The 144,179-nt window shown below is 38.7% G+C and overlaps 1 protein-coding gene, 1 long non-coding RNA gene and 1 pseudogene across 4 annotated transcripts; 1 reads left to right on the plus strand and 2 right to left on the minus strand.

Moving 5' to 3' along the window:
* Positions 1 to 10,646: 10,646 nt before the first annotated feature.
* On the minus strand, positions 10,647 to 43,144 carry LOC118899055 (annotated as a pseudogene).
* Positions 43,145 to 43,198: 54 nt separating this feature from the next.
* LOC118898707 lies at positions 43,199 to 78,011 on the plus strand. 3 transcript variants are annotated; one of them, XR_005020806.1, is made up of 3 exons: positions 43,199 to 43,269; positions 48,149 to 48,349; positions 77,835 to 78,011. It is a non-coding gene; the product is annotated as an uncharacterized LOC118898707 (long non-coding RNA). The 3 variants fall into 3 exon arrangements; XR_005020807.1 differs by having other exon boundaries at positions 48,149 to 48,343; XR_005020808.1 differs by lacking the exon at positions 77,835 to 78,011 and adding an exon at positions 50,527 to 50,566 and having other exon boundaries at positions 48,149 to 48,343.
* RAB39A (RAB39A, member RAS oncogene family) lies at positions 65,287 to 87,504 on the minus strand. Its single transcript, XM_036859140.1, has 2 exons — positions 87,149 to 87,504; positions 65,287 to 66,313 (listed from the first exon to the last, which is right to left on the minus strand). The coding sequence occupies exons 1-2, from the start codon at positions 87,373 to 87,375 to the stop codon at positions 65,887 to 65,889; spliced, it is 654 nt and encodes a 217-aa protein (XP_036715035.1). The 5' UTR covers positions 87,376 to 87,504; the 3' UTR covers positions 65,287 to 65,886.
* Between the last annotated feature and the right edge of the window lie 56,675 nt (positions 87,505 to 144,179).

A 144,179-nucleotide genomic window follows, 5' to 3' on the forward strand; every position in this document is an offset into this window, starting at 1 on the left:
AGTGTAATATGTTGCAAATTGGTTGTATCATATGGACTTTTGCATTTACTGGTACTTAGTGATCATATGATCCATATTCCAGAAAGCATGTTTTTAAAAATGTGAAAATCTGGTTTTGTGTGTGTGTGTGTGCTTTTATATGACATCAGCTTATTTTCTGTTCATGATTTTTTGATTCAAGAAAGCACTTTTTGTGCATATACTGTATATACAGTAACATAAAAGACATGATGAGACTCTCCTGACAATGAATTAGGAAAGTGAATCATTTAGATAAATTTAAGAAATTGGAAAACTTCTAAGAATGCAATGAAAGATAAAAATATATACTATGAGAATTACATTAGGTAATGTGCATGAAAGCAGGGCATAATCTAAAAAGTTATATCTAAATATAATTTATCACAGGGTGAGTGTAGGGAGGAATTTTTGAAAGTGCATACATTGGATTGGCAGACACTCATTCAATAAATGTTTTTTTTTTTTTTTTTTTTTTTAAACATCTTTATTGAAGTATAATTGCCTTACAATGGTGTGTTAGCTTCTGCTTTATAACAAAGTTAATCAGTTATACATATACAATATGTTCCCATATCTCTTCCCTCTTGCATCTCCCTCCCTCCCACCCTCCCCATCCCACCCCTCTAGGTGGTCACAAAGCACCGAGCTGATCTCCCTGTGCTATGCGGCTGCTTCCCACTAGCTATCTATTTTACATTTGGTAGTGTATATATGTCCATGACACTCTCTCACCCTGTCACATCTCACCCCACCCCCTCCCCATATCCTCAAGTCCATTCTCTAGTAGGTCTGTGTCTTTATTCCCGTCTTGCCACTAGGTTCTTCATGGCTTTTTTTCCCCTTAGATTCCGTATATATGTGTTAGCATACAGTATTTGTTTTTCTCTTTCTGACTTACTTCACTCTGTATGACAGACTCTAACTCCATCCACCTCATTACAAATACCTCCATTTCATTTCTTTTTATGGCTGAGTAATATTCCATTGTATATATGTGCCACATCTTCTTTATCCATTCATCTGTCGATGGACATTTAGGTTGCTTCCATGTCCTGGCTATTGTAAATAGAGCTGCAATGAACATTTTGGTACATGACTCTTTTTGAACTATGGTTTTCTCAGGGTATATGCCCAGTAGTGGGATTGCTGGATCGTATGGTAGTTCTATTTGTAGTTTTTTAAGGAACCTCCATACTGTTCTCCATAGTGGCTGTATCAATTTACATTCCCACCAACAGTGCAAGAGAGTTCCCTTTCCTCCACACCCTCTCCAGCATTTATTGTTTCTAGAGTTTTTGATGATGGCCATTCTGACCGGTGTGAGATGATATCTCATTGTAGTTTTGATTTGCATTTCTCTAATGATTAAGGATGTTGAGCATTCTTTCATGTGTCTGTAGGCCATCTGTATATCTTCTTTGGAGAAATGCCTATTTAGGTCTTCTGCCCATTTTTGGATTGGGTTGTTCGTTTTTTTGTTATTGAGCTGCATGAGCTGCTTGTAAATCTTGGAGATTAATCCTTTATCAGTTGCTTCATTTGCAAATATTTTCTCCCATTCTGATGGTTGTCTTTTGGTCTTGTTTATGGTTTCCTTTGCTGTGCAAAAGCTTTTAAGTTTCATTAGGTCCCATTTGTTTATTTGTGTTCTTATTTCCATTTCTCTGGGAGCTGGGTCAAAAAGAATCTTGCTGTGATGTATGTCATAGAGTGTTCTGCCTATGTTTTCCTCTAAGAGTTTGATAGTGTCTGGTCTTACACTTAGGTCTTTAATCCATTTTGAGTTTATTTTTGTGCATGGTGTCAGGGAGTGTTCTAATTTCATACTTCTACATGTATCTGTCCAATTTTCCCAGCACCACTTATTGAAGAGGCTGTCTTTTCTCCACTGTATATGCTTGCCTCCTTTATCAAAGATAAGGTGACCATATGTGCGTGGGTTTATCTCTGGGCTTTCTATCCTGTTCCATTGATCTATATTTCTGTTTTTGTGCCAGTACCAAACTGTCTTGATGACTGTAGCTTTGTAATATAGTCTGAAGTCAGGGAGCCTGATTCCCCCAGCTCCATTTTTCATTCTCAAGATTGCTTTGGCTATTCGGGGTCTTTTGTGTTTCCATACAAATTGTGAAATTTTTTGTTCTAGTTCTGTGAAAAATGCCAGTGGTAGTTTCATAGGGATTGCATTGAATCTGTAGATTGCTTTGGGTAGTAGAGTCATTTTCACAATGTTGATTCTTCCAATCCAGGAACATGGTATATATTTCCATCTATTTGTATCATCTTTAATTTCTTTCATCAGTGTCTTATAATTTTCTGCATACAGGTCTTTTGTCTCCTTAGGTAGGTTTATTCCTAGATATTTTATTCTTTTTGTTGCAATGGTAAATGGGAGTGTTTTCTTAATTTCACTTTCAGATTTTTCATCATTAGTGTATAGAAATGCAAGAGATTTCTGTGCATTAATTTTGTATCCTGCTACTTTACCAAATTCATTGATTAGCTCTAGGAGTTTTCTGGTAGCATCTTTAGGATTCTCTATGTATAGTATCATGTCATCTGCAAACAGTGACAGCTTTACTTCTTCTTTTCCGATTTGGATTCCTTTTATTTCTTTTTCTTCTCTGATTGCTGTGGCTAACACTTCCAAAACTATGTTGAATAATAGTGGTGAGAGTGGGCAACCTTGTCTTGTTCCTGATCTTAGTGGAAATGGTTTCAGTTTTTCACCATTGAGGACAATGTTGGCTGTGGGTTTGTCATATATGGCCTTTATTATGTTGAGGAAAGTTCCCTCTATGCCTACTTTCTGCAGGGCTTTTATCATAAATGGGTGTTGAATTTTGTCGAAAGCTTTCTCTGCATCTATTGAGTTGATCATATGGTTTTTCTCCTTCAATTTGTTAATATGGTGTATCACATTGATTGATTTACGTATATTGAAGAATCCTTGCATTCCTGGGATAAACCCCACTTGATCATGGTGTATGATCCTTTTAATGTGCTGTTGGATTCTGTTTGCGAGTATTTTGTTGAGGATTTTTGCATCTATGTTCATCAGTGATATTGGCCTGTAGTTTTCTTTCTTTGTGACATCTTTGTCTGGTTTTGGTATCAGGGTGATGGTGGCCTCGTAGAATGAGTTGGGGAGTGTTCCTCCCTCTGCAATATTTTGGAAGAGTTTGAGAAGGATAGGTGTTAGCTCTTCTCTAAATGTTTGATAGAATTCACCTGTGAAGCCATCTGGTCCTGGGCTTTTGTTTGTTGGAAGGTTTTTAATCACAGTTTCAATTTCAGTGCTTGTGATTGGTCTGTTCATATTTTCTATTTCTTCCTGGTTCAGTCTCGGCAGTTTGTGCATTTCTAAGAATCTGTCCATTTCTTCCAGGTTGTCCATTTTATTGGCATAGAGTTGCTTGTAGTAATCTCTCATGATCTTTTGTATTTCTGCAGTGTCAGTGGTTACTTCTCCTTTTTCATTTCTAATTCTATTGATTTGAGTCTTCTCCCTTTTTCTCTTGATGAGTCTGGCTAATGGTTTATCAATTTTGTTTATCTTCTCAAAGAACCAGCTTTTAGTTTCATTGATTTTTGCTATTGTTTCCTTCATTTCTTTTTCATTTATTTCTGACCTGATCTTTATGATTTCTTTCCTTCTGCTAGCTTTGGGGTTTTTTTGTTCTTCTTTCTCTAATTGCTTTAGGTGCAAGGTTAGGTTGTTTATTCGAGATGTTTCCTGTTTCTTGAGGTAGGCTTGTATTGCTATAAACTTCCCTCTTAGCACTGCTTTTGCTGCATCCCATAGGTTTTGGGTCGTCGTATCTCCATTGTCATTTGTTTCTAGGTATTTTTTGATTTCCCCTTTGATTTCTTCAGTGATCACTTCGTTATTAAGTAGTGTATTGTGTAGCCTCCATGTGTTTGTATTTTTTACACATCTTTTCCTGTAATTGATATCTAGTCTCATAGCGTTGTGGTCGGAAAAGATACTTGATACGATTTCAATTTTCTTAAATTTACCAAGGCTTGATTTGTGACCCAAGATATGATCTATCCTGGAGAATGTTCCATGTGCACTTGAGAAAAATGTGTATTCTGTTGTTTTTGGGTGGAATGTCCTATAAATATCAATTAAGTCCATCTTGTTTAATGTATCATTTAAAGCTTGTGTTTCCTTATTTATTTTCATTTTGGATGATCTGTCCATGGGTGAAAGTGGGGTGTTAAAGTCCCCTACTATGATTGTGTTGCTGTCAATTTCCCCTTTTATGGCTGTTAGTATTTGCCTTATGTATTGAGGTGCTCCTATGTTGGGTGCATAAATATTTACAATTGTTATACCTTCGTCTTGGATCGATCCCTTGATCATTATATAGTGTCCTTCTTTGTCTCTTATAATATTCTTTATTTTAAAGTCTATTTTGTCTGATATGAGAATTGCTACTCCAGCTTTCTTTTGATTTCCATTTGCATGGAGTATCTTTTTCCATCCCCTCACTTTCAGTCTGTATGTGTCTCTAGGTCTGAAGTGGGTCTCTTGTAGACAGCATATATATGGGTCTTGTTTTTGTATCCATTCAGCCAGTCTGTGTCTTTTGGTGGGAGCATTTAATCCATTTACATTCAAGGTAATTATCGATATGTATGTTCCTATTCCCATTTTCTTAAATGTTTTGGGTTTGTTATTGTAGGTGTTTTCCTTCTCTTGTGTTTCTTGCCTAGAGAAGTTCCTTTAGCATTTGTTGTAAAGCTGGTTTGGTGGTGCTGAACTCTCTCAGCTTTTGCTTGTCTGTAAAGGTTTTAATTTCTCCATCACATCTGAATGAGATCCTTGCTGGGTAGAGTAATCTTGGTTGTAGGTTTTTCTCCTTCATCACTTTAAGTATATCCTGCCACTCCCTTCTGGCTTGCAGAGTTTCTGCTGAAAGATCAGCTGTTAACCTTATGGGGATTCCCTTGTGTGTTATTTGTTGTTTTTCCCTTGCTGCTTTTAATATGTTTTCTTTATATTTAATTTTTGACAGTTTGATTAATATGTGTCTTGGCGTGTTTCTCCTTGGGTTTATCCTGTATGGGACTCTCTGTGCTTCCTGGACTTGATTAACTATTTCCTTTCCCATATTAGGGAAGTTTTCAACTATAATCTCTTCAAATATTTTCTCAGTCCCTTTCTTTTTCTCTTCTTCTTCTGGGACCCCTATAATTCGAATGTTGGTGCGTTTAATGTTGTCCCAGAGGTCTCTGAGACTGTCCTCAGTTCTTTTCATTCTTTTTTCTTTATCCTGCTCTGCAGTAGTTATTTCCACCATTTTATCTTCCAGGTCACTTATCCTTTCTTCTGCCTCAGTTATTCTGCTATTGATCCCATCTAGAGTATTTTTAATTTCATTTATTGTGTTTTTCATCGTTGCTTGGTTCCTCTTTAGTTCTTCTACGTCCTTGTTAAATGTTTCTTGCATTTTGTCTATTCTATTTCCAAGATTTTGGATCATCCTTACTATCATTATTCTGAATTCTTTTTCAGGTAGACTACCTATTTCCTCTTCATTTGTTAGGTCTGGTGTGTTTTGACCCTGCTCCTTCATCTGCTGTGTGTTTTTCTGTCGTCTCATTTTGCTTATCTTACTGTGTTTGGGGTCTCCTTTTCACAGGCTGCAGGTTCGTAGTTCCCGTTGTTTTTGGTATCTGTCCCCAGTGGCTAAAGTTGGTTCAGTGGGTTGTGTAGGCTTCCTGGTGGAGGGGACTATTGCCTGTGTTCTGGTGGATGAGGTTGAATCTTGTCTTTCTGGTGGGCACGTCCACGTCTGGTGGTGTGTTTTGGGGTGTCTGTGGCCTTATGATTTTAGGGAGCCTCCCTGCTAATGGATGGGGCTGTGTTCCTGGTTCCTGTCTTGCTAGTTGTTTGGCATAGGGTGTCCAGCCCTGTAGCTTGCTGGTCGTTGAGTGAAGCTGGGTCTTGATGTTGAGATGGAGATCTCTGAGAGATTTTTGCCGTTTGGTATTACGTGGAGCTGGTAGGTCTCTTGTGGACCAGTGTCCTGAAGTTGGCTCTCCCACCTCAGAGGCACAGCCCTGATGCCTGGCTGGAGCACCAAGAGCCTTTCATCCACACAGCTCAGAATATAAGGGAGAAAAAAATAGAAAGAAAAAAAGAGGATAAAATAAAATAAAATAAAGCTATTATAATAAAAAATAAGAAAAAAAATTATTAAGAGTAAATGTGTTCAGAAAAAATTTTTTTTTTAATTTTTAAAAATAGATTTATTAATTTTTTATAGTAAAAAATAAGAAAAAATTTTTAAGAAAAAAATTTATTAAGAAAAAAAATTTTAATTTTTAAAAAAAAAATATGAAAAAACTTTTTAAAAATTTTTTTAATTTCTAAAAATAGAAAATACGGAAAAAATTATTAAGAAAGCATATATTAGGAAAAAAAAATTTTTTTAAAAAAAAAAAAAAAAAAAAAAAATGGACGGACCTAACCCTAGGACTGATGGTGAAAGCAAAGCTATACAGACAAAATCTCACCCAGAAGCATACACATATACACTCACAAAAAAAGGAAAAGGGGAAATTAATATATCCTGCTCCTAAAGTCCACCTTTTGAATTTGGGATGATTCGTTGTCTATTCAGGTATTCAACAGATGCAGGCACATCAGGTTGTTTGTGGAGCTTTAATCCGCTGCTTCTGAGGCTGCTGGGGGAGATTTCCCTTTCTCTTCTTTGTTCGTACAGCTCCCAGCGTTCAGCTTTGGATTTGGACCCGCCTCTGCATGTACGTCGCCTGAGGGCGTCCGTTCCCCGCCCAGACAGAACGGGGTTAAAGGAGCAGCTGCTTCGGGGGCTCTGGCTCACTCAGGCCGGGGGAGGGAGCGGTACGGAGGAGGCGGGGCGAGCCTGCGGCGTCAGAGGCTTCGTGACGTTGCAGCAGCCTGAGGCGCGCTGTGTGTTCTCCCGGGGAAGTTGTCCCCGGATCACGGGAGCCTGGCAGTGGCGAGCTGCACCAGCTCCCGGGAGGGGCAGTGTGGAGAGTGACCTGTGCTCACACACAGGCTTCTTGGTGGCGGCAGCAGCAGCCTTAGCGTTTCCTACCAGTCTCTGGGGTCCGCGCTGATGGCCGCGGCTCGCGCCCGTCTCTGGGGTCCGCACTGTTAGCCGTGGCTCGCGCCCGCCTCTGGAGTTCGTCTAGGCGGCGCTCTGAATCCCCTCTCCTTGCGCGCCGCGAAACAAAGAGGCAAGAAAAAGTCTCTTGCCTCTTCGGCGGCTGCAGACCTCCTCTCCGGCTCCCTCCCGGCTCGCCGTGGCACGCCAACCCCTTCAGGCTGTGTTCACGCCGCCAACCCCAGTCCTCTCCCTGTGATCCGACTGAAGCCCGCGCCTCAGTTCCCAGCCCTGCCTGCCCCAGCGGGTGAGCAGACAAGCCTCTCAGGCTTGTGAGCGCTGCTCGGCGCTGAGCCTCTGTGCGGGAATCTCTCCGTTTTTCCCTCTGCGCCCCTGTTGCTGTGGGATCCGCGCTGATAGCCGCGCGGCTCGCGCCCGCCTCTGGAGTTCGTCTAGGCGGTGCTCTGAATCCCCTCTCCTTGCGCGCCGCGAAACAAAGAGGCAAGAAAAAGTCTCTTGCCTCTTCGGCAGCTGCAGACTTTTTCCCGGACTCCCTCCCGGCTAGCACCAAAGCCCGGGCCTCAGCTCCCAGCCCCCGCCCGCCCCGGCGAGTGAGCAGACAAGCCTCTCGGGCTGGTGAGTACTGGTTGGCGCCGAGCCTCTGTGCGGGAGTCTCTCCGCTTTGCCCTCCGCACCCCTGTGGCTGCGCTCTACTCCGCGGCTCCGAAGCTTCCCCCCTCTGCCACCCACAGTCTCTGCCCGCAAAGGGGCTTCCTAGTGCCTGGAAACCTTTCCTCCTTCACGGCTCCCTCCCACTGGCGCAGGTCCCATCCCTATTCTTTTGTCTCTGTTATTTCTTTTTTCTTTTACCCTACCCAAGTACGTGGGGATTTTCTTGCCTTTTGGGAGGTCTGACGTCTTCTGCCAGCGTTCAGTGGGTGTTCTGTAGGAGCAGTTCCACGTGTAGATGTATTTCTACTGTATCTGTGGGAAGGAAGGTGATCTCCGCGTCTTACTCTTCCGCCATCTTGCCCCTACCCCCAATAAATGTTGAGCACCTGCTTATATAAGGCAAAAGGGGCATCATGAACATAACAGCCTTTCTGAGAAATACTAGAGTTGAGCTTATAGGAGGGTTTAAGTGCATAGATGATGAGCGGAAGGGGAAGAGTGCACGGGAGTGAGTATTTTCAAGAAGCCAAAGAAAATATTGGTGATCATACATTTAATAAATTGGGTTGGGTATGATTTAGGACTTTTAAATGTAAGCATTAGATATTTTGCTCACTAAAGTTAATTCTTAACATTCAGCAGAGTTGTAATATGTTTTGTTCAAATCAGAGTCTATATTTCATTGTCTAATTTAAGGGAAACTTAAAGCAGGTAATTTTCTAATGAGGAATGAGGCTCCTTTATGAATTGAACCAGTTGGAAATGTGATCTTTTGTGAAAGATCATTAATAAAACCGATAACTTTGGTTTATTTATATATCACCTGAGTGTTATAAAGGAAACTTTGTTGGGTGCCTGGGGGTTTTGGTTATTATGTGATATGGTCTCTGTCTTTACTGGTGGAGAGTTAGGTTAATTACAAATTAATTACATTTTGAGTGTTTTAGTTTTGTTCCTTGAAACTAGGCAAGACTACTTTTGATGACAATGAGAAAAAATCATGTCAGACATTTTCAATCTTCTTTTATAGCTGGAACATGAAAATGCCCAGTTAAGAAATATAAATTTCTCTTTGTCTGAAGCCCTTCATGCCCACTCATTGACAAGCATGATCCTGGATGATGAAGGTGTTCTGGGCAGCACTGTTCCATGCTTCCTTGGATCTCCTTAAAGGTGCCAGGTTAGTTCATTTCTCTTCATGGCGTTCTTCTCTTTGCGACTATAACGGTAGTTTGCTGAGGAACTGGAGCAATTTTCATCACTTCCGTGGCCATATTTAGTGTAATTATAGGTAATATAGTTGACTTTTTCAAATGAGGAATTAAATTTTTTAAGAAATGCAAATAGGGGAGCCTGCTTTGGTAGAGTGGGGAGCGCATTATAAAAGAGTAACCTGTAGACAGAGTACTTAGTAGGTATAGTTTTTTGTAAAGACTAAATTGAAGGCAGTTTTCATTGAAAATATTCGGGAATGCATAAGAATTTTCCTATCTTTCACTTATTTTGCTTGTTTGATAAGTTTGAATTAAAGTTATTTTTGCCTTAGACATAAAAATTATTAATCTGCAGGGAAGATATAGGTCAGTGGTTCTCAACCAGGAGCAATTTTGCTGAAAGAGGGAAGTGGAGATTGATAGTTGATGGAGTGGTGTTTTGTCAGTGAATGAATTGGTGTTGGTGTTGGGAAGGAAGGAACAAACGCATTCTTGGAAACTGGAGGAAAGGTGGTAAAGAAGTGTGGGAATGGAGGTGTGACAGGCAGTGGACGAGGTGCGTGGGTACTTGTTGAAGCTGCTAGTGAGACAGTGGGATGTCTCCTAGAGGATGAATCTGGAAAGGGCTCAGAATCTGGGGGAGAGAGAGGCTTGTAGTCTGGAGTAGGATGTTGGCTTTTTTTAAGATTTTAGAAGTATTTCATGATTGTAGGTCTGGGGAAATCTAAACTGCTCTTATGTGATTATAATAACCTTATCTTTTCTCCTTTCCTCCTCTGGTCCAGGCTTGGTCAGCTGGCCACAATGGCTGGTATAGATCAGTCATATTTTCATTTACTAGGTCGTCCCCAGATGAATTCTACTGTTAGTAGTCCACCTGAGGAAGAAAAGAAGGCACTTGAAGAAAAAAAAATCAGAATCAAAGCAGGGTGCCCCAGGACGAATGCAAAATATCCAAGTAAGTGGACAGAACAGCACTTAATGATCCTAAGAGTGATTAGCAAAAAGGAAATGACCAAGTCAGAGAGAAAACAATAATGATCAGTCTCTAATAGTTCACATGCTCGGGAGCTAGAAGACTCTGGAGTCCTTTCCAAATCTGAGATTAGTAAATGTGTGCCTATTTCGTGATACTGTATTGTTGTAAATAAGAAAACTGGAAGTTCTTTAGAAAATTTATGAGTTAAAGCAAACTATCCTTAATGAAGAAAGAAAACATTAGAGAAAATATTCCAGATTTTATATTGTATAAATGTCTATTCTATTCATATTTTATCTAGGTTTCTATTTGTATGCAGTCAGCTTACAATGAAGGAACACTAATGAAGGTACACATACTGATATAATTTTTAAAATAAGTAATCTTAACATAGCTAATAGGTAACATATTATAGTGAATCACCTGGTTATGGAAATGGGAGGGGAAAACCTGTCAGCTTTTCCTCTAGCCTTACTTGGAGCCCCCATCAACCAATCTCAGACTGGTCTTGGGAACTGACAGCTTGAGAACACAGTCTGGTCACAAACTATATACTATTTACATGTGCCTGGAGGATAGAAAAGAAATTAATTTTCTTACAGAATAGGGTTTTATTTTTAGTGAGGGAAAGGAAATGGGTAATAACTATCCCAAACACCAAAGTCTGAAAAGGTAGCAGACATAGCCTTGGATATAGCTAGGTTAAGCTGAGAATCACTTGGCAAGATATAATTAGAAAAAAACTGGCTCTGAAATCTTCTGAATAATCAATTGACTGTGTTAATAATAAGATTACAGAGTAACATTGAAGTTTTGAACTCTACTTTTTAATGGTTGGCTTTGTTCATCACTGAATTTTTGTCTTGTCTTTTGTTTTTCCCTCCAGTTTCAGAAAATTACAGGTGATGTTGGGATTCCTTTGCCTCTCGACTCCTTCCATGTCCCAGTTTCTACTCAGGAGGCCTTAGAAACTTCCAAAGACAACCTGGGGGTCCCAGTCACAGAGCAGTGGCAGGAGTCTTTTGAAGATTTCATTGCTAGAACATGTTCTCCCTTCAGCAGATGTCATTTCTGGAACTGGAAGTCAAAGAAAAGAAGAGGAATTATCTAGAAATAGCAGGTCTTCTTCAGAGAAAATGAGCAAAGCAGGTGAATATACCAAAAAATACTCTGCTAAGAAACAACCTGGGGAGGACATGCATCCCTGCTCTGACTCACCTGTAAAGCAGAAAAGCAAAGGAATTGGACAAAATAATTCTTTGGTTAATAAACCAATTAAAAGTGAGTCTTCGAAAAAACACATTTCTGTTAAGAAAGAGAGTAGAATAGTGACTGTTTCATCAAAGACAACTAAAAGTAAACTCAGTCTACTAGAACATTCTGAAAGTGATACTCTTGGATCTGATTGTGAATTTTAAGAAAGCATCCATACTGTATCACACCTAACATAGGTCTAAATCTTTTAAAATTATGTTTTTGCCTTCAAATTTTAATAAATTACTTATGTTTTTATTATAGCATATGGTGTTTTCAATTACTTGACTGGAAGCCATTAGAGAAAGATTTATCTATACTTTTTTATTATAATGAAAGCTTTGGTGTATTTTTCCTTGTGACACTTTGCACCATTCATTCAGCTGGTGTTTACTGAGGTCTTCATATGTACAGGACTTTTCTGGGTGCTATTGCTTTCAGCAGTGAACAAAATAAAGCCTTTACTCTCCTGGAACTAGCACTCTGTGGTGGGAGAAAACATAAACAACAAAGCAGGGTAAGGGGTAAAAAGAGATAGGAATAATAAATGGAATAGTTTTACCATTTGGTTAAATGTCAAACTATTATAAATCACATGGCCAGAAGCCATTGACGTATTTTAATTCACAATAACCAGAGAGCCTTAAACATTTACCAAGGCACTTAACCATGTTTATGGACTACAGCAACGCTATGAGGTTGGGAACTATTACCATCCCAATTTTATAGATGAGGAGTCTGAGGAGACATTATGTGAGTTGCCAAGAATTTCACAGCTATAAGTAAGTGGTAAGCTGCGATTTGACCCGAACACATGCTCTTTTTTTTTTTTTAATGTATGGACTTTATTATGTTTCATTTGTTTCTGATTTATGTGATTTTTTTCTTTAAAGATTTTTTTTGATGTCAACCATTTTTAAAGTGTTTATTGCATTTGTTACAGTATTGCTTCTGTTTTATATTTTGGTTTTTTGGCCGCAAGGCATGTGGGATCTTAGCTCCCCAACCAGGGATCGAACCCTCACCCCCTCCACTGGAAGGCGAAGTCTTAACCACTGGACCACCAGGGAAGTCCCCCTTATGTGATGATTTTTATGGCAATTTTTTTAAATTTTATTTTTTATTGACGTGTAGTTGAATTACAGTGTTGTGTTAATTACTGCTGTACAGGAAAGTGACTCAATTATACATTTATATACATTCTTTTTCATATTCTTTTCCATTACGGTTTATCACAGGATATAGAATATAGTTCCCTGTGCTCTACAGTAGGACCTTTTAGGTTTTTTAAAATACATCCACTTTTTTTTAATGTATTTATTTATTTTTTTATTTTTGGCTGCATTGGGCCTTCATTGCTGCACGCGGGCTTTCTCTAGTTGCGGTGCGCAGGCTTCTCATTGTGGTGGCTTCTCGTGTTGCAGAGCATGGGCTCTAGGTGCATGGATTTCAGTAGTTGTGGCATCGGGCTTAGTTGCTCTCTGGCATGTGTGATCTTCCCGGACCAGGGCTCGAACCCATGTCCCCTGCATTGGCAGGCGTATTCTTAACCACTGCGTCACCAGGGAAGTCCCATGTAGGACCTTTTTGTTTATCCATCCTGTATATACACCAGTTTGCATCTGTTAATCCCAAACTCCCAGTCCAACCCTCTCCCACCCCCTCCCCCTTGGCAACCACCAGTCTATTCTCTATGTCCTTGGTTATGTTTCTGTTTCACAGATAGGCAGAACCCAGGCTCTTAATTACTTTGTTATCCTGTTTCCTTGTTAAGAGAGGAAGGGTTTAAGGAAGGCACCGAGAGAGAAGCCAGTGAGCACTAGAGGTGCAAAAGAGTGGGGCTATCAGAAAGCACACCTGTCTCCTTCCCCCATCGTGAGACGAATTTTTAAACGGCAGAGTATGTAAGAGTATGTGATGACACATCTCTGGATTAAATTATGTCTCCCTGGTAAAACATGTACAGATAAGTCTTTAGTTCATTCAGACTGAAAGGTGAGATCAGAGAACAGTTGGAGTGTCAGATTTCTTCTAGAAGTTCCTGCCTGATTGTTACTAAGAGGGCTACTACAGTACTAGTTAGTTCGTTAGTCATGGATTGGGTGTTAGAGGAGAGAAACAATGAGCAAGATGTAGCGTTGGCCCTTTAGCAGTGGAGTGAGAGGGGAAGACACACAGCAGATGTCTCATCCTGCGCGTGACATGCTGTGATGGGCATATTCAGGGCGTTTAGTCAGTGTTTGTGGAAGAAGAGGGGGAGCTGTGAGACAAAGAAAAATCATCGAAAGTGGCAGTCCCTAAGCTAAGTCTTAAAGGACTCGTGAAAAACTGGTGAGTCAGCCGGTGAAGGGCAAGGACACTCAAGGCAGAGAGGATAGCGGAAGTCCAGAGCCGTGAGTGTGCGAGGGGTGTGTTACGGAGCCACAGGCACAGGCTCTGGAGCATCAGTGCAGTGTCACCAGGCAGTGGCAAGCGCCCCTAAAGGAGGCAGCGAGGAGGAGGGGAGCGGGTCTTAGCCATCCATGTGCATGGAGCTGGTTTCCTCAAAAAATAGCTAAGAATGGAAAGGACAAGTTCTGGTGGCATTTTAGACCACTGACGTCAGTATGGATGAGGAATTTGAAGAAGCCTCGAGACAATTATGCCCCACTCTTCTGAGGAGCAGTGTTTTTTATTTTCGAGTGGGACTTTCACGCTGCCACCTCCTCTCCTGTCCCTACTGAAAGGTTTATAGGCTGGCAGAAGGCAGAACCTGGCTTAAGTAAAGTTAATCAGCTTTCTTTACTGTACAGCTTCTCGGGGCTGCTGTAGGCTACTGTTCATTCTGGATCGTCACAGCAGGCGTATGGTACACAGCCATCCTCAAAGCTATTTGACTCTAGAGTCCTTTTTTAATAGAACTGCCTAACAACTGGTTCAACCAAACAGCAATTTGGTAACTTCTAGACCAGGTAACAGCAAGAAGAAAGGGGTCTGAAATAAGGTATAGATGAAGGGAGGAAATAAGTTCTAATTGTATTTAGGAAATTACAAGCAAGACTTGATCTTGGGAAGTAAGGAAGAAGTAGGAGGTGGAGGCTGAACCCCCATCTGTGTGACTAAGGTTGGGTGGTGGTATCATTGAGTTTGGAAATAGGGGATAAAGAACTGAATTGGGTTAAAGACTTTAGTTCTGGACATGTTGAATTTTAAAGCACCTGTACAATTCAGGAGACAAACTGGTAGATAACTGGACATGCACGTGAAGACATGGAAAGATAAAAATTTGAATGTCATCAGCACATATCAGCAGTCATTAAAATCATGAAAATGGATGAGATTTCAGAGAATTATGAGTACTGACAACGTTTAAGTAATAAGCAGAGAAAGAATTCTGGGAAGGAGAGAGGTGATAGAGTTTCAAGAAGGAGGAAGTAGATGACAGCGTCATCCTTCAGAGAATGTAAGTGTCCATTGGATTTGGGCAGTTAGGTCCCCAGTGACCTTAGAGCAGTTCAGTGAAGTGGTGGACAAGAAAGCCAGATTGCAATAAATTGAGAGTGTAGGGCTGCCTGTGGGGGTCAGGCGGGGCTAGTGAAGACAGTGGGAATAGGCTACTCTGAAGGAGTTTGGAGGAAAAGAGAAAATAATTAGCAAAAAAGAATTTTTTAGAATGAAAAGGACTTATAGTTTATATGCTGAAATGAAGGAACCAATTAAGGAGATCCTGAAGATGTAGATAATAATTTAGAGAATTGGGGAAACATGGACATATGAATAAGAAAAAAACCTTGCAAGTATATAAAGATCACTTGTATCCTTCGAGTTGGATGGATACTGGTAAGTTTGGGAGGAAATAAAGGTAAAAAGAGATAGAAGTTAAATGAGTTTATACTGATAGCCTCAGTTTTCTTTGACACAGATTTTTCAGAGACACATATATACACATACATAATTACAGTTTTAAAATTCTTTCGTAGTTACATGTTTTATTAATCATGCCTGAGAAAACTCATTGTTTTTCACTTTGTACAGCATTATCTTGTAAGGACTAGATACAGTGACAACTTCCAAGCTTTTTGCATATCAGAGCTGAAACTGAAAGTATCTCCATAATTGAATTTTCACTTCTTATTTGTAATAAGTTTATCCTTAGGAGGATACTTTCATAGTGTTTGATCACAGATGAGTTTGGGCATTGCTATCACTCAATAATGTTAAGCATCTGTCAGGTTCTCTCCTATACTATATATTAATTTTCTCTCCGTTAAGCAAATATTTATTGGTGGCCTGTGGGAATAAGATACACCTAGGTCCTCTTTCCTTGGTATATTCACAAAAGCCTCTGAAACTAAATTTCCAAGTTAGGCCATACTAAGGCCTGGCATAATAAGTTTTCATCGTTAACAGTTTTTTTGTGTTTGTGGGGTTTTTTGGTTTTTATTTTTTTGAAGCAAGGATAAGACACTGTCTTAACTCAGTAGTTGTCCATTGATGAATAAGTCAAAGAAGACATTGATGAAGCATGGTATTTTGAATATCCTTTCCACAGAATAAGTAATGGGCCGTCCTGAAACTCTGGTGAGATACTTATCATTTTCAGATTTTGGAGTGGCAGAGAAAACCCTATTACACCTTGAATTATCACTAGAAACATGAATTCAGCCAAATAAAAACGGTGCCTCTGCCTACTGAGGTTGTCAATTTCCATCTTAACAAAAGTGAACATTTCTCCTTTAGATTAAAATCAAGAAAATCTCTTCTGTCCAGGATGCAATAATGGGGTACAAGAAAGAGGAAAACTGAAGGTATTCCCTCTTTACACCTGAACATTGAATTCATTCTGATATCAAATATTTGTTATGATTCTGCTATGACCAGGTGCTTTTTTGTGTTTAGAGGTCAAGTTACTGTTCATTCTTGGTAAGTAAGAAAAATCCATGTTTTAGGACTCTGAATAGTAACTTTATATATTTTATATATATATTATGTATAATATATATTCCACCTATTCAACAAAATTGTAATTTTCATCATCTCTTACGAATGATCAACTGTATTTACTCTTTGGAAAGGGCTTATAGGGAATTAAAGTCTCCATATACTTTTTATATAAGACCATGGAAACCAAATTCTCAACTGGGAGCAAACTTAGGTTTTGCTATGATGGTTTATGCCTGCCTGGCCTTAGAGTGGTAGGCCAGGAACTCAAGGTCTAGTTTCTTTCCTCTAAGTTACCTTCATTGATGCCACCCTGAAAAAATTTGGAGGGAGTATTTTTTGAAATAGCTTTATCTCAGGAACCCTTTAAAAATGCTTCAGGGTATGGGGAACATAATTGTCAAAATGTTCAAGCAACTTTTGTTGATTTAAGTGTAATTGATCAGGAGCAATACAGGAAAGAGCTGGGTACAAAAGACAAAAGGCCCGAGGCTATTTCATGTATAGATTTTGGCTTATTGTACAAAACAGAGAAAGTCTCATACACTCACACAGCCAAGGTCCCCTACTGTTCTCTCCTTTTAGTAGAAATAAAAGAGAGCTAGTTTCTCAATAGCAGCATTCTATCCTTAAGTGGGTACACAGTGATACTCTAATGGGCTCTGGAGCAGAGAATAATTCTGTGGCAGCTCCGACCTCCAGTCACTGGGTTCTCTGTAACTTAGTCTTTCATGGCCAAGGACTATAATCATTATTTCGATTTATATTTAGCATCTCAAAATTGAAAGGATTCCATGGACAACAAAACAGTAAGTGATTTCGTTTAGTGTTTTAGTATAGATAAAATAATAAACTAAAAATACAAATCATCAGTAAAGTTTTTTCTTTCCGGAGAACTATATTCAGAAATTAATGTAAGCATCTAAGGTACGCATGTGTGTTTTTTCACCCATGATCATGTTTGTGTGTGTGTGTGTGTGTGTGTGTGTGTGCATTCCACTGCTACAGGGGACATGCAAAATAATATCAGATTTGCTACTATATGAAGTACTGGTTTCTCCCAAGAACTGTGTGCTCGCAGGGTTCGTTCAGGAAGGTGAGTGCCCTACCACCACATCGCAGTCATATCTCATCACCTTCGGCAGGAATAATTTACACTTTAACCTTACATGCAGGCGTATTAAATTAGTATTACTCATCAGAACTTGCTTATTAATAAAACAAGCTGAATTAGCCACTGGAGAATCATATTTGGAAATTCAATGACAATTTTACATTTTTAATAAAGGCTCAGAAATATTATTGCAGAGCAGGTGGTACAGAAAACTGTGGTCAAATTCGACATTCATTAATAATTGAAGTGTGGAACGTGACAGGTGAAAATTGATATTGATTTCTTTCCTCTAATATTTGGAAGAGTTCTAAAAGGTAAATAAAATGAGATAACAAGACATTCTCACTGATTTCTTTGATCACCTCCTCCCCACATATCACTCCTTCGCCTACCATGTTTTGAACAATTCAATGCCCATAGTCTTTCCAGTTCAGTGCATTATAAAACACACTCAAGCTGGGTTTCAATCATATTAGACTGAAAGCTGAACTTTTTATGAAGGATTATTTAAAACAAAATGCATCTTGAGCCCAAGCACCTTTGAAACCAAACAATCCTGGGAGTTCAGTAAGGAAATGTCAATACTGTGGAGAACTTTTGGATTCAGAAAATTCAGTAATCCTATTTGATGTATGTTAACCGTATCAATATTAACAACCTTCTGCTTGATTTCAGCACTGATTTGAGAGCTGAGTTACTACTGGTCTTGTATTTTAACTAGTTGTGAAAGCACTGAGAGAGTTGTTCTTGGGTTGAACTTGACCTGCCTCTGGGAATGCTCTCTGTTCTATCCATCTTGAAAAGCTTTATTCAAGTGCATTTCTCTGCCTTCCTTCTTCTCATCTGCACCCCTTGGGAAAACAAAAGATGCTCAAATATAGATGTTAACACTGCAGATGCTCTGTTTGGCAATGGTGTCTTTCAGCTTCCCAATAAAAAATTATATTGCTGACCACCCATTTGACTGAAAAGTGACTCATTTTACTGACAGATATCTGGATTGAGATGCCAAAAGAAATAGGTCATTTCAAATTTCCTTTTTAATTTGAGTCATAGCTTTGTGTTGCAACACTACTTGTTCAAAAGTTAGATCATGAAGGTTCCTTCCTATGACCTCCAAATAATTAATCAAAATGTTCTTCAAAAGGCTATATAAAAAGCAAGCAGAATATTCCTAATTATTAATCTTTCTCTTGAGTCATATAGTTCTTGTAATTTCAAGGAAGAGAAACTCTAATGTAAAGTGTTACAATAGCCAAGCATACCAGCACTGTTATCTAACCATTCAGCAATTTTCTCTGCCAAGTCTCTCTGAACCTTAGACTACATTCTACTACTTAGAATGTCTTTTTAATTAATTTTTAAGGTTCTCCTCTTTTGAGTTAAAAAATGGTCACACGCCCTGGTCCAGGCCAAGGCCCCCCACACCCTGGCAGAGCTGAAGCGTCAGCGGGCTGCCGCTAAGCTGCAGCGACCCCCGCCTGAGGGGCTCGAGGCCGCTGAATCTGAACTGCCTGTGGACACCGAGACCCCCCAGCTGGAGTGTGGCTCCGGGGCTGGTGGAGACCCACCCCTGCTCAAACTCACAGCCCCCTCAGAAGAGGCCCGCGTGGAGAAGAGGCCATGCTGCCTGCTCATGTGAGGGGCTGGCGCTTGGGGTGCCCAAGGTCCCACTGCCAGGCCCAGGGCCCCTGCTCTGCGTACCGCAACGTGTGTTCCGGGCTAGGCTGCCAGCCTCCTCCTTCCTCGGGGACGGACCTGTGGCAGAAGCTGTACCTGGGAAGCACCTGGCTGCGGAGACCTAGTTTCATTCTGTGACTCAATAAAGGGCCGTTCTGCCAAAAAAAAAAAAAAAAAAAAAATGGTCACAATTTTATAAGTAAAATTAAAGAAAAAACACAAAATAGACCATCTGAGATATTTCCATTAGGCATTATATATATATAAATATAAATATATATATATATATATATACATAATTTATATATATATACATATATAAATGCACTGGGATAAATCTCCATCTTCTGTGTCAGTCAGACATAGGTCCATTTTCTTAGGAATAGGGAACTCCTTTCACAAGGGAAGTGAGGAAATTGGCTGCACCATCCTTCTTGAATAATAATTCCATGAAGCCGCCATTTAAGGTTGTCTGGATCTTGGTTGCTTCTAGCAATCTACTACTCCAACAGTGTGTAGTTCATCAAATTCAGGTCTTTCTGAAGCCAGGCTAGAAATACAAAGTGAGGTGGACGACTGAGGTAACTGACCAAAAAGGAGGAGGAAGAGAGCAAAACAATTTCCCAATTTCATTTTTTCTCATATTCTCTGTGCTTTACAAGGGAAAAAAATATTTGGGTCTGAGTTCCTTTCATTCTTAGCCATTATTGGTTCAAAGTCTGAGAAAAAAAAAAAAAAAGGTAAAAACGAAAACATGGAGTCCAGAATTCCGTTAGCTCTCTTGCATGCAATAACACAACTTAAAAGGCCTTCCAAAATGAAGGGATAAACTTTTAAAAATATAGCCCAATCTTTTCAATCTAAACAAGTAAACACTAAAAATATATTTTAGAAATCCAGCAAACACACGAACCACAGTCAAAGCAAAGGAAGGCTTTTGGCTTACTAAATGACAGTGGCTGTCTACAAGACAGAGAAAGAGAATACTCCAAAATTCTATCTGACCTGGCAGAGCTCAGCACAGCTACTACTCTTCTTTCCTAAAATCAAGGCATAAAGAAATTGAATAAAACTTGCCAAAATGTCACCCGCTGCCTCCAAAAGCAGATTAAAGACGGGCGTGTCCAGAAATCAGGATGAAGAAAACTACTTAGAGAAGCCCCTTCTCCTATCAGTGGACCACCAGGGTAATAAAATGATAATAAGCCTTTTTGTCATCTTCTTTTTATAATTTATACATTTAAATTTCAGTTAACATTTTAAAAATATCCAATCAGAATGACAGGCATTTCCAGAAGTATCAGTTTTTTTAATCCTCACCCTATTACAAATGTGAAAACTGAGGCTCAGTATAGCTGTCAAGGAATTTTCCTAAATCACTGAAGCTGTAAATTTGGGATGTAAGTCTAAATCAGTTTCTCATTTTATCTTGGCTAACTTCTTAAAATTCTTTTTAGGGACATGGGGAGGGGGAAGGGTAAGCTGGGACGAAGTGAGAGAGTGGCATGGACATATATACACTACCAAATGTAAAATAGATAGCTAGTGGGAAGCAGCCAAATAGCACAGGGAGATCAGCTGGGGCTTTGTGACCACCTAGAGGGGTGGGATAGGGAGGGTGGGAGGCAGACGCAAAAAGGAGGGGATATGGGAATATATATATATGTGTAGCTGAGGCACTGTTATACAGCAGAGACTAACACAACATTGTAAAGCAATTATACTCCAATAAAGATGTTAAATATATATATAAGAAAGCTATACTATAAAATAGATACAGTGATAATATATCTGAGAGGTGGAATTATGGCTGCTTTTTAATCTATTTTTGGATTATTTGATTACTTGATTTCTCTATAAAGAATATGAATCCCTTGTGTAATAAAAGTTACTCAAAACCAAAAAACAAACAAACAAAAAAACAATTCTGTTTAGGAAGAGAGGATAGAATGAAGGTTTGAGCATAGAAATCATCTAGAAATCACTGAAGATACTGGACCTGTAGTGCAGTTTCATTTGTAGTGGGTTTGGCTTACATTCTTATATTTAGTTTTATTTCTATACAACTATCAAAGAAGGAGAAAGAAGTTGGGTAATATTTGCATTTGCAACTAATCAAAGCAGAATTGCTTTTAGCTTTAACAAAAAGATCGTTTTGTGATCTCAGATTAACATCTTTATTCTTAAATGGAGCATAAATAACATTTATTGGCTAAGATTATTTGTAATAAACAAGACTGTTTACTGTTTACCACCTAGCAGATGACTATTTTTAAGTCTCACTGAGTATGCTAAAAGCTTATACTGAGCTCTCATTTTACCAGAGTGAATTTAAATTAACTTCAGCAGCCAGAATTAATGAAACCAGGTAAGTGATGCAAAGATATTCCACAGGGTATTCTGTTTTAATTAGAGATAGAAAATGTGAGTCATTAGAGGTTTTTAAAAATGTTGCATTCAAAAAAAAAAATGTTGCATTCTATTACTTTCTCATATTTTAAATCTAGGAAAATAGATGAAAACTAAAACATGTTAGCCACCTTAGTTCAGTTTTTAATGTATATCAGCTCTGAATTTATATTGAGTGAATAGTAAAGAGTCTGAATGAAGAACATAATCTGGAGGCATTCAGGTACAAGTCATAAATTTTATTAGAAGTTGAGTATCTGTTAATTAGCAGACAGCTATATAACTTAACTATAAAGCCACTACAATTCAAACATTGTAGCATTACTACATGAATGAACACATATACAAATTAAACAGAAAAGAATATCCACATATAGTTCTAAGTATGTCTGGGAAGTTTGATTGTGATAAAGTCAAGTTATAATCTTAAAAATTGATGCCTAGAAAACTACACACCCATTGAAAACTAAAGTCTGTACCTCACACTACATACCAAAATAAATTACACCAGTTGCACATGTAAGAAGCTTGCAAGTTGCCACTTTACCCTAACAAGATGCGTCTTTTACAAATGTTTTCTCCCACTCTGTGGCTTTTCTTTTCATTATCTTGATAGTGATTTTCACAGAGCAGAAATTTTCTATTTTAATGAAGTCTAGCTTATCAATTCTTTCTTTCATGGATTGTTCCTTTGGTGTTACATTTTAAAAGTCATTGCCATACCCAAGGTCATCTAGGTTTTCTCCTATGTTATCTTCTGGGAGTTTTACAGTTTTGTGTTTTACATTTAGGTCTGTAATTCATTTTGAGTTAGTTTTTATGAAGGATATAAAGTCTGTGTCTAGATTTTTTTTTTTTCTTACTATGGACATCCAGTTGTTTCAGCACTATTTGATGAAAAGACTATCTTTGCTCCATTGTATTGCCTTTGTTCTTTTGCCAAAGATCAGTTGACTGTATTTATGTGGGTCTATTTTGGGGCTCTTTATTCTGTTCCATTGATCTATTTGTTCTTTCACCAATACCACCCTGTCTTGATTACTGCACCTTCATAATAAGTCTGCAAGCTGGGTAGTGTCATTCCTTCAACTCTGTCCTTCTTCAATGAGGTGACAGCTATTCTGGGTCTCTTGCCTCTTCATATGGACTTTAGAATCAGTTTGCCAATATCCATAAAATAACTTGCTGGGATTTTGATTGGGATAGCACTGAATTTCTGTAGATTAAGTCGGAAAGAACTGACATTTTGATAATACCGAGTTTTCCTATTCATGAACATGCAATATCTCTCCACTTATTTAGTTATTCTTTGACTTCATTCATCATGGTTTTGTAGTTTGCCTCCTATAGAGGTTGTACTTATTTTATTAGATTTATACTGAAGTATTACATTTTTGGCAATGCTAATGTAAATAGTGTGGGGTTTTTCTTAACCTATTCCACCTGTTCATTATTGGTATATAGGAAAGCAATTGCCTTTTGTATATTAACCTTGGATCCTGCAACCTTGCTATAATCACTTATTAGTTACAGGAGTTTTGGGTCAACTCTTTAAGACTTTCTACATAAATGATCATGTCATCTGTGAACAAAGACAGCTTTATGTCTTCCTTCTCAATCTGTACACCTTTTATTTCCTTTTCTTGCCTTATTGCATTAGCAAGGACTTGCAGCACAATACTGAAAAGTTATAATAAAGGAGGACATCCTTGCCTTGTGCTTAATCTTAGTGGGAAAGCATTGAGTTTCTCTCCAGTAAGTATGATGTTAGCTATTGGTTTTTTTGTAGATCGTATTTATCAAGTCAAGAAAGTCCCTCTCTATTCCTAGTTTACTGAGAGTTTTTCTCATGAGTGCACGCTGGATTTTGTCAAATGCTTCTTCTGCATGTATTTATATGTTTTTTTTTCCTTTTTTTGTCTTGGATGGATTATATTAATTAATTTTCAAATGTTGAACCAGCCTTACATACCTGACACAAATCCCATTTGGTCATGGTATATAATTGTTTTTATACTTTTTGGCTTCAACTTGCTAACATTTTGTTGAGAATCTCTGACACAATTTTTATCACATTTCTACTATAAAAGGTTTGGGATTCTAACGAATTTAAGCTATTAATTAGTCTTATCAAATTGTGCTCTTTATTCAAAGATACACCATAGCAGAACCCTGAGGGAATGGATGGTGAATGGTAAGGCCTGAATTTACAATTCTTTTATTCTTTATACCCTGAACCCATCTCTCAACAAGTGTTTACGGTTGATTTTTTTGGAAATTAGACATAGCTCACTCCATTCATTCATTCAACAGATTCTACAGCAGAAGGGAGGCTTCTAAGGAGGTAGGGTGCATTAGTGGGGCTGCAGGTTATTACAGGGAATCCAAGCAAGGCCTCATAATGGAGACGGTGATATTTGAGAAAAGACTTAAAAAAGTGAGTGGATGAGTACTGTAGATAGTAAAGAGAACAGCAATTCAGGTAAAGCGAACAGCAAGTGAAAATGTCTGCCTACTATACTTGTTGAACATCAAGGACTAAAGAGTATAAGGTGTTTGGAAAAGAGTGAGCAAGGAGTAGAGGTGGAGGAGATGAGATCAAATATATAATGTGGAGGGTAATCATGTAGCAACTTTCCAGCATTTTAAGAAGTTCAGCTTCAACTATGATGAAGGGGAAGACACTGAAGTCACATAATTCTTCTGACTTAGATTCTCAAAGGGTTCTCCAGCCACTGTGTTAAGGACACATTTCAGAGGGATAATAATTAAGATGACAGACAATGAAATCTTAATCCTGAGTGGTAATAGTGGAAAAATCGAGAAACTGTCAAATTCTGGTTCTATCTCAAAGATAGGGCTGACACATTTTGCTTCTGTATTGGATGTGAAAGGAGAGAGAAAGAAAAAAGTCAAAGATGAATCACATTTTGTAACTGAGCACCAGGAAGAATGGAGCTGCCCTTTTCTGTTTTGGAAAGTCTACAGGAAAAGCATGACTGACTATGTCTGTATTTGATTGCAAGGTATATTAAGTTTGGGATGTCTATTAAATGACAAAACAGAGATATTCTGTTAGTAAGCAGTCTTGTTAGGTGGACCCAGTCCGTAAAGGACAACCATCAACCTACCTAATCTGCTCAATTTGAAGACCCATAAAGGACTTTGGGGCATTAGTGTGAAGAGGGCTTCCTTTTGCGTTTGTGTGTATGTGTGTTATTTGCTTTGACACTGTGGTTAGGCTAAAGTAGCACTATTCTGGGCTTTCATCTTTGGCAACTTTTTCCTCACCAAGAAGCTTTTTTATTGGGTTGACGCCAAATGAGTATTTGCCTGATTCTTCATGTCCTGATTCTTTAACTATTTTCCTAGTTTGGACAGCCACAAATTTGGTTAGTATTTGTTAATTTCACCCTTCAACATGGACACACTTGAAGTCAAGTGAACTCCCACCACACTGATGGTAGACTCCATCTGAGCATGCTCAAAAGAGCACAGAAGGTTGTCCACGGGGAGGGTACTATCAGAGGCTGATTGACAGTATCTGTGTTGTAGACCAACTTAAGGGCAAACACATACGGTTCTTACGCTTTCCTTCTCCTGATAATAGGCAATGGCAGGCTCTGGATCACAATGTTTGAACCCAGCAGGAATAGTTTTGCACTATATGTGGCATGACTATGATAAGGGGTATATATCTTGACTAGAATGTATCTCCTTTTTTATGCTACACAAATACAAAACTAAACTAAAACTGAACAACTAAAACTGACACATCAAAAATTTCAACTTCTCATCAGCCTTAAGCCAAAACTAGGGTAACAGTAATATCATTCTCCTGTCAAGCTTCACTGCCACTGCAAAGTTGTTCAACAGGACATTTCTAAACATTTAAAAACTGACCTGGTCACAACCCCATAAAAGTCTACAGATCATAAAGAAGTGTGCTGGGATTATATAACTACGCAGAAGACAAGTCACTAGGACATCATTTTGACAACAAGCAGCAAACCTGCAGCATAGGAAAATCCCAACAGGAGAATGAGGCGCACACCCCTCCCTCTGGGTATTCAAGGGCAGGACTGACACCCAAGATGCTCTTCTCTCAACCTCAGCAATGGTGCCTTTCACAGAGCAACTATGCAGTCTCCCAAGACAGCTGGGAAGGAGAATCTGGTACTGACAGTATTAACTTGTCATGAGGCCATAAGCAAGGGAATGTGTGTGGCCTTAGTGAGAGAGCAGAGGTTTGGGAGATGTTGCTTTATGTTGGCTTTCAGATCAGGAATTTGTACATATAGCCCGCAAACAACATTTTTTGAAAGCATATGAACATTCTTGAGTATGACAGCTCCATGTGAGGGGTCAGAAATGGCAGTCAAGTTCGTTTCACTGGGTAACAGCTGATTTGCAGACTGGAGAACAGGCTTCCTTGTTTACAGACATAACCACAAGGCTGCCAGTTGTGTGCCAAATCCACCCAACTACACATTTGCATTGGGAGAGCGACCAGACAAGTTTCACATGGATTTATATCAGAGAGGGAAATGCTTCTTGTAAGGCTCTGTCAGTTTAAAAACCAAAAAGAATGACCATCCACCTTTCCCAATTCAACCCCCTATATATCATAAATATGATAGCTACATACCTGCAACTTATTATATACATCACGAACTTTGATGAATGGAAAGCCCCTAAAAAGATATCAACAAAACGAAGTTAGATCTTGATGTGAATACATCACCCGTTAAACCCAGTTAATACAACTATTTAGTATTATGTACAGTATCCATACAGAACTGTGTATAAAAATAAATAAGCTCAAAAGAAGGACCTGGAGGGCTCTGCTACGGAGAAAACTGAACAGAATTCAGCCGACTGGCCTGGTGATAACTCTCTGAACTGCTGAGAGGGCCCTTCATTTCCTACGTTCAGGACGGTTGAGATTTCAGTCTCACTTCTTTAAATGGTGATATTAATCGTTCTCTAATTTACCACTCTGTGTGACGAGGATGGACCTGAGATTAAGTGTCTCAAGAAGAAGATAGGAAACCACAGAGTTGTTAAACTCAAGTGCAAAGACTGGGGATTCAACACTATAGTTTATGCAACAGCAATTCACATTACCATTTGCAAAACAGTAGTTGGTTGTCCAGTGGGGATTATAAACATCCATTTAACATGAGCTACTGAACAGATACTTTACACAGTAACTACTTCAAGTACTATTTAAAATCAATTCTCTATGTTTTCTTAAGCAATTGTTTACCCCCAATTTTGTGAATACTACCAAGTAAGTCACTTGAAAATCATCTAGAGCAATCTATTTCACTTAGCAAGCCTAAAGCTATAGTTCAACAATTTCATTTACTGTTCTATGACAAAAATTACTATGAACAGCTATCCCCTGGATAAGCAATCAGCTAAAGCTAGTTTGACTCACTAAATCTGATTTACTGAGTTAATAAGCCAGTTGATTTAGAATAGGTCTAATGCATATTTCTCATCCATTCTGTATTAAACTATTCTCCATGCCTAAAATGTCTTTTTTCCCATTCGTACATATCCAAGTTCCTACTTCTGTGCTGTAGGGCTTGGCTCAACTACACCTGCCTTTAGTGAAACTTTTCTCACCTGCACAATTGGTGATAATTTTAGTCTCCTCAAGACTCCCACGGGGTTACCTCTGTTGTGACACTTGAGAAACAACTTGAAACTCCCAATTACTTTTTGTTTCTCTTCCTTAGACGGCTCATTAGGCAGATGCCATGTGTAGTTATCTTCTTTCCTCTATAGAAAGCACCAGAGACTGCCCACATAATAGAAGTTCCAAAATAAAGAATTCTGAACGACTGAAAAAGACAGGGAATGCGAGCACGTTACCTGTTCCTTTTTGCACGTCTGCAGTACGCCACGGCAGGAAACCGGACACACCAGGTGGTAGAGGTTCAGGAGCATAACATTCTTTACCAGCAGAGTGTTTCCTTCCATTACTTACAGGTTTCTTTGCGGCCAAGCCTATGTTTGACAAAGCATGAAAAGAAGGAATCAAGATGTACCAATAGTCTACAGAGCAACTGTCACATGGTTACACTTTGAAAGGAATCAAACAGGCACTTGACAATGATGCCAAGCCCATTAAAAAGAGGATCGTTTTGTACAAAGGTTTTACGTAAGCCGGCATTTTTAAAAAATATAAGTTCTCTACAGTAACAAGTTATTTTAACTAAAACAAAAGTATTGAGATGTGCAGAAATGCAAAAATAAATTTTTAAAATAATCCCAAAGTATGATACATTTTATGTATCATGCAGAAGCACTCAAGTTTACTGAATCTTAGAACACCTTTGGCATTTCTGAATCTCAAGGATAGAGAAACACAGATACACCCATGACTTCTGCCAAACAGAATCTTCAGAATTAGACCAAAATTTCAATTTAAGATGAATTTTTCTATGTAAAAACAATAAAAGTTATAAGGCTGCAAGTTGCTGGGTGGTAGGTGAATCAATGTTACTCTCCTATAAGCCTGTCAACCGTCACTGCTCCTTTGATTTCATATAGAAAACACACAAAAACACAAATGAAACCCACTGGATAAAAGAGTGAAATGTGGAGACTTATCCTATATTTCAGTAGTAAAGAGGCAAGTATCTTTATATGAAATATTTGGTTGCAAAAACTAGACCTAGGTGTTAAGAGTTTATTTAGAACAAGCCATATATTAAAATTCACATTTAAATATTTAATTTGAATTTACTGAAAACAAACATCATAAGTTAAAATGGTTATATTGATCCTTCAAATCTACTATATTTTATGTTATTTTATTTACTTTAATAGATCTTTATTGGAGTATAATTGCTTCACAATTCTGTTAGTTTCTGTTACACAACAAAGCCAATCAGCCGTATGCATACACATGTCCCCATAGCCCCTCCGTCTTGAGCCTCCCTCCCACCCTCCCTATCCCACCCCTCTAGGTCATCGCAAAGCACGGAGCTGATCTCCCTGTACTATGCTGTTGCTTTCTACTATATTTTAGCAGCATTAGGATGCAGGGTAAAATGGAGTGTATGTGATAATATAGGACAAATATTTCATGGAGTGTAGGTTATTGATAATCACCACACGATCCTGTGTGATTTACATGCGTCTTAAAAATATATAGGAGCTCAGTTCATTTTGTGCTATTTTATTGTTTTTTAACTTAATTACCGTCAAAAAAAATGTTTGCATGCATGTGGTTTGTATGTGTATACCCTTCCTTTACTTTCAGAAACTAATGCAAATACATCTGTATAAAAAAATTTTTAATTACACTTTTCTTGTTAGGAGATAAAAAAAATTTCTAATAAAGGTTCCATTCTTTTTTTAGGCATACATAATTACAATATAAATGTGACACAATTCACACCATTATTTCACCCCTATACTCACCTGGATCTAGGTATGTACCCAGATACTGATTTGGCTTACTTCTATGTCTCCAAATAACTGAGGCAAATACAAAAACAAAGCCCAAGAAATAAAATTACTCTTAAAATAGCTCAATGAGCTTGTATACTTCAGTTACATTTCCACTTTGTTTAATCATGCTAAATAAAAAAAAAAGTTTAATTGTTTTCTTCTCATTCCATGATGCCCTATTATATACCACCAGGTACTAATTTTACAGAATTCCTAATATGTTTTACATATACATGTTTTATTTATATATATTTCCATTTCTAATGTCATAACAAAAAAGTCAACTTAGCTATTTTAAGAATGCTTTACATATGATATAAATTTTTTTTTGATATAAATTTTTAATAATAATATCTAATTAGTGTGATATCACAAATCTTAACTTCTTTGTATGTACTATTTGATTATTAAAATATCATTCTCTTGAAATAACAATTGGCAGACAATCATAAGCTTTTTTTTGACTTCATAAACACTCTTAACAACTTCTATTTAATACACTATTGTCCAGGCAAGTTGATTAATAGAGAATCAAAAACATACACCTTGAAGTTGAAAAAAAACAACAGCTGTATTTATGAAGATGTTTACAATAGTTTTTTTTATTTTTTATTTTTATTTTTGGCTGTGTTGGGTCTTCATTTCTGTGCGAGGGCTTTCGCTAGTTGTGGCAAATGGGGGCCACTCTTCATCACGGTGCGCGGGCCTCTCACTGTCGCAGCCTCTCTTGTTGCGGAGCACAGGCTCCAGACGCACAGGCTCAGTAGTTGTGGCTCACGGGCCTAGTTGCTCCGCGGCATGTGGGATCTTCCCAGACCAGGGCTCGAACCCGTGTCCTCTGCATTAGCAGGCAGATTCTCAACCACTGTGCCACCAGGGAAGCCCTACAATAGTTTATTTTAGGTTATTTCCAATTTTTCACCAATTTAAAAAATTGACCAACTCAATGAAACCTTGTGAATACAATGTTAAAAAGTATAACTATGAATCATAAAATTTAAATTTAGTATGAAAAATTAAGAATGGCAAATTATATTGAAGCTATGTGGAATTATGTTTATAGACAGCAGGAAGAGAAAATAAAAATGTAAATATTGCTTGAAAGGATAATGAGATTAGAGGTGGTCTTTTAAATTTTTCATTGTTATGCTAATACAATACCTTTATGAAACCCGAAATCTTCAAACAACACATTTTTTAAAAATTGTAGTAAAATACACAAAACAGAAAATTTATCATTTTAACCATTTTAAAGTGGACAGTTCAGTGATATTAAGTCAACAAATTTTTAAAACTTTCAGAGGGTACCTAAATAAAAGATGTGTTGTCCATTGGTGATTTTAATGTATCTGGTATAGAACTAAAGTCACCACAAAACTTTTTCTGGGAAATTGGCAGATCATAAACATAAAAAATTTATTTTGCTTTATATTAAACCTTATTGTTTTACTGTTTCAAAATTCAAATTTACTCACAAGAAAGAGTCAGTTTCATATTAGATTTGGTTTAACAAATGCTGCTCCTGCTATTCATTCTTATCACCAAAAAAAAAAAAAGATTATTTCTGACTAACGATAATATGTTGAGAAAATAAAAAGTTAAGGTCTCTTAGAAACAATACAAACGTTATCAGTAGAAGTAAATTATAGCAAATTTATAAATTCAGGAGAATGTGAAACTTATACCACTGATTGTTAAAGGGTTTTAAAAGCTTTTTATTACATTTGGTAACAAAATTATAGGCTTAGTTGTAAAATCCTGGGTTAACTACCACTTGGAAAATTAAATATACATTACAGTAAACATTTAGAAAATGTTTTTCTAAAATGTTCAATGTAGGTCAATAAACTTGTCTGTAGAAGTCTTTTATAAGGATAATACATATTTCAAGTTTTTTTTTATCATTGAGAGAAACAAGATATTACCTGATTCAAAAATTTAGGTAAGAATTTCAAAGAAAGAAGCAGGGAACATTGGGAAGGTTGCAACTGGGAAGAAATTTTGTTTCTTATGGCACAAAGGTAATTCTGCATTAAAAAAAAATCATTCCTCAAAAGCAGCACTACTAAAATTATCATCAAAGTGCACCCCAAATTTCAATTGCAAAGTATTAGAAGTAATCATCCACCAGGAAATATTTTCAAAATAATGAAGTTTTTATGAGATTCAAACAATAATGTTGGTTAATATTAACATCTCTTTAAATTCATTTATTATATCTATATTCTATAAATTCTCATAAGTATCAAAATAATTATAGGCCTCCTAATATGCATGTGGTTAATACTGGCTGTTTTAATTTTAGCACACCCGAAAACATAAGGAGTATAAGTTCTAGTAGCATTAAAAAAAAGAAAGAGTTACCAATTCTAATAGTATCTTTTCCTTTTCGACCACTTCCCAAAATTATAGTTCTCTTTTTCTATCTAGCAGTTTTGGATGGTTCCTTCACCGATGGAGAAGTTATCCACTGGTACTGAGACAGAAATGATAAATATGCCATTTAAGTTACAGGTAATTTAGGAGGGTTTGATCTTCATTGGAAATTAAGATACTTTAAGTTAATCAAAGGTTTTCAATCTGCATTTCTGGGAACCTAAATTAAAGCATCACACAATATTTTCAAAAACAGAAAAGCCATTTCATTTGACTAAAAACTTAGTTTTAAGATGGCAGAAAGTACCTTGCTAATTTTCTTTTCAGAATGAAAGAAAAACAAGCCATTAAAGAGAAATTCTTCCGAGAGAACTAAAACATGTTCTATACCTCTGACTTGGCACTCCTTCCATCTGGAGAACTTTTTTGATAACTGCTTTCATCACAGAATGATCTAAAGTAAAATAAATTGAAATTAGAGTAATTATTTCCCAGTGAGGGCTATTTCCATTTAAAACCAAAAGCCAACTAATTATTGCTTTCCCATAAAATTAAATATGAAATCTACATTATATAATTATACACTTATTTCCCCCTTTGTGTATTCTAATTTCTTCCTCAAAAACCTAAGATGCCATCTTGCAGACTGCCTCCAGTGGCTACTATTTTAGCAGCAGCTAAGGTCAACTTTAAACATTTTGCATCTAAAGTGGCTTTGGATACCTTTGGATAGAAAGTACAGTCTGAGCACTGTCCAGACACTTAGATACCTAAAGCGCATCTAAGATAACAAACCAAAGTCCTGATATTCCCTCAAAAGCTGCTCCTCCCATCAGCCCCCTTTTTCTAAGTGATACCACCCAGTGGCACACATAATCATCAACGACTTGTCTCCTTGTTACTATTTCCTTCATACCCCACATCTAATCTATCGGCAAGCCCTGTTAGCTACACCCTCAAAACACAACCTAAATTCAACCACTTTTCACTTGCTCCAAACTTCCAACCTAAGCTAAGCCATAAACATCTCTTATTTGGACCACTGTGATAGTCTCCTAACTGGTCTCCCTGTTTCTCTTCTTTATCTCTCCAGGTCTATTCTCTATACCAAGTCATCTTATGCAGATACTATTTGGATCATGCCTTTTTCCAGTTCAAAACCCTCTACTCATTTAGAATAATCCACACCTTTACTCTGGCCTTCAAGACTTTACAAGATCAGACCCCTGGCTAGCTCCTTGACCTCATGTCATACCACACTCTTCTTCACTCAGTACTCTGACCATGTTGGCCTCCTTGCTTTCCCTTAAATACTCCACCCACCTACATGCCTGCATACGCATTGCCTCCTTGTCCTGGAGTGTGCTTACCCCAGATCTTCCATGGCTTGCTCCTCTCTTCATTCAGGTCTCCGTTCAAATGCCACTTCTCCAGTGAAGCTGTCCCCTGACAAACCTATCCAATGGAGTCCTACCTGCTCCCCCTCACTCTCCTCACATTACGATATTTCTGCACTTCCTACTATCTAAAATTATATTACTTATCTGTTTACTCATTTCTATCTGAACCCCTTCACTAGAATGTAAGCTCCACGAGGGCAAGACTTTTGTCTGTCTGGTTCACTGCTTTATCCCTAGTGCCTGACCCGTATCTGGCACACAGAAGCTATTTAAAAAATTACTTGTGAAACTGACAAATGAATAAAGTACTCCTTGCAAGAATTCAGAGGTGCACAACAAGGAAATAATGCTCTTGGTGGAAGCAGGCTTAGTATCTAGGTTCACCTCTATTCAGAGTAGAGATAAGAACAATTTAAAGGTATAATTCACTTTTAATTAGTACATTATCTGCTAAAAACATAAGGGAAGTGCAACATTAGAAAAGTACAGTTGACGCTTGAACAACATGGGTTTGAACCTCGCGGGTCCATTGACACACGGATATTTTTCAGTAAATATGTACTATCGTCCTACACGAGCCAAGGTTGGTTGAATCCACAGATGCGGAGCCACTGACTATAAACTTATACCCAGATTTTCAACTGCGTGGGGGGCGGCACCCCTAACCCCCAAGTTGTTCAAAGGCCAACTGTATATGATGAGGAAAGTGAAACACATTAAGTTTTAAAAACTGTCAATACGTGAACAAACTCTTTTTGTTGTTCTATGTGTTAATCAATTAAAAAAAAAAAGTGACCACATACCAACAAGTGGATTTTTTCTTATATCCAAAACAACCAGAGTTCTGTTGCTTTCAAGGGCCTTTAGTAAAGCCTTTGCTCCTTCACTGGTGAGGCCACACTGCTGCAGGTCAAGTGCTTTCGCTGAAAGACAAAAGGTCACTTGCGAAGTCTATACAGATTTAACATATAGACAACTCTCATTTTCTCACGTGTGGAAGAGTCCTGCACAAGACCAGCCATGGCAGGTTTGTAATTTTGGGTATGGAAAAAAACAGAAACGTATACGCACACACATAATGCATTAATCCAATTTAAAAACCTCTTCTTGGATGTGCAATGATAACCTTGACTTTAGTACCAATAAATCATCCAACATATTTTACAATTACAGAACTGAAGAATAACTGTATATAACCTATGAGCAAAAAACATCACAAAATGAATCTCAGTTCATAATTAGCAAGGGCGGCAGTGGCAGTGTAAACCTCACAGGCAAAAACTGGTGGAGCTCAGAAATGCACTGCATTCTTTTGATCATGATCTTGAGCTCCAAATCACACTTGAAACTAGTTAAAAGGGGAAAACAAAATAGAAGAAATGTAATAACTGTTAGTTTTAGAGCAAAAAGGACAAGTCTAAGAGGATACAAATAATAACAAATTCAAACAATGTGTGAATAGAGAATACATACTAAAAACCTATCATGAAAGTATGATGGTCAAGAACTCTCTCCATAAAAAGTCAGACAAAAACCAGAAAAACTGATCATGAATTCTAGGAGTTCTGGGGCTGAACAACCTACTCATTTAAACCAAAGGGATCATCACCAAAGCACAGGTATTAAAAAATATTACATGAAAGGAAACTATCATGAGTCTTTTTTTTAAGTGTTGTGTGGACCATCACATTGAAATAACTGGAGTCTTTCAACACCCCCATGACACACAGAAATAGCAAGTCAGACATACGGATCTGACAGGATATGATACAACCCTTACAAACTCTCACTACAGAAGAATGGACACAGGGTATAATTAACCAAATTGCCAAATTAATACAAAGAGCCAGTAAACCTCACCAGTAAATCAAATGAATACAAAATAAAACAAAATGTGGTTATTCTCCTATCAGATTAAGCCAAGATTCTGTAAGAAAAGCCTTTAAAATGTCTATACCTTTTTGATCCAACAACTCTCTTTCAAAGAATTTAACCAAAAGAAATAGTCAGAGATATAAGTAAGGATATATATCAGAGTACTATTTGTAACTGAAAAACTGGACATACCTTTTTATTTATTTATTTATTTTTGGCTGTGTTGGGTCTTCGTTTCTGTGTGAGGGCCCTCTCTAGTTGTGGCAAGTGGGGGCCACTCTTCATCGCGGTGCGTGGGCCCCTCACTATCGTGGCCTCTCTTGTTGCAGAGTACAGGCTCCAGACGCGCAGGCTCAGGAGTTGTGGCTCACGGGCCTAGTTGCTCCACGGCATGTGGGATCTTCCCAGACCAGGGCTCGAACCCGTGTCCCCTGCATTAGCAGGCAGATTCTCAACCACTGCGCCACCAGGGAAGCCCTGGACATACCTTTTATACAAGAATGGATAAGCTATGCGCACTGTGGCATATTCATATAATGGAATACAGAACAATCACAAAAAATGATGCAGGAGATGCAAATTGACTGACTTGCTAAAATGCTCATACTAAATTAACTGAAAAAAGTTATAAAATTTGGAGTAATCCTACTTGCATAGAAAATGGAGAGGTACTCATTTTTGTAGTTTTACAGTTTTTTACAAGGGCTACAAGCCAGTGTTTGTGAGAGGCAGGCTTCACACCCACTGTTGGGGTGGACTACAAATTGGCATAGCCTTTCTGGGTGGTAATTTGGCAATGTGTATCAAAAGTCTTAAAAATATGTCACACTCAGGTCATTCCACTTCTAGTTCCTTATTCTACAGAAGTAATCCCGATGGACACAGAGATGTATACACAATGTATCCACAATGTTTCTGACAGGGAAAAACAAACTGTCTAAATCTAATGGCAAAGAATTGATTACACTATGGGACATCAATATGATGGAATACTACATGATACATAATTAAATGAAAAAAGCAGGACTATGAAATAGCAAGTATGTTACAATTTTATTTTTGTTATCCCTAAGTGTACAGAATATATTCATAGAAAAAAAAAAAGACTGAAGGTATATACACCAAAATGAACAGTGATTATGTCTGGGTATTAAGATTACAGGTAATTGTTCTCTTGTAACTCTGCATTTTCTATAAAGAATATATGCAACTCGTAGAGGAAGTTTACAAGCAAAATAAAACCTATCAGAAAAATGAGGCTTTAAAAATAAATCCTATCACAACAGTATCATGCCAACAGCTAAGTATATATCATATTAAAAATTCCATATTTTCAATTTTAGAATTTACCTCCAAGCCACAAATCCTCACTAAGAGATTCTGCAAAAGCACTTGCACCCAGGTCACCAATGAGCGTGTTGCAGTTCAGAGTGATGCGCCTCAAACCAGCCATACAGTCAAGATCAGGTCTCCTGGAACGAAGACTCTCAGCCCAGGTTTCTTCATGCCTTCTGGTAGTCTGATACTTCAAAGATTTAAAGGGATGAAATTACGACGCTTGAATAAGGAAACAGTGTGTGCCTACTGAGTATGGCTTATTATGTCAGAGATTTACACACACACATATCAAGCATATATGGCAGGGGAATCAACCTGAGAAATTAAACGGTCACTTCTGGTTTACGAGTCCAGTGACCCAGATTCCATTTCATCAGTGATTAGATTCCAGCCACTGGATGACCTGTTTCTGAACAGTTATGTAAAGTTGGACAACTCAATTACAGTCTATGAATTCTTTTCCTTATCTTCTAAGTCAGGGAATTGGTTCTAAATTCTATCATTGCTGAGGCTCTAAATGTCATCATTCTGTCCTCCAATCGTCTCCAAACACCTGACTGGGCAACCCATAAGAAAACTTTTTAATATGCATCTTATTTATTAACAAATTATGTACACGAAGTTCTATACATATACTGTATGTACATTATAAACCACACAGATATTTTAAAAATGATACAAAGGCAAATAGGTTCTAATATTTTCTTTTCCTAAATCTAAGGCATTATTTTATTATTATTATTATTTTAAAATATTTCTGTATTTATTTGGCTGTGCCGGATCTTTAGTTGCGGCATGCCGGATCTTTTAGTTGTGCCATGCAGGATCTTAGTTACGGCATGCATGTGGGATCTAGTTCCCTGAGCAGGGATCGAACCCGGGCCCCCTACATTGGGAGCGCAGAGTCTTCACTGCTGGACCGCCAGGGAAGTACAAGGCATTATTTTAAAAACTGTATTACAAAATGGATCTCACATGCTACCTAAGGTATGCACACAAACTTTAGAGGCCTGGACTATGCACAGCCAGTTGGATGTGCCTTGGGAAAATAATGGTTTGACATTTAACCACAAGTATTGTCTTAAAGACATTCAATTCTTGATATTTATAAAATAAAGTTTGGTAATAGGGAACACTGACTTTAAATGAAAAAAGTCTTATTACATTCTTGAAAAAATAAAAGACTCAAAGTGCCTTTGACACTCTAAAAGGAAAATCATTAGTGTCATTTTTCTATTAACAATAACTTATAAAAGCTCCAAGCAGAAATAACAGCAATCACTTACACAGTGCTTAGTATGTGCCAGGCACTATTTATACAAATTAGTTCATTTAAACCTCATAATGAGGCACAGAGGTTAAGTGATTTGTCCATGGTCACTTGCTATGAAATGGGAGAAAGGGAATTTGAACCTCGACCATTTGGCTTAGGCACCCAAGTTCTTGACTGTTTTCAACCCCAGGGGTCAATGGACTTGCACTGTATAGGCTCAAAGAATTTTTCAATTTTTAAAATCTAAATTTAAACATTTCCAGCTTTGTGGGCTATACAGTTTCTGTTGCAACTACTCAACCCCACTGGTGTAGGCTGAAAGTAGCCATAGCTATCATGTAAACAATGGGTGCGACTATGTTCCAAAAAAACTTTCTTTACCAGGCGACGGGCTGGATTTGGCCCACCAGCCATAGTTTACCTACCCTTGATCTGCACCATCAAACTCTTCAGAAGGCTTCATGTCAAATTAGTAAATAACTTTAGGCCTAAATACAGTAATTATAACCACTGTAAAGTTGTTAAGGCATTATTTTAAAAACTGTATTTACAAATTGCTGATGTAGTGATTTTTATTAGTTTATAAACTACAGCAGCTAGTAAACACTTGATTCATTTAAGTCTTGAAGACTATAATGGCATAGTTTTTTCACAGTATCACAATCAATGTTTTCAGTAACTAAAAATACATTAAAATATTATTATATATTAAATCTCTTATTTCTAAAATTAAGTGGACTATCTTTACTAAATGGCAGAATCCCAAACTGAAAACCGGTCATATTCTTTCAACAAAACGAAAGCTGCACTCACACGTATCAAAAGACAAAAATGAACTGCCATCTGTATCAATATATTAATGTGCTTCAATCACATGTGTTTTCATGAAAGTTCAAACATAAAAAAATCACCTTTAAGATCTTGGCCATGTGATCTGCTCCCTGCCATATCAGATTACACCCCGAAAAGTTTACTGTCTTAAGAGTGGTAGAGTTCTTTACACCTTGAAAAATAACTAAAAGGAAAAAAAAAAAAACCACACACACAATAAGATGAAGAGCCTATACATTTGTCAATCTTGACTTACTTGCTTTTCTTGAGTCAATTGGAGGTTTATAGCCACATTCTTAAAATCATTAACTACAGTCTTCCCAAACAGGTAATTGACGAACAGATGCATTCGAAAACTTGTCAGTAACAAAGTGTTATTCCAGTTTACAGCAGCAGTTTAATTCTATTTAGATACTAAAACTGAATACACTGAATACTGCAAACTTTATTCCCAACCACTCAGTAAAATACTACATACCTTTTGAGACATAGGAAAAAAAAGAAAAACCTAAAAATCTTAAGACTCTTCCTATTTTCATTTCCAATGATACTTCCCAATCTTGATGATCAATCAGCGATTTAAATGTCAACTATAAACCCAGTATTTTATTAGGTGCTATGCAGTATACTAGAGCAATAGAAGAGAGAGGACCTCAAATCCTCTGCTCCCTCAAATGGAAAGGCAGGCTTCCTTACCCCTCCAGACCACTACTGGACACAGGGAACACACACTAATGTTTCAGGACCCCAACTAACAGTCACCTGCTTTGTGATTACTTCCATGACACACTCCCACTAACACCACTGAGTTTGCTGCTCTTACGGGACGTGACATATATTTCCTATTTTAACACATACCACAGTGCGTTATAATTATGATTGCAGATACATGTTCTAACAATTTAAAGAGAATGATGACTTTTTTGCTCTTTATATCTTGCTATTGCCCTTCCCATAATATTTCTTGAAGAGAAACATTAAAATATAGACAAACACAAAAAAACAGAAAATATACAAAATGTGTGGTTTGTGGCTTAACACAAACTTAAGTAAAATTAGTTCTGACAGTAGCCAGCATGACAAACTTCCACGGTACAAATAAGAATGGACCAAGGTTTGAGCAGGCACAGGAGACAACCTAGGCATGAACGACACCAAGAAAAGGTAGACAGGAAGTAACATGGTGTGTAGGAAATCACGAGACCAGTCTGATGAGAAGAGACTTAACCAAGACCGAAACTCACTTTCTAAACCTCCATCTCCAAGTGGACAATTCGCAAGACACAGGTGCACCAAAGTGGCCAATTTATTCAATCCCTTTAATGGGGAGAACAAGTTTAAAATTTTATTGCTTTAGTCTGCTCCAAAAGCAACTATCAAACGTTGGCAGGACACAATGAAGGCTTACCTTTGTTAACATAGTTAAGTCGCTCTCTCTAAGAACTAGCCCATTTAGCTCCAGGTTCCTTAGCGCGCCCGACACACTTACACAGCTTTTAAGAGCTTTACACAACTGCAAGGTCACATCTTTATTTCTTATCGCAGGAACACGACTTCTGTAAACTTTATTTCTGTCACAACCTAAACCAAAATTATTGTAAAATGAGTGATTTAAACCATATATTTTATCATCACTAAAAAGCATCTAAATAAAAAAAAAAAAGCATCTGCTCTGTGCTAAGGATTAGAAATGACTCCTGCCCTTAAAGCCTTCATTAAGGAGGGAGATGTATAAACTCAAAATTTCAATCACATGAGGTAAAGAACCATAACCTTTGTGCACAGAGGTTCCTATGGAGGCAAAAAGTTATATCTAAGTGACGGCTTCATGATAACCCTGAAGTAGAATCTAGAAAAGATGAGAGTATGCAGAGTTGGAGTAGGAGGTGCATTAACTACACAGGGAGCACCTGTGCAGACACTCAAGCCCGACACCTGCTGGGCACTTTAAATACTGCAGGTGGGGATGACTAAAGGCCAGGGGGCCAAGTGGGAGAAGACACAGAAAGGAAAATAGAGATGCTGGCCGAAGCAAGCCTGGGAGAGAGCCTGGCTTGTATCCCACAAGTGATGAGGCCTGGGGCTACCACTGGCTGAGTAAGGGTGCCTCCGCTGATTAGAGAAAGGTGCCCCGCTGCTGAAGGACCAATTAGATAAAGGGAGTGATCACAAAAAGATCCCCTTCCTCAGGGTCAAAGAGCCCCACGAGGCTTGGCTGAGCACAGTTCAGACTACACGCCTCTGTGCAGAGCACACGCTGGGCGGCTAGTATGCACTAACTCTGTGTGGGCAAGCCATTAGCAGCATTATTTTAAGCGTATCTTTTTATGTTAGAAGGTCACTCAACCCGAGTAGGCAGATGAATTTAGAGGAACTGATGAGCCCAGGGGCTGCAAAACCACCCAGGAGCTTCTGCCATAGTCCGGGCAAACTGTAATATAATATGGATGAAGAAGCAAATTTAGGAGGAGGCCAAAATCTACAAGCTAGACCCACTGGATGAAAAACACAAAGAAAGTTCAGTGAAGGAACTCTGAAGAGAATGGGCTCTGCAATAAACTTTTCTTACATTCATTGTCAAATATTAGGCAAAATTAAGTACCGTGGCCTTTCAGGTTCCTTCCAGCTCTCATTTCTTTTGATTTCTAACTTATTACTCTGGTTAAGTAAAGTCCCCTCAGAGGTACAGAACAGTTCTTATACCTGAATGGGATGCAAAGAATAATCTGACTTCTCTTCACCAGGGGATGAGTTGAACTGTCCTTGCAGAAGAGATAACACATGGTGTGAACCCCAGATCCTAGAAAAGGGCCAGGCACACAATAAGTATTCAGCTTTTTGAAAACAAATGAACAATCATTTCCTCTCCTAAATCTTCACACCCTTCCTCTGCTGGCTACTTTCTCTCAGCTTATAAACATCCTCAAATATACTCACTTAAAAAACTCTCAGACATATGATTCTTTGTATCGTCTTGTGGGTAACCTAAGTCTCTCCCATGCCTTCAAACACCTGTCCTCCCAAAAAGCCCAGATCTGAACCTTGGGCCCAGACCCGTCTACCAGGCCCCTCGGAAGCACTGAAGATGAAGTAAGATCCTCTCCCCACCCCCAATCCCTTCCTACTGTGCTCTGTATCTCCCAAAAAGATGCAGCTGTAAACTGTCACCCACGCTTGCTGACCTCCCTTTTCTAACTGGTCACCAGGCCCCACCCATTCCCTCTCAGATCTCCAAAATCCAGTCCAACCTTTTATAACTTAAGTGGGACCCTTAGATTACAATTCACCCTGCACCCAATCAACTGCCTTCCACATGGCGGTCCGAGTGAGCTTCTAAACCAGAAGTCCATCTCACTGTTCTTTAGGGTTTCCCACAGCCTTCAGGATAAACATCCGAACTTCTGACAGGAAAAATAAGGCCCCTTTCTGTTGGGCCCCACTAGGTTTCCAGTATCAACTCTCACTTCTTTCCCAAACCCTGAGGTCCAGTCCTGTACATTAGTTTTGCCATATTTTCTTATACTTCTCAAACTTTGACACACTGCTCCCTCCTGCCACCCCAGGAGGTTCTACTATCCTTAGAAAGGATGGCACCTCCTTCAAGAAGCCTACCCTGAACTTTCCCTTTTAAGATTCTGTGCTCTGCAAAGGGGAAAGTTGGGCGGGAGGGATAAATTAGGAATTTGGGATTAATATATGCACATGACTATATATAAAATAGGTAATCAACAAGGACCTACTGCATAGCACAGGGAACTCTACTCCATATCCTATAACAACCTGTATGGGAAAAGAATCTGAAAAAGAATGGATATATGTATAACTGAATCACTTTGCTGAACACCTGAAACTAACACAATATTGTAAATCAACTATCCTCCAATATAAAATAAAAATTTAATTAAAAAAAAAAAGATTCTGTGCTCTGTAGCACCAGAACTCACTTCTTCCAGAGCACTGACTACTGCGCTTGTGTTTACCTGCCACCCAGTAGAAGGGGAGATTACCTAGGGCAGAAGCATCGTCTCCAGCAGCCCATGGTTCTGATAACTCATTCAAGTGCCAGGATACTTTACACACATAACCTGCTTAATTAATTGTTAGAACCCACAGAAAGAGTTGTTTTTAATGTCATTTTACAAGTGTGGGGATTGCAGTTCAAAAGTAACCTGCCCAGGCCACAGAGAGCATAAGCCCTGTAATTCAAACCCTAAGCTGCCTTCACACCGGTGCTCTTTCCACTACATGATACGAATATTGAAAAAAGATTTTTTTTTTCCTGAGCCCTGTTTTAATGGAAAGGAAATGAAGCAGGGATATATCCATTTCCTAATCGCCTTGGTGTGTACCACACAAAGTCATTCAACAGACCAGGTAACATCTGTGCAAAAATTAACGATGCTCCAAACTGTGCTAAGTGTTCTACATTGTAGAGCCTATAAGCATGAACACAGTGCATCCTTGTAACCGCCACAGAGACTGGGTCCTGTTAAGCCCGTGCTCCAAATGAGAACACTGAGACCTAGAAGCCTTAAAGCACTCGGCCCGGGTCACCGAGCTGGCAGGAGTCCTAGGCCGCACCCCCCCGTCTAGTGCACTCACACCCGGCCACTGGGCACCGGTTCTAGTGCCCACCCTCCACCTTGCACCATCTAAAACCCCGCTTCGCAGCGCCCACGCGAGAGCCCCTGGAAGCGGGAACTACAAACCTGTCTCACCAAGCCGTGGCTGGAAGAAGCTCTGGATACAGATCAGGCGCAGAGGGTGCTCAGGAATGGCGTCCAGTCCACCCCGCGGAGGCGGTCGGCGTTAAGTCCAGCAGGCCCTCCTGCAGGAAAGCGCGCATGATGGGCAGAGGCACCGAGTCCTGCAGCGCACACAGGTCCTCAGAGCGCGAGAAGTCGGCCGCGCTGTCCCGGCGCAGCTTCACCGAGTGATCATGGCCCGAGCGCGGCCTCGGGGACTCTGGCTGCGGACACGATGCCCACACCCGCCTGGGGGCCCCGGCTCGCCTCAAGGCCCCTCGGGCGCCCACCGCCCAGAGGCTGCGGCCCCGCAGCGTGCGCAGGACCCCCGTCGTAGCCAAAAGACATAGGGCCACGGGCCCGTTAGGCCGGCCCCTCCATGCCGCAATCTCGCGCCGCGCATCACCGGCTGTTGGCGCTGGCCTCAACACCCTGCGCGCCGCGGGGCTGTAGTTTAAGCCTTCCGGCGGGCCCGTGGGGGCGGGGCTGGAGGACGTCTCCGCGCTCGCCGTGCGTCACACGCAGCCCCACCTGCCATGGGGACCCCGGCCTGAGGAACAGTGGCGGGAGCTCCGAGACCAGGGCGGCGCGAAAGGTAGGAGGTGTGGAGAATTTGGGGTTTCGAAAAAGCGTTTGTTGACTCATCCAAACAAAAGTGAGACATGGTTGTATCAACGCATTTTAAAAGTAGTTAAACTCCCGACAAATGTCTGTGCTCGCCCCGCCCAGGAGAGAGCGTGCACTCCGTGAGACACACATGAAAGGCTGAGTGAACGTCTGCCTGTGGTCCGTTACCTGGTGCACGGGTGTGTGAATTTCTGTGGGGAGCTCTTAATTTCTGTAGTTTCTGCTGACTTGACACGATGGTTGGCAAATGGTGATGTATTCCATGCATTCAGGACATGATCGTGGTTACTAATAATCACTTTGTTTTGTACTGACACCTCCACAGAGAATTTACTACAGAATATCCATTTTACAGAAGAGAAACTGAGGCGTAGGAAGAGAAGTGACTGAGTAAGAGGAAGGACTCAGACCCTTGGTGTTAGTAAATTAACCCTGCAAGGAGGCCGTTAGCCTGCGGTGGCTCTAGTGATGCGGCCGCCTACGTAAACCAATCAAAATCTAAGCCTGTCAGCGCCTCAGGGTGACGAACACCGCTGAGGACAACCAGTCACAAACCACCAACTAGGCTTCAAAGCTATAGCAAGTCAGTCATTTCCTTACTTTGCTTCTGCCCTTTTAAAATAAAAATCTCTGCAGCTCCTGTGGCTGGAGTGCTCCTCACCACTTCCGGTTTGGTGGTGCCTGAATTGAATCTATTTTTGCGCACATAAAGTGTTAAAATTTTAAATATGCCTCAGTTTGTCTTTTAACATTGGCTGTAGAAGTTGGATTTGTGTCCAGTTTCTAGAACAGTGGTCGTCCTCTGGTCAGGCCTTAGGCATTACGTGTACAACATTCCTCTTCTACCACCACATTCTGGATGCCTCCACCCACTACCAGCTCCCGCGCATCAGATCCCCTAGATGTGGTCAGCAATGGCTTTTACATGCAGCGTGCTCACATTATAACATCGCAGACACTCCTCCGTCCTCCAGCCAGCGTGTGAAGAGAACCATTACCATTCCTGTTGAAGAGCCTGCTGTAACCACTTCCCCAAACACAGCCACTCCCCAGCTGACCCTGGGTAACCACTCTTCTGAACTTGGTCTCCATCACTGCCATGGATGTCTTTCTATTTAGGCTACGTTTTTAAGTATTCTTAAACAGCATATAGTATTCTACTACGTTTTCTCTTGTTACTTGCTTTATTTAGTGTTATCTTTGCTCGGTTCATCATGCTGACACATAAAGATCTGTGTAGTTCATGTACTTTACTCACTATGTAAGATTCCCATGTAGGGAAATACAATAATTTATATGTGTATTTTCCTGTTGATGAACATTTAACTTGTTTCCAATTTTCAGTATGATTTCTGTTTGAAAAAAATTTTATATAATTTTTAAAGGTTACTTTACATTTACAGTTATTGCACAATTTTGGCTATATTCCCTGTGTTCTACAATACATCCTTGAGCCTATCGTACACCCAGTAGTTTATATCTCTCACCTCCCCACCCCTGTATTGCCCCCTCCTCCCCCTCTGCACTGGCAACCATTAGTTTGTTCTCTATATCTGTGAGTCTCCTTCTTTTTTATTATATTCAGTAGTTGTTTGTATTTTTTAGATTCCATATATAGGTGATATCCTACAGTATTTGTTTTGTTTGGCTTATTTCACTTAGCATAATGCCCTCCACGTCCATCTACTTTGCTGCAAATGGCAAAATTTCATTCTTTTTTATGGCTGCGTAGTATGCCATTGGTTATATGTACCACATCTTCTTTATCCATTCATCTCTTGATAACACTTAGGTTGCTTCCATATCTTGGCAATTGTAAATACTGCTGCTGCGAACATTGGGGTGCATGTATCTTTTCAAATTAGTGTTTTTGTTTTTTTCGGATATATACCCAGGAGTGGAGTTGCAGGGTCATATGGTAGTTCTATTTTTAGTTTTTTGAGAACCCTCCATACTGTTTTCCACAGTGGCTGCACCAATTTACATTCCTACCAACTATACCAGGGTTCCCTTTTCTCTACATCCTTGCCCACATTTGTTGTTTGTGCTCTTCTTGATGATAGCCATTCCAACAGGAGTGAGGTGATACCTCAGTGTAGTTTTGATTTGCATTTCCTTGATGATTAGCAGTGTCGAGCATCTTTTCATGTGCCTGTTGGCCATCTGCATTTCCTCTTTGGAAAAATGTCGATTCAGTTCTTCTGCCCATGTTTTAATCAGGTTGTTACTTTTTTTGATGTTGAGTTTTATGAGCTGTTTCTATATGTTGGCTATTAATCCCTTATTTGTCCTATCCATTGCAAATATTTTCTCCCATTCAGTAGATTGTCTTTTCATTTTGATCCTTTCCTTTGCTTGCGAAAGCTTTTAAGTTTCATTAGGTCCCATTTGTTTATTTTTGCTTTTATTTCCTTTACTTGAGGAGATGGATCCAAAAAGATATTGCTGTGATTTATGTCAAAGAGTGTTCTGCCTATGTTATCTTCTAGGAGTTTTATAGTATCCAGTCTTACATTTAGCTCTTTAATCCATTTTGAGTTTATTTTTGTGTATGGTGTTAGAGAATGTCCTAACTTCATTCTTTTACATGTAGCTCTGCAGTTTTCCCAGCACCACTTATTGAAGAGACTGTCTTTTCTTCATTGCATAATCTTGCCCTCTTTGTTGTATATTGCTATAAGTGCGTGGGTTTATTTCTGGGCTTTCTATCCTGTTCCATTGATCTATATGTCTGTTTTTGTGCCAGGACCATACTGTTTTGATAACTGTAGCTTTGTAGTAGAGTCTGGAGTCAGGCAGCATGGTTCCTCCAGCTGTGTTCTTCTTTCTCAAGATTGCTTTATCTATTCGGCGTCTTTGGTGCTTCTATACAAATTCAAAAATGTTTTTGTTCTGTTCTGTGAAAAGTGCCATTGACATTTTGGTAAGTATTGCATTGAATCTATAGATTGCCTTGGGTGGTACGGTCATGTTAACAGTATTGATTCTTCCAATCCAAGAATATGGAATATCTTTCCATCTGTTTGTGTTGCCTTCAGTTTCTTTTATGAGTGTCTTATAGTTTTTGGAGTTCAGGTCTTTTGCCTCCTTAGGTAGGTTTTTTCCTAGGTATTTTATTCTTTTTCATGCAATGATAAGTGGGATTGTTTCCTTAATTTCTCTTTCTGATAGTTCATTGTTAGTGTATAGAAGTTCCACAGGGCTTCCCTGGTGGCGCAGTGGTTGAAAGTTTGCCTGCCAGTGCAGGGGACACGGGTTCGAGCCCTGGTCTGGGAGGATCCCACATGCCGCGGAGCAACTAGGTCCGTGAGCCACAACTGCTGAGCCTGCACGTCTGGAGCCTGTGCTCCGCAACAAGAGAGGCCGTGATAGTGAGAGGCCCGCGCATCACAATGAAGAGTGGCCCCCGCTTGCCGCAACTAGAGAAAGCCCTCGCGCAGAAACGAGGACCCAACACAGCCACAGATAAATAATTAATAAATAAATAAATAAATAAAAGAAGTTCCACAGAGTTCTGAGTGTTAATTTTGTATCCTGCAACTTTACCAAATTCATTGTTGAGCTCTAGTAGTTTTCTGGTGACTCTGGGATTTTCTTTGTGTAGTATCATGGCATCTGCAAATAGGGACAGTTTTACTTCTTCCTTTGCAATTTGGATTCCTTTTATTTCTTTTTCTTCTCTGATTGCTGCAGCTGGGACTTCCAAAACTATGTTGAATGTAAGTGGTGAGAGTGGGAATCCTTGTCAGTATGATTTCTGTGTCGCTACATCCATTTTTTTTAGTCTCCAGAATCACTTAATGTAGTAGTCTCCTGTCTAATTGAAGCTCCCTCTTCTGCGTTTTCCATCAAGCCACTTGATTTTTTTATCCCTCTCCACTTCCTTCTTCTCAGTCTCACTCTTGGGTGTCTCTTGCTTACCCAGTTTCAGTGTAGGTGTTCTTTAGGTTTCCATCCTCAGCGTCCACCCCTTTGGACATTTCACAGTTTCTCTGGGTGATCTTATTTCCTGTTCAGGCTTAACTTCCCCCTCCAGGGTGATGTCTTCTAACAAAGATAACTCTCTCCATACATCAAACTGCCTCCTGGAAAGCTGTATATTTCTCGTTGTCCTCAGCATCAGATCTGTGTTCCTTAGCTTGGCATATAAACTCCTTCACGATTGGACTACCTCTTTTGTCTTACTTCTGGCTACATTCCTTCCTGAATGTCTTCTCTAGGCATGTGGACCAGCTTGTAGTTTCTGATGTTCTATCATTCCTGCCCTGGCCTTTACAGATGCTGCTTCTTTACTTAAGACCCTCTTCTTCTGCTTGCTCTTCAGTGAGCTGACATCCGCTTGTTTTCCAGCCTCAGGTTGGGGGCCAGCTTCCCTGGGAGGCCTTCTTTCCCTAACCCTCATCTCTCCTCCTCTGCTTGTTTAGTGCCTCACTACTCTGCTCCCTGACATCCCTGTATCATAATAATTATGTCTCCAGCGATAAGCATCTTTTTAGATAGTTTTCCAGCCATAGACTCTAAGCCCTTTGAAGGCAGGGACCGTGTCTCATTCATCCTTATATTCCCTATGCCTAGCACAGTGTTGGTACAGAGGAAGTGCTGATTAATGACTCCTGGAACTTTCTCGTCTATTCTCCATATAAGTCATTACTAGCACCTTGTAGCTACTGCCCACAGATGAAGCTCAGGGAAGCTTTATCATATTAATTAATCATGTAACAGATTAACTTAAAATGTGTTTTCCTCAAGCTTACCTATTTTCTGTCTGGCAGTCAAGGCTTGCCTGATCATCTCTTCCCTCCTTACGTTTAATTATGGCTTAATAGTGACTTTGGTTCTCCTTTCAGCATCTGGTGTTTTCTAGCTTCCCTGAACATGGTGAGCAAAAGCTGCCTCCCCACAGCACCTCTGGGACCCTCTGACAAGCCAGGTGCATGCCTGGCCCAAGACAAGATGCCTGGGCTTCCCTGCAGGTACCTGACCTGGGAGTGACATGGCTACTGGGCAGTACAAGACACGGGCTCTCCTCCTTCCGGGCTCTGGTGAGTGTAAGTTTGACTAAAATACAGTTTATCATTTTACCCCTGATTCCCTGTAGTTGACTGCTGGTCCATCACGACAACATTATACCCAGACTGCCAAGCCATTTTACCTTCCCATGGAACCTCACTGCAGATGCATTCTGCTCATCTCTAACATTCATCTTCTCTGGACCTGCTTTCAGAGCAATGTGTTTTGTTAGATCCAGTCACAGAGCTATGTCAACAACATAGGCTGTCTTATTTTAACTGACATGTGGTCCCCATTTCTTTTTTCTACTCCCTTACTTATGGCTGTTACCAATGACTCTTTCTCCACTCTTTTCATGTCCCACTAGACTCTGTTGTGTGTCCTTGCTCTCTCACCTGAAGAGCACACCTCTTATTTCACCAAGAAAGTAAGGTTTCAGACACAAACTTCCTCGTCTTCTTTCTGCTAACTCTGGCTGCCTTCCAATACATGTTTCATGACGCAGACACCACCATCTCCTCTTCAAATCCTTCTGTGACTTTCCATTGCTCTTAGGATAAAGACAAACCTCCTCACAGTGGTCTAAAATGTGGAGTCACAGGCTGGCTTCCGGTGGAGAACTGTTGCTGTTCTGTAAGATAAGGAGCTTGCTTCAGAAGGTAAATCATATGTCCACTAGATATACTGTTTAGTTTAACAGGCAAGACTTTCTTGATGAAAGAAACAGTGTGTTGACTTGCATTCTAGAGCAAGCTTCTCATCTTGTTGTGCACTGGCACTCTGGGTGCGCTAGTCTGTAGGGCAGGGCATCCCCTGGGCAGGATGGAGTATGATCTCTGCAGCCTCGTCTTGCACCTCCTTCCTTTCATTCTCAATCATCCAGCCCACAGTGGCCTCCTTTCAGGCCTGCATACTTATAACGGCACATTGCCCATGCTGCCCCTCTGCATGAAATGTCCTTCTGTTTAATTTGCAACTGATTGATGCCTCCTCATCCTTCTCATCTCTTCTCATGTGTCACTTGGTCAAGAAAGTATCCCCTTACCTACTCAACTCATTACATCCCCCTACTGTAGCTCACATAACACCAGGTACCTCTCGCTTATAGCCTTCATCACATTTCACATCCAGTTTTAGATAGGTGTTTACCATATGGTCCGTGAGGAAGAGATCATGACTGTTTTGCTTACTCTTGATTCCCAGCGAGTAGCACAGTTACTGATAACCTTTGTTAAATGGAGAAATGAATGTATCCAATCAAGGACCAAGCCCTGACAGTTTTTCTTTCTAGTGTCTTTCATACTCCTCCCTTCCATCTGTGTTGCCATTACTCCGGTTCTACCATTTATTATTTTACACCTGGATTACGATGATTGCTTCGGATAATAGCGTGTCTTCCTATCTTCCTCCCTACAACCTCTATTACACCTCCCAAGGTTCTTGGGTTATGCCATTGCCCTCTTCCAAACCGTCCATGGCACCCATTGTCAACACAATACAGCCAAACTCTTAAGACTCACATTCAAGACCCTCCATAATTTGGCTTTAATTTCACTTTCTAGACTTTTTAAGAAATAACTGGGTCTAATTGTCTCTGCATCCTTGCTCCCTTTCATATCTACCTATGACATTAATTTTTTTTTCTAGTCAGTCTATTTTACACCTCCTTCTCTGGGAAAACTTCACTGAGAATCCAAGCAATTTCTGGATCCCTTCTCTCCCCTGAACTTGGAAATAGTTTAACAAGACATATGCGGAACTGCCATAAGGCATCTGCATCTTATCTCCCTCTCTGGTATCTAACCTCCCTGAGAACGGGGGTACATCTCTGTGTTCTGTGCAGTTCTCAGCACAGTATTATACACATAGTAAATATTTGGTAAATGAACGAATAAGTGAATGAGTCGCCATGAGAAAGGTATTCTCTCATTCTTTCTCTCTTTTTCCACTATCAAGTTTCTTTAGTTAGTTTCCTTAGACAAAAGGTTTCTTTGTAGCTACACAGTATCCAGGCTCACAGAATGTTGCAAATAGCTGCCAAGAGCATCCCTCCACCACTTTAGAATAGCTTGCTCTCCCTCTCAAGTGGAGAGAGCAGGATTCAATATTTATTAAGTGCCTTTGTTCACTTGGCGTTTAGAGGCACTAGGGGCATTAGTGCTCTACACTCAGTGAAATGCCTGTTTTGTTTGTAATTTTCCTTTGTGAAAAACAGCTGGGCTTCCCTGGTGGTGCAGTGGTTGAGAATCTGCCTGCCAATGCAGGGGACACGGGTTCGAGTCCTGGTCTGGGAGGATCCCACATGCCGCGGAGCAACTGGGCCCGTGTGCCACAATTACTGAGCCTGCGCGTCTGGAGCCTGTGCTCCGCAACGAGAGAGGCCGCGATAGTGAGAGGCCTGCGCACTGTGATGAGGAGTGGCCCCCACTTGCCGCAACTGGAGAAAGCCCTCGCACAGAAACGAAGACCCAACACAGCCATAAATAAATAAAATAAATAAATAAAGATACATGAAATTGCTAAAATTAAAAAAAAAAAAATGGGACATGCTCAAAAAAAAAAAAAAAACAGCTATCCACAAAGATGCTTTGTTCCAATTTTCCATCCTTTTAGATTGATACAAAGCATTTTAACTACGTAGAAACAGAAAATGAATAGAAAGAACTTTGCATTACATTTAATGAAAGTTTAGGGAGATCTTTGTGGTACATTAGTGAAGTTATTTGGGGAAACTTTAGCCATGTACATTGTGTTGGGGAGGCACCAAGAATTCAAGAATTCTCAAAGTTTGAGTACGCAGTTGCCTTACATGTAGGCATGGTGGCAGCCATGTACATAACAGTGATTTGGAGGATGTTGTATTAGTCAGCTCTTGCTGTGATAATGCTTTGGAACAAATCTCCCCCAAACTCAGTTACATAAATAAGAATTTATTTTTCTTGGACCTATGCGCTAGCTGCAGTGGCTCTCTTTTAGACCTCTAGATGGCTGGTATTGCTCCATGTTTTGGGTCAGTTTGAGGTCTGTCCCACACATCTTACTGTGGAGCCCAACTGTGAGGCCTCAGCTCCCAGGCCCTGTCTTCTCACGAAGTTCACTGAAACCTAAGGTGAGCCCAACCACACAAGCCCACTTAAGGCCTCTGCAACTCATTTAAGGCCATCATGTCTGCTCACACTTCATTGGCCAAAACATGTCACAGATCTAAGTTGTATTTAGAATACGTGTATTTGTTTAAAATTGGGTGTTCTCACAGAAGAATATTGCATTTTGCACAGTGTTACCTTAGCATTTTCATTGGCATTTGCAAACGTGATAAACGTTGTGTGCACTTTTTCACCTTTGAGAACTTTTTGAAATTGTGGGACAATTTCTATGGGAAAAGAGGAAGGTACACTTTAGAACTCAACTCTAGTTATGGCATTGTTGGGAGAAGAATTAATGATGATAAGGTCAATACAAATGAAAGCTTTGGGATTCACATATTCATCATTAACAGCAGCATTCTACAGAACATTCCTGGAGAATTGTGATGCTAGCTTTAGGTGATTTCTATCATAAATCATTATAATTTGACAAAGCCACTTCAGTAAAACATACATCATATAGTACATTGCATTTTAGTTTTTCCTAACACTCCACAACTTATCATCAAGACTGTACCTTAACACAGAAACAGAAACAGAAACAGAAACAGAAACTGAGTGAATTCATTGTTAGCAGACGGGCTTCACCAGCAATACTAGTGGAAGTTCTTCAAATGATAGCTGGCAGTAACTCAAGCCATAAAAACAAAACAAAGAATGCTGACTAGAGCAGTTGTGTAGGGAATTATAAAAGATAATGTAATTTCAAATTTCTTATCCTTTCTTCTCTTAACTAATTTAAAAGTAAGTGCATAAACAATATGACTATATTTCGATTGTTCTGTATATAACATAAAGAAATATCATACATTTGATGATATGGCACAAAGAAGGCAGTGAGAACAAAGCTGTATTAGAATAAAAATGACAGCAGATCATAACCTGAATCTGCAGGAAGAAAGGAAGAGAGCCAGAAATGGTAAATAAATAGATTAACCCAGCAAACTCTATAAATATTTATTTGCTCTACTTTCTTCTCTAAGCTCCTTTAAAAGATAAGGTTGTGTGAAGTAATAATTATAATAATATGTTGTTTAGTATGTAACATATATAAATGTAATAAAAACAAAAAAGAGGGAAAGGAATACAGCTCTCTAAAAGTACAGTTTCTGTTTCTCACTGGAATGAAGCTACTATAAATCTGAAGAGATTCTGTGAAGATGTATTACATAAACCCTAGTGCAGCCATTACTCAAAAAAGTGGTTAAAAATCATTAAAGGAATTAAATGTTACAATAGAAAATATCCACTTAATATAAAAGGAAAATGGAGGTACAACAAAAATAACAAAAAACAAAAACATGAGGCATGTAGAAAACTAAAGGTAAAATGTTAGACATAAATAAATTCTACCTTATCAATAATAAAAACTAAATGTAGTGAATTAAACAATACAATCAAAAGGCATATATTGTCAAACTGCGTTTAAAAACATGTTTTCTACAGGAGACACTCCTTGGATTCAAAGGTCTAATGTGAACAAAGTAAAAGGATGAAAAAATATACATCATGCAAATAGCAACCATAAGAATGCTGAAGTGGCTATACTAATACCATAAAAACTAGACTCTAAAACAAACAAAAAATTACTAGATATGAAAAGAGACATTTTATGATAAAAAAGGGAAGATATACAAAAATTATTAACATATGTGCCCTGAATAAGATAAAACCAAAGTACATGAAGAAGAAAATACCAAAATACATGAATAATTGAAGGAAGAAATAGATCATTCCACAACATTAGGTAGAGGCTTCAGTACTCCACAGTCAATATGGATAGAACAATTAGGCAGAAGATCAATAAGGATATAGAAGAATTGGACAACACTATGAATTATCAAGACCTAATAAATGTCTACAGAACACTCAACCAAACAGTAAAATATGCATACTTCTCAACTACACGTGAAATGTTTTCCAGCATAGATGACATGCTAGGCTATAAGACAAGAGATTGAAACCCACATACATTGCTGGTGGGAATATCAAATGGTGCAGCCATTTTACAAAACAGCTTGACAGTTCCTCCAAGTGTTACATATAGAGTTACCCTATGACCCAGCAGTTTCACTACTAAATATATACCTAAGAGAAATAAAAACTTCTGTCTACACAAAAGCTTGTATGTGAATGTTCACTGAAGCATATTTCTGAAAACAAAAGGTGGAAAAAATTCAAATGTCAATCTGACAAATGAATAAACAAAATGTGGAATAGCCATACAATAGAATAGCATTCAGCTATAAAAAGGAATGAAATATTGATCCATGTTACAACATGGATGAACCATGAAAGCATTATGTAAAGTAAAAGCAGCCACTCACAAAAGATCACATATTGTATGGTCCCATTTATATGAAATGCCCAGAAGAGCAAATCTGTAGAGACAGAAAGGAGATTAGTGGTTGCCTAGGGCTGAGAGGGTTGAGGAGAATGAAAAAACTTTGTTAATGTGTAGTGGGTTTTTTTGTGGGGGGACGAAAATCTACAATTGGATTGTTGTGGTGCTTACACACGTCTTTTAGTGGTTACACTAAGAATCACTGAATTGTATACATTAAAGGGTTGAAATTATGGTATGTAAATTACATCCCAATAAAGCTGTTAAAATTATGATAATTTTATATTTATAAATTTGCAAATTCATCCAAAATTACACATTCTTTAAAAATGCAACCTAACAAGACTAACCCAAGAAAGAAAAAATATCTAAAAAATCTATATCTACTCAGAAAGTTGTTTGTGTACTTAAGTACCTTTACAGAAAATGATTTCCAGGGATAAATGGCTCTCCAAGTAAGTTCTTCCAAATATTTAGGGAAGAAATAGTGGTAATCTTACATAAAAATCTTCCAGGAAACAGAAAAGAATATATTGCTCCAAATTTTTATAATCCCAACATAAGCTTCAGATGAAAACTAAAAAGAATATTACAAGAATAGAATCACAGGCCAGTTTCTCCTTTGAACATGAATGCAAAATGTGTAAACAAAAGCACAAACTGTATCCATGGTATGTAAAACAGTAATATATCACAATCAAATTGGCTGTATTCTAGTAATGCAAAGTTGGTTTAATGTTCAAACATGAAAGTGATCCCAGGAAAGAATTAGAATGGGGAAAAAAGTCATTTATAAAAGAAGTCTTGGGAATTCCCTAGTGGTCCAGTGGTTAGGACTCGGTGCTTTCACCGCTTGGGGCCTGGGATTCAATCCCCGGTCAGGAACTAAGATGATGCAAGCCATGAGGCAGGGCCCAAAAAAAGAAAAAAAAAAAAAAAAAAAGAAAGAAGATAAGAAGTTTTAACCAGGAGAAGCACAAGATTGAATAATCATAACAGACAACGCCTTATGAAACTTATGTGAAGATTATGGAACATTCTAAAATTTTAAAACAAAAAGAAATTGTTAAAGATTCAAGAGGATGTGACAAATATTGTACATAGGCAAAAAATAAAATAAAATAAAATAAAATACACAAATGATGAGAGCCCAAAAATCCAGATGCCCAAGTCCCGTCTCTGAAGATTCTCATTCAATGGGTTCTGCATCTCCTCTATGTTTAAAAACATACAGGTGATTCTGATACGATTCATAGACACAATGTAAAGCTTCTGCTTTACAGGAAATAATACCAGATTATTTTGTTATTTTATAGTTATATTAACAGGCTGTACTATTGACGGATAAGTCTGATGTCAAAATGCACTCCCCACTAGGGATAAAAAAGGAACTAGTACTCTCTTCTGCGTGGCAGCATGCATATATTGCAAAGGCAATTATTGTAGGAATCCAAATTAGTGGAACATTTTAGAACTGGAAGACTACGTAGAGATCATCTAGTCAAGCTTCCAACTATTATAGTTGTGAAAACTAAGGCCCATATAAATGAAATGATTGATCTCCAAAGAGCGTTAGTGAAAGAGTATGAAATAAAACATATCTCTGAACTTTTAATTTAGTGCTATTTTTATTAATCTCAAGTATTAGCTCAAACTTCAGTGTGACAGTTTTGGGATTGAATTCTTGCTCGAATTTACTGGTTCTGTGCCTTTTAGTAAGTTACTACAACACTTTTAAATTTATTTATTTATTTTTGGATGTGTTGGGTCTTATTTTCTGTGCAAGGGCTTTCTCCAGTTGTAGTGAGCAGGGGCAACTCTTCATCGCGGTGCGCAGGCCTCTCACTATCGCGGCCTCTCCCGTTGCGGAGCACAGGCTACAGACGCGCAGGCTCAGTAGTTGTGGCTCATGGGTCTAGCCGCTCCGCGGCATGTGGGATCTTCCCGGACTGGGGCACGAACCCGTGTCCCCTGCATTGGCAGGCGGATTCCTAACCACTGCGCCAACAGGGAAGCCCTACTACAACACTTTTTTTTTTTTTTAATTATTTATTTATTTATTTATTTATGGCTGTGTTGGGTCTTCGTTTCTGTGCGAGGGCTTTCTCCAGTTGCGGCAAGCGGGGTCCACTCTTCATCGCGGTGCGCGGGCCTCTCACTATCGTGGCCTCTCTTGTTGCGGAGCACAGGCTCCAGATGCGCAGGCTCAGTAGTTGTGGCTCACGGGCTTAGTCGCTCCGCGGCATGTGGGATCTTCCCAGACCAGGGCTCGAACCCGTGTCCCCTGCATTGGCAGGCAGATTCTCAACCACTGCGCCACCAGGGAAGCCCCCCTACTACAACACTTTTAACTTCGCTTTTCAGATATGTAAAATGGTGAGCCTTGACTGATACAGTGTATGAGATAGCCTAGCACTGTTCTAAACACATACAAGTACTTAAAATGTTTTGGCTCTCATCCCTCTTAAACAAGCTCTATCCTCTGAACAATAAAAGTGTTTTTCAGCTAGCAAAGCACCCCAGAGCTGACCACATTCTGGCAAGAGATATAGGATTCTTTTTCTTACTGGGGGGTTCTTTAAACCTGATATTTGAACTGCACTGAAACATGAACTTCTCTTGTTTATACTGTATTAATGGATTTGATAGATGAATTTTAAAAAGTAATAGGTAGGAACTAAGCTGCATTACTCTCAAGAAATATAATTCGATAGGGGTGGCTAGAATGATAAACAGTGTTTGGACAGGGAGTCCGTATTGGATATGAACAACCTGTACTCCCATTCGTCTATTAAGAATAAATAGAATCCTTTCAAAATCTGTTTTAAAGGGCAGTTAGTTTCTTCTGACTCATTTACGTTACCTGCAAGAAAAAGACAACCTCCTGAATCCTGGTTTAAAAGGCTTTTAATATAAAGCAGATAATTTTTGCAACATTTTCCAAACTTTCCATTATCAAATTGGCTGAGGCTTCTCAACGACTATCATTTCACAACAATATCTCCATTTTCACCTTCTTTAAAGAATTGGCCTAGCAGATGTGCCGTTAAAACAGAGCTTCACTCTCAACATCTTTTTAAGTTTGTATTCAAACAGTATGAAGAAAACAGGATCAGGGAATTCAGCCATAAAAGTGAATGGATTACTGATACATGCTACACCATGGATGCAACTAAGTGAAAGAAGTCAGACACGAAAGGCCACATGTTGTATGGTTCCATTTCTACGAAATGTCCAGCAGTGGCAAATCCATACACACGGAAAATATTATACATTAGTGGTTGCCAGGGGTTTGGAAGAGAGGGAAATAAGGAATGACTGCTTAAAATGGGTGTAGGTTTCCTTTTGGGGTAATGAAAATGTTTTGCAACTAGGCAGTGGTGATAGTTGCACAACATTGTGACAGTACTAAATTCCACTGAATGGTACAGTGAGTTGTAAAATGATCAAAATGCTGAATTTTGTGTTATGTTCATTTTACTACAATAAAAAGGAGAAAGAGTTAGGGAAAGACTTTGAGTTTGGGAAAGTAAGGGGAACTGGGCAAGAAAAAGTCAGCTCTATTATTCAGTTTTCTCTCAGCTCTCCCAGTGCATTAGTCCTCAGCAGAAAGTAGCCTGAACTTGTAGATGACAGTCATTCAACAGAGTCCAGGGAAAAGTGAATAAAATAAAACCCAACTCTTCTTCTTTAGCACATCTATGACAGGGTAACTTCCTGCTCAGCCACATGGACATTCATGAGGACGTTTCCATTTAGGTCTTCTCTACTTCAGTACTTTACTCACAGCTCATTCACACATGTAGGCAACAGCATTCCTTAATTCCATGGACACTGCAGTGCTGGTTGTGATCAGTCTCATGAAAAGAAAAGGAGGAAAAAGCCTCCACATTGGCTTGGTGGTCTTGACATGAAATGTATGCAGAAGACAGCTTGATTGTCAAACTGGAAACTTTTCTTTTTATCTCTCCTATCAGGTCTTCTGCCCACTTCCCACCCCCTTCTTTCAAACAGGAAAGACACTAATTAGCTACTTTTTTTTTTTTTGTAAAACAACTATTGTTTTAGATTTCTTGTTCGGTGAATGTTATTGTTTTTACTGCCAAATGAGCCTCAGTGTTTGATGTAGGGGGTCTCTTGGGAACTTAACATTTTCAAGTTTAAGTGGAAAAGCTTTTTTGTTTGAATGGGCTTTTACTGGGTGCTTCAAGATTTGCTCTTGGTTCTTTGACGGGGACGTTTTATTCTCCCATACAATTCCATGAACACTTATACACTGGCACTTAGTTTAATGGCATTTTCTATTTATAAATGTCTTTGAAACACATACTGTCAATTATTTGAGGGTAATGACCATGGCCATTGTTAGCACATCTTATATGTGCACGGTGTTAATTTTTGAGTGTCATCTGGTCTACCATCAGTGCTTCCCTCTTTCTTTCACCCAGTTTTCTCCCTCATTTCCTTCTCCAAATTTGTCTCATTTTTCTACTTTCCCTTTTGCTTCTCTATTCTTGCTTTCTCTTTCCCATTGCATCTGTCATTCTTCTTCTTCTTCTCCTTCTGACTTCATTATTATGGCTAGCCGAAACCTTTTCTAGTATGTTCTCTATTTTCCTTGTCATTTTATTGCCATCCACAAACTCTTACAGAATATTCTTGGTTGACTCCCTTACTTCCTAACATACCCATGTACTTCATGATCATTTTAGAACATAGAAAAGGGTTGGAATTTTTTAAAATAGGTAATTATAATCAGTCTTCTTTCACCTCTGGCATAAGACTCTTCTTCCTCAATCTGACCATTCTTAAATCTAGAAGCACTCCAGCTCATTGGTCCTCCTTACCCCCATGTCTAGGCCAAAGAACTTGTGAAACCTTAGCCTTGTTTAATACTTGAATTTATCAAAACATAAGAGAGCTAATTCTGCCTAAGGGCACCAAAGAAGAATAAAAATGCCACAGATAAACATTTAGTCCAGTTTTATCATGGACTCTAAGTGCCTAGTTGAGTGCTAACCATTAAATCACTTGAACAACAGGGAGCTCATGACACAAACTAACATGTTAATTGTATAGACACTTCACTTCACCATTACTCAATGTAGCTGATAAACTGCATCCAGTTAGCTTAAATAACATGAATGATGGATTTCCTTGTGTATATAAATTGGGAGTTTCTAAAGGTTTCTTTTTCCCCTTGTACAACTGGCTACCACCTCGCTTGGTCACTGCAATAGAAAATGATGACTAAGAAACACATTGTCTCAATATCAGTGGACATAATGTCCTAGTATTCTACAAAAATCTCAAAATTCTTAATCTAAAAGATAGATCTGCCAATATCTTATTTCCTTATTCTTTGTTAATATAAACATCCGATCTATGAAGGTCTCAGTTTCCTTACTTAGAATATGAGGTGGATAGATTTGTTAATATCTAGGGACCTTTCCAATTTTAATATTCCCTGGGTATAAGGGCTGAGCCAAACACGATGGCTCCCTTAATCATTAACCTCGCTCATGATGAAAGTTATCAGCAAGTTCTACTTGTAAGAGATCAAACATTCATATCCATATATATGGTAGCACATTGACTTTTACAGAATTCAAAGTAACACAGCACAGTTACATTCATAGATTTAAGGTCACTGTGCTATACTTTATAATTTTTCTTTTCCCTAGGAAGGAAATGTAGATCGCTAGGAAGGGATTTCTTTCTCTGCCTTTTAGTAATGTAAGCCTTTTATGATCTCTTGGATCCTAAAAGATGGGTAGGGTTTTGGCAGGTGGAGCTTAGGAGAGACCTTCCAGGCGGCAGGGACAACATGAGAAAGGGCAGAAGGAAGAATGGATTTTGAGAAGGACTTGTTATCTTACATGATGAGAGCAGCGTTTCACAATCTCTGTCCTGAGGAACACTGGTTTTTGATGATGTTAATGTAGTTACAAGACAAAAGCATTTGGGAAGAGCCGTACTCTACACCCCGACATGAAATTCAAGTTTCACTTTGTTACATTATATACTCTGAAAAGTTTTGGAGGAAGGAATTGATTTCATTTTTTTAATTCAGTCTTACTCACACTTACTTGACAAACCTATATTCAGCTGATGGGACTGTATTTTGTGAAAGGCCAATCGGAGAAATGCTGAGATGGAGCTTAGGATATTTCTTGTTGGGACAGGCATGTGATTATTTTTCTTATAATTCTTTACTGTTTGTCCTAACAATTGTTACTTTGCAGGATTCAGTTTTTGTTTTTCTTTTTTACATCTTTATTGGAGTATAATTGCTTTACAGTGTTGTGTTAGTTTCTGCTGTATAACAAAGTGAATCAGCTATATGTATACATATATCCCCAGGTTTCAGTTTTAAGCCTTCTGTTTTTACTTGAGTCATTGGGACTCTGAGAAAGCTCAACAATTCTGGGGTCTTATCTCTTATGTAGTTTCCAGGAGCTCCTGGCACTTACCACTATTTCCTCTTGATTCTGTTCCTCCGACTTCAAACATCTTACGATTATGAGCTGATTGTTTTCTCAGCCTCTAGTGTCAAAACCAGGTACCTTGCTCATCTTCATTGTCTCAGTTACAAGGTGCAGTATTTCCCATGTTTATATGTGTCAAAATATAAGTCAGGAATTGATACATAGCATATGCTTAATAAAAATTTTATTTCCATTTTTTCTTTGTTCAAAGGTATCCAAACACTGGCAAACTTCTTAAATTGAAAAGAGAGTCATCTAATTTATTCAGCTCATTCAACCATCAATATTGAATATTTGTCTTTTTTCTTACACATATTTCTTGTATTCCAATCGTGACATTCTAGAGCACAGTGAGCACATTTATAACTTATTACTGCATTACTACCTTGGCTATTCCTTGACCAAAATTTACTTCATACAACTGACAGCCTAATTAACCTACTGGAGTTTTTTTTTTTAATGTATGCATACAAAGAATAAACACCAATTGCATCGCTAATAACTGAATTTTTACATCTCTATGCACCCATATATCCAACACCAGGTCGAGGTATTATAAAATATTTCTAACACCCTACAATGTTGTCTGTTACTACTTTCTGTTCCCTACTCCCCCAGGGCAACACCTAAACTGACCTCTATCACCATATATGACATACATGGGAACACAGTGTGTATTCTTTGGTATCTGGCATTTGGGCACGTATCATTATATCAGTAGTTTATTCTTTTATTGTGTTTCCCTGATTTTTTAAACCTAGACATTCATATAGTGTCAAAGAACCACTGATTTCTTAATATTATTATGCTGACCTCCATCTTCAGGGGCTTTCTACATTCTTCCATGTGTCTTTCCACCCACTTTCTCTTCCGTCTAATTATGTTTCATTTAACCCACCTCAGCCAGCCTTTCCCCCATATTCCCCAACACGTAGCACTCTTGTGTTCAGCCAGTTTTGTTCCCTATTCCATAAGCCCTCTGTGCCATTCCTGACACTGTGCCTGTTCCCTGCCCGGAAGGCCTGTTCCCTACCCTCTACTCTCCTTCCTATATACTTGTTCAAGACTCAATTTAAATGCTACCTGTTCTAAGCACTCTTCTCAGAAGAAGCCAGTGCTTTTTGGAATCCTTCTTTAATGAAATCCCATAGCAAGTGTAATCTGTCCTCCCTGATCTGGTAATTAATTATCCATTGTTCCTATCATATAGTGTTTGTTTTTCTTATGTGCTGTTATTGTTTATTTAAGCTGATTATAGTGACTTGAACCAGGAACTCGGTCATTTTCCTCTTCATTCTAGTGCAAGTTTCTGTGATATGGAGTTAAACTCCTTTTCCCTAACTTCCCATTCACCCTCAGCACTTGTTAAACATAAAGTACAAGTGAAACTTATTGGTTAACAGGTTTTTGTGGTCCTTGATTCTGGTCCCTAGAGCTAAGCTGCACTTCTGTCGTGCTACTTTGACTGATTCCTTATTGTCACATAACTCAGGAATTAACTAAATCATTACAAATTTACATACATATAAGATATTATTAAAAAAACCAGTGGCTGTCACAAGTTGAGGCCCGGAGGAGAGTGTTGTATGAGGCCTAGTTCGGTGGGGCTCACACTGAATGCTCGAGCTTTCCGATATTCCACTGTAAGTAAGAAAGAGGTATGCAAATATATGCTTAATATTTAACAGTGTTGATAAAAAAGAGAAGAGAGAAAGGGACGACAAGTACTTTGAGGGCTTTTTGGAATTCATGAACAATTATGATTGGATGGGGAAAAAGAAAAACCGAGGGCTAACCTCCCACAAATGAGCTCAGGAAAGAGAAAAGGGCTCATCTGGTATGCAGGTAGAGAGGTTTGACCTACAGAAACTTAGAAAACCTCAACAATCTGAGCAGTGTTGGCAAGAGGCAAACTAAAGGGCTAACGAAAGTCTGCAAAAGTCTCACACAAAGAACTTTGGCATGGTGTTCATCATCTAGCTAATCCTAACATGCAGACATTTATGAGAGTAAAGTCAGGTCTTTGCCAGAGTGGGTTCCTTATTTGGGCAACTGGGTCAAATGAAGAAAGGCAAATGTAGGCTGCCAGAGTAAATAAGGAGAGGAAAAACGAAAAGAACGAGACATACCATTCATCAGTGATTTCCCCCCAATATTCTTAGCCTCCACCTTATCTCCATCTTACTGGTAACACAGGAACTAGACTGAACAATCAGGTAAAAGGTCTCTACAGAAACTGAGGTAATATAGAAAATAAAAAAATAAAACCTAAAATTGTAAATTTTCTTCCTAGGGGTAATTGAGATGACAGTTCAGTAATAACATAAGATCAGTTGAAGTCTAAAGAAATTCTAGAAAACCTGGATAAAGTAAGAAAACATCTGTTCGCTGGCATCAGAATGTTAGACAGACACCAAGACATGTGGGCCAAGTTCTGGAGAGAAGGGAAACACAAACGCAAGGTAGACATTTGGTGTAGCTTTTCTCCTTGGGGCATTTGCTGATTCAAATCTTACAGCCTAGGAGCTGAAAAGCCAAGGAGATCAAAAGACTCTAACTACAGAAGCCAAATGGCAAGAGCTCAAGCTAAAGGCAACAAATAATGGAATGACAAGCTAAGTGTATCTTTAGTCTCACAGGGCTGCAGGAACCATTACATTTAAAGCCTAACAAATACAAGGGTAGTTGGGAATAGGGAGAATCCAAACGTTCACATGGTAATCCCAAAGGGCAACACCCATAGAGGAAGGACAAGACAGAAATAGACCAACCTTCACACAGACTGAAAAACAGCTTTGAAAGAGCTCAAACAGAGAATGGACTAAGGTTACCAGTCCCTATAGTAACTGTCTGCCATGGGCAAAAGGAAATCTTTTCAAGAGAAAGACAACAACGTCCAGAATGTGGAGGTATCTTTATAGTTTCCTAAAATAAGTTAAACCCAATTTTAATATAAAAAATAATTTGACATACCAGGAAAAAGACGAAATGATCAAAAGCTCAAAAAAAAAAAAATAAGAAAGAAAGAAAGAAAAAAGACAATATAAATAGACACAGGAGGACAAGAGTTAGCAGGCCTTGGTTAAAAAAAAAACAACAAAACAACTATGATTAAACAAAGAAAATATACACATGGCAAATAAGCGTATGAAAAGATGCTACACATTCCATGTCATCAGTGAATTTTAAATTAGAACAATAATGAGATACCACTACACACCTATTCAAATGGCTAAAATCCCAAAACTGAAATACCGAAGTTGGTGATGATGCAGAACAATTGGAATTCTCATTTGTAGCTAGCAGGATACTTGGCAGTTTCTTACAAAACTAAACGTACTTTTACCATACAGTGATCTAGTAATCATGCTCTCTGGTATTTACCCATAGGAACTGAAAAGTTATGTCCGCATAAAAACCTGCACATGGATGTTTATAACAGTTTCTTGCATAATTGCCAAAACTTGAAATCAACCAAGATGTTTTTCAATAGGTGAATGGATAAACAAACTATGGTATATCCGTACAAAGGAATAGCATTCAGCAATAAAAAGAAAAGGCTATGAAGCCATGAAAAGACATGCAAGAAGCTTAAATGCATATTGCTAAGTGAAAAAAAGCCAATCTGCAAAGGCTACATGCATATTATATGATTGCAGCTATTTGAAATTTAGGAAAAGGCAAAGTGTGGAGACAATCAAAAGATCAGTGGTTGCCAGAGGTTGTGGGGAGGGAGAAAAGGATGGGTGAAGCCCGGAATTTTAATGGCAGAGAAATTCCTGTGTATGGTTCTGTAATGGTGGATACGGGTTATTGCACATTTGTCAAAAATCATATAATGTACAAAACAAAGAGTGAAGTCTAGAGTAAAGCATGGACATTAGTTAGTAATAATGTATCAATATTGGTTCATTAACTATAACAAATATATTACGCTAATGTAAGACGTTAGTAATAGGGGAAACTGGGTAGAGAGGTAAGGAGGTATGAGAACTCTCTCCTTTCTGCTTAATTTTTCTGTAAACCAGAAACTGCTCCAAAATAGTCTATAAATTTAAAAAACAAATCTAGACCATCATACAAAACTTGCACATAAATCCAACCATAGTAGCGTTATTCTTAAGAGCCCCAATTTGTGTAAAAGATGTTGTAGGAATGAAAAAGTCTGAACACCTAGGAAGAAAGGGGGAGCATGGAGTATTTGGAAAGGACATTGTTCAAGGTCATACATAGTTTAAAATTATGACATTTCAGTGAGCCCGTATGCATGAAGCCTTGCTTATATTTCGGGATTTGAATACAGTGCAAAGAAATGTTGCTAAATTTTCGATCAACATCAAAAAAGAGGGTGGAAATGTTTTTTCTTTTATTATGAAACTGCAGGAAAGGCAAGCCTTATAAGCAGCATGAGGCCCAGTAGAATTTTCCCTGATGATAGTGGTAATTTAGGAGAAGAAGAAGGATCCAAGGCCATAGAACAATTTTGAAAGCAAAATAAGACTGCTGAGTCTTCACCCAGTGTATGAGATTAAGTTTTAATGGCATATGATGAAGTGGCCATGACACAGCCGGCAGAGCTCGTTGAGTTGTTGAAAATGGCTCTTGAAGCTACAGGAAATGGACAGTAGACATAGAAAAAGAACAAGGTAAATCCAAGAGTGGAAGGACAAAATTAATCAAGAGAAAAGTCAAAAATAGAGAACAAAAGCAGTAAACTTGACAAAACCAAAACATTGTCCTTTAGAAAGACGAGTAAAATAAGCAACATTTGGCAAATATGATAGAGATGGGACTAGCTATAAAACAGAGAGAATTTTTTTTTTAATTACAAAATAATACTATGCTAGCTTTATACCAACACATTTGAAAATCTGGACAAAATGGCTAAGTTTTTCTTATCTAAATAAGGACAGTATACTATAACAACAAAACATTTGCAATAAAACCTTTTGCTTGGATCCTTAGATATCTTTATAAAACATAAAATTTTCAGGAGCAATAAATCAGAGAACAAAAATTAATATAAAACTTATCTTCTCATGTTCAGGCAAAATTAAGGGAGAATAAATATTTCAGAGAATGGTTAAAAACCTGGTACCTTAAACAAGGAATTGTTATTTTAGGCCTAGTTAATAGCTCTGTGATTGTTTACTTTGTAAGTAAACAGTGCACTTTTAAATCCACTTTACTATTTAATATTAATTAATTAACACTAGAGAATGTAATTCCTGGTAAAATCTTTTCAATCAGATTATATATGCACAAAACATCCATTTCAAACTGTCAAGAAAAATGAGTAATATTGACATATTTGGATATTATGGTCAGTTATATGCTAACAAAGTGAGAATGGAGGCAATTATGTAGATACTCCAGTTTCCAGAAAAAGTCATCTGCTTTGCTTGATAATTTAGCAAAATACCAATCTGGTAGTTTAACAAGTAAGCATATTGCTCTGAATGAAATACCTTACAAAATTGTGTTAGCATGGGTTTATAACTTTTTTAAATGCTTTCATCACATCATTCTGTTGTTAATGTTGGTATTTATCCTGAAATGACACCCAATCTGTTCTTAGTTCTTTGGCATGTATGAAGTCAGCAGAAGCACTCTTTCCTGGGTTTTACTGCTTCCTCAGAAGAATGCACAGTATTAGGAACGAAACCACTTTTAACCCCTTCCCAGCCATCCTGAATACAAATTTCTCCCCTTTTAATAAGCTCATATATGTCTCTTGTCAAGATAGTGAAGGATTCCTCAATATTTGTAGCATCTTTTGCTGAGGTTTCTATATACTTCATACCACAGTCTGCTGACAGTCTTTCAGCTTCTTCCCTTGTAACTTGACGTTGTGAAGCTAAATCACATTTATGTCCCACTAGCAGAAATACAATCTGAAATGGTTGTACATGCATTTTTGCTTCTTCTAGCCAATCTTTCACATGTTCAAAAGATCGTCGGTTAGTAATGTCAAATACTAAAAATCCACCAACCGAGTTGCGGTAATAAGATCGAGTTATTGATCTGAAAAATAAATAGAAAAAAAGGTTGTAATTAATGTGATTTAACTAGAGTTTATAAGTCAAATATGAAGTGTCAAAGTGAACAAAAAAATTCTATGAAACTAATATGCAAGCCAGTTTCATCCACTGACATTAAAGTAGATATTTTAAAATAGACAAATAAGCACTTACATGTCATCTTACACTCAGGATTACTTGTTTTTATTTTTAAATATCTGATAGAATACTTATCACATTACTGTGCTTAAAAGTAGGCACACAAAAAGATTTGGTGTGGGGCAGAGGTTGCACAGCAGACCAGATCTTAAGAATCTCTCCCTATCATTTAAATCAACAGGCTCTTCTTTCTGTCGGTTAAGGAAGAAGAAACAAAAGCAAACTTGTTATAATGTCAGTTACAGATTTAGTCCTGGGCTGTACCTATTCAAGAAACAGGAAATTGTTCAGACGTGGGATATGAATCTGAGATGCGCATACTTATGATTGTTTGCCTCTACAGATCTAGTCTCTTCTGATCGAGGTTCCTGTTGGGTAGCCCCTCTCCCATGGTTATGGCTTTCACCAGGTTCTGGCAATCTCATTTCTTTTCCTTGCCCCTTCTGGCCAGGTCGTTAATGGCTTCCCACTGTTGCTATTACTGAATGCATCACCATCCTTTGTTGGTGCCCTTGACCTTGCCCGCATTTCTGGAAAGTCACTTCATTAAACTCTTTTCAGTTAACCTTTCAAGTGTGCCATTTGTTTCCTGACTGAATCATGAGGCAAGGGGCCAAGACTATACTGTTTTATATTTTTGCCTTTACATATGTTGTTTTCTCTACCTAGAATGTCTTCTACCCTTTTTTTTTTCCCAGCAAACTCCTATTTCTTCTTTGAGTCAGTTCAAAAATCCTGTCATATAAGAAGGCTTCCCTGTCACTGTCTTCTCCCCCTCTACCTCTCTTAGGCACTTCTCTCTCTTATAATTCCATTGAACCTTTGGCTTACCGCCATTATGATTATATCAATTTTCATAATGTGCTGATTGGGTTTGTTGGTATGTCTCCTACTCAATTCAAACTCCTTGAGGGTTAAACATACTCTGTCTATGTATCTAACAACTGCCTGGCAAGTGATGGATGTAATTTAATATTTGCTATATTGGATTAATTAATCTTATCAGAGAGGGAAAGTGTTAAATGTTGTATTAGCCAGAAATCACATGTGTCTCAGTTTCCAAGTTGTCAGTGATCTTGTTTTTTTTGGTCCCGCTGCATGGCATGCAGGGTCTTAGTTCCCTGACCAGGGATCAAACCCGGGGCCCTCTGCAGTGGAATCGCAGAGTCCTAACCAGTGGACCGCCAGGGAATTATCCCAAGTTGTCAGTGATCTTAAGCATTGAGATCATCCTTAAGCAAGTTCATCTGTTACTTGCCTGAGGCATCAAAGATCTTTGTGGAGGGCCAGTGTGTTATTTGGTACTCTCCAACTTTTACATAACTTCTTTATCCTTATTGCTGAAATCACAGCTCAGTTCAGTGACCTGATACCACAAGTACCACTTGAAGAAAGTTTACCTCCCCTTTCCATATCTCCTGCTTCCCCTTCTCCTCAGAATTCATGGTAGAGAGGTTCTCAAGCGACTCTCTCAAGGACTACTCCTTGAAAAAAAAAACCTCTCTCAAGGACTACTGTACCGTACAGTTGTTGACAGTAAGAAAAAATCTCCCACTATCACTGGCAGGCTACAAATAATGCAGTTCATTTAAGTTGTTGCTGTTTTTTTAATTTTGAGGGATAATTAATTTGTTATTGTTTTGCTACTCATCTATATATGTGTGAATTTAGACAGATATGCAGCGTCTTAAGAGAAACCTAATTAAGGCTGTTATTAGACTGAAAGCTTTCATTTACTCAGCACCAAGTCTGCATTACCACCCACTCCCTGCAATTAATTTACCATTAGTATAATTTAAAACAACATGCTTTTGTGGTTAAAAATTCAACATTGAAATGTTTGTCTATTAGGCAGAGGCATGTAGGAAATACCATATTTTCTAGCACTTTGTATTTAATTTTGAAAACATATTTGGAACACAGTTGCCAAATCATTCTATAGAATAAAATTATAGCAAAGTATATGTAATATATTCTATAAAACAGCCCTTATTAATAATTAGTTGGAATAAAAGGTCTTAATAGGATATCTGCCTTTTTCTATATAATAACTTGATCTCCAGTTTGTGTCTGGATATTAGATTTAGAATTCTGATATGGTTAGCCTTCAGATTCATAATTAGCTGTCCTAAAAGGCAGGGATTCCCCTAAAACAACTGGGCATCCCTGCTGTCACTTATTTAGGGGAAGAGACAGGCCTTCAAGACTGAAAACTGGAACTTGAAAGGCAGGTCTTACAGAGATGATGAGGGAACATCTATCTTTCTCTGGAACTTCCTCTCTTGGGTCGAGACACTTAGTTCTTCAGAAGGTCTTGAAGGTATTTTAAGGAGGCAGGGAACAGACCCTAAAAGAACAAGGTAGATAGGCCTCCCTGTAAAGAATCCAAGAGTTGTAAAGAATGATGAGTAACAATTCTTTATAAGCAACAACATCTTTTGCATGTTATTTTATATCTATTTCCTTCTGGGCTTTGAAAGTCTCACTGAATGAATAAATGATTTAAAGAAAGCCTGGGAAAAGTTACACTGGACAATTACAGGTGTGACATTTTAGAACACAGACATGTCCTCTTTGTCATGAGCTATTACACTTTTGAGAAATGGTTCTTGGCTTAAAACCTGGCATTGAGACTAGACACCTGAACATCAGGTGACTGTGCAATCTGAGTGCTCATCAAGAGCTAGGTTCTCTGATTCACCAGGCGGGAACTTTGTCCTCAAGCAGAAGTCATATATATAGGCAGGAATAGGGGTGGGACCTGAGGGGACCCAGAGTAACAAGGCTCACACACCCAGCATGTCTACTTCTGCAGCACCCTCTCAACCTATGGACTTATGTGGATTTCCCTATAGTTAAAGGGGGAAAAAAATTCAAGTCTGCCTTACAGATGGCTCTAAATGATATGCTGGCATCAGTCAGCTCCACTCAATAGTGGAAAAGAGAAATCCTTCCATTTGTGGAACTTTTAGTGGTACTTTTTCCAGAGGAAGAGATGGGGAGATGAAGGTTAAGGATCTACACCAATTCATGAGCACAGGCCAAGGGTTTGGCATGTTGGAGAAAACAAAATCAGAAGACTGATAATAAGGAGGTTTGGCATGTGTGGGTGGGTCTTGAGTATGCAAATACTGTATCCTATGTGAATACTCACCAAAAGCCCCCTCTTTGAAAGAGTTCCTAATAATTGGTGAAACAAAATGTTCTGTTCTATAGTCATCAGTCAGTATTTTTATCCCAGTTTGGACTCACAGTAATCATGGTAGGAGGCTGGGACTCGGCTGAGCAGAGACTTTCTCTTGCCTCAACTGTCACTGCTTAATACCCAATTTTCCAGCAGTTACTGACACCTTGGATATGGTACCTTACTCTGGGAAAACCATCACAGAGGAGACACTGATATGTCCTCACTGTAATAGACATTTAACGTGGACTCAAGCCATGCTAGCACCACCATCCATGAACTTATGGAATACCAAAGTCATGGTATCCCACACTACAAAGTCATGGTATCCCACACTTTGCTATAGACCAAAGGTTTCAGTTAACAGAGGAAGAAATGGGCTGATGCCATAGGATTCGTTGATCTTATGTCACTATCACCTAGAGGCATACACCTATAAAACTGTGGAATGGGTTATTAAGATTGTTATGTTAACAGATACACCCATATATATATATAATATATAAACAACAAGGATCTACTGTATAGCACAGGGAACTATATTCAATATGTATTACAATAACCTCTAATGGAAAAGAATCTGAAAAAGAATATATACATATACATATATATACATATATATAAAACTGAATCACCTTGCTGTACTCCTGAAACTAACACAACATTGTAAATCAATTATGCTTCAATTAAAAAAAAAGATTTAGTTATGCTCATGTCCAGGAGTTGACACCCTGTAAGATTTTAGCATGATTCTTCAGGATGTATACGTTCTAAGCTAGTGAGTAATACAGTAGGTGGTGTTTTTTTCCCCATGAATAGATGCTGTGGTATGGGAAACAAAGGATAAAAGTGGGGTGATGGTACCTCTTGCAATTACACTTAATGAGTCACTAAAATTTTTTGTTGCTTCTAATTCCTGTGACTCTGAACTCTGCTGATATAAAGGTTTTAGTATCCAAGGGAGAAATGCTTTCACTAGAGAACCTCGTGATGCTTCTATTGAATTAGTAGCTGAGACTGCCAATTGTCCATTTGGGGCTTCTTATGGCAGTGGGTGAACAGGCAAAAACGGGGCAACAGTATCAGTGGGGACCACACTGGCCTCCTGCGGTCCTTGCTGCCCAGAACTTCTGGGATCTTTTGGTTCATTTCAAGCCTGGTCCCTCCAGCTATCCTGTCAAGTCTCTGGGACGCAGACATGCTTCCAGTAACTTTCGTTTTTGATTAATGTCCTCAAGTTGGTTTTGTTGCTGGCATCCAAAGACCTGATTGATAGAAGCTACAGATATTTTGTAGGAAAATAATGATACAAAACAAAGTCACAAACATTTTATAAATTTCAACATAGCTTTATGAAGCCAAAATTCCTTCATTTAAAAAAATTGTGGTAAGAAACAGATGAGATTTACCCTCTGAACAATTTTTAAGTATACAGTATTATTAACTATAAGCACAATGTTGTACCACAGATCTCTAGAACTTTTTCATTCTGCATGACTGATACTACCAGTCCCATTGATCAGCAACTCATTTCCTGCCCTCCCCCCAGCCCCAAGCAACCACCATTCTACTTTCTGCTTCTTTGAGTCTGACTACTGTAGTTACCTCATATAAGTGAAATCATGCAGTATTTGTCCCTCTGTGACTGGCTTATTTTGTTGCAGGAAAATGGGGAGCGAGAGGACAGTCCTGTCCCAGGTCTCAGGTGAGTCCCTGGGACAGGCCGCCAAGTAAGGGTCCTTGGCTTTGTGCAGGAAAGAATTCAAGAGTGAGCCATAGTAAAGTGAAAGCAAGTTTATTCTGGGAGATACACACTATATAGGCAGAGTGTGGGCCATCTCAAAAGGCACAAGGCCCTGAAATATGGAGTGGTTAGTTTTTATGGGTTGGGTAACTGCATAGCCTAATGAGTGGGAGGATTATTCCAACTCTTTTGGGGAAGCGGCAGGGATTTCCAGGAATTGGACCACTGCCCACTTTTTGGCCTTTTATGGTCAGCCTCAGAACTGTCATGGCACCTGTGGGTGTGTTGTTTAACATGCTAAGGCGTTACAGTGAGCATATAATGAGGCTCAAGGTCTACTGGAAGTCATATCTTCTGCCATCTTGGGCCTAGTTGGTTCTAGCCAGTTTATGTTGTATAGTCAATGTCATTCTTTTAAAGGTTGTGACCTTTAAAGTGAGTGCCCACTTCCCTCCTGTCTCAATTTCACTTAGCATAACATCCCCAAGATTCATCCATGTTGTAGCATATGACAGGATTTCCTTCTTTTTTTTTATGGCTGAATAATTTTCAACTGTACTTATATAACACATTTTCTTTATCCATTCATCTCAAAGTTTATTCTTACATGTATATTCGCTTTGGAATAGAAAAAAAAATGGTTGTCTTGTTTATGTAAACATTTTAAACTGTTTAATTTTTCTATTTTTTTTCCTGAAATAATATATAGACAAGTGAAATTGAGAGCACTGGAATTGGCTTACATTTATAAAGAATTACTTAGGGCTTCCCTGGTGGCGCAGTGGTTGAGAGTCTGCCTGCCAATGCAGGGGACACGGGTTCGAGCCCTGGTCTGGGAAGATCCCACATGCCACGGAGCAACTGGGCCCGTGAGCCACAATTGCTGAGCCTGCGCGTCTGGAGCCTGTGCTCCGCAACAAGAGAGGCCGCGATGGTGAGAGGCCTGCGCACCGCGATGAAGAGTGGTCCCCACTTGCCGCAACTAGAGAAAGCCCTCGCACAGAAACGAAGACTCAACACAGTCATAAATAAATAAATAAAAAAGAACGTGAATTTCTTGAAAAAAAAAAAAAAATCCTGCTCCCCCACTGCAAAAAAAAAAGAATTACTTAATATATGGGCAATGCAACCAAAAACTGTGAATGAGATCTTAGATGTTATTATTATGAACTTTATAGGATGTGCACTGGTCTCTTAAAAAAGCAACAAAACATAGAGCACTTGCTGACTTACTTGGGTAAAATGAGCCAGATGGTCCACTGGAAATGCCCTTCTTGTGGCTTTGCCAATTGCCAAATAGGTATTTAGAAGATGGAAGTACTTTGATGACAAAGGCTGTTGGCAGCAAGCAGCCTATGAATGCATTAGCCTTGTGAGTGCCTTTTTTCACCATGACATTACATTCCTACTGCCCTTCTGGGAGTAGTCACTGTGTTGATGCTTTATTTACCTGCTTCACTCGCCTTGTAATCCGGGCCCTTAGAACTGCTTTCAAGAGACTAAAACACAAGTCTCCCTGCTCCTTGTATTATTACTGACTCTAACAGTCCCTGCCTTTGCCTTCTGAAACTTGGGGCTTATAACTTAGAATATCTTTTTTCATACATACAAACATTAAAATTATCTTTCTATGTATAATTCCAGGGTCTTTCCATCAAAAATCAAGTCTGTGGTTGTGGAGGCTATATGTAATACTGACAAGCCCGAATGGCCATATTCTGTCTTTGAATATGTGAATCAATTCCCCTGTGACCATCTTTTATTTTTCTTTTACCACAGATCATCATTTTATGATAGTGAGGCCTTCTTATCACCCACAGCATGCTCTATTCACCTTTTATCCTCTATTTTCCTCTATAGTAATTAACACATTCTAACAATCCTATATAATTTTTCCAACTTATTTGGTTATAGCCCATCTCCCTCCATTAGAAGATAAGCTCCATGAGAGAAAGAATTTTTGTCACTTTTTTTGGAACACTGTATCCCTAGTGTCTAAAACAGAATAGGGCATGCATGAGGCCTACTGAGAGTTGTAAATAAATAAACAACTGAATTAATAAGTTCAGACTCTGTAAGACTGTGTCCAGGCAGCATGCAAATGCTAAGCAAATGGGAGAATAACAGAGGGAAATACAAAAAAGCTTATCTCCTTTTGATATTTATAGTAGGTATTCATGAAATGGGCTAAATAACAAAGAGAGAAGTGGGCTGAATAACAGTGCACATTATAAACATAAAGGTGAAATCATCCACTTTTTCTAAAGAACTACTGTATTTAAATTGGTAGTAATTCAAATTGTATTTTGTAGTGGATTCTGGAAGGCAGAACAAGTTAATGTGAAAATCTAAATAATTTAGAAATTAATGAGAAATGTTTCTAGCTTCACTATTTGTCTGTAAGGTGATAATGAAGGATGCTTATTTTCTATTTGGTATGGTACCAGAAAGTGTATAAAAGATTTTAGCACTCATTATGATACTTTCTGGCACCCTTTTGCAGAACAAAAATGAGATGATGACCAGCTTCTCTGATTATTTTATTTTCCATACAACATAATGCATTATGTGATTTAACATAATTAAAGAACATTTTTTCTTGGGTTATAATCCTCCTACCATTTTTGTGACTTGTTTCCATACAACTTTCTCAATATTGCTTCATTTCATGTGATTTGTATATCTCTCCACATTTATAATTTATACTGGTATTTATCCTTTTCTCATTTCATTCTATGTCAGAAATTATGCAGCTTTTATTTTCAAGTCATTTGAATAGACTGTTCTTCTTTTTCATTCTTTTTCTAAGTTTGTGTTTTCATCAAAGTTACCTGTGCACTTACCACACATTCTTATTTTTCCCATTCCCCAAACTTGCCAAAACTGTACTGTTATATCATAATTTTAGGAAGATCATTTCTTGGCATTTGTGTTATTCTGACCATGTATACTTTTCAATGCTGAGCCCTGGAATAAACTGATTTCTTTTCCTTAGAGTTAATAATTATCTTGCATATTAATCAAGATAGACCAGGCTATGCTATAGTAAGAAACAACCCACCTCTTGATAGGAAGAACGTTAAAATATCTGGGCTGTATTTTAAAACTACCACGTGTGAGTTCTGCTCAAATCCACTGGTTGGAATTAGTCAAATGATTCTAAGTGCAAGAGGGAAGGGAAATATATTCCTCCGTGTGTCCAGAAGAAAAGAAGCATCAGATATGAGTGAGCACTCTCTACCACATCTTTTTCTTCCTTTCTTTTTCTTTTTGCTAAATTTTCCAAGTAGTCCTCAATAACCTAACCCCAAACTCTGCCAGTTGCCATTTTTTAAAAAGTTCATTCCTGTTAGCTTTTCTGTCAATTTCATCTTCCTGAGGCGGTCTCTCTTACAATCTTCTGCCCTGCTCCAATCAGGCCTGGTTGTCCTTGGTATCTGTGGCAGAGATAGCATCCTATGATCTCCCTTCATCATTTTCTTGGGCATTTCCTTTGCTTTTCTTCAGGGGTAAATCTCCTGTTCCTCATAGCCCATGTCTTCATTCTTGGTTTATTCTTTTATGCACGTATGTGTTTGTCTGTGTCTGTGTGTGTGTGTATAGAGCACATCCTCAAGTAGCTTCCTAAAAAAGATTCATGAGGGAAAAAAGATGCATGAGGTAATATTTTGAAGTCTTGCATGTGTTTATTCTGCTTTCACAGTTGAATGACAGTTTGGTCAGATATGAAATTCTTTCAGAATTTTGAAGTCTCTCCATTGCCTTCTAGCTTCAACTGTTGTTTTCAGGAAGTCTGAAGTCAATCTGATTCCTGATCTTTTTTATGTGACCTATTATCCATGTCCCTCCCCCGCCCCACCCCAGAAGTTTGTAGGAACTTCTCTGTGGCCCCAGTGTTTAGAATTCCACGATGATGTCCCTTAGAATGTGTCTACTTTCATCTATTGTGCTGGACCCTTCCAATCTGAAAACTCAGGTCCCTCCCTACATCTAGGAAATTTCTTTGAATTGCTTCACTGATGATTTCTCCCCTCTGTTTTTTCTGTTCCATTTTTCTGGAATGCCTGTTACTTTTTTATTGAACCTTTTGGACTAGTCCTCTAATTTAAAAATTTTTTTTTTTCCTATTTTCTAAGTCTTTGTCTTTTTGTCCTACTTTTTGAGAGATTTCCCCAACTTTATATTTTATTTTTTTCTATTGTGTTTCCAAAAGTTCTTTTGTTCTCAGAATATTCTTTTGAAAAAATAGTATCTTGTTCTTCTTTTATGATTTAAATACTTTCCCACTATCCCTCTGAGAAGATTAAGGACAGGGTTTTTTTGGGGGGGTTGTTTTTTTAAACATTCCCTTCTCCCTTATTAACTTTGTTTTTCTGGTTGCTTTTGGTTTCTGTTTATTTTGGTCTCTAGGTTTCATGTTACAGATTTCCTAGTATTTCTTGTAATCTTTCATTGAGACTAAAAGCCTCACTCATAAGATGATCAGGCTGGATCATTAAGTTGAGGAAACTCTAATGTTGGTCTCTTAAGTCTTCTTGGCCTGGTCAGATTCATCAGAAATGATTTCACCAATGTCCTGTTTGAAGGGTGAAGGTCTGATTACTAGCATTCTGGGAGCTAAGATGGGGAAGAGGGCTAGACAGTCTTAGCATACAACATGCATACATTCACTTAAAGCCCTTACTTTTAATAAGGGACCCCAACCTCAATTATGCCTGATGCTTCCAGTAAGAGACTCTATGTTTAACTCTTTTCAAAGAATAAATTTCTAGTTTTTTGCTAATGTGGGGGGAGAGGAAGTCACCTGGTGTGTGGAATGGTGGAGGGGATGTGAGGATCCAGTCTTTCTTAAACAGACTGACAATCAATGATCCTTATTTTAGCATTCCCACTTCAGAAGTATCTGGTGTCACCATTTCCTGAATCTTTAGGGGATTCAATGATATATACTGTTTTGGTCTTTAGCTTTTTCCACTCCTAGCTTAGAAGCCAATTTTCTTTAATCTGCTAATTCATTTACCATTCCCCCATCTGCTTTCTTACTTCCAAAATTTTTTTGCTATTGTCTCCTTACCTATTCTCCTTGCTAGGATTTATGGTTAAAAAACAAAACTATTGTCACTTTAGTGAGGTTTCAGGAAAAAAAGCTAAAATAGTCATAGGTGTTCAATCTGCTATCATTACTGGAAGCCACTTCTTTTTTAATTGTTATTGTTTCCTATTGTTATATCTCTTACTACTGACATATCCTTCATGTCCCAGCATCAAGGACCACGTTCTTTTGGATACATCCTCTGAAACTAGCCCTAACCCTACACACAGATGACAATTCCTCCCTTTGTTCTGCCACCAGAACTTATTTTAGTACTTACTAGCCTTTATTCCAATTATTTATTATCTTTCTTTGCTGTGAGTCTGTGAGAAAGATCTCTAATTGTCCCCCAGTGTCTATTCTCCCTGTCTTCCTTTAGTAATAGAACTCCATGAGTTTTAGCTTGTACATAGCAACTCATATAGAAACTATATTCCCCAGCTTTCTTACAGTTAGTTTTGGCATATCACTAAGTTTGGATCGATGGGACATGATAAGTTATGTGTGCCGTCTGAGGTTCATCTGCTTGAAGATGCCATTTGCCCTAGGCTTCCTCTTTCTCCTTCTTGCTTGTTAGGAAATGGCAATGACTGGAAAACCCTGGAAACTGATGTTGAGGCACAGCCACCTGGATAGTCCAGAACTGCTCACTCTGGACTATTAACATATGGGAGAGAGAAACAAAGTTCTGTATTATTTAAGGTTATATATTTGGTCAGTCTCTGTTACAGCAATATAGTCTGTACTCTACCCAGTATAGAGACAGCATGGACCTTGAATGTGAGACTATATCTTATTTATTTTTATATCTATTTTTGCATCTAGCCTGGTATACAGTTAATCTAAATAAATGCATAGATTTCCACACATAAATCATAATCCTGATTGATTTCAGTTTCTCTAGAAAAAAATGGAAAACTACTTCACAGTACTTTTGAAACTTTACGACAACATAGGCAGTATTTGCTTGTAGCTTTGCCTAATACCCAACATCTCTCCTTGTCTAACAAGGCAAAAGACTTCTTATAAATTCCTCCACTGCAGTGGGCTGGGTTCATTCCTGTTACTAAGTGTAGTAGTGCAGTCACTGAGTACTGCATGGAGGGGAGAATTGATTTTCATTGCAGCCACAAGTGTTTGCTGTCAGTTATCAGTACTGCTTCTATTGTGTAAAGCTATTTCTCCCTTTGTTTCTGAACATAGCCAAAAAATAATGGTTTGAGCAGACACAGTAATTAACTTGGATCTACAGAGATGGGAGTGGGGATGGGGTTGTATGCAAACAGAATATTTTTCAGGATAGAAACTACACAATGTGCCAATAAAACTCTTTTCAACCATGCCAGGAGGCCTGATGCAGCAGAAAGAGCACTGAACAGAGGAGTTAAGAGAATTAGGCTCTTATGCAAACCACTAACAAATGATAAGGCCTGGGGCAAGTCAAAGACTCTCTGGACATTAATTCTATCATTTTATAAATGAGACTGTTGGGACTTCCCTGGCGGCACAGTGGTTAAGAATCTGCCTGCCAGTGCAGGGGATACGAGTTCAATCCCTGGTCCGAGAAGATTCCACATGCCGCGGAGTAACTAAGCCTGTGCACCACAACTATAGAGCCTGCACTCTAGAGCGCGTGAGCCGCAACTACTGAGCCTGCATGCCACAACTACTGAAGCCCTCGTGCCTAGAGCCTGTGCTCTGCAACAAGAGAAGCCACCGCAATAAGAAGCCCGCACACCACAACAAAGAATAGCCCCCGCTCACCGCAACTAGAGAAAGCTCACATGCAGCAATGAAGACCCAGCACAGCCAAATATAAAATATAAAACAAATAAATAAATTTATTAAAAAAAAAAAGACTCCATGCCCCCAATGCAGGGGGCTGGGGTTCAATCTCTGTTCAGGAAACTAGATCCTGCATGCATGCCACAACTAAGAGTTTGCATGATGCAACTAAGAAGTCTGCATGTGACAACTAAGATCCACATGCTGCAACTAAGAAGTCTGCATGCCGCAACTAAGAAGTCCGCATGCCACAACTAAGAAGTCCGCATGCCACAACTAAGAAGCCTGCACACTGCAACTAAGAAGTCCACATGCCGCAACTAGGAGTCCGCATGCCGAAACTAAGAAGCCCACATGCCGCAATGAAGATCCTGTGTGCCACAACTAAGACCCAGTGCAGCCAAAGTGAATAAATAAATAAATAAAATTTTTTTTTTTTAAAAGGGACTGTTGTACCAGATCCATCCATCTGTTTCTTCCCAGTCCTATGGTTGTACCAAAATGGCCAGAATGTTGACCTCTGTAGCTTCTTTCATGTGTCTTCTCCCCCCTCGCTTTCTTGGAATCTGTTTTCAATTCATTTCTCACTAATTTTCCTCACCTCCAATAGTCCTCTCCTATACAGTTAGTTATACCTTCTCCTCCACTTTTAATTCTCTTTTTAGAGTCTGTCCATCTGTCCTATCATATATGTCTTAAATTTCACCTCATATTTGATTCATTAACTTTTGATTTCCTAATCCCATAGCCTTTCTGTAGCCCTTAAAACAAGTACTAATGATATTGCATGATCTGTATAAAACTATGACAAGTGCCTAGAAGTCAGGCAAGAGGAGAAACCTTTTAATTTTGAATGAGGGGACAAAAACCAAGGAATTCTCTAGAGTCTATTGATCTGATTAGATCTTGCCCTAAAATATAGTAACCAAGTGTTTTAAAAGGGAGACCTGATGGAGTCATTCAGAAGCACTAGCAAAAGAGACAGAGAATCATATGAGAGAAGAAACCATGAGAGGTTCTCAAATATACTCCTAAAATTTAAGGAATTGCCTACAATTTTTCTTTGAAGTATTGGCTCCTAAAGTGCTCTAATCTTTCCATCTATTGGTTCCTAAAACACTCTATGTAAAAGGACTCTGGGTTGGGAAACACCATATCTGTCTTGGGCGTTTACAAAATATATTAGGATATTAGTATATTAAAAGCTCTGAGAAATCTGGCAACAACCCAGCACTTCCAAAACTATTTGATCAAGGAAACTTTTACTCAAATTACACCTATTACTTTGAAAAATGCTACTCTGAAGAAAAATGATAGGCAATGCCTAGAATTTGAGAATCTATAATCTTTCTTCATAATGCCTTCTCTTATAGCCAGGAAGTTCTTAGTATCTATTTAACTCCCATTTGCAGTATTCTCTCTTGATCTCTTCTTAGAGAAGAGGGTTCAGTTTAGGCCACACACTATTCTTTTGTATTTCTGAGGCAGGAGTCTGTGATTAAGGCTGTCCTTCAGCCTTATCCATTTGAAGCCATATCACACTAAGTCCTACGAGATGGAAATACATTTGGAAAGGCTAAAGAATCAGAAGAAAAACCACTTTTAACATTCCTAGTACAGGAAGATAATTTAAGCAGAGATTTTGACCAATTATACAAAAAGCAGAGGAAAGAATAGGCATAGAGAAGGATAACATTTTGCCAAGAAAAGTCACTGATGAATTTTGGGGCATGGCTTGATAAAGACCTTTCTCAGGTGACTCTGATGCACTCACTATACCAGTGAAGTAGAAATAAACCTAAGAGAGAAGTCTCTGTCCCCTTACCTCAACATTTTTTTGGCATTGAGATATTTTTGATGGTTTCTTTATATCCTAGCTATTGATATCAGTGGATGGTCTTAAGGACTTACTGCCAGTAATAAAATAATTTTATTTAGCGTATTGTTCCTAAATGAAAAATGAATTATCACCATAGGAAAGAAATAGAAAAAAACTTCAGTACATTTTAAGAATGTTTAAAAGAACACTAAGATTTTAAACCAAAATAAAATAATATGCCAGCTAGCCATCGACATTTACTCAGTCATGCTTGTATACAGAACTACTATCTGTATTTTGAAACTCTTTCACAGCTTAAACTAAAAATATACTTTTAAATTTAAAACATATTGGACCTCTGTTCTACAGGTCAGAACAGTACTTCATTACACAAAGTGATTCTTTTCAGAAAACAATGGGTTTTAATAATATTTGTTTCTTGATAAGCTAGGTAGATTGTGTGGGGTAATAATTTTTAAATGAACTTCCCTGAATTATATATTGTCAGAATTGATTAAAAGTTACTGACATTTGGAGGCAGATTTATTAGTATCATAAAGTAAAGGCTTTGTAGGTATTTCACTTTAGAAAGAATGAAAATATCTTAATAAAGTAAAATCTGATGTTCTCTGGGGGGGGTGTGTGTGTGTGTGTCTGTATACCTCAGGTGAATGGCTCACCTTTCTTTTTCACTGCTTGATAGAGCAGACTGAAAGAATGCAGATTCCCTTCTAACTCAGCTAGGATAAGAATAACTGGCTCTTAAAACACTAAGATAAATATTCTCAGATCATTGCAAGAAGTTGCTCTTTAAACTTTAACATGGCTATGGAGGCTAAGTTGTTAAGAAATCTTTATGCTAACCAAACTGACTGACAATGGCTAGAAATTTCTTCTCTCTTTCTCTCAGACTGAGCAAAGCACTTTTCTTCATGTGAAAACTTTACTGAGTGATTCATGTACTAGCAACATTATCTCTACTTTTTTTTCTAGCCCTTTCTTTGAAAGCTAAATGTGGAGCCAATGTGTCAGAATAGGTGGTCATCAATGCAGCATGATGAGAGGAAACTCCAACACCCATCAGCCATAGATCCATAACTCTGCCAACAGGGAAATGTTACTTCAAGATGAGGTGTTACCTCCTAGGTGGTCATCCTCTTTTAGAATAGAAATACTCCTGTCAGAACCCTTATTAAGTTTTAATAATTTTGTGACTCTTGGTCATCTAGCTACTTCTCTCTCTGAAGTAAGATGGAATAGTACGGGACGGCTTTTCAACTGAGATGTGAGGGAAAATAGAAGTGAAGGATAGGTCAAGGTCCTACTATCCAAAAACAGAAGGAAAGAAAAGTAGGAAAGCCCCAAAGTCCCCAAGAATGAGTTTTACCTACTTTGTAATTTTGCCTGCTGCTGGCCTAGGGCCTTCAAACATTGGAGTACAATATTTAGTCTACTATATTTACAATATTTAGTTACTAAATAGTCAGAATGTATAATCACCTTCATATAGCAATATGTCATTGAGGCTGTGGCTACACATGTGAAATCAATTGATTCATTGAAGAAAAAAGAAATTAAGAAAAATAATCACAGGTTTTTGAAATTACTGGCTAGCTTCTTAACTGTACTGACTATACAGTCACTCAAAATGGTCTGAATGCTCTGAGTGGACAGTGAAAATAACTTTTATCATATAAAAATACATTTGGCTACACAGGTCATCTTTCCACATTCTGCTACACTTGTTAGAAATGATGCTGGCTCCTTCTTACATATAGTTTTACTCTGAAACTCCATAAAGTAGATACTTTTTGGGGTGACTGCTCACTTCCTTCTGTGAATTTCTCTTTCCCAAAAAGTAGACCCTTACGGATTCATTTGCATTGGATGACCCATAATGCATACCTGGGATATTTGTATTATAATCCCTTTGTATTTTATGTATATATTATCTTAATAACTGGACCCTGGGGGAGCTGATTCACTGGCCAATCAAATAGCCAATGAGATTTTTTCTTTCAAGAATTTGAATAAGAGGCTCAGAGACTGAGACAGTTGGGAGCTGACAGCATTGGATAATGGAAGTAGACTAGAGAGAAAATCCACAGACTCTTGTTATTAGAGCTTCCATATTTTCTGACACTTGTATGTTCAGTGAGATTTTTGTCTCTCATGAGATCTGCATCATTTATAATTTATCCCTTATATCCAAACTAATTTGGTTATATTTCTGTTACTTACAACACAAATAATTTAAACCAAGACAGTATATTATCAGATTACTCAATACAAATATAGTCTAGCTTTCTATTGTTTCTAATAACTTGGAACTACAGTAGACTGCAATGATTTTGGGACTTAATTGTGGACAATCTCTGCTCTGTTACCTATGCAATTATGAACCCACCAATCCACTATCAGAAAATCATTTTCTATTGAAGATCATGAACCACAGTAAGGAGAGTGGGGATCAAATAAGGGTCCTTCAAAAAAAACAAAAAACAAAACCTATTCAGTTTAGGAATCTTAAAAGATACCTTAAGGAGAAATATAAAATGTTCATGTTGCTTACTTCTAAAATTATGAACGGAGAACATAAATTAAACCACTTGGGAGGCAGAGGGTAAATAAGGAGAATAAGTTAAAAAGAAATGAGAGGGCTTCCCTGGTGGCGCAGTGGTTGAGAATCTGCCTGCCAATGCAGGGGACACGGGTTCAAACCCTGGTCTGGGAGGATCCCACATGCCGTGGAGCAACTGGGCCCGTGAGCCACAACTACTGAGCCTGTGCGTCTGGAGCCTGTGCTCGGCAACAGGAGAGGCTGCGATAGTGAGAGGCCCGCACACCGCGATGAAGAGTGGCCCCCACTTGCCGCAACTGGAGAAAGCCCTCACACAGAAATGAAGACCCAACACAGCCAAAAATAAATATTAAAAAAATAATAATAATTAATTAATTAATTAACTTTAAAAAAAAGTCAAAACTCTCTAAGGAAATCATCTTAAAAAAAAAAGAAAAAAAAGAAATGAGCGCATAAAAGACACATTAAAATAAAAAGGAAGGAGAGGAAAGACAGAAGGTGGGAGGAAGCTGTGAGTAGGGACTGATAGATGACAGGGGTAAAGGAAAAATAAAAAGAAGAAGTTTAAGGAAGGGTAAGACACATAAGGAAGAGAAAGATACACAGTAGAAGAGGAGCTAGAGGAAAAGAGATGAAAAGGCAGGCAGAGAGTTAGGGAGAGGCCCAGGACGTTAAGTGGTATTAGTTACAGGTCACCTTCAGATTTTTAGGGGGGCAGGGGAGGCTGTCCCTTTTATAGCAATTACTGCTTACAGCTCTTTAGCTGTAACCAGCCCATTAGCTGGTTAACTAATGTCTGCACATTTTCCATTGCTCCAAACTTCAAAAGTTTAGTTGGTTCTGCTCAAAGAATGTGACTAAAGCAACTCATCAAGGGAGCTTTCCCCAAATTATACTACTAAGAACACTAGTTATCATAGATTTTCATGTTTTAAGAATAGCCCCTCAAATAAATGGTGGAAATGCTAGTTCAATCAAAGTTAAACAGGTTTCTTTGCTCAATACTTCTTGGAGCCTTTGATATGAATTTCTAAGAGAGAAATGGAATATAGGGATTTCTAAACTTATTTGATTACAGAATCCATCCTTTAAAAAGAATCAGAAGGTATGAGTGTTCTGCAGAACACGCTTTGAGAAGCACTACACTAGGAGGACATTATTCTCTGAACTTTACAACCAGTGGCTGTAACTGTAATACCCCCAAGGCCAGACAACACGAAAAAAAGGCCAAATCTGGCTTGAAGCTTCAGGTTTTCTATCCCTACAGCTAATGTTGCTTTTTCTTTATCTCATTTTATCTTCATATTGCTTTAAGTGCTTTTCATGGGAAAAATTCAAAATTTATATTCTTACATTTGGTGCTCTCTATACTTCTAGCCTTATTTACACTTATTTATCCTTATTAACGCTGTTAAGCAATATTCTTGTTTCCTTTCCTGCTAAACTTCTTCCACTATGATGATTAAAAAATAAAAGTGGTGACTGCTAGTTTCCCCTCAATGCCCACAGTGCCAAATCCATCTTCCCTTTTTCCTAGGCACATGGTAGCCCCGTGTAAGTGTGGCCTTGTAACTAATTTCTCTTCACTGAATTGAGAGCTGAAGTGATCTGCACCACATTGGCCTCACTTGCTTAGAAGAAACATTACTTGATTTAGATCTTTACTTTCCCCTCCCCTGGAACTGGCACAGAGTGTGCCTGCAACCCAGCTTTGTTCACACAGAAGAAGATAATGTCCTAGGGATGGCAGAAAACTAAGAGAGAAGGTACTTGAATGATGGCCTGGAGCAGGCCACTCCAACATCTTGGACTGCTTACCTTGAGACTGTTACACAAGAGAGAAATAAACTATTGTTAATGAAGGCACTGTAATTTTTAGTATCCTTAATACAGCAATTTAACATTTATCCTGACTAAAACATAGTGTTAATAATAAAAACTTAACAATTGAGTGTTAAGTTACAATTTACAGATGCTCACATATTCAACATTTTTCTAAACCTTCTTCACTTTGATTTTGTTCCTTTTTATTTTTTTGTAAGTAGTTATTGACTACTAGCATGTATTATCTGAACTTCGAAAGCTAAGGCTTTATTTGTCAATTATACCTCAATAAAGCTGGGTAAAAAAAAAGATAACTAAGGCTACTTATGGTCATAATCATCAGCTCACTATTTTGTTGTTCTGTAACATATTTGTTTATGCTTTTAAGCTATACCCTGAACTGTCTAAAGTAGGTTTCTTTTTGTTAGTTTATATCTAATCACCAATAAACCTCCAAATAGAATGTTTTCCACAAATTCCTAATGGTATAATTATAACTAATGACAGAACTATATATTCATGAACTATACAGTACCTTTCTATGAAACAAATGTGCTTACTCAAAACAAGTATCTGTATTTTCTTAGAGGAAGGTACAGAATGATTTAACATTAATTGTTTTCAATGCAATTTTATGGAGAAACATTCTGCTAAATGAGAGAAAAGCAAGTATTTGGAGGCAGCTACTGAAATATGTATGTATTTAGGAATACATCTTTGGTAAAGAGCCAAGCAAAATAAAGTATGACTCATTGTCAGTAAACATTCCCTAAATGTCCTTGCATTATTGTGAGAGTTACTGTCTGGTTTTAATAGTGTATATAAAATCAATTTACATTCTTCTTAAAGGCAATAAAAAAAAAATGATGTATTTAACAGAAAAGGTCTTTAAAATCTAACAAATTAATCATCTCTTACTTTCTTGTCAGTAAGTTTTTAAGGAAAGAATTTTAGACACAAGAAGATTTTACTACCTATGTTTCTTGTAGCTGCAATTATCAGTAGTTGCTAGAAGTTTAAGGTATAAAGAACACGTTTTTATTATTTTCACTTTAGAGGGTAGAGCAAGAGCTCTTAGTAAATGCTTTTTTCTGACCACGGAATATCTTAAAGTTCATCTCTGATTGAGATAACAAGTGATACCAAGTCTACCTTATAATGGTAAAACTGCAATGAATCTTAGAGATCATAATGACTCCATTTTACAGATGAGGAATCAGAGTTTGAAAAATTATTTTAAAGGAGGCTTCTTGAAAAAAAATTTTCTTCATGGAATTCTAGGTATTGTACAATTCAAATCAATAAACTTTAACACTTCTCTAAAGGGCTGGCCTTACTATCTTTCCACTTTACACATTGGAAAACTATGGTATAAGCAAGCTAAGCAGTTTGCTTATCTCTATGAATCAGTGTCATAGCTGGGAATGGAAGCCAAAACTTTAAATGTTGGAACATTCTCACAGAAGTAGACTGATCTCATTCAGAATGGATGCTGGCTGGGGTGAGGGGAAAGCCATGTTTGGGAAATCCGGTCAATAAGTACTCTATTTCACAAAAAAGTACTTGCTGAAGACTACAAAATGATTGCTTTAATGAGTTCCAGTTGATAATGCAACCTTAAAAAAGCCCCAAACACTACAATATATCAGGTCCCTACTTTCCTCTAAAAAAATTCCTTGAATCCTAGAAATTTAAAATGTGCTTCATATCTGGTTAAATCTTAAATATCTAGGAAATGCATACAATTTACGTTTAGTTTTGGATCCCTCCTTCTCTATGCAGAAAAGTATTTTCTGATCTATTATCACTCTGGAACGTTAAGTACCTATTATAAATAAAATAAAGGAAAAGTTCCTAACAAATCTCAGTATGTACATCTGTCTTTTCTTCACCAAAGCACCAATGATGACAAACTTCTAAAGACAACTCAACCCTTAAAAACAACAAAAAACTCCTCTGCTGTGCCTGTGTCCCTGATGTTACATCTAGTTGCTGTACAAGACACATTCCCACGGGTCCTGGCCCAGTATTTCTGATGACCACATTCGGTGCTGTGAGGTGTTCAGACCATTACCGCATTCATCATCTCCCTCTGAACGATGCCCAATGAGCTCATGCAATAATCTGGGTTGGAACACTGCTTGCTGTGAAGCTAAATGGATCAATCACGAATCTGGGAACGCTTCTATGCAGTTCTCCTGGGCCGCGTAGATGGGAAGCCGCTCCGTCAGGGGAGGAAAACGGGAGCTTGGAGGAGGGTGGCCAGGTCAGGGTGTGTACAGCGAGGGACACTGAGTTTGGGGAGAAAGCAGCAGGGGAGCCGAAGAGTTGGGGATAAAAATACTAGCAGGGGTAGAGAGCTGGGGAAGAGGGGGCTGGTGAGGGTGACCTGGGTTCAGGCGGGAAAGGAAAGACGGAAAGGGGGCGCAGGAAATGGGAGCCAAAGAAAGAAGTGAGAAACTGCGGAGGAGGAAGTCGTCCCTGGAAGAGGAGGGGCAAAGGGGAAGCGAGAATGGAGTGTTTGCACTTTCGAGAGGGAAGGGCCAGAGCTTCTCCCGACACTGGCCTGTGAGGCCAACGCTTGGGGAAGGTGCCCCAGGCGGATGGAGGGGGCGGCGCGGTCCCTGGGGTCCCGGCGCCGGCGGCCCTACCTGAACCGCTCCTGTCCCGCCGTGTCCCAGAGCTGCAGCTTGATCCTCTTGCCCGGCTCGATCTCCAGCAGGCGGGAGAAGAAGTCCACGCCGACGGTGGGGTCGCAGGCTGGGGAGCGCAGCCCGGGAAAGCGGCCCTGAGTGAAGCGGTGCAGGAGGCACGACTTGCCCACTGTGGAGTCCCCGATCACGATGAGGCGGAACTGGTAGATCCAGATGGTCTCCATCGCTCACGTGCCCAGCTGGCTCTAGGGCCGCCCCACCCACCCACCCGCTGCGGGGCAAGTAAGGCGGCGGGAACTGTCCCTTCAGCACCTCCCGGGCGCCCGCCTGCCGGCTTCCAGCATATTCCTGCGGCTTCGGCCGCCGCCTGGTCCCCGCCCTCTCTGGATGGAGAGGCGGGGCCCGGCAGGGCCAGGGGCGGGGCCTCGGGCCAGGGGGCGGAGCAGGGGCCGTGGTGAGGGTGGGGTGAAATAGTCTAGTTGCTCGCGGACTCCCGCCCCCGACCTCTGTAAATCACTTTCCCCCAAAGCTCACTGGGCGCCGACGGGAAAGTGGGTGTGGTGAAAGGACGTGACAGCAGCAGCAACCAATGAAAGTGAAGCAAGGTCTCAACTCTTGGAGGGTCAGCCAATGAAAAGTGAGAATAATTTTCTTACGGGCGTCAGGGCGGACTTGTCCGATTACGGCTCTAATTTTGGAAAACGCGGGGGCCGTAACCTGGGTCACTGTTGTGGTTTCCTCTTTTACCGATTTGACCAGTTCTGTGACCACCGTTATTTAACCAGATTTCTGTTGGCGGCTTTCTGCTCTCTAGCCTTGTTGATTGCCACCTCCGAGGCGTTCTAATGTGAAGGAGTTGAGAGCAGAATCGAAATAAATTTGCAGAGAAAGTTCTGGGTGCTTCTAGCAAGGGCTTTGGCCATTGCTCCTGCCACCACCATTTCTTCCTCACTGCTTTCAGTACTACGGAAGAGTGAGAAAAATGCCAATCGCCTCCATTGTATCTAGGGCCCTTCAGCGCGGGGAAGGAGAGGAAAGGAAATGAAATGTTGAGATGTTCATAAAAGCTCCCTTTCTTCTCGGAAGAATGGGAGCTTCCGTCTCCGTTATACATGCCGGAAAAATCCTGAAGTGGTCTCTCCTTAGCTTATGCCTGGTCAGGGATCTGAATAAAGCACAGCTGAATTCTGGCGAGATCGACTGCTTTCTCATGCCTCTCTTCTGACTGGTTAATAGTGAATTCAAGATTTGTCTTTTAAAAGTTAAACAGTTTTAAAGTGTGTTTTTGCCAAAGTAGAATTTGAACAATTCCACTTTTTTTCATGCCCACATCCAAACTTATACTTTTGTTATTCATCCTTACTTCCTTTCTTGTTTTGGAGGAAGAGGTATTGTTTTGAAGGATGTGTTTAATCCCCTGACACCCATCTTTTTAAAACTTTTTTCTAACAGTGATCTTTATTTCATACCATTCATACCTCAAATCTCCCCCTTGCTAATAGTTTGTACTGCTCAGCCAGTGGACATACTCGAGTATCCACAATCCTGAAACCAAGCAAAACATCTCTCCATTATGCCTCTCCTTTAGATTTTTGCTTTTTCCATTATTTTCCTTTTCAAACATTAAAAAAGAACCCTCTATTCTCATTTCTAACCCACCAGTTAGTCTTCAGCCCTCTCCATGCCTAATACACCCCTGCCATTGCTTTTGATAATGTTGCCAGGGACTTTCTAACTACCAAATCTGCTCCTCCCCTACCCCATCATCTATCTTTAGTTATTCTTCTTGACCTCTCAGTAGCTTTTGTTGATTAAACTCTTTGGCTGAAAGCTGATTGGCTGACCCAACTCTTAAAACCACAGTCCTCTTTCTTCCAGTCCTCCTCCAGTTAGGAATGGCCAAATGACAGACTTCTCACCAACTCTACTAGAGTTGGTCAGAAGCATTACTAGAAGTAGTGCTTCTAGTAAAGCTTCTGTTTTTCTGATAAGGGACCAGCACACTTACTGCCCATCACCTTGTCTCCATTCTTTTTCCTTCCTACCTGGATGGTGTAACAACCATCTTGTGACCATAGAGGTGAAGACTAGATGCTAAAGATGGTGACAGGAGAGAGAGGAACAACCCGAGTCCCTGATGAACTTGATGTGTGGTACCAGCTCTGGATGCCTTGTTGTTTGAGGCAAGTAAATCAGTACCTGCTTAAGTCACTGGTGATGGAATTTTCTATAAGTATAACCTAAATACTTTTATTTCTTGGTTTCTACAAAAGCATTCTCTCCTGTTTTCCTGTTCTTTTTAACTTTCTTCACTGACTCCTCTTCCTGTGACCCATATCTTATATATTAAAGTTCTTAAGAGATCTGTAACTCTCCCCTTCTTTTCCTTCACTTTGAGCTGTTTCTCATGACCTTGTCTACTCCAGTTACTCCCTTACCCAAATCATATGTCCTCCGTCCATATGATTTGGGTAAATTTGGGTAAATTTGAGTTTGCTCTGTATTCAAACTCATATTTCCAACTACCTCTCCTCTTAGATGTTAGGTACACATTTCAGACTCGACACAACTGTGTTGGTTAGGATTCTTTGAAAAAAGCTGTAGTTAGGGTGATGTAAAAAGATGAGTGCACTTATCATAAGGATACAGAGGTATTTTCACAGAATCCACAGGCTGGAATGCAGCTGGTATCAGAAAGGGGTTGGAACCGGGAAAGGGAAAGCTCTAAGGAACCCAGGCAGCATGTGTCTCTGTCTCTCTCACATTTATTTCTTTCTGACATCTGCTTAGTCATTTTCTCTCTGCAAACCAGCTTTCCCTGCTGCTTAGTCCATATGGAAGACTATAGTTGCTTCAGTTTCCAAGTTAGATATCTAGACACATATGGAAACCAATTTCCATTTTTCTGTAGACAACAATTTAGTTGACCCAGTTCAGAAAAGGTGTTCATACCAAAGAGATATGGCCAGGGGAACAGGAGCATGCAGCAGATCAATCGTTTTGGATGGGGCATGTGGGATATTAGCAGTCCTGGAGAAAAGATGGGTCAATGGCTTCCCTTTGTATCAAAAATACATTTATAATGTCCAATAATGAACTCAGTGGCTTTTTTTTTTTTTGATGTGGACCATTTTTAAAGTCTTTATTGAATTTGTTACAATATTGCTTCTGTTTTATGTTTTGGTTTTTTGGCGGTGAGGCATCTTAGCTCCCTGGCCAGGGATTGAACCTGCACCCCCTGCACTGGAAGGTGAAGTCTTAACCACTGGACTGCCAGGGAAGTCCCTCAGTGGCTTTTTTTTTAATTAAAAAATTTTTTTTTATTGGAGTATAGTTGATTTACAATGCTGTGTTAGTTTCAGGTGTATAGCAAAGTGAGTCAGTTATACATATACACATATCCACTCTTTTTTGGATTCTTATCCCATATAGGGCATTACAGAGTACTGAGTAGAGGTGAACTCAGTGGCTTTCTTGCCATTTTCTTTCCCTGTGTTTTACAGTTTGGTTAATGGCATTAGTATCTATCATGGCTCCTTAGACATGTGAAAGCTTGTGGTGCTGAATCTGGAGGCTGGGGGTTTGTGTTGTATAAAGGGGAGAGGTGGAATTGGTCTAAAGGTGGCAGAATAGAGAACTAATGATAATCTAATAGATAGTATCCAGAGCAAAACTAAAATGGAAAAGAACTTAGGAAGGTCAACTGAAGCCTCTTAAGAGAAATGAGTAGAAGAGCAGATATAGCTATAAGATAACAGAATGAAAACTGGGGAATCCATCCCAAAGAAAAATGTGAATGAGAGGTCAGAAGTAAGGCTTGGTTAGTTAGATACCATTAGCCAAGGGAAAAGACTTTTTATAAGGTCCATGACCTCAGGAGAGATCTAATGAGGACACTAAGGAAGTTTAGACACTACATTCAGTTGATTAAGACCCAATAAAAGGGCTTCCCTGGTGGCGCAGTGGTTGAGAATCTGCCTGCCAATGCAGGGGATATGGGTTCGAGCCCTGGTCCGGGAAGATTCCACATGCCGCAGAGCAACTAAGCCCGTGTGCCACAACTACTGAGCCTGCGCTCTAGAGCCTGTGAGCCGCAACTACTGAAGCCTGTGCACCTAGGGCCCATGCTCTGCAACCAGAGAAGCCACCGCAGTGAGAAGCCCGCACACCACAACAAAGAGTAGCCCTCGCTCGCTGCAAATAGAGAAAGCCCGTGCGCAGCAACGAAGACCCAACGCAGCCAAAAATAAATAAATTAAATAAATAAATTAAAAAAAAATAAAGACTCAATAAAAGCTTCATCCAGCTTGGACTCTTCCTTCCCCTTTGGTGTATTCTGCCAATCATTAAATCTTGTTGCTTTTACTTCAACAATATCTTGTAGATTTATGACATTTCTGAACTTCCCACTATCACTGTCTTTGTTCATTCTCTTACCACTTTAGACTATACTACTCAATAGCCTCTGTATTAGTTTCCTAGGCCTGCTGTAAAAATGTACCACAAAAGGAGTGGCTTAAAATAACAGAAATTTATTGGCTCATAGTTCTGGAGGCTAGAAGTCCAAAATCAAGGTATCAGTAGGGTTGGTTCCTTCTGAGGGCTGTGAGCAAGACTGTGTTCCATGCTTCTTTCTTAGCTTCTGGTGGTTTACTGGAAATCCTTGGAGTTACTTGGACTATAGATGTATCACTCCAGTTGTCTACCTTCACATGGCATTTTCCCTGTGTCTCTTCACATAGTCTTCCCTCTGTACATGTCTGTGTCTGTGTCCAAATTTCTCCTTTTTTATAAGGACACTAGTCATATTGAATTAGAGCCCACCTGAATGGCCTCATCTTAATTTGATCATCTGCAAAGACTGCTTTCAAATAAGGCACTTCTAAAGTACTGGAAGTTAGGACTTCAAAATTTATCTTTTTGGGGGGGGATACAATTCAGCCCACAGCAACCTCCTATTTTGTGTCTACATTGCTTCCAAAATTACTTTATTAAACACATCCGATGACTCATTCATCCTAGGATAAAGTCTAAATACCTAATCATGTCATGTATGGCCAATCATAATCTAGTCAGTAATTCCTCTACATGACATACTATTCATGTTACACTAGTTGTTTTTTTTTTTCATGTTATTCTCTCCTCTCCTTATATCTTTTTTCACTATATGAAAATATGGTCAGCAAATTTCTATTTATCTTCCAAGGCCCAGAACAAGGCACCTTTGTAGTCTTTCTAAACCTTTTATACCTTCAAGAGAATCAGTTTCTTTCTCATCTGTGTTCCTAAAGCAGGTACGCAAAGCGTACTCTGTACTTGTATGATATCTCATATCTTCTATAAAATATCTCATTGAATTATGGCTATTGGTTTGACTATTTCTTGCTAGATTGTAAGTTCCTTAAGGCCAGAGGGACTTATTAATTCATTGTTATTTCCCCAGCACCCACACAACTAGCACATAGTAGTACTCTATAAATGCTCATTGAGTGAAAATTAATTGTTAACCGTAATTCTCATGAACCTGAACTTCTATACATATGTAGTGTGCACACAATCTGATGAGCTTCACGATGAACTAGAATTGATTAATTTTATCATTACTAAAATTTGCCTTTGAATAATCCCTGAATAACTTTAATTTCAAGTATATTTGAATTATGTAAGCTGAGTACAAATAATTTAATACTTTAATAAAAATACTTTGTCATGTTTGTATTTGTAGAAGTTTAAGCTTAGGAAATAAGGCAGGTAGGTAGGGCACATTTAATTTAAGAAAGCTACTTAAGCTGCTACTCAGGACATTCTGCTTTTATATATATATATATATTTATATATATATATATTTATATATTTATATATATATATATATATATATTTTTTTTTTAAGAGAAAATATGGGAAGTGCTGGAAAGGAGGCACCCTGTTGTTTATTAACCAGGAGTCAAGAGACCTGTGTTCTGGTCCCAGTGTTGCCACTAAGTTTGGGGGACTTTTTATAAATCACTTACTCTCTCTGGGTCTCTGTTTCCTCATCTGGACACTAGAAGTGTTGAGCTGCATCAGTGTTTTTCAAACTAGGGGTTGTAAAATCAACTTGGTGGGAAACTACCAGAACTCAAAACAAAACAAAACACCAGAGTACATCATACATATTAAGGATGTTTGTTTCATGAAACTTTTCTTTCAGTGATGTGTGTGTGTGTGTGTGTGTGTGTGTGTGTGTGTGTGTGTGTGTTCATACTTGTGTGCGCTGGGTCAAGATGTAAAATTTATTTCTTTTGGATCAAAGTAAAAAATTTCAAAAGCTAGATGATCTTTAATGCATCTTCTGGCTTCAAGATTCTCTTAAAATGCTCAGAAATTCTCCATGCAGTCTTTGTGTTTGCTACGTTAAACCTATATATGGGTGCTATGATTTACAAGTGAGAAAACAACAACAAAAATTTTCTTTCTCCCTCAGTCTTCACCACCTAAGTAAATGGAAGCATCATTCTTTTAGTTGCTCAGTTCAAAAATCTCAGTCTGATTCCACTCTTTCTTATTTCCCCCATAGGTATTCCACTAGCAAATTCGATAGGCTGTATATTCAAAATATATTCAGATTCTAACCATCTCTCACCACCTCCACTTCTGCCACCATGATCCAAACTACCATTATCTCTTGTCTGGATTATTATAATAGTGTCTAACTAGGCCTTGCCATGGCTATTTTCAACCTAGCAGCTAGAATGATCTTGTAAAAATTTAAGTCAGATCATGTAACTTCTTTGCTCAAGAACCTCTAAATGGCTTCTTAACTCACAGCAAAAGTCGAAGTCCTTGGTCTTTCCTTACCTCTTAGCCCTCGTCTTCTACCATCCTTTTAATACCTCCACAACAAACATACTGGCTCCCTTGGTATTTCTCAAACACGCAAAGCAGGCTGCCATCTCAGAGCCTTTGCACTTGCTATTCCCTCTGGAACAGCTCTTCGCCTTTGCCTTGCATGGCTTGCTCCTTTACCTCATTCAATTTTCACTAAAATATTTCCATGAAGCTTTCCTTCCCTCCAGTATGTAAAACTACCTGTCTGCTTTATTTTTCTCCATAGTACTTATCACCATAACATAATATGGAATTATTTATCTTGTCTGCCTCTCACAAAAGAATGCAAGCTCCATGAGTATGGGGATTTGGGGGGGGGGGGGGGCGGGCTTATTCACAGCAGTATCCCAGTGCCTGGCATAGTACCGGGAATATAGTAGACAGTTGATAAATACCTGTTAATAAATTTAAGGTTTCAAAATGACAAAATCAGGATAACTGAAAAGGGCCTTTAAATAGATAATGATATTTGATTTCAGACATGAAGTTAGAAGGCTTTGGATGGGAATTAAATTAAAAAATTCTAGGTATGGAGAGTAGAGACAGAGTGTTACCAGTTACAATTTTGTATTTATGAATTGAGTGTTTCATAATCTTTTCCTACCAAGGATTAATTTGATAAATGATTAAATTTGATGTCAAAACTGGATATTTTCCTAGTGGTTCCACCAGGCAGTCATGAGATAGACGACTGAGGAGTACATATGAAGTGACTAAGATCTTCAGTATCCTCAATATCCTGATCCTCACAATCAGGGACTGATTAAACTGGAACTAAAGTTCTGATTTGAACTGGCTAACTAGTCTCATTTAACTCTCCTTTAACTATCTAAAGAGACTGCTTGAGTCAAATAGAGCTTTTCCAGAGTATGAATAGAGTGGATAGGAATAATTGCATAAAATTAGAAGTCGCCTTGGAAAGTATGTTCCTGCCATTCTCAACACTTCAAAAAAATTATTGTGTATTTACAATTCTTTTCTGAATAAGACGGTCCATCTAAATTGAATCAGGGGACTTCCCTGGTGGTGCAGTGGTTAAGAATCCGCCTGCCAATGCAGGGGACACAGGTTCGAAAGCTGGGCTGGGAAGATCCCACATGCTGTGGAACAACTAAGCCCATGCACCACAACTACTGAGCCTGGGCCCTAGAGACCATAAGCCACAACTACTGAAGCCCACGCGCCTAGAGCCCATGCCCTGCAACAAGAGAAACCACTGCAATGAGAAGTCCACGCACCGCAACGAAGAGTAGCCCCCGCTGGCCGCAGCTAGAGAAAGCCCGTGCGCAGCAACGAAGACCCAACGCAGCCAAAAATAAATAAATAAATAATAAATAAATAAAGTGAATCAAAAGTCAATTTACACTTTTAAAATGTAATAATAATTTTCTAACTTTTGTAGGCATTATTTTAATTTTGTTATATTTGCAGTGAAGGGCATCCGAGTGGTAGAATTTCCTCTATGTATTACTTTATACTTAAGAGATCAGACTACAGTCATTGCATTAGTGAAGACCTTTGTTATCTCTCAGTTAGACCAATGACCAGTTCCAATCCCCACCTACAATACAAAGAGCTCATATAAACCTCCAGGAGTTTAAATGACCTCAACTAAAATGGGGAGGGAGAAAAAAATCCTGAATTGACAAGAGTTTAAATCTGCAATGGCTGGGGAAAAAAATCCTAAATAACTACATTAGGCTATTACGTGGAATGGGAGCTCAAGATAAAGACTAAGTTGAGTTGTAGGAAGACAAAGTTATGGTTCATTTGCATGCCTGAGGCAGTAGACTGAAGGCACCTTGTCTGCTAAAAGAGGAAGAACTGATCCAAATAATAACTGACATGTAATAGTGATTTAAATATGTGTGCACTCCAATAAACTAGGCATATTCATTCAGACACAACATGCGTGTGAATCTCAGGACTTCTGTGAGTAGTAAACACATGAGAGGCGAATGAAGAATCTACATGAAGAGCTGCTTTTTTTCATGCCATGTCTTTGGAATGCTCATTTTGAACCTCTTATATCAGCTGGTTGTAGTCTTATAATAGTGCCTATTTGCCTTTAGCGCTTCAGAAATCATTCAGGTTGACCAAATTTGGTCAATTCTGCCTTGTAGATATTTTTCAAACTGTCTCCTCTTTGCCATCCCCAATGCTGTTTCCCTGATTTTGATCCTTATCTCTCACTAGAGTTGCTACAAGCTCTATTCCTCTGATCTTGCCCACGTCCAAAATGTCCATCATATCACTTAAAGAATCTTTCTAACATATACAATAATCTAATCATTTTATGCCTAGCTCAAACTATTTCATATCCCCTCTGTATGTACACACACACACACACACACACACACACACACACACACACACACACTGCTTAAAGAATAAATTTAAAATTTATTTGGATGATATAAAATACATACTTTGAAAGATGGCGGAGTAGAAGGACGTGCTCTCACTCCCTCTTGCGAGAGCACCAGAATCACCACTGGCTGCTGGACAATCATTGACAGGAAGACCCTGGACTTCACCAAGGAGGATACCCCACGTCCAAGGACAGAGGAGAAGCCACAGTGAGACGGTAGGAGGGGCGCAATCAGAGTAAAATCAAATCCCATAACTGCTGCGTGGGTGACTCACAGACTGGCGAACACTTATACCACAGAATTCCACCCACTGGAGTGAAGGTTCTGAGCCCCACGTCAGGCTTCCCAACCTGGGGGTCCGGCAACGGGAGGAGGAATTCCTAGAGAATCAGACTTTGAAGCCTAGTGGGAATTGATTGCAGGACTTTGACAGGACTGGGGGAAACAGAGACCCCACTCTTGGAGGGCACACACAAAGTAATGTGTGCATCGGGACCCAGGGGAAGGAGCAGTGACCCTGGGGGAGACTGAACCAGACCTACCTGCTGGTGTTGGGGGGTCTCCTGCAGAGGCGAGTAGTGGCTCTGTTTCACCGTGGGGATAAGGACACTGGCAGCAGAGGTTCTGGGAAGTTCTCCTTGGCGTGAGGCCTCCCAGAGTCTGCCATTAACCCCACCAAAGAGCACCGGTAGGCTCCAGTGTTGGGTTGCCTCAGGCAAAACAACCAACAGGGAGGGAACCCAGCCCCACCCATCAACAGTCAAGTGGATTAAGGTTTTACTGAGCTCTGACCGCCACAGCAACAGGGAGGGAACCCAGCCCCACCCATCAACAGTCAAGTGGATTAAGGTTTTACTGAGCTCTGACCGCCACAGCAACAGTCAGCTCTACCCACCACCAGAGCCTCCCATCAAGCCTCTTAGATAGCCTCAACCACCAGAGGGCAGACAACAGAAGCAAGAAAAACTACGATCCTGCAGCCTGTGGACCAAAAACCACAGTTACAGAAAGATAGAGAAGATGAAAAGGCAGAGGGCTATGTACCAGATGAAGGAACAAGAAAAAACCCCAGAAAAACAACTAAATGAAGTGGAGATAGGCAACCTTCCAGAAAAAGAATTCAGAATAATGATAGTGAAGATGATCCAGGACCTCGGAATAAGAATGGAGGCAAAGATTGAGAAGATGCAAGAAATGATTAACAAAGACCTAGAAGAATTAAAGAACAAACAAACAGAGATCACCAATACAATAACTGAAATGAAAACTACACTAGAAGGAATCAATAGCAGAATAACTGAGGCAGAAGAACGGATAAGTGACCTGGAAGACAGAATGGTGGAATTCACTGCTGCAGAACAGACTAAAGAAAAAAGAATGAAAAGAAATGAAGACAGCCTAAGAGACCTCTGGGACAACATTAAACGCAACAACATTCGCATTATAGGGGTCCCAGAAGGAGAAGAGAGAGAGAAAGGACCAGAGAAAATATTTGAAGAGATTATAGTCGAAAACTTCCCTAACATGGGAAAGGAAATAGCCACCCAAGTCCAGGAAGCGCAGAGAGTCCCATACAGAATAAACCCAAGGAGAAACACGCCGAGACACATAGTAATCAAAGTGGCAAAAATTAAAGACAAAGAAAAATTATTGAAAGCAGCAAGGGAAAAACGACAAATAACATACAAGGGAACTCCCATAAGGTTAACAGCTGATTTCTCAGCAGAAACTCTGCAAGCCAGAAGGGAGTGGCATGATATACTTAAAGTGATGAAAGGGAAGAACCTACAACCAAGATTACTCTACCCGGCAAGGATCTCATTTAGATTTGATGGAGAAATCAAAAGCTTTGCAGACAAGCAAAAGCTAAGAGAATTCAGCACCACCAAACCAGCTCTACAACAAATGCTAAAGGAACTTCTCTAAGTGGGAAACACAAGAGAAGAAAAGGACCTACAAAAACAAACCCAAAACAATTAAGAAAATGGTCATAGGAACATACATATCGATAATTACCTTAAACGTGAATGGATTAAATGCCCCAACCAAAAGACATAGACTGGCTGAATGGATACAAAAACAAGACCCATATATATGCTGTCTACAAGAGACCCACTTTAGACCTAGGGACACATACAGACTGAAAGTGAGGGGATGGAAAAAGATATTCCATGCAAATGGAAATCAAAAGAAAGCTGGAGTAGCTATACTCATATCAGATAAAATAGACTTTAAAATAAAGAATGTTACAAGAGACAAGGAAGGACACTACATAATGATCCAGGGATCAATCCAAGAAGAAGATATAACAATTATAAATATATATGCACCCAACATAGGAGCACCTCAATACATAAGGCAACTGCTAACAGCTATAAAAGAGGAAATCGACAGTAACACAATAATAGTGGGGGACTTTAACACCTCACTTACACCAATGGACAGATCATCCAAAATGAAAATAAATAAGGAAACAGAAGCTTTAAATGACACAATAGACCAGATAGATTTAATTGATATATATAGGACATTCCATCCAAAAACAGCAGATTACACGTTCTTCTCAAGTGCGCACGGAACATTCTCCAGGATAGATCACATCTTGGGTCACAAATCAAGCCTCAGTAAATTTAAGAAAATTGAAATCATATCAAGCATCTTTTCTGACCACAACGCTATGAGATTAGAAATGAATTACAGGGAAAAAAACGTAAAAAACACAAACACATGGAGGCTAAACAATACGTTACTAAATAACCAAGAGATCACTGAAGAAATCAAAGAGGAAATCAAAAAATACCTAGAGACAAATGACAATGAAAACACGACGACCCAAAACCTATGGGATGCAGCAAAAGCAGTTCTAAGAGGGAAGTTTATAGCTATACAAGCCTACCTAAAGAAACAAGAAAAATCTCAAGTAAACAATCTAACCTTACACCTAAAGAAACTAGAGAAAGAAGAACAAACAAAACCCAAAGTTAGCAGAAGGAAAGAAATCATAAAGATCAGAGCAGAAATAAATGAAATAGAAACAAAGAAAACAATAGCAAAGATCAATAAAACTAAAAGTTGGTTCTTTGAGAAGATAAACAAAATTGATAAGCCATTAGCCAGACTCATCAAGAAAAAGAGGGAGAGGACTCAAATCAATAAAATCAGAAATGAAAAAGGAGAAGTTACAACAGACACCGCAGAAATACAAAGCATCCAAAGAGACTACTACAAGCAACTTTATGCCAATAAAATGGACAACCTGGAAGAAATGGACAAATTCTTAGAAAGGTATAACCTTCCCAGACTGAATCAGGAAGAAACAGAAAATATGAACAGACCAATCACAAGTAATGAAATTGAAACTGTGATTAAAAATCTTCCAACAAACAAAAGTCCAGGACCAGATGGCTTCACAGGTGAATTCTATCAAACATTTAGAGAAGAGCTAACACCCATCCTTCTCAAACTCTTCCAAAAAATTGCAGAGGAAGGAACACTCCCAAACTCATTCTATGAGGCCACCATCACCCTGATACCAAAACCAGACAAAGACACTACAAAAAAAGAAAATTACAGACCAATATCACTGATGAATATAGATGCAAAAATCCTCAACAAAATACTAGCAAACAGAATCCAGCAACACATTAAAAGGATCATACACCATGATCAAGTGGGATTTATCCCAGGGATGCAAGGATTCTTCAATATACGCAAATCAATCAATGTGATACACCATATTAACAAATTGAAGAATAAAAACCATATGATCATCTCAATAGATGCAGAAAAAGCTTTTGACAAAATTCAACACCCATTTCTGATAAAAACTCTCCAGAAAGTGGGCATAGAGGGAACCTACCTCAACATAATAAAGGCCATATATGACAAACCCACAGCAAACATCATTCTCAATGGTGAAAAACTGAAAGCATTTCCTCTAAGATCAGGAACGAGACAAGGATGTCCACTCTCACCACTATTATTCAACATAGTTCTGGAAGTCCTAGCCACGGCAATCAGAGAAGAAAAAGAAATAAAAGGAATACAAATTGGAAAAGAAGAAGTAAAACTGTCACTGTTTGCGGATGACATGATACTATACATAGAGAATCCTAAAACTGCCACCAGAAAACTGCTAGAGCTAATTAATGAATATGGTAAAGTTGCAGGATACAAAATTAATGCACAGAAATCTCTTGCATTCCTATACACTAATGATGAAAAATCTGAAAGACAAATTATGGAAACACTCCCATTTACCATTGCAACAAAAAGAATAAAATACCTAGGAATAAACCTACCTAGGGAGACGAAAGACCTGTATGCAGAAAACTATAAGACACTGATGAAAGAAATTAAAGATGATACCAACAGATGGAGAGATATACCATGTTCTTGGATTGGAAGAATCAACATTGTGAAAATGAGTATACTACCCAAAGCAATCTACAGATTCAATGCAATCCCTATCAAATTACCAATGGCATTTTTTACGGAGCTAGAACAAATCATCTTAAAATTTGTATGGAGACACAAAAGACCCCGAATAGCCAAAGCAGTCTTGAGGGAAAAAAATGGAGCTGGAGGAATCAGACTCCCTGACTTCAGACTATACTACAAAGCTACAGTAATCAAGACAGTATGGTACTGGCACAAAAACAGAAACATAGATCAATGGAACGAGATAGAAAGCCCAGAGATTAACCCACGCACCTATGGTCAACTAATCTATGACAAAGGAGGCAAAGATATACAATGGAGAAAAGACAGTCTCTTCAATAAGTGGTGCTGGGAAAACTGGACAGCTACATGTAAAAGAATGAAATTAGAATACTCCCTAACACCATACACAAAAATAAACTCAAAATGGATTAGAGACCTAAATATAAGACTGGACACTATAAAACTCTTAGAGGAAAACATAAGAAGAACACTCTTTGACATAAATCACAGCAAGATCTTTTTTGATCCACCTCCTAGAGTAATGGAAATAAAAACAAAAATAAACAAATGGGACCTAATGAAACTTCAAAGCTGTTGCACAGCAAAGGAAACCATAAACAAGACGAAAAGACAACCCTCAGAATGGGAGAAAATATTTGCAAATGAATCAACGGACAAAGGATTAATCTCCAAAATATATAAACAGCTCATTCAGCTCAATATCAAAGAAACAAACACCCCAATCCAAAAATGGGCAGAAGACCTAAATAGACATTTCTCCAAAGAAGACATACAGATGGCCACGAAGCACATGAAAAGATGCTCAACATCACTAATTATTAGAGAAATGCAAATCAAAACTACAATGAGGTATCACCTCACTCCTGTTAGAATGGGCATCATCAGAAAATCTACAAACAACAAATGCTGGAGAGGGTGTGGAGAAAAGGGAACCCTCTTGCACTGTTGGTGGGAATGTAAATTGATACAGCCACTATGGAGAACAATATGGAGGTTCCTTAAAAAACTAAAAATAGAATTACCATATGACCCAGCAATCCCACTACTGGGCATATACCCAGAGAAAACCGTAATTCAAAAAGACACATGCACCCGAATGTTCATTGCAGCACTATTTACAATAGCCAGGTCATGGAAGCAACCTAAATGCCCATCAACAGACGAATGGATAAAGAAGTTGTGGTACATATATACAATGGAATATTACTCAGCCATAAAAAGGAACGAAATTGAGTCATTTGTTGAGACATGGATGGATCTAGAGACTGTCATACAGAGTGAAGTAAGTCAGAAAGAGAAAAACAAATATCGTATATTAATGCATGTATGCGGAACCTAGAAAAATGGTACAGATGAGCCAGTTTGCAGGGCAGAAGTTGAGACACAAATGTAGAGAATGGTCATATGGACACCAAGGGGGGAAAACTGCAGTGAGGTTGGGATGGTGGTGTGCTGAATTGGGCAATTGGGATTGACATGTATACACTGATGTGTATAAAACTGATGCCTAATAAGAACCTGCAGTATAAAAAAACAAACAAAACAACTAATACTAAACTTTCATTGGGTTATTTGTATGGAAATATGTTAATATAAATGTTTCAGACATTACATGAAATTTCTAAAAATCTTATATTTGTATTTGTATGGAAATATGTATGGAAATATGTTAATATAAATGTTTCAGACATTACATGAAATTTCTAAAAATCTTATATTTGTATTTGTATGGAAATATGTATGGAAATATGTTAATATAAATGTTTCAGACATTACATGAAATTTCTAAAAATCTTATATGTTCTGGTATAATGTTATAAGTAATAATCCTAGTTATTACTTTAAAATGTATATCTCAGAAATAACTAATTTTCTTGTCAACTGCATTATTATGAACTTTCATCAAATCTTTAACCGTGGTCATTTTTAAGTCTTTTGTCATTTACAGACAGTTCTGGGTGTACTCTGATGATTTTGCAAATATGTTCCTATAAAAGGGTTTCATCTTCAAGAAATTCATGGAAAAGACTCTGACAAGTACAGGTTTCTGGTAACTGACTGTACTGCTGAACTGAATGAATAAGCATTTTCAGAACTCTAATGAAAAACTGATGAACTCATAAAAGTGCTAACAAAAGATCAAGATGAAAAAAAAAATTAATTACATGGGACTGAGTGAACTGATGAGGATGAGTATAATTTTTGTGACTTTCTGTCTGAATTTAAAAAAAAAAAAATCCCACAAGGACTCAGAGGCAAAGAATATACAAATCAATTTTCACTGCAAAGTAAAGGAGCTGTTACAGTGGAGGATTACTGGACTGAATGTCAATATTATGACATAGTATGAGTGTGTTTCATGTTTGGTAATTGCAATCATTGTTGCTTTTGTTGTGGTCATCCATGTACAATGCTTGGTGTCAGTCTATTTATGTCTTGTAAAAATAAAATACAGTGTGTGTGTGTGTGTGAATAAAAAAAAAAAAAAAAATACATACTTTGATCACCATTGGATTGTCCTTCACTTCCTACTTCTTTGTATTTGCTCTTACATTATTATACTATATGTGGCTCCTAAAATGCCATGGTCTATTTCAACACCATACACTTTGCATGGATGAGGATTAGATTAGTCTGTGCATGACATAAAAAAGAAAAATAACAAAATAACAATGACTTAAATATGGTGGAAATTTATTTCTCTTTTGTGTAAAAGAAGTATATAGTTGGGCTGCCCAGGACTATTACGGCAGCTTTACAAAGGTAAAGACCCAGATTCTGTCTATATTGCTGTACTGCCATGCTCTACATTTGGCTTTAACCTCCAAAATGGCTTAAGCACCAGCCATCATATCCAAATTGTAGCAAGCCAGAAGAGGGAGGGGTGGAATGTGCATCTTCTGAGTGAATCTTAGTGAATCCCAGGACTTTAGTGAAAGCTATTAATAAAGAGAATCTCTTTTTCAGTTAGATTTGGAGTTTTGAAGCTAATGAGTACAACCTGCTTGCCATCATGAGGAGAGAGCTTGCCTGAGAGTAGAATAAACCTGGAGGAAGCAGAGACTCTTAAACCCAGAAAGGAAACAGTTCTTTTGTCATTGTTTGATCCCCAGCATCAAGCTATAGCTAAAGAAAGATATACCCTTAGGTTTTTAAATTATACGAGTGATTATAAACCTAGGCCATGGTACCTAAGGTGCATAAGGAAGAAAGTGAAGACAAGAAAACCTTGATAGATTGAAAATGGTGGTGGTGGTGGTGGTGTCAATGGATAAGTGCTCTTAAGGAGATGAAGAGTGTGGTGGTGTGCTACTTGAGTAAAGGAGCTGGGTGGACAGCAAAGAGGTTGAGATGTTCGATTTGTGAATTTGGAAGTGGTACAGTTTCTTGTGATGACATCCGGGATGTGACTTTGGAAAGTGGTACCTCAGGTGATGGTGTGGATGAAAAATGTCAATGGAGATGAGGAGGTCAAGGAACTGAGAGGCCAGTGAGTTTGATTGTTTTATATAAATACCCTCAGTGTAGGCCAATGACATCGTGTCTGAGCTTAATTCAGCAAGAACAGATGATGAGAGGCTGAGATCCAGCTCTCTTCTGGTTTGGTCTTTCCTAGGGGTAGATCTTAGCATAAACTAGAGGAATAGACCATTCAGTCAATCTTCCATAAATATTATTTGTCTCACTTTGGACAAGTATTATGAATTCAGTGTTATTCTCAATACCAGGTACCTAAAGTGTAGTTAAAGTTAGAGCCATAAATATTAACAGTCAACTGGGCTGGAAATAGGATTGACAACCTCTTTTGAAAGCAGAAAAGTCTTAGAAGGCATGGAGGTAAACCAGGGGAATACTCTTGGATAGAGCCTAGATTCTCCTCTGGAAGTAGTTTGGAATTCACTCTAGCACATAGATGAAAGGGTCTTCAAGGCCCCAAAGTTCAGTATAATGGAGCATGACTTTAGGAACTTAACCTGAATAAATTTTAAATCAAATGAAACTAAACGCCTCTCTCAGCCTTTCAAAGTGAATATACATGGAGGCAATCCAATGAGCTAACTTGTATAAGTTTATAATTGATAAGCAAGTTAAACACTGGTATCTGTCTTTTAAAGGTAAGAATATATTTTTAGAACAGTTGACTTTTTAGAAGCATTTCTTGTCTGAAAATAGAGAGCAGAACAGTTACATCAGAAACAGCTAAAAGTGATTCACATTTAAGATGAAGGTTAGCTTTTTGTTTTGTTTTGTTTTATGGCTAGGGGCCTATAATCTACTCATCCAAGAGCAGTATATCATTAAAGTACAAATTTAAAAAAGAGAGGGACAGGAACATAGTTGTCTACTCTACTGGAAATTGTTATCTGATTTATCAAAAGACCGGTTCTACCAATGAATGGGTAATTCAAAAATGAAGAGATATAAATGGCTGTTAAGCACTGAAAAAATACCCAACCTCACTCGCAATCAAAGAGATGCAAATTGAATCAATGATATGTGGACTTCCCTGGTGGTGCAGTGGTTAAGAATCCGCCTGCCAATGCAGGCGACACGGGTTCGAGCCCTGGTCTGGGAAGATCCTACACGCTGCAGAACAACTAAGCCTGTGTGCCACAACTACTGAGCCTGCTCTCTAGAGCCTGTGAGCCACAACTACTGAGCCCACGTGCCACAACTACCAAAGCCCATGCACCTAGAGCCCGTGCTCCACAACAAAACAAGCTACTGCTGTGAGAAACCCGTGCACTGCAACAAAGAATAGCCCCCGCTCTCAGCAACTAGAGACGGCCCGCACGCAGCAACAGAGACCCAGTGCAGCCAAAAATAAATTAATTAATTAATTAAAAATTTAAAAAAATAAAATAAATTAATGATATGCAATTTTTACCTTCAAATTGACAATTTTGCTGAGAGTGACTAACTTGATGATCTATCACTCTAGTTTTTCCTTACCTCACTTTTCCCATCACTGGAAATTAGATGACCCAAAGATCAGGGTATAAATCATCACAAAGAATTTCAAGATCATTAAAGAAAGCAATTTGATTGGAATTTCTGAACTGTGGAAATAGAAGTATATTTTCCTCTAATCCCAAGCCTAAAGCATTTAGAAAATTTTGCTTTACAATGCTCAGAACTCAATATTATTGAGGGAGAAGAAGGAGAAATAATTGGCTCTCTTCCAAGTCTAAGCCTTTTCAGATGTCAGTTATTTCTGATTGGAAGTCTACCAAAGAGTGTTCAGGATCTATTCACCTCATCCCAGCTAAATGCTTGGGCTTTGATTATTCCTTAAGAAATGATATAGCTTTTATTACATTTTCTATCAAGCAACATTTCATTAGGAATAGGCAACCTGAATGTAGCCTGCATCCTTCAATAATACATTCATGGAATTACTGCAAAAGAGTGCTCATTTAGTTTTATTAAGAATAGAGAAATCTGGTATATTATTAAAAAGTCACTATTATAATCCTCTCTAGAGTAAAATATATTGAACGGTATTTCCGTAACATCGTACGGATCTCAAAATGGAGAAGAAAGGTTTTTCTCTTTCTAAACCATCTTCTTCAGGTCCCTTCAGTTGATGGTGTCTGGCCAGTAGTTCTTTGAACTACTGTTCTTATGTGGTCATCCTTTCAGCCTCGTCCTCCAAGGCTTCCAGGGAGAGTCAACAGGAAATACTGTTGCTACACCCATCTCTGACCACATCGCACCACAACTTTCCTCCTCTTCTCAGTGCCATCCCCATTAGCATTTCCTTCTTCTCTTCAAATATACCTCCCACCATCCACACAAATACAGTTTTTAGAGCTGAAAGAGACCTTAAGAATTATCTAGTCTAGTGAAAGCCCATCATTTAAATTTTTATTTTTGCCAAAGTATAACAAGATACGATGGAAGTTTCAAATGAGTTCCTTGTATAACAGAGAACATATTCCAAAGTAAGTCATCAGACCAAAATACAAAAATTTCAATTGGGAGACCCCCCAAAACTGGTTGTTCAACTCATAAACCTCTACTTATAGAGAGAACACAAAAAAGTCATGGGTTGCTGGAGATGAGAGCAGAGTTTTGGGGACAGCTGGTAGTTAGTATTCTGTGAATTCCTTCTTCCCTCCCCAAGGAGGCCTGCCTCTCATCTCAAGTGAAAGAGCCTGAGCAGGACCACTCATAGAGTTCAGTATGTGCCCCTAACAGTTTGGGGATATGTTTAACTCCACATGAGAAATCTAAAGGGTGAGGACCTTGCTGGCTATCTGTTCCAATGAAGGAGTGAAGGAGAGGTTGCTCATATGTTGGGACTAACCTGCATTTCTCTACTTCACTGGGACAAAGGATGAGTTATCTATGGACCAGAAGAAGGAAATCATGCATATGAGAGGGTCAGCATTGAAGTGTCTTAGATTCCATCCAAGAGGACTCCTTGGATGTGTACCACTGGATGCCTGTGGACTGCAGAAGGAGTAGCAAACAACCAGTCAGAATACAGGTGCATGCAGCCATGACAAGGCTTGCAAGTGAGTTTTCTAGTGATATGGGATTTATGAAGAACCCCCAAAATCTACCAAAGTGCTGGGAAGAAAAGAGTTGGTTTAAGACCTTCTCTGAGACCAAGGAGTGTGACACCACATCACCATGACAGAATGGTATGAATTTTTCTGTTTCCCATTCCTCTTCCTCAGACCCTAGAGTGGCCCAAAACCAGGCTTGGCAAGATGAGAGAAGAGGAGAAGCACTAGGTAAGGCAGAGAGCAGAACTACCTTTCTCTCTTCCCTAGTTGCAGGTTTCTCACAGCAACAGGCCAGAGATAGGGGTTGGGGAGAAGTCAGAATTTTGAATCATGGGACAGGAGATTTTTATTATTGAATTGAGTGTTGTTGTATGACTTGAAGGGACTAAAATGACTTCTTATTACCTAAGAATGGCCTGAAAAGTCCAAGCACTGGCCTGGGTTTTACCTAGAGTTGCGGGGGGGGGGGGGGGGGGGGGGAATTAGTGCCACAGAGTGGATTTAAAGGAACCCAGGGAAGCAAAAAATAACCTGAACCTCTCAGTGCTTGTATTCATTATGTACATCACACTGTGTTATAGCTTTTGCAACTCATTCCACCAAAGCTGTGCTTACAAAAGGTACTTCGTTTCAGTTCAACAGGTGATCATTTAAGTAACATGCCACTGATTGGATTTTCAGTATCCTATCTTCAAATTGTAACATATCCCCAACTCCTTTCAAATAAATCCAGGTCATATGATCCCAGATTCCTATCTTGAATGTCTATTGCCTACAGTATTTTGGGGTTACAGGTAGATAATGGAAATCACTCAGCTATTTTAAGCAGAAAATGATTTAATACAGGAATTCAGTGGTGAAAATAATTGTCCGGAGGGCTAGAGGAGCAGGCTCTAGGTGGGGCCTCCAAGGGATGACTCACAGAACAAGATGGCTACTGGAGTGCTGCCAATCCTGTCCTAATCAAGATGCTGGGGAATCAGGAAGCCACGCTACAACTGTTGTCCCCAGGAACATACCTTCTTAGCTTCGACACAGGAATCAGGATGCTGCTGCCACCACAACTGTTGGCTTCAGAGTCTTGTCTCTCTTGCTACATCCACATGAGCAAAAACAGATGCCATACATGTTATATACTCATTCTCCCCTCAGATCTAAATTCAAGTCTTTTGTGCATACATCTGATGAACAAAACCAAAGTCTTAGCTATAAGAGAATTGGGTAAATGTAATTTTTAGCTTTCCAACTTCTATATAACCAGAGAGGCACACTAGGAAGATGTTATAAAAGTTATTTAGTGAGCCAATCGACTGTGTCAGCTATACCATATCTTTCTTTCTTTCTCTTTTGTTTTTTCTTTTTAAGGCAACTGAGAGCTGCTATTTTTCTTTAAATTCTTATTGGCTGTGATGCTATTGTTTGTTTATTTGTTTTATATTTATTTATTTATTTGGCTGTGCCAGGTCTTAGTTGTGGCAGACGGGATCTTTGTTGCAGCGTGTAGGCTCTTTTGGTTGTGGCATGCGGGCTCTTAGTTGTGGCATGCGGGATCTATTTCCCTGACCAGGAATTGAACCCTGGCCGCCTGAATTGGGAGCAGAGAGTTTTAACGACTGGGACACCAGGGAAGTCCCTCTATTTCTTTCTTGATAAACTTTTTGATTTGGTGGATCACAATCTCCAACAGCTTCCCAAAAAAGGATGCAAAGCAAGAAAAATTTTTGAGAACTTTCAAGTCTAAAAACGCTTTTATTTTACCCTCACATTTACTTAATAGTTTGCCTGGATATTGTGTTTTATGGCTGGAAATCATTTTCCATCAGAATTTTGAAAACACTTTTGCATCGTCTCCTAGATTCCAGAGTTGTAGTTGAGAAGTCTAAAGCCATTTTCATTCCTAACTGTTTGTCTTGAAACTACTTGCTTTTTTCCTGTCTGAAGGTTTGCAGATCTTTTCTTTATGTCTGGTTTCATAAAACTTTACAGTGATGTGACTTTTTCTTTCACTGTGGGCTCTTTCATTATGAATACTCACTTTTCAATGGTAGGATTTTTTTTTTGTAATTGCTTGTTCTTTGAGAATTTCCTTTACTCCATTTCTTTGTTCTCTTCCTGAAATGCATAAAGGTTGGATGTAAGATCTTTTGGATATATCTTCTGAATTTCTTACTTTTTATCTCCCATTTTCTATCTCTTCATATTTTGTGGATTTGCTTTTTTGTTTTTTGGCCACACCATGCAGCTTGTGGGATCCTAGCTCCCTGACCTGGGATCAAACCCGTGCCTCTGCAAGGGAAGCACAGAGTCCTAACCACTGGGAATTCCCTCTACTTAATTTTTCTGTAAATCTAATAGTGCTCTAAAAAATAAAGTCCATTAGAGCTATACTATGTTGAGACTAAACCAGGAGTCAAAATGGAAATAGGAATAGCTATTAGAAGGCTACTACAAATACCCAGGCAAAAGTATTTGGTTGTCTATCTAGGGGGGAAGTGGTGAGGATGAAGAGAAATGTCACAAAAGAGCAAGTAACCCACGAACCACAGGAAGGCCAGGTGACCCTACTGCTTGCTAATTCTGTGCATTGTACCTGTGAAATACACCAGGTCCCCTTGAGGCACATCAGATGGTACCTAGACCAGCTATCAGCAAAGACTCCCACAGCGAGACTACCACCCTAGGAACCAAACCCACTCTCCAGTGCTGGTCAAGCCAATCCTCAGAGAAAACTCCCTCAGGAGAAGCCCCCAGAACAAGGGAGAACATGACCAGGAAAGATTACCCAAAACTGCACCTAGGGAGAATGTGTACAATAGGGAGATCAGCCAGCTGCAGAGATGTGTATTTTGGTTTTACATCTTAGTAGATTTCTTCAACTTTATATTTCAGTCTTTCTATTGAATTAAAAATTTTTGCTTTCATACTTCAATTTCCAAGAGGCTTTTGCTATTGTTGCTTTCTGATTATTTCCTTTTTACAGCATACTGTTCTTGTTTTATGAATGTATTATTTCACTTTCTTTGTGATGACATTATTATTTTTAAAGTTTTCTTTTGGTCTCTGCTTAGTCTGTTTCCTTTGCCTTCATTTTATTTTCCCTGGTGACTTATTTTGGTCTCTGACTTTCCACACTGAGTTTGCAGCTTCCTCAATTCTGTTAAGTCAGTTACCACTTGTTGAAATGCTTTTATCTTGAAATATTTGGTTGGCAGCCTTGTCTGCTGTTGTCTTTTCTTCCGTTTTCTTTGTCTTTGTGGGTTTAAGTCTTTTCGTTGTTGTTGTGGTTAACCTCTTTACTATATCACTCACTGAAGTTTTGAAGAAGAACAAGAATAAACATATATGTTCAATACACTATGTTTTAAAATGACTTTCATTTGATGAGAGCTAAGATCTGGAGGAGAGAGTAGCTTAGCCCAAGAACAAAACACAAGTCTGTGGCAAAGCCAAGCTAACACTTAGTTCTTCTGATTTCAGGTTTACGGTTATTACCAATTTCTGCTTTCCCATTCCTTCTCTCCTACCTCTTGCACTTATAACTGTCTGATATTCTTCGTATGTATTATTAATTAACTTATTTATTTATTTATTTAGTCACTTCTCCACCCCATCTTCCATGCTGTTTACATGCAATAACTAGAAAGTGCCTGGCACAGAGTAAGCACTCAGTCTTTAACTATTAAATAAATTAATAAAAAGGTAGGTGACCTGTTTCCTAGATTTCTCCTTATTTAGGATTGTGCTTTTGGGGAAGACAAACCCTTCTTCAAGTTGATGGTTGATGAGAGGTGTTCAGACATTTTTGACTTGGGGTCTCCACATGCCTTCTGTGAGCTAGCCACACCTTGTGTGTTCACAGTTTGTCTTCGTTTGTTGCCTGTAATGTCCTCCCCATTTCCTTGTTTGACTACTCTTACTTTTTAAAAAGCTGCCTATGTCACCTTCTTCATAATAATGTCATTCCCAATCCTTTTTCACCCTCTTAGTGCGGTCTCTTGCCTTCCTGCATTGAGAACCTTTTCCTTTCTACTTCTATAACACCATTCAAGTCTATCTTGAGACTGTATACATCTATCCTTAAGAGCCCAAATTCTGGAGTCAGCAAATCTGGGTTTGAGAGTATCACTTGGTAACTGTGTGATACTGGGAAATTTATATACCTCTCTAGGTCTCAGTTTCTGACACATGGTAATCACTTATTTTACTTTATTTTAATTGGTGATTTATATATCTGGTATCTTCTGTTGCCTGTGAGCATCTGAAGTCAGAATTTCCTTAACTGATGATTCAATAATGTAAGCAGCTTTTGGTAGGAAAGAGCTCTTTGCAGGAAAGAGCTCTCTGCACGATGCCCCTTTTGTCTTGTCACTTTAACAAAGCTGTATTGTAAGTAACCTTAAATCAGGCACTGCCACACATTTCTCAAATCTTTTGATCACATAATACCTTGCCTAACCTGTTGTTTCTTTCCTTAGATCAAAGAAATAGAAATGAAGAATAAGTAATTAGCATTTGACTAGATCTCTTCCCCAGCTTCCCCTTCAGTAATCTTGTGAACAAACTGTGTGAACAAGACAGCATCTAAGAAAGATCACGAAGAGTTGGCAAGCCTGCACACAGTGGGAGATAGTGACCAGTCTGATTCACTATCTCAGTGATTAACTGAGATTACTTCCTCTTTCCCCTTTAAAAACTTACATAGCCGAGCAGAATCTTCAGAGTTGGTTTGGGACACAAGTCTACCTTCTCCCCAGATTGCTGGCTTTCTGATTAAAAGCAATGTTTTCTGTTTCTACGAACACTTGCCTCTCAAGTATTGATTTTTGAGTGGTGAGCAGCTGGACCTGAGTTGAGTAACAACACTAAGCACTTTTAATGTAAGTATACCTATTTACATCATCCTCCAAATATTCTGTCTGGGTCTAAGTTTGCCTGACTCCTAAATCCATACAGTTTTGCCAAACTGCTTCCTGATTTTAATATCAACCTCTTTAAATTCTTCCAATAATTTGTTGCTTCCATAAAAATTTATCAACAATAGTCTCATGCTTTTACAAGGTAATTATTTTTAACATTACTTTATTGCTTGACGTAAAGTATAAATAAGATCAACCCAGTTGGAATTCAGGGACCCACAGCTGAGTAGGTTTGAGGATTATCTCTAAAGTGTCAGTGAATAATTAGGATTTAAGCATTTATTTGAATATATTTGGCTTTGTCCACAGGACCACATGATTCTTTTTTTTTTAAATAGATCATTATTGGAGTATAATTTCTTCACAATACTGGGTTAGTTTCTGTTGCACAACAAAGCGAATCAGTCATGTGCATACACATGTGCCCATAACCTCTCCTTCTTGAGCCTCTCTTCCGTCCTGTCTATCCCACACCTCTAGGTGGTCACAAAGCACCAAGCTGATCTCCCTGTGCTATGCTGCTGCTTCCCACCAGCCAATTATTTTACATTTGGTAGTGTATATATGTCAATGCTACTCTCACTTCGCCCTAGCTTTGCCCTCACACCCCATGTCCTCAAGTCCATTTTCTATGTTTACCTCTTTATTCCTGCCCTGCAACTAGGTTCATCAGTACCATTTTTTCCTTTTTTTTTTTTAGATTCCATATATATCCATTAGCATACAGTATTTGTTTTTTTCTTTCTGACTTACTTCACTCTGTATGACAGACTCTAGGTCCATCCACCTCACTACAGATAACTCAATTTCATTTCTTTTTATGGCTGAGTAATATTCCATTATATATATGTGCCACATCTTCTATATACATTCATCTGTTGATGGACATTTAGGTTGGTTCCATGTCCTGGCTATTCTAAATAGTGCTGCAATGAACATTGTGGTACATGTCTCTTTTTGAATTATGGTTTTCTCAGGGTATATGCCCAATAGTGGGTTTGCTGAGTCATATGTTTAGTTCTATTTTTAGTTTTTTAAGGAACCTCCATACTGTTTTCCATAGTGCTTGTACCAATTTACATTCCCACCAAGAGTGCAAGAGGGTTGACTTTTCACCACACCCTTTCCAGCATTTATTGTTTCTAGATTTTTTGATAACGGCCATTCTGACCACTGTGAGGTGATACCTCATTTTAGTTTTGATTTGCATTTCTCTAATAATTAGTGATGTTGAGCATCTTTTTATGTGCCTCTTGGCCATCTGTATGTCTTCCTTGATGAAATGTCTATTTAGGTCTTATGCCCATTTTTTAACTGGATTTTTTGTTTTTTTGATATTGAGCTCCATGAGCTGTTTGTATATTTTGGAGTATAATCCTTTGTCTGTTGTTTCATTTACAAATACTTTCTTCCATTCTGAGGGTTGTCTTTTCATCTGGTTTATGGTTTCCTTTGCTGCACAAAAGCTTTTAAGTTTAATTAAGTCCCATTTGTTTATTTTTGTTTTTATTTTCATTACGCTAGGAGGGGTGTCAAAAAAGATCTTGCTGTGGTTTATGTCAAAGACTCTTTTGCCTATGTTTTCCTCTAAGAGTTTTATAGTGTCTGGTCTTACATTTAAGTCTTTAATCCATTTGGAGTTTATTTTTGTGTATGGTGTTAGGTAGTGTTCTAATTTCATTCTTTTACATGTAGTTGCCCAGTTTTCCCAGCACCACTTATTGAAGAGGCTGTATTTTCTCCATTGTATGTTCTTGCCTCCTTTATCATAGATTGGGTGCCCATATGTGCATGGGTTTATCTCTGGACATTCTATCCTGTACCATTGATCTCTATTTCTGTTTTTGTGCCAGTACCATACTGTCTTGATTACTGTAGCTTTGTGGTATAGTTTGAAGTTGGGGAGCCTGATTCCTCCAGCTCCGTTTTTCTTTCTCAATATTGCTTTGACTATTCGGGGTCTTTTGTGTTTCCATATTAATTGTAAAATTTTTTGTTCTAATTCTGTGAAGAATGCCATTGATAGTTTGGTAAGGATTACATTGAATCTGTAGATTGCTTTGGGTAGCATAGTCATTTTCACAATTTTGATTCTCCCAATCTAAGATCTGTTTATGTCATCTTTGATACCTTTCACCAGTGTTTTATAGTTTTCTGAGTACAAGTCTTTCACCTCCTTAGGCAGGTTTATTCCTAGGTATTTTATTCTTTTTGTTGCAATGGTAAATGGGAGTGTTTCATTAATTTTTCTTTCTGATTTTTTGTTGTTGGTATATAGGAATGCCAGAATTTTCTGTGCATTTTGTATCCTGCAACCTAACCAAATTCATTGATTAGCTCTAGTAGTTTTCTGGTGGCATCTTTAGCATTTTCTATGTATAATATGATGTCTTCAGCAGACAGTGACAGTTTTACTTCTTCTTTTCCAATTTGTATTCCTTTTATTTCTTTTTCTTCTCTGATTGATGTGGCTAGGACTTCCAAAACTATGTTGAATAAGAGTGGAGAGAGTGGACGGTCCTTGTCTTGTTCCTGATCTTAGTGGAAGTGCTTTCAGTTTTTCACCATTAAGTATGATGCTTGCTGTGGGTTTGTCATATATGGCCTTTATTATGTTGAGGTAGGTTCCCTCTATGCCCATTTCCTGGAGAGATTTTATCATAAATGTGTGTTGAATTTTGTCAAAAGCTTTTTCTGCATTTATTGAGATGATCATAGGGTTTTTATTCCTTAATTTTTTAATGTGGTGTATCACATTGATTGATTTGAGTATACTGAAGAATCCTTGCATCCCTGGGATAAATCCCACTTGATCATGTGGTATAATACTTTTAATGTGCTGTTGGATTCTGTTTGCTAGTATTTTGTTGAGGATTTTTGCATCTATGTTCATCAGTAATATTGGTCTATAATTTTATTTTTTTGTGATATCTTTGTCTGGTTTTGGTATCAGGGTGATGGTGGCTTCACAGAATGAATTTGGGAGTGTTTCTCCCTCTGCAATTTTTTGGAAGAGTATGAGAAGGATTGGTGTTAGCTCTTCTCTAAATGTTTGATAGAATTCGCCTGTGAAGCCATCTGGTCCTGGACTTTTGTTTGTTGGAAGATTTTAAATTATGGTTTTAATTTCATTACTTGTGATAGGTCTGTTTATATTTTCTTATTTTTCCTGGTTCAGTCTTGGAAAGTTGTGCCTTACCAAGAATTTGTCCATTTCTTCGTGGTTGTCCATTTATTGGCATATAGTTGTTTGTAGTAGTCTCTTATAATCCTTTGTATTTCTGCAATGTCAGTTGTGATTTCTCCTTTTTCATTTCTAATTTTATTGATTTGCGTGCTCTCCCTTTTTTTCTTGATGAGTCTGGCTAAGGGTTTATCAATTTTGTTTATCTTCTCAAAGAACCAGATTTTAGTTTTATTTATCTTTGTTATTGTTTTCTTTGTTTCGATTTCATTTATTTCTGCTCTGATCTTTATGATTTCTTTCCTTCTACTGACTCTGGGTTTTCTTTGTTTTTCTTTCTCTAATTGTTTTAAGTGTAGGGTTAGATTGTTTATTTGAGATTTTTCTTGTTTCTTGAGGTGAGAATGTATTGCTATAAACTTCCCTCTTAGAACTGCTTTTGCTGTGTCCCATAGGTTTTGGGTCATCGTGTGTTCATTGTCATTTCTTTCTATGTATTTTTTTTATTTCTTCTTTGATTTCTTCAGTGATCTCTTGGTTATTTAGTAGTGCACTGTTTAGCCTCCATGTATTTGAGTTTTTTTTTTTTTAAGAGAAATTGTCAGTTGGAAGATGATCTTGCTTTTTTTAAAAAAATTAATTAATTAATTTTTGGCTATGTTGGGTCTTCGTTTCTGTGCGAGTGTTTTCTCTAGTGCGGCAAGCGGGGGCCACTCTTCATCGTGGTGCATGGGCCTCTCTCTATCGTGGCCTCTCTTGTTGCGGAGCACAGGCTCCAGATGTGCAGGTTCTGTAGTTGTGGCTCACGGGCCTAGTTGCTCCGCGGCATGTGGGATCTTCCCAGACCAGGGCTTGAACCCGTGTCCCCTGCATTAGCAGGCAGATTCTCAACCACTACGCCACCAGGGAAACCCCATGTATTTGTGTTTTTTACAGTTTTTTTCCTGTAGTTGATTTTCAGTCTCATAGCGTTGTGGTCAGAAAAGATGCTTGATACGATTTCAATTTTCTTAAATTTTCCAAGGCTTGATTTGTGACCAAAGATGGGATCTATCCTGGGGAATGTTCCGTGTGCATTTGAGAAGAAAGTGTATTCTGCCACTTTTGGGTGGAATGTTCTATAAATATCAATTAGACCTATCTGGTCTATTGTGTCATTTAAAGCTTGTTTTTCCTTATTTATTTTCTGTTTGGATGATCTGTCCATTGGTGTAAGTGGAGTGTTAAAATCCCCTACTATTATTGTGTTACTGTCAATTTCTCCTTTCACTGTTGTTAGCATTTGCCTTATGCGTTGAGGTGCTCCTATGTTGGGCACATAAACATTTTTAATTGTTATATCTTCTTCTTGGATTGATCCTTTGATCGTTATTTTCAAAAACTGCATTTTGCAGGACAATAAAGGCAATGTTATTTGGCACATATGAATGGAAAGTTTAACTGTTTTTTATTTTATTTCATCTGATTTGGTGAGAACACAAATAAATCAAAATATGAAAATCAAATATATTAAACCTCAGAATATTCTTAGCTGATTTATTTTGACAAGTGTTTAAATTATTTAGCTGTTCTGAATTTATTTGATTTTTAATTATTTATAAAAACACATGGTAGTGCATTAGTAAATGTCTTGAAGAGTGTTTTGTAAAACTAGGCAGCAGTAATAATATCACCATAACTCTGCCATTTAATTTTTGCTGACAAGTGGGTTGAGCCTCTGAGGATAGTTGTTAGAAACATTAGGGTACAGTGCTTATGCAGTGTGATACAGGATGATACTGTATCAATTGTCTTTTTAAGTCTTTGTGCTACTACAGTTTTTCAATATTTTTCAAAACTGTCAGCAGTTCAGTAAGACTTTTAATTCATTCTTGAGCTTAGAATATCATCTTTATATTCACTCAATGCTATATGCCCAAATTTCTCAAGAACTTATCTACTTACTTTTTAGCAACAGCACTTTTAAATGATGTCCATTACATCCTAAATGTCCAACCTCTTCTGTTTTTACTTCTGCTTGGAGAATTTTCAAAAGCACTTCAGTATTTGAACAATAATGCAATAATCTACAATGTAGATTTTACATGGAACAACTGTAGGTAATGAACCTAGCTTCCTTATGCAATTTTCCCCTTAATTTTTTCCTTTTGACATTTTCAATACAGACTCCTTATTTTTCCTCAATGAGAGTGAGGTTAATATAAAGAGGGCTACAGCAAGGCATTCCCAAAGTTTATTGGTTTTGAAAGCAAAACCAAGAAGAATCAATGCTTAATTTAACTCCTGCAATGGATACCACCTGTGTTTATTACTAATAAACACTGTGCTAGTGCTGGAAAAGTTATAACCTTAAGCACTATCCAAGGTAGAGAGACATTGTATTTATTTCACAGATAAAATTACTCCATTTGCTGGACAGATGGAATCTATTGTGGGACAAGGGCTTTCTAATTTATGTATCAACTCTTTTTTGTTTCACTTATGTGGTAACATCATGCATGGCTTAGCACTTGATCTCCATCCTTCTTAGCACTTGATTTCCTCCCAGTGTATCTTCCTGGTTTGCAAAGGCTGGAAAGGTAAACATTAGATTTCTCAGGCTTTTTTTGTGGCTATGTGTTTAAAATAAAACTTTTTGTATGGACATTTTAAAACATTTACAAAAATAGAAAGACTAGTACAGTGAACCATGCATACCTATCCATCATTCAGCTTCAACAATTACCAGCATTTTGCCAATCTTGTTTCACCTATTCCCTTCCACTTTTTTTTGTTGTTGAAATTTAAAAAAAAACTAAGATATCACATATTTGTACCTGTAAACATTTCAGAAGTCATTGCTAACTGATAAGTACATTTAACAAAACATCAAAAACAGCTTGGTTCTTGCAAGATGTGTGTGGTCAAGATTTGAGAGGTAGAGGTGAGGTAGAGGCCATCTGTCTGTTTCTTCTGCTGTTAGGCATGAGTAGTGAAGACTAGGTTTTTCTTCAACAGCAATCCAGTATCCAGTTGTTCACTATTGGCAAATAAAGCGTCACTACATTACTGGAATGATTGATCTCAGTCATCAAGGAGAAATAGCGTTGCTGCTATACAAGGAGACAAAAAAAAAAAAGAGAGAGTTTTTCTGGAATCTAGGGTATCCTCTGGGTTGCCTCTTATGTGCCAAGCCAGTGATAAAGGTTAATGGAAAACTAAGCTACCCAGTACAGGCAGGACTTCTCGGGAAGTAAACAACAGCTTGTGCTTACATAGTACCAACTATGTGTCATATACTGTTCTAAGCATTTCACATTTCACATATATCAACTCTTCTAATTCTCACAATAATCCTATGATGTGGACACTTTCATTATCTCTGTTTTACAGATGAGTGTACTGAGGCACAGAGAGATTAAAATAACTTGACCAAAGTTCACAGAGTTAATAAGTGGCAGAGCTGGGCTTCAAACCCAGATAACATAATTCCAGAAGCCATGCTCATAATAATTGCATTTTACTAGTTCTTAGTTTGGATCATCCTATTAGGTAAAATCCAAATCAGTTAATGTGCTGACTGAGAGCAAAGGGAACATAGAATGTGTAATGAAGAAGGAAATTATAAATATCAATATGGTTTTATGACTGGTAGCAGAAATGAGACCTGCAGTAACAACTCAGATATTTTTCCTGTCTGTGTTATATATTATAGCAGACATCTTTGGTGCTGAATCTGATTTTAGTTGCAGTTATTTTGAGTAGTTTCCCTGGTGGACGATTCCTTTGCATGCTGTGTGTGACTTCAAGGGATTCTCTGTTTTCCTGCTCAGGGCTTTCTCTGAAGTTGTGGGGATCTGTTCATCCCATGCAAATGGCAGCCTAGAAACGAAGAGGAGTTACTGCCCAGGAGCAACTCTCTACCATCAGGGATTGATGTTGTTGGATAAATGCCCACCTCCATTCTTGAGGAGCAATTCATGATTGCATTCGATCTCTTCCTCAGGATTACCAGTGAGGACAGCTCCAGTTGCCCACAGTGGTAACTGTGCTGGCTCAGTAATAGAGGTTTTGTTGTCTTTCTTTCTTTCCTGTCTAAATCACCCCATTCTTTTATTCCTCCTTTGTGGGGTCACCTCCCAAATAAATATGGGCACTCAAGTCCTTGTCTTGGGTATTATAGTTAGGTACTTGAACCAATTTCCTTCATCTTCCCCTCTTCCGTTCTCCTTGTAGGGTGTGTTGTTGGTGGTTAACTTCATAATTTAGTCCACTGGTTATAGTATATGATGGCAGGATTGTGACTAAACAAGAAGAGGAATGAACATCACCCAGGAATGGATGCAGTGATTCTTGAGAATTTGGATGTACTTTTCTTGTGAGAGATTTTGCATGTCTTTTTATTAGTAAGGATAATTGCATTATGTTAGACAGGAGCAGGCTGGTTTTGCTCTTGACATTGTTTAGAAGTTTAAGCAGAAGTAGAAGTGTGCATGGATATTGAGTAGCCAAAGAGCTGAATTATGGGAAACAATTAATAATTCAGCCTCCATTTCCAACTCCTTCTACTTTCTCTTCCTATACTTTGAGTCTGAAAATCTACAAACTGCACTTTTAGGACTCTCTTGTATTTATGATCATTGTTGTGATATAGGTTCCACAAATTAGATGCATTTATTATGATTTAAAGGTGGAAGTGAGGGAAAGGCCTCACTAGTATTTTCCTCTACCAAGTATAGTCATGGGGATGTTGTTTTATTCTTATAAGGACATCAGTGTCCAGTTTCTAGCTTTGCTGGTAGCAAGAGACAAGGCATGGGACACCTGGCAGGCATGGAGTGAGCTCAGAATCACCATTTGTGGCAGCAGTGACTTCCTGATCTGTGAATTGGAGCTTCTACATTGTGTTTTAGACACAGCCTCTGATTCTCCACCTTCCTGCCTGTTGCAGAGGCTGAAACTCCTCAGGTGGACTAGTTTTGTGATTCTGTTCTATCTAGAAATCATCTCTGGAGAGTAGACTAGAGTCAGCTTCTCCAGGCATTCCAAAGGGTTTTTTGTAAGCACCTAATTCCCTGGTTTATATTGTTTTATGTTTAAAATAGTTCCTCATTGTTGTTTTCTGCAACTGGACCCTGACTGAAAAAATTAGAATGAGACATATCTCTGTGCTGTGTCATCTCAGGGTTTATTACCAGATGGAGCTTCTGGATCAGCAGAGCTGAGGGTCTGGACCTGAAGTACTCTTGCCTCACCACAGTGATGTCATTCTGTGGCTCCCTTTATGACTTGTGTTCTCTACTAAAACAAAAGCTCTTTTCAAGAATGTTTAGGTCTAGAGGCATATAAAAGATATCTTTCAGAAACCTCATTTTACTTTATGCATTTTTTTTCTGTTAATTTCTTATTTAATTTTAAATTAGGTATAAATTTAAGTGCATATAAAAGTGTAGTTCAGTGAATTTTTACATATGTATATATCATAACCACTACCCAGATCAAGATACAAAACATTTTTAGTACCCCAGAAGTTTCCTTCAAGTTATCTCCTAGTTTATATCCCCCCATAGCATATTAGTTTTCTAGAGCTGCCATAACAGATTACCACAAATTAGGTGGCTTAAAAAATAGAAATTTATTCTTTCTCTGTTCTAGAGGCTCTTAAGGAGAATCTGTTCTATGTCTCTCTCCTAGCTTCTGCTGGTTTCCAGCAATCCTTGAAGGTCCTTGTCTTACAGCTGCATCACTCCTATCTCTGCCTTCCTCATCACATGGCATTCTTCCTCTATGTCTCTATGTCTCTGTGTCCAAATTTCCCTCTTCTTATAAGGACATCAGTCACTGTATTAGGGTCCACCCTAATCCAGTATGATCTCATCCTACTTGATTACATCTTTAAAGACCCCATTTCCAAATAAGGTCACATTCACAGGTGCTGGAGTTAAGACTTCAACATATCTTTTTAGGGGACACAATTCAACTCACAACACCAAAAGTAACCATTATTAAGATTCCAATCCTAAAAGAGTCGTTTCAATTTTTTGAACTTCTTGAAATTAATATAAATGGAAGCGTACAGTAATTCTGGCTTTTTTCACTTAATATACATCTGTAAGATTCATCCCATGTTATTTCATGTATCAGTACTTTGGTTTTTTTTACTGATGCATTATAGTATTCCATTGTAGAAATTTATCTACTCTATTATTGATGGACATTTATGTGTTTTCCAGTTTGGGGTGATGAAATAAAATTTGTATTTTATGGCAAGAGAAGAAAAAAGTTAAACAATATTTTTTCTCTGACTGTTGGGGTCTTCTCCCTCCTCTTTGTTGTGTATTGTGCATTGCATTAACTAGACTTCCTTAGGAGATAACCTTCCTTCTTTTTCTTCAGTAGTTTAAAAAATCTTTTTAAATACATTTTGAAGGTACAGTTGATGTACAATATTATATAAGTTTTGATGCACAACATAGTGATTCACATTTTTAAAATTTATACTCCATTTATAGTTATTATAAACTATAGGCTATATTCCCTGTGCTGTACAATATATCCTTATACCTTATTTGTTTTATACATAGGAGTTTGTACCTCTTAATTCCCTACCCCTATCTTGCTCCTCCCCCACTTCCTTCTTACTGCTGGTAACCACTGTTTTGTTCTCTATATCTGTGAGTCTTCCTCTTTTTTTTTTTTAAGTCTTTATTGAATTTGTTACAATATCGCTTCTGTTTTATGTTTTGGTTTTTTGGCCATGAGGCATGTGGGATCTTAGCTCTCTGACCAGGGATTGAACGCTCACCCCCTGCATTGGAAGGGGAAGTCTTAATCACTGGACTGCCAGGGAAGTCCCTTTTTAAAAAATATTCACTAGTTTATTGTATTCTTTAGATTCCACATATAAGTGGTATCATGCAGTGATATTTGTGGTATAAGTGGTATTTGTCTTTCTCTGTCTGACTTATTTCACTTAGCATAGTACCCTTCAAGTCCATCCATGTTGTTGCAAATGGCAAAATTGTGTTCTTTTTAATGGCTGAGTAGTATTCCATTGAGTATATATACCACATCTTTTTTATCCATTCATCTGTTGATGGACACTTAGGTTGCTTCCATACCTTGGCAATTATAAATAATGCTGCAATGAACATTGGGGTGCATATATCTTTTTGATTTATTTTTATTTTTTATTTTTTGGATAGATACCCTGTAGTGGAATTGCTGGGTCATATGATAGTTTGATTTTAAGTTTTTTGAGAAACCTCCATATTGTTTTCCCTAGTGGCTGCACCAATTTACTTTCCCACCAACACTGTACTAGGGTTCCATTTTCTTGCCAGCATTTCTTATTTGTGTTCTTTTTGATGATAGCCATTCTAACAGATGTGAGGTGATACCTGAGGTGGTTTTAATTTGCATTTCTCAGTTAATGTGGTTGAACATATTTTCATGTGCCTGCTGGCCACCTGTACATCTTCTTTGGAAAAAAGTCTATCAGGTCTTCTGCTCATTTTTAAATTGGGTTGCTTGGGGGTTTTTTTTGATGTTGAGTTGTATGAGCTGTTTATGTATTTTGGATATTAACTCCTTATTGGTCACATCATTGCAAATGTTTTCTCCCATTCAGTATGTTGTCCTTTTGTTTTGTCAGTGGTTTCCTTTGCTGTGCAAAAAGCTTTTAAGTTTAATTAGGTCCCATTTGTTTATTTTTGCTTTTATTTCCTTTGCTTTAGGGGACAGATCCAAAAAAATATTGCTACAATTTATGTCAAAGAGTGTCCTGCCTATGTTTTCCTCTAGTAGTTTTATAGTATCAGGTCTTACATTTAGGTCTTTAATCCATTTTGAGTTTATTTTTGTATACAGTGTTAGAGAATGTTCTAATTTCATTCTTTTACATGTAGCTGTCCAGTTTTTCCAGCACCATTTATTGAAGAGACTGTCTTTTCTCCATTGCATATTCTTACTTCCTTTGTCATAGATTAGTTGACTATAAGTATTTGGGTTTATTTCTGGCTTTCTGTTCTGTTTGATTGATCTATGTGTCTGTTTTTGTGCCAATATCGTACTGTTTTGATTACTGAATCTTTGTAGTCTGTATAGTCTAAAGTCAGGGAGTGTGATTCCTCCAGCTCTGTTCTTCTTTCTCAAGATTGATACCCTTCCTTCTTAATCTTGTAAGGGGTCATGATCACCCACTACTTGAGATCTGGATCATGTAAACTGTCAATACATCATTTGTTGTATAACCTTTTTTCTCAAAAACTTATGTAACTGTGCTTTGACCTCTGAGGATGGACAGTCCTCAGAGCTTTCTGAAAGACTGTCTCTGGGGTTATAATTGTCAGGTTGGCTTGAATAAAATTTTCCATTTGTTTCTTAGTTTGGCTGTTGATTAATTTTTGCCACCATTAGCGTTGTGTAGCTGGCAGAATATCAGAGATACCCACCAGAGGATACCTGGAGTCTTCCCCAAACTGGCACTCAGTACCAGCACAGGCCCATTGAAACCCAATGGCTTCTTGGTACACCTCAGGTGTTCTGATGAATTCTCCTGATATCTGGATCTCATTACTTTTAAGTGATGATCCAAAAAATTTTTATTAGAGCTGTTTTTACTTAAGACTTGGAGTCTTAAGGGGTACATTTCCTAAGCAGGGACTTAGGGGGATCTGGGCAGGAGGCCCAGGGAAATATAGGTGGCAGGATTTTTTGTGAAATTTGGCTTAAATTGAAAAAAAAAAACTAAGTTGACATGTGGTTTAAATAAAACATTTGCTAGTGAAGTGAGAGACTGAATATTCAGTTCTGATGAACAAGGGACATTTGCTCCTTCTAGCTACAGGGTGCCCTTAGGCAACTAAGGACCTAGTGGATTTTCTGATGATTATTCCTTGTGATGTGTAGCTGTCCTATAGGAGAACTCCACTACAACCATTAAGTAAATACTGATTTTCTTCTTCTTCTTCTTTTTCTTTTTTTTTTTTTTCATATTTTTGGCCATGCTGTGTGGCAAGTGGGATCTTAGTTCCCTGACCAGGGGTCAAACCTGTGCCACCTGCAGTGGAAGCGTGGTGTCTTAACCACTGGACCACCAGGGAAGTCCCAAATACTGCTTTTCTGAGGATGCATGAGATAAGGACTGATCGTCCAGTCCTCTGAGCACCCACAGCGGTTTCAGACTATCAGAGGGAGAAACCGAGACACATAAAAGAGTCAAACTGACTTAAGGCTAACTCCTTGGGGAGCTAGAATCAGAAGCAGCACACTACGCTGATCTCAGAAAGTTGTTCAGATCATATTTCATATCTGAATTAGACTACCAATAATGGGAAATTGGGTCTCAAAGCTAAACAGTCTGGGCTTCCCTGGTGGCGCAGTGGTTGAGAATCTGCCTGCTAATGCAGGGGACATGGGTTCGAGCCCTGGTCTGGGAAGATCCCACATGCCGCGGAGCAACTAGGCCCGTGAGCCACAACTACTGAGCCTGCGCGTCTGGAGGCTGTGCTCCACAACAAGAGAGGCCGCGAGAGTGAAGAGGCCGGTGCACCGCGATGAAGAGTGGCCCCCGTTTGCCGCAACTAGAGGAAGCCCTCGCACAGAAACGAAGACCCAACACAGCCAAAAATATATATATATAAAAATAAATAATTAAAAAAAAAAAAGAAAAAGCCAAACAGTCCACTGATGGACAGACACCTATGGGGATACCAGCTGTTTATGTATGCTTGCAAGTGCCTATTTAATTGGGAATTAAAGGAAATCCTGCCTTGAAATGGTCAAGGTGGGGCTTTTATTTTTGGCATTCCCAAACTGATTTTTGTGTGCGAAGTTAAAGCAGAAGGTTAAGTTCTTACCATGTCAGTCAATCTCCTGGATCTCTGCCTGCAGTGTCTACTGGAAACAAGAGTGGTAAGAGTTTTTTTCTCTTTTCTAAAATTAGATTAGCAGGAAGAAATATTTGTAAGGCTAGCTTCTTGAACCCTTTGACTTGGAAAGACGTCTAAATTGTTAAAATTTTAGAGAGCTCTCAAGTTAAACTACTGTACCTATTTTAATTTGTATGCAGAAGCCCCCAAAGGCGTCAAAATTCCAAAATAGCTTCATTGAAGGATTTATTGTAGCAAGCTAATGAAGGGTTACTAATATAAAAGATACCTAAAACAAACAAAAAACTTTAAGACTGACATAACTCCTGCTCCACTCTATCCTCCTTTACTTGAGTACTCATTCTAGCGATCCTCTCTTAGTTGCCCTTCCACTCTGAAGAGACTTTCAAAAAGTTACCTTTAGAACTTTGACCACCTGAGGCTGTAAGCTAGCTTCTTCAGATCAAAGGCCATAGGTAAAGAATAGTTAAAGTATTTCTTAAACCCAGGGGGGATCCTCAAAAAGTTTTTGTAATTGGATTACCAAGATAGGAGGATACTGGTCTGACTTAACTCATAACCACACCTGAAATTCAGAGCCTGATAGGATTTTTTTTTTTTTTGGCCTCCCCTAGGCTAAATGAGTGGGGAAAAAAAATTTCAGTGTAAGTGGATGGGTATTTTGGTCCTTCGATATCACTGAGGTGGCCACCTGATTCTTTGAGGAATTAAAAACAGTTGCATTGGTTCTACAAATCTAGTCTTTACAGGACAAGAGGGGTGGTTCCAGAAACAATCCAAAGCCCAACAATCATTTTACCACTCCCCAAACCTCCCTTATTTATCTTAAGAGGCTTATAAGTATTGAAAAATAAATCTGGCCTTAAGAGAACAAAAGTTCTTCCTAGGAGGAACTTGTATTTCTCTTCCTATGCCTTTGGAATGCAGATGTTCTACCTGGTCTTCCCCAGGAACTCTCATCTAGGTCATCTTTTTAAAATGCAAATTTCAAGAAGGTAACTCTTATCAAAAGAAAAAATAAAAGGGAGAAAATGTGGGACTTCCTGGCATGTGCAGTTGTTAAGAATCCACCTGCCAATGCAAGGGACACAGGTTCAATCCCTGGTCTGGGAAGATCCCACATGCTGCAGAGCAACTAAGCCCGTGCACCACAACTACTGAGCCTGTGCTCTAGATCCTGCGGGCCACAACTACTGAGCCTGTGTGCTGCAACTACTGAAGCCTGCACCCCTAGAGCCTGTGCTCTGCAACAAGAGAAGCCACCGTAATGAGAAGCCCAAGCACTGCAACGAAGAGTGGCCCCAACTCGCTGCAACTAGAGAAAAGCCTGCACGCAGCAATGAAGACCCAAAGCAGCCAAAAAAAAAAAAAAAAAGGTGGGAGGAAGGTAATTTGACTAGGACAAATCTTTTTTTTTTTTAAATGGACATCCTAAATCAGAAGCACCAGTCCTTGTTTTTTGTTTTTTTTTTTTTTTTAAAAGGTTGACTTGCACATTTTATTTTATTTATTTATTTATGGCTGTGTTGGGTCTTCGTTTCTGTGCGAGGGCTTTCTCTAGTTGTGGCAAGCGGGGGCCACTCTTCATCGCGGTGCGCGGGCCTCTCACTATCGTGGCCTCTCTTGTTGTGGAGCACAGGCTCCAGACGCGCAGGCTCAGTAATTGTGGCTCACGGGCCTAGTTGCTCCGCGGCATGTGGGATCTTCCCAGACCAGGGCTCGAACCCGCGTCCCCTGCATTGGCAGGCAGATTCTCAACCACTGCACCACCAGGGAAGCCCCTGTTTTTTGTTTTTTGTTTAATTAATTAATTTATTTATTTATTTATTTTTGGCTGTGTTGGGTCTTCATTTCTGTGTGAGGGCTTTCTCTAGTTGTGGCAAGTGGGGGCCACTCTTCATCGCGGTGCGCGGGCCTCTCACTGTGGACTAGGACAAATCTTAAGTGTCTTCTCCATAAATATTAGTAAAAAACGGTTTAGCCATCTAAACAGATGACTTTGATTTGTTCCATCTGCCAGAAACCCAATTTGATCTCAACCTATTTTGTAACTGATGGATTTTGTATTGTATTGTACCTGATTCATGGCTGAAGTTTTGCAATGGGAACTATGGTGTCAGTCTGTGTGTGTGTGTGTGTGTGTGTTTGTGTGTGTGTGTGTGTGTGTGTGTGTGTGTGTAGTATTGCCAAAATTAATTTGTAAAAGAACTCTATTTAGCCCTCTTGCGAGAACACCAGAATCACAACTAGCTGCTGGACAATCATCGACAGGAAGACACTGGAACTCACCAAAAAAGATACCCCACATCCAAAGACAAAGGAGAAGCCACAATGAGATGGTAGGAGGGGCGCAATCAGAGTAAAATCAAATCCCATAACTGGTGGGTGGGTGATTCACAGACTGGTGAACACTTATACCACAGAAGTCCACCCACTGGAGTGAAGGTTCTGAGCCCCACGTCAGGCTTCCCAACCTGGGGGTCCAGCAACGGGAGGAGGAATTCATAGAGAATCAGACTTTGAAGCTTAGTGGGAATTGATTGCAGGACTTTGACAGGACTGGGGGAAACAGAGACCCCACTCTTGGAGGGCACACACAAAATAGTGTGCGCATCGGGACCCAGGGGAAGGAGCAGTGACCCCAGGGGAGACTGAACCAGACCTACCTGCTAGTGTTGGAAGGTCTCCTGCAGAGGCGGGCGGTGGTTCTGTTTCACCGTGGGGACAAGGACACTGGCAGCAGAAGTTCTGGGAAGTACTCCTTGGCGTAAACCCTCCCGGAGTCTTCATTAGCCCCACCAAAGAGCCCAGGTAGGCGCCAGCGTTGGGTTGCCTCAGGCAAAACAACCAACAGGGAGGGAACCCAGCCCCACCCATCAACAGTCAACTGGATTAAAGTTTTACTGAGCTCTGACCACCACAGCAACAGTCAGCTCTACCCACCACCAGAGCCTCCCATCAAACCTCATAGATAGCCTCAACCACCAGAGGGCAGACAGTAGAAGCAAGAAAAACTATAATCCTGCAGCCTGTGGAACAAAAACCACATTCACAGAAAGATAGACAAGATGAAAAGGCAGAGGTCTATGTACCAGTTGAAGGAACAAGCTAAAACCCCAGAAAAACAACTCAATGAAGTGGAGATAGGCAACCTTCCAGAAAAAGAGTTCAGAATAATGATAGTGAAGATGATCCAGGACCTCAGAATAAGAATGGAGGCAAGATCGAGAAGATGCAAGAAATGTTTAACAAAGACCTAGAAGAATTAAAGAAGAAACAAACAGAGATGAAAAATACAATAACTGAAATGAAAACTACACTAGAAGGAATCAATAGCAGAATAACTGAGGCAGAAGACCGGATAAGTGACCTGGAAGACAGAATGGTGGAATTCACTGCTGTGGAACAGACTAAAGAAAAAAGAATGAAAAGAAATGAAGACAGCCTAAGAGACCTCTGGGACAACATTAAATGCAACAACATTGGCATTATAGGGGTCCCAGAAGGAGAAGAGGGAGAGAAAGGACCAGAGAAAATATTTGAAGAGATTATAGTCAAAAACTTCCCTAACATGGGAAAGGAAATAGCCACCCAAGTCCAGGAAGCACAGAGAGTCCCATACAGGATAAATCCAAGGAGAAACATGCTGAGACACATACTAATCAAATTGGCAAAAATTAAAGACAAAGAAAAATTATTGAAAGCAGCAAGGGAAAAATGACAAATAATGTACAAGGGAACTCCCATAAGGTTAACAGCTGATTTCTCAGCAGAAATTCTACAAGCCAGAAGGGAGTGGCATGATATACTTTAAGTGATGAAAGGGAAGAACATACAACCAAGATTACTCTACCCAGCAAGGATCTCATTCAGATTCGATGGAGAAATCAAAAGCTTTACAGACAAGCAAAAGCTAAGAGAATTCAGCACCACCAAACCAGCTCTACAACAAATGCTAAAGGAACTTCTCTAAGTGGGAAACACAAGAGAAGAAAAAGACCTACAAAAACAAACCCAAAACAATTAAGAAAATGGTCATAGGAACATACATATCAATAATTACTTAAAGGTGAATGGATTAAATGCTCCAACCAAAAGACACAGGCTTGCTGAATGGATACAAAAACAATACCCATATATATGCTGTCTACAAGAGACACACTTCAGACCTAGGGACACATACAGACTGAAAGTGAGGGAATGGAAAAAGATATGCCATGCAAATGGAAATCAAAAGAAAGCTGGAGTAGTTATACACATATCAGATAAAATAGACTTTAAAATAAAGAATGTTACAAGAGACAAGGAAGGACACTACATAATGATCAAGGGATCAATCCAAGAAGAAGATATAACAATTATAAATATACATGCACCCAACATAGTAGCACCTCAATACATAAGGCAACTGCTAACAGCTATAAAAGAGGAAATCGACAGTAACACAATAATAGTGGGGGACTTTAACACCTCACTTACAACAATGGACAGATCATCCAAAATGAAAATAAATCAGGAAACAGAAGCTTTAAATGACACAATAGACCAGATAGATTTAATTGATATTTATAGCACATTCCATCCAAAAACAGCAGATTACTCTTTCTTCTCAAGTGCACACGGAACATTCTCCAGGATAGATCACATCTTGGGTCACAAATCAGGCCTCAGTAAATTTAAGAAAATTGAAATCATATCAAGCATCTTTTCTGACCACAACGCTATGAGATTAGAAATGAATTACAGGGAAAAAAACGTAAAAAACACAAACACATGGAGGCTAAACAATACGTTACTAAATAACCAAGATATCACTGAAGAAATCAAAGAGGAGATCAAAAAATACTTAGAGACAAATGACAATGAAAACACGATGATCCAAAACCTATGGGATGCAACAAAAGCAGTTCTAAGAGGGAAGTTTATAGCTATACAAGCCTACCTCAAGAAACAAGAAAAGTCTGAAGTAAACAATCTAACCTTACACCTAAAGGAACTAGAGAAAGAAGAAAAAACAAAACCCAAAGTTAGCAGAAGGAAAGAAATCATAAAGATCAGAGCGGAAATAAATGAAATAGAAACAAAGAAAACAATAGCAAAGATCAATAAAACTAAAAGCTGGTTTTTTGAGAAGATAAACAAAATTGATAAACCTTTAGCCAGACTCATCAAGAAAAAGAGGGAGAGGACTCAAATCAATAAAATTAGAAATGAAAAAGGAGAAGTTACAACAGACACCGCAGAAATACAAAGCATCCTAAGAGACTACTACAAGCAACTCTATGCCAATAAAATGGACAACCTGGAAGAGATGGACAAATTCTGAGAAAGGTATAACTTTCCAAGACTGAACCAGGAAGAAACAGAAAATATGAAGAGACCAATCACAAGGAACGAAATTGAAACTGTGATTACAAATCTTCCAACAAACAAAAGTCCAGGACCAGATGGCTTCACAGGTGAATTCTATCAAACATTTAGAGAAGAGCTAACACCTATCCTTCTCAAACTCTTCCAAAATATTGCAGAGGGAGGAACACTCCCCAACTCATTCTATGAGGCCACCATCACCCTGAGACCAAAACCCAACAAAGATACTACAAAAAAAGAAAATTACAGACCAATATCACTGATGAATATAGATTCAAAAATCCTCAACAAAATACTAGCAAACAGAATCCAACAACACATTAAAAGGACCATACACCACAATCAAGTGGGATTTATCCCAGGGATGCAAGGATTCTTCAATACACGCAAATCAATCAATGGGATACACCATATTAACAAATTGAAGAATAAGAACCATATGATCATCTCAATAGATGCAGAAAAAGCTTTTGACAAAATTCAACACCGATTTATGATAAAAACTCTCCAGAAAGTGGGCATACAGGGAACCTACCTCAACATAATAAAGGCCATATATGACAAACCCACAGCAAACATCATTCACAATGGTGAAAAACTGAAAGCATTTCCTCTAAGATCAGGAATGAGACAAGGATGTCCACTCTCACCACTATTATTCAACATAGTTTTGGAAGTCCTAGCCACGGCAATCAGAGAAGAAAAAGAAATAAAAGGAATACAAATTGGAAAAGAAGAAGTAAAACTGTCACTGTTTGCAGATGACATGATACTATACATAGAGAATCTTAAAAATGCCACCAGAAAACTACTAGAGCTAATCAATGAATTTGGTAAAGTTGCAGGATACAAAATTAATGCACAGAAATCTCTTGCATTCCTATACACTAATGATGAAAATTCTGAAAGAGAAATTATGGAAACACTCCCATTTACCATTGCAACAAAAAGAATAAAATACCTAGGAATAAACCTACCTAGGGAGACAAAAGACCTGTATGCAGAAAATTATAAGACACTGATGAAAGAAATTTAAGATAATACAAACAGGTGGAGAGATATACCATGTTCTTGGATTGGAAGAATCAATATTGTGAAAATGACTCTACTACCCAAAGCAATCTACAGATTCAATGCAATCCCTATCAAATTACCAATGGCATTTTTTACGGAACTAGAACAAGTCATCTTAAAATTTGTATGGAGACACAAAAGACCCCGAATAACCAAAGCAGTCTTGAGGGAAAAAAACGGAGCTGGAGGAATCAGACTCCCTGACTTCAGACTATACTACAAAGCTACAGTAATCAAGACAATATGGTACTGGCACAAAAACAGAAACATAGATCAATGGAACAAGATAGAAAGCCCAGAGATAAACCCACACACCTATGGTCAACTAATCTATGACAAAGGAGGCAAAGATATACAATGGAGAAATGACAGTCTCTTCAATAAGTGGTGCTGGGGAAACTGGACAGCTACATATAAAAGAATGAAATTAGAATACTCCCTAACACCACACACAAAAATAAACTCAAAATGGATTTGAGACCTAAATGGAAGATCAGACACTATAAAACTCTTAGAGGAAAACATAGGAAGAACACTCTTTTTTTTTTTTTAATTTTATTTATTTATTTATTTATGGTTATGTTTGGTCTTCATTTCTGTGCAAGGGTTTTCTCTAGTTGTAGCAAGTGGGGGCCACTCTTCATCGCGGTGCATGGCTTCTCTTGTTGCAGAGCACAGGCTCCAGACGCGCATGCTCAGCAATTGTGGCTCACGAGCCTAGTTGCTCTGTGGCATGTGGGATCTTCCCAGACCAGGGCTCGAACCCGTGTCCCCTGCATTGGCAGGCAGATTCTCAACCACTGCGCCACGAGGGAAGCCCGGAAGAACACTCTTAGACATAAATCACAGCAAGATCTTTTTTGATCCACCTCCTAGAGTAATAGAAATAAAAACAAAAATAAACAAATGGGACCTAATGAAACTTCAAATCTTTTGCACAGCAAAGGAAACCATAAACAAGACGAAAAGAACCCTTAGAATGGGAGAAAATATTTGCAAATGAATCAACGGACAAAGGATTAATTTCCAAAATATATAGACAGCTCATTCAGCTCAATATTAAAGAAACAAACAACCCAATCCAAAAATGGGCAGAAGACCTAAATAGACATTTCTCCAAAGAAGACATACAGATGGCCAAGGAGCACATGAAAATCTGCTCAACATCACTAATTATTAGAGAAATGCAAATCAAAACTACAATGAGGTATCACCTCACACTAGTTAGAATGGGCATCATCAGAAAATCTACAAACCACAAATTCTGGAGAGGGTGTGGAGAAAAGGGAACACTCTTGCACTGTTGGTGGGAATGTAAATTGATACAGCCACTATGGAGAACAGTATGGAGTTTCCTTAAAAAACTAAAAAATAGAATTACCATATGATCCAGCAATCCCACTACTGGGCACATACCCAGAGAAAACCATAATTCAAAAAGACACATGCACCCCAATGTTCATTGTAGCATTATTTACAATAGCCAGGTCATGGAAGCAACCTAAATGCCCATTTACAGACGAATGGATAAAGAAGTTGTGGTACATATATACAATGGAATATTACTCAGCCATAGAAAGGAACGAAATTGAGTCATTTGTTGAGACGTGGATGGATCTACAGACTGTCATACAGAGTGAAGTAAATCAGAAAGAGAAAAACAAATATCGTATATTGACTCATGTATGTGGAACCTAGACAAATGGTACAGATGAACCGGTTTGCAGGGCAGAAGTTGAGAGACAGATGTAGAGGACAAACGTATGGACAACCAAGGAGGGAAAACCATGGTGGGGTGGGGATGGTGGTGTGCTGAACCAGGTGATTGGGATTGACATGTATACACTGGTGTGTATAAAATTGATGACTGATTAAAAAAAAAAAGAACTCTATTTAATTGGTCTTAAAGGAAATTAAGCATTTATATAAATACTCAGAAATACAAAAGAAATTAACCCAAATGAATTTCAGGATCATATGATCAAGGATTAATTTTTTTTTAAACATCTTTATTGAAGTATAATTGCTTTCCAATGGTGTGTTAGTTTCTGCTTCACAACAAAGTGAATCAGTTATACATATACATATGTTCCCATATCTCTTCCCTCTTGCATCTCCCTCCCTCCCACCCTCCCCATCCCACCCCTCTAGGTGGTCACAAAGCACCAAGCTGATCTCCCTGTGCTATGTGGCTGCTTCCCACTAGCTATCTATTTTACATTTGGTAGTGTATATATGTCCATGACACTCTCTCACCCTGTCACATCTCACCCCTCCCCCTCCCCATATCATCAAGTCCATTCTCTAGTAGGTCTGTGTCTTTATTCCCGTCTTGCCACTAGGTTCTCCATGACCTTTTTTTTTTCCCTTAGATTCCATATATATGTGTTAGCATACTGTATTTGTTTTTCTCTTTCTGACTTACTTCACTCTGTATGACAGACTCTAACTCCATCCACCTCATTACAAATACCTCCATTTCATTTCTTTTTATGGCTGAGTAATATTCCATTGTATATATGTGCCACATCTTCTTTATCCATTCATCCGATGATGGACACTTAGGTTGCTTCCATGTCCTGGCTATTGTAAATAGAGCTGCAACGAACATTTTGGTACATGACTTTTTTTGAACTATGGTTTTCTCAGGGTATATGCCCAGTAGTGGGATTGCTGGGTCGTATGGTAGTTCTATTTGTAGTTTTTTAAGGAAGCTCCATACTGTTCTCCATAGTGGCTGTATCAATTTACATTCCCACCAACAGTGCAAGAGTGTTCCCTTTCCTCCACACCCTCTCCAGTATTTATTGTTTTTAGATTTTTTGATGATGGCCATTCTGACCGGTGTGAGATGATATCTCATTGTAGTTTTGATTTGCATTTCTCTAATGATTAATGATGTTGAGCATTCTTTCATGTGTCTGTTGGCAATCTGTATATCTTCTTTGGAGAAATGTCTATTTAGGTCTTCTGCCCATTTTTGGATTGGATTGTTCGTTTTTTGTTATTGAGCTGCATGAGCTGCTTGTAAATCTTGGAGATTAATCCTTTGTAGGTTGCTTCATTGGCAAATATTTTCTCCCATTCTGAGGGTTGTCTTTTGGTCTTGTTTATGGTTTCCTTTGCTGTGCAAAAGCTTTTAAGTTTCATTAAGTCCCATTTGTTTATTTGTGTTTTTATTTCCATTTCTCTAGGAGCTGGGTCAAAAAGAATCTTGCTGTGATTTATGTCATAGAGTGTTCTGCCTATGTTTTCCTCTAAGAGTTTGATAGTGTCTGGCCTTACACTTAGGTCTTTAATCCATTTTGAGTTTATTTTTGTGCATGGTGTCAGGGAGTGTTCTAATTTCATACTTTTACATGTACCTGTCCAATTTTCCCAGCATCACTTATTGAAGAGGCTGTCTTTTCTCCACTGTATATGCTTGCCTCCTTTATCAAAGATAAGGTGACCATATGTGCGTGGGTTTATCTCTGGGCTTTCTATCCTGTTCCATTCATCTATATTTCTGTTTTTGTGCCAGTACCAAACTGTCTTGATTACTGTAGCTTTGTAATATAGTCTGAAGTCCAGGAGCCTGATTCCCCCAGCTCCATTTTTCGTTCTCAAGATTGCTTTGGCTATTCGGGGTCTTTTGTGTTTCCATACAAATTGTGAAATTTTTTGTTCTAGTTCTGTGAAAAATGCCAGTGGTAGTTTGATAGGGATTGCATTGAATCTGTAGATTGCTTTGGGTAGTAGAGTCATTTTCACAATGTTGATTCTTCCAATCCAAGAACATGGTATACCTCTCCATCTATTTGTATCATCTTTAATTTCTTTCATCAGTGTCTTATAATTTTCTGCATACAGGTCTTTTGTCTCCTTAGGTAGGTTTATTCCTAGATATTTTATTCTTTTTGTTGCAGTGGTAAACGGGAGTGTTTTCTTAATTTCACTTTCAGATTTTTCGTCATTAGTGTATAGAGATGCAAGAGATTTCTGTGCATTAATTTTGTATCCTGCTACTTTACCAAATTCATTGATTAGCTCTAGTAGTTTTCTGGTAGCATCTTTAGGATTCTCTATATATAGTATCATGTCATCTGCAAACAGTGACAGCTTTACTTCTTCTTTTCCGATTTGGATTCCTTTTATTTCTTTTTCTTCTCTGATTGCTGTAGCTAACACTTCCAAAACTATGTTGAATAATAGTGGTGAGAGTGGGCAACCTTGTCTTGTTCCTGATCTTAGTGGAAATGGTTTCAGTTTTTCACCATTGAGGACAATGTTGGCTGTGGGTTTGTCACATATGGCCTTTATTATGTTGAGGAAAGTTCCCTCTATGCCTACTTTCTGCAGGGCTTTTATCATAAATGGGTGTTGAATTTTGTCGAAAGCTTTCTCTGCATCTATTGAGATGATCATATGGTTTTTCTCCTTCAATTTGTTAATATGGTGTATCACATTGATTGATTTGCGTATATTGAAGAATCCTTGCATTCTTGGGATAAACCCCACTTGATCATGGTGTATGATCCTTTTAATGTGCTGTTGGATTCTGTTTGCGAGTATTTTGTTGAGGATTTTTGCATCTATGTTCATCAGTGATATTGGCCTGTAGTTTTCTTTCTTTGTGACATCTTTGTCTGGTTTTGGTATCAGGGTGATGGTGGCCTCGTAGAATGAGTTTGGGAGTGTTCCTCCCTCTGCAATATTTTGGAAGAGTTTGAGAAGGATAGGTGTTAGCTCTTCTCTAAATGTTTGATAGAATTCACCTGTGAAGCCATCTGGTCCTGGGCTTTTGTTTGTTGGAAGGTTTTTAATCACAGTTTCAATTTCAGTGCTTGTGATTGGTCTGTTCATATTTTCTATTTCTTCCTGGTTCAGTCTCGGCAGTTTGTGCATTTCTAAGAATCTGTCCATTTCTTACAGGTTGTCCATTTTATTGGCATAGAGTTGCTTGTAGTAATCTCTCATGATCTTTTGTATTTCTGCAGTGTCAGTGGTTACTTCTCCTTTTTCATTTCTAATTCTATTGATTTGAGTCTTCTCCCTTTTTCTCTTGATGAGTCTGGCTAATGGTTTATCAATTTTGTTTATCTTCTCAAAGAACCAGCTTTTAGTTTCATTGATTTTTGCTATTGTTTCCTTCATTTCTTTTTCATTTATTTCTGATCTGATCTTTATGATTTCTTTTCTTCTGTTAGCTTTGGGGTTTTTTTGCTCTTCTTTCTCTAATTGCTTCAGGTGCAAGGTTAGGTTGTTTATTCGAGATGTTTCCTGTTTCTTGAGGTAGGCTTGTATTGCTATAAACTTCCCTCTTAGCACTGCTTTTGCTGCGTCCCATAGGTTTTGGGTCGTCGTGTCTCCATTGTCATTTGTTTCTAGGTATTTTTTGATTTCCCCTTTGATTTCTTCAGTGATCACTTCATTATTAAGTAGTGTATTGTGTAGCCTCCATGTGTTTGTATTTTTTACAGATCTTTTCCTGTAATTGATATCTAGTCTTATAGCGTTGTGGTCAGAAAAGATACTTGATATGATTTCAATTTTCTTAAATTTACCAAGGCTTGATTTGTGACCCAAGATATGATCTATCCTGGAGAATGTTCCATGAGCACTTGAGAAAAATGTGTATTCTGTTGTTTTTGGGTGGAATGTCCTATAAATATCAATTAAGTCCATCTTGTTTAATGTATCATTTAAAGCTTGTTTCCTTATTTATTTTCATTTTGGATGATCTGTCCATTGGTGAAAGTGGGGTGTTAAAGTCCCCTACTATGATTGTGTTGCTGTCGATTTCCCCTTTTATGGCTGTTAGTATTTGCCTTATATATTGAGGTGCTCCTATGTTGGGTGCATAAATATTTACAATTGTTATACCTTCCTCTTGGATCGATCCCTTGATCATTATATAGTGTCCTTCTTTGTCTCTTGTAATAGTCTTTATTTTAAAGTTTATTTTGTCTGATATGAGAATTGCTACTCCAGCTTTCTTTTGATTTCCATTTGCATGGAATATCTTTTTCCATCCCCTCACTTTCAGTCTGTATGTGTCTCTACGTCTGAAGTGGGTCTATTGTAGACAGCATATATATGGGTCTTGTTTTTGTATCCATTCAGCCAGTCTGTGTCTTTTGGTGGGAGCATTTAATCCATTTACATTTAAGGTAATTATCGATATGTATGTTCCTATTCCCATTTTCTTAAATGTTTTGGGTTTGTTATTGTAGGTGTTTTCCTTCTCTTGTGTTTCTTGCCTAGAGAAGTTCCTTTAGCATTTGTTGTAAAGCTGGTTTGGTGGTGCTGAACTCTCTCAGCTTTTGCTTGTCTGTAAAGGTTTTAATTTCTCCATCACATCTGAATGAGATCCTTGCTGGGTAGAGTAATCTTGGTTGTAGGTTTTTCTCCTTCATCACTTTAAGTATATCCTGCCACTCCCTTCTGGCTTGCAGAGTTTCTGCTGAAAGATCAGCTGTTAACCTTATGGGGATTCCCTTGTGTGTTATTTGTTGTTTTTCCCTTGCTGCTTTTAATATGTTTTCTTTATATTTAATTTTTGACAGTTTGATTAATATGTGTCTTGGCGTGTTTCTCCTTGGATTTCTCCTGTATGGGACTCTCTGTGCTTCCAGCACTTGATTAACTATTTCCTTTCCCATATTAGGGAAGTTTTCAACTATAATCTCTTCAAATATTTTCTCAGTCCCTTTCTTTTTCTCTTCTTCTTCTGGGACCCCTATAATTCGAATGTTGGTGCGTTTAGTGTTGTCCCAGAGGTCTCTGAGACTGTCCTCAGTTCTTTTCATTCTTTTTTCTTTATCCTGCTCTGCAGTAGTTATTTCCACCATTTTATCTTCCAGGTCACTTATCCGTTCTTCTGCCTCAGTTATTCTGCTATTGATCCCATCTAGAGTATTTTTAATTTCATTTATTGTGTTTTTCATCGTTGCTTGGTTGCTCTTTAGTTCTTCTACGTCCTTGTTAAATGTTTCTTGCATTTTGTCTATTCTATTTCCAAGATTTTGGATCATCCTTACTATCATTATCCTGAATTCTTTTTCAGGTAGACTACCTATTTCCTCTTCATTTGTTAGGTCTGGTGTGTTTATTTTTTATTTTTTTTATTTTTTTATTTTTTATTTTATTTTATTTTATTTTTGGTCTGGTGTGTTTTGACCCTGCTCCTTCATCTGCTGTGTGTTTTTCTGTCATCTCATTTTGCTTATCTTACTGTGTTTGGGGTCTCCTTTTCACAGGCTGCAGGTTCGTAGTTCCCGTTGTTTTTGGTATCTGTCCCCAGTGGCTAAGGTTGGTTCAGTGGGTTGTGTAGGCTTCCTGGTGGAGGGAACTAGTGCCTGTGTTCTGGTGGATGAGGCTGGATCTTGTCTTTCTGGTGGGCACGTCCATGTCTGGTGGTGTATTTTGGGGTGTCTGTGGCCTTATTATGATTTTAGGCAGCCTCTCTGCTAATGGATGGGGCTGTGTTCCTGTCTTGCTAGTTGTTTGGCATAGGGTGTCCAGCACTGTAGCTTGCTGGTCATTGAGTGAAGCTGGGTCTTGATGTTGAGATGGAGATCTCTGAGAGATTTTCGCTGTTTGGTATTACATGGAGCTGGGAGGTCTCTTGTGGACCAGTGTCCTGAAGTTGGCTCTCCCCCCTCAGAGGCACAGCCCTGATGCCTGGCTGGAGCACCAAGAGCCTTTCATCCACACGGCTCAGAGTAAAAGGGAGAAAAAATAGAAAGAAAGAAAGAAAGAGGCTATAATATAGTGAAGTAAAATAAAGCTATTATAAAGCAAAGCTATACAGACAAAATCTCCCCCAGAAGCATATACATATACACTCACAAAAAAAGGAAAAGGGGAAAAATTAATATATCCTGCTCCCAAAGTCCACCTCCTGAGTTTGGGATGATTCGTTGTCTATTCAGGTATTCAACAGATGCAGGCATATCAAGTTGTTTGCGGAGTTTTAATCCACTGCTTCTGAGGCTGCTGGGAGAGATTTCCCTTTCTCTTCTTTGTTTGTACAGCTCCCGGGGTTCAGCTTCGGATTTGGACCCGCCTCTGTGTGTAGGTCGCCTGAGGGCGTCTGTTCCCCGCCCAGACAGAACGGGGTTAAAGGAGCAGCTGCTTCGGGGGCTCTGGCTCACTCAGGCCGGGGGGAGGGAGGGGTACGTAGGAGGCGGGGCGAGCCTGCAGCGGCAGAGGCCTGCGTGACGTTGCACCAGCCTGAGGCGTGCCGTGCGTTCTCCCGGGAAAGTTGTCCCTGGATCACGGGACCCTGGCAGTGGCAGGCTGCACCGGCTCCCGGGAGGGGCAGTGTGGAGAGTGACCTGTGCTCACACACAGGCTTTTTGGTGGCGGCAGCAGCAGCCTTAGCATCTCACGCCAGTCTCTGGGGCCCGCGCTGATCGCCGCGGCTCACGCCCGTCTCTGGAGTTCGTTTAGGCTGCGCTCTGAATCCCCTCTCCTTGCGCGCCGCAAAACAAAGAGGCAAGAAAAAGTCTCTTGCCTCTTCGGCAGCTGCAGACTTTTTCCCGGGCTCCCTCCCGGCTAGCTGTGGTGTGCTAACCCCTTCAGGCTGTGTTCACGCCACCAACCCCAGTCCTGTCCCTGCAATCCGACTGAAGCCTGAGCCTCAGCTCCCAGCCCCGCCCGCCCCGGCGGGTGAGCAGACAAGCCTCTCCGGCTGCTGAGTGCTGCTCGGCGCCGAGCCCCTGTGCGGGAATCTCTCCATTTTTCCCTCTGCGCCCCTGTTGCTGTGGGATCCACACTGATAGCTGCGGCTCGCGCCCGTCTCTGGAGCTTGTTTAGGCGGCGCTCTGAATCCCCTCTCCTCGCGCACCAGGAAACAAAGAGGGAAGAAAAAGTCTCTTGCCTCTTCGGCAGCTGCAGACTTTTTCCCGGGCTCCCTCCCGGCTAGCTGTGGTGCACTAACCCCTTCAGGCTGTGTTCACACCACCAACCCCAGTCCTCTCCCTGCGATCCGACCGAAGCCCGAGACTCAGCTCCCAGCCCCCACCCACCCTGGCGGGGGAGCAGACAAACCTCTCAGGCTGGTGAGTGCTGCTCGGCGCCAAGCCTCTGCGCGGCAGTCTCTCCGCTTTGCCCTCCGCACCCTGTGGCTGTGCTCTCCTCCGTGGCTCTGAAGCTTCCCCCCCTCTGCTATCCGCAGTCTCCACCCATGAAGGGGCTTCCTAGTGCGTGGAAACCTTTCCTGCTTCATGGCTCCCTCCCACTGGTGCAGGTCCCATCCCTATTCTTTTGTCTCTGTTATTTCTTTTTTCTTTTGCCCTACCCAAGTACGTGGGGAGTTTCTTGCCTTTTGGGAGGTCTGACGTTTTCTGCCAGCGTTCAGTGGGTGTTCTGTAGGAGCAGTTCCACGTGTAGATGTATTTCTAATGTATCTGTGGAAAGGAAGGTGATCTCCGCGTCTTTTCCGCCATCTTCTCTCCTCCTCATCTAGGATTAATTTTTATTGAATGAAAACAACTTTAAGTTTGTTGGTTTAATTAATACAGACATGTCTTTAGAGTCATCAAAAGTATAATATTTGTATAATATTATATAGTATAATATATAATAATATAATAATAATATTATGAAGTATAATATTTTTATTGTACCTAGTTTTACTAAAAGTGAAATAAGATCTTATTATTGCTGGCACAAAATTTGTCATTAAGAAAAATAACTTGATATGATGAAACTTTTAAGTAAATTAAATGTAAATGAGATAAGACATTTTAGGTGAACACTTCGGGAATAATTATGTTTTAGGACTGTCTACTTAAAATAGTTTCTCCAGATTTTTGGTAAGTTGAAACTGCTAAATTAAGTTAAATGATGAGAATTCATTGGATATCCAGATCATTTCCAAATAGGATACTGCAACATTAATTGCTAAGCAAGACTAAGTTTACCCGCTTTTGCTTATTAGAGAAAAACTAAAGATGTTTGTGTTCATTGGACACGTCTTGTACCCCACTGAAGAAAGAAATTATGTTACAGAATATGTTCATAGGTTTGCCAATCAAGAAATGCTGGTATGACAAACAGTTCATAATTATTTGGTTCTCAGTTTTCACTAGAAAATTAACCTTAAAACCTCAGTTTTAAGGTTAAGAATTCTAATTAAAATATGTAATTAAAACTACTAAAATTAATAAGTAAAACATCTTTGTATGCAAGGGAAAAGAAGGTATAAGGAACAGAAATGCATTTTTTCAAAGGAAAATAAAGTAATTTTGTCCTAAAGCTGTTTATTTCTAAATGGGAGAGAAAATAAGGGCCAAATTTATATGGATATACAAAGCTGTTCTACAAAGTTCTAGGTTTATGAGAGAAAAAAAAAAGAAACTTTAAAAAGGAATCCTATGTGTGGTCAGGACTGACTAAGATTAGAATAAATTTAATTGAGTAAATAAAATTTAATATTAAAGGTAAAGTGGTATAAAACCTGAATTTGGTTTTCTCTCTGTTAAGAGGACAAAGTTTTCTTAGAGTATTAATCTGCTTTTGATAACAGATTGTAAAATTTCTTTACCCTTTAAGTAATCTGTTGTAACTTTCTGTATTTGTTTTGAAATATTTTATTGTCACTTTGGTTAAGTGAATATTGTTCCACAGTTATCTATCATCTTATTCAACCAAGTGTTCTGAATCTTTTTTGATATTTTTGACAAACTTCCCAAAAATCAAATTCTAACTGAAGTTCATTTGACCTCTAGCTAACTTCGAGGTTTTTCCAAAGGCTCCTGGAACACCTCAAGAGAACTGGTTTTTTTCTTCTTATCAAAGAAAGATAAACTAATTAGGCTTATTTGCTACATTAAATTACATGGTAAGCATTGTCAAGTGTGTGGTAATAAACCTTCTTAAGATATGGGTAAATGTCATTAATATAGATGTTCTAGAAATTATGTTAAATTTCTAAAAGTTGAATAAGTCCTGGTAAAATGCTATGGATTCTAGTTATTATCTTAAAATATTGTATGCCACAGCAATTACCAAGTTTCTTTGTCAATTGCATTGTAATCAGAAAGTTTTTTGTCATTCACAGACAGTTATTGCTTTACTTTGATGCTTTTGCAAAAAAATGTTTCATCTTCAAGAAGATTCATAGAAAGGACTTTTTGACAAGTACAGGTTTCTGATAGCTTTCAGATCATACCACTGAACTGGGTAAGAAATTAAAGAATTCTAGTAGAAAATCTGATGGATTCATGAAGCTGTTAACAAAGGATAAAGATCAAGGACTAGTCACATAAGACTGAGTGAATTGATAAATATGGTTATAATTTTTTTGTTTTTTGTTTTGTCTGAAATATGACGTTTTAATATGTGTTTTCCAGATATAAGGAAACCCTTCCCCTCAAGCTATTATGACTTACAGCAATTTGGTAAGTTATATCTTTGTAAGTAGAATTGAAACATTTATCTTTTCTTTCTACCTGATTCCTTCAGAAATTGGAAACTGTTAGGTTTCTGGGAACAGCAGCCTTATCAGATGAATAAAAAATGCTACCTCCTAGCAGCTGCAGGAATCTCAAGATATTTTGGGGACCTCAAGCAGAGGAATCCACCAAATCTATAGATTTCACAGGTGGAATCTGATGGCAAGCCCTTGGTGTGGCTTTCCTGGTCTTGAGAGACTTTTTAAAAATGCAATTTGAGATTCCTTATAAAAAGGTCCAGCACAGCCAATTTATTTTATTTTAATTTTATTGAAGTATAGTTGATTTACAATGTCATGTTTAATTTCTGCCGTATAGCAAAGTGACTCAGTTATACACATTATATATATATATATATATTTTATTTATTTATTTATTTATTTTCATATTCTTTTCCTTTTTGGTTTATCACAGGATATTGAATATAGTTCCCTGTGCTATACAGCAGGACCTTGCTGTTTATCCACCCTGTATATAATAGTTTACAGCTGCTAATCCCAAACTCCCAATCCTTTCCCTCCCCTTCCCCTTGGCAACCACAGGTCTGTTCTCTATATCTGTAAGTCTTCTTTTTGTTTGTTTTGTTTCGTACATATGTTCATTTGTGCCATATTTTAGATTCCACATATAAATGATATTGTACGTTATTTGTCTTTCTCTTTCTGATTTACTTCGCTTAGTATGATAATCTCTAGGTCCATCTATGTTGCTGCAAATGGCATTATTTCATTCTTTTTTATGGTTGAGTAATATTCCATTGTATATATATATATATCACATTTTCTTTATCCATTCTTCTGTCGATGGACATTTAGGTTGTTTCCATGTCTTGGCCATTGTGAATAGTGCTGCTATGAACATAAGGGTGCATGTATCTTTTTGAACTATAGTTTTGTCTGGGTATATGCCCAGGAGTGGAATTGCTGGATCATATGGCAACTTTATTTTTA

The sequence above is a fragment of the Balaenoptera musculus genome, chromosome 8 (genome assembly GCF_009873245.2).
Source record: "Balaenoptera musculus isolate JJ_BM4_2016_0621 chromosome 8, mBalMus1.pri.v3, whole genome shotgun sequence".
Lineage (NCBI taxonomy): Eukaryota > Metazoa > Chordata > Mammalia > Artiodactyla > Balaenopteridae > Balaenoptera > Balaenoptera musculus.

Coding starts and splice junctions, on each gene's coding strand:
- RAB39A (XM_036859140.1), bottom strand. CDS start 87,375: ATGGAGACCATCTGGATCTACCAGTTCCGCCTCATCGTGATCGGGGAC. Junction 66,314..87,148: donor GCGGGACAGGAGCGGTTCAG/GTAGGGCCGCCG, acceptor TTTATTTTTCAG/ATCAATAACTCGATCTTATT.